This window comes from Xiphias gladius, chromosome 14 (assembly GCF_016859285.1).
Source record: "Xiphias gladius isolate SHS-SW01 ecotype Sanya breed wild chromosome 14, ASM1685928v1, whole genome shotgun sequence".
Taxonomy (NCBI): Eukaryota; Metazoa; Chordata; class Actinopteri; order Istiophoriformes; family Xiphiidae; genus Xiphias; species Xiphias gladius.
The window spans coordinates 14,781,140-14,921,174 of record NC_053413.1 but is presented as its reverse complement, the minus strand read 5'-3'; the positions used below and the strand labels follow the sequence as shown (position 1 = coordinate 14,921,174).

Sequence of the window (140,035 nt, the reverse complement as noted above, 5' to 3'; positions counted from 1 at the left end):
CATGTTTTTGGTAATGATCCCACTGACACTGGTATTGATACTCAAAACAAGACTTTGTATCGCTGGTATCAGTACTTTAGGGATTTATCTGCCAACTCCTAGTTGTGAGGTTGTTTTTTATCACTCTTCTGCCTCATCTACAGAGCAGTTTTGATCTCCCCAACCACAGTAAACTGAAAAAAAAAATCACATTTGAAGAGTGCTAAAGTCTGTCCTTTATCATGTCACGTAAAGTATGATGTAGCTAATGAAATGGGCCATGCAATAGACATATTGTACTCTGCTTCTGCCTGATAGAAAGAACAGCTCATTTGTACCCACGGTTAATAGATAAGGGAATACTGACAGTGGAAATGAAACGTCTCAACAGGAAGTTATTTTGGTTATCTAGTAATATGATTATTTTCTTTACTGATCGATTAATTGTTTTTTTCCATAAAATGTGAGAGTCTCGTAGTCCAAGGTTATGTATACAAAATCGCTTGTTGTCCCACCAAACAGTCCAAAACCCAAAGATATTGAGTAAACTGTCACGTATGAGTTGAAAGAGAGCAAATCCCCTCATTTGAGAAGCTGGATCAAGCAAATGTTTTAGATTTTTACTTGAAAAATGACAGAATCGATTAATAGATTATCAGCAGTTGCTGTTTAATTTTATGTTGATCAACTAGGCCTAATCGATTAATCCAGTATCAATTGGATGCTGGATTATCCAGTCCAGATCTGGAAATTATAAATGTGGTGTGTAAGAGACAAACAGGACACTAAATACTCAACCAACCAATCAGGCAAAGTGGCTACTCAGGGTCCTCAGATGGCCCCATAATAATTTTTGTGTCAGGTAGTTTGTGACAACTTGATTAACAGCTAATATGTCTGGGAGTATGCATTACAAACCAAAATCAGCAACTATTTTGATTATTAAATTGTTATGTAATTATAAGTCTCATTCCAACCTGAAAACATAGCCAAATTGTCAGTTTTAAATACCTGCCTAAACGCTATAAAAGGCTTGATGGCTGCTAATTTCTCACAGCTAAATGCTGATTCCTTAATTTCTGCCCCTATGTTAGCAGCAGGTCTCTACTGGCTTCTGATCAGTGTTTGCTGGTTGTTCCTAGAACGAGGTTTCAAACCAAAGGAGACTGCACTTTTGATGTCGTGGCTCTTAAAATTTGGAACTCTCCCTCGGGATTTAAGATCTGTAAACACCCTGGACACCTGTAAAAAGCAGCTCAAGACCTGTTTAAGCTTTTCTTTGTGTAATTTCTCTATTTTCTTCTGTTTTAAAAAAAAATATTATTATGCTTTATGTCTGTAAGTATGTCTTTGTTTTATCTGTTCTGTGAAGCACTTTGTGACGTGTCTGCTCTTGAAAGATGCTATATCAATAAAGTACTTACTTAAAGTACGTGAAAACCGATCAACTGTTTTACTAACTTTTTCATGGAAAAACACCAAATATTTGCTGGATCTCACTTCTCAAATGTCAGGATTTGATGCTTTTCTTTGTTATATATGACAGACAACTGAATATCCTTCAGCTTTTGGCTGTTAGTCAAATAAATGAAGCAATCGAAATAGATCACCTTGGGCTGTTGGAAATTTTAACAAGCAATTTTTTACTATTTTCTGATATCTTATACTCAAAACAATTGATTGAGAAAAATAATTGGCAGATTAATCAATAATCATTTGCCCAAAACAATTATAAACTGAAAAGATAAAGGTCTTAAGGTTTTTCCTGCATTATTACCTGTGCAGTCTACCGGATATGTAGAGGGACTGGTATCAGAATTGATATGGTGCTTATTTCTAAATACATTTGAGTCTAACAAAATTACCAAAAATGAATTTTAATGGAAGCCCACACCTTTTCTTCCCCGGGCCTAGCAAATGAATCCAGCCATGCCAGCAGCCTCAGCTCATGAGAATGTGTTCGTCTGTTTGTCTAATAATTGATTTGGATTGGGTCTATGTACCGTGAAAACTCTCTATTAATACATTTTGAATTGGAAGGAGATTTTGTCGAGGCTTTTCAGAGCACCCAAAAAGCACCATTCCCCATATTGTTTGTGCACCCCACTCAAACAGATTATCTCCAAAACAGGTTTATTTATTTATGTTTTCACTTCCAAAGTCTGTGGAACTGTAGCTGAAGTTGCAGACTGAAGAGGGCTGCAAGAATGGTGCATTCATGTGCAATCCTATTTTTTTATGAAGTTAATTCCCAATTTGTAATACTGACTATTAACTGATTATTATTTTAGGGACGATTTAGTTTTAATTAGGCTTGTAGTGCATCTTTTTCATGGTGATTTATCTCTTACGATACCAGTTATCACACACTACTCTGAAACATGTCTGTTTGCCTTGTATGTTATGTTTATTAAATGCGTGTCCTTTGTGTCCAAGCTCTTTCAGAGTGCAGGAGCGTTTTACGACAAAAACTTGCATTAGTAACTTACATTACAACCAATGAGTAAGAGCTTGCTCCAGACTGTTCTTGACACTGAAAGATAATTTGACTTTTTTTGGTATTTAAGATAAATACTTGAGACATTACACGTTAATATAAAAAAAAAAAAAAACGGAAAAAAAAACATACCGTCACCACCAAAGAGCATTAAAACTGGTGGGCGAATGGAGAGTGGCAGGAAACAGAGGCCAAAATAAACATTGCTGAGACAGGAATAGTGAGACTGGATGATAAGTCCAGAGGAAGGGTAAGCGAGGCCATAGATGAACTGTGATAGTAACACCTCCTCCTTTGTTGTCCTCTGCCGAATACTGAGATCTCATTATTTTTTTGAGCTGCCTTTGGTGGTCCAAGTGTGAAAGATCCAAGATGTGATACTGGATGAGTGGATGGATTTCACTTTTGAGGACAATGGCATTGTATTTTATCCTTTCTGTACTGACCCTCTAATGTAAGATAAGAAGAAGGGTTCGTGTGGCAGGTATCAGACCGACTTGATACTGGCGGAATTAAGAACCAAAGTGTAAATTACAATTCAGGCGGAAGTTTCCTGAAATAACCGATAAAATCTTTTTATTAGCCACAGCCCTGCCTGGTGATCAGAGGACGGCACCATCCTCCAAAGCCAAAGTGTTTATAAGTCATAACTGACGGCAAAGATGTTCCCAAGTATTTTTTTTATCTTTCACTACAGCCTTTTCTCTGTGGTCATCTCTTTTACCCTGTTCAATACAGTGCTTTGTACTACTTCATCTGTCTGCATCTTTCTGTGCTGCCACTGTCCTAACACTTATCTACGGACTTTTTAAAGCCGATGGGATTTACCAGGGTAAAGAGAGGTTAAACGAACAAAGTTAGTAAAAAAAATCAGTGAAAGCTAAAAGTATGAGTGGGATTCTGGGAGATTCAGATGTAGCAGGGGATCCAAGTGAAGGAATAATCAGCGACTATGGAATCTGTGTGGAAACATTGCTTTTAACCATTTTGCCCTGTAAAGCAAATATTTGCATGTTAATCTTAAGTGGATTTTAGCAACAGTAAAGGGGAATTCACAGTGAGAAAAATGGGCCAGTTGAACCAAGTCAAAAACTCTTTTTAGGAAAGCTGAATGTTGATCGGATCATAAAGTAGATGCTCCAGACACTTTTTTGCTCAGTCATTGCAGAGTTTGTAACATGACTAAAACTTTATTTTTACCTCAGTCCACTGAGATAAAACGAGGCACTGAGCATACATAAACTTCTTTCCGCAATTTTGTATCACATTAGTAGTTTTAGTGACACAGACTGTCGCTAGGTAGTATGCAGACTATCAGGATTTAACATTTAACTTACAGTAGATTCTTGATTTCATTCTTAGTTAGCTGAACATGTTTACTGCATGGGCAAATAAGTACTTCATTTCATTTTAAAGGCTGAAGTTTGCCTAATTAAACGATGACAATAACCTGTACTATGCGGCGCATTTTGTGACCGAATACAAGCATTAAAGGGTTTAGTTTACTGACATCATCGCATCTAATTTGACTCAGTTTCTCTTTCTTATTCCAGTCAACATTTTTTTGACATGTCACTTGGTATTAATACACTTATAATAGAAGACATTTTGCAGGAGCTAAATGTAATGACTATTACAGAGGACATTTTTAAAAAGCTTATGTTAAACTGGACAGTCTCTCGGTGCATATTTCATACTTGGTTGGTGATCTTCACACCAGGCTGCAGTATGACACATTTGTGTGTCGTACTGCTTCTTGATCCACTGTTGAAGGAGTATGGGTAGTATTTTGTCTGTTGCTACTGTGTTTAAACACAGCTAAGTACAGCAAGTTTGCCTTGGGGGGAGAAGAGATCTTTGTACAGGTGAAGGAGAGGTTTGTGCTGGCTATAATTGTATAAAGGTGTGAAGGGAGGAGACCGGTCAGGCGATGAGCTACGGAGGACATTGAGGACAACTGGTGGACAGGTGAGGACTGACAGGGTCTGGACTGTCATCAGACCCAGTATTTATACTCCTCAACCAGCATTTTCCTCTTTACCAGATTATCTATGTTGTTTTGAATTTCCAGCCCAGATTTTGTTTCACCTCCCTGAGTGTTTGGCCACTTGCCCATTTTTGGAGATCCGCCTGTTTGCTTTTAGCCACTGCTTTCGTCTGCTGGCTTCACAGGAACGACTGTATCGTTGATTTAAGACTGATTAAAAACTATTTTGCCTCTGATCAATTACAGTTGAGGCCAGATTACTGTGCCTTTGTTAATCTACGCTGACACTTCACTCAGCAGTGCTAGTGTAACAACACCTCCCAATAGAACAGTCAGCAAGGCAATAACATTACTATTGTGTGCTCATTGCACAAGTTGACATTCACTACAACAGTCCATCCATTAGCTATACCCTTTATCCTTTTGAGGGCCGTGGGGGGGCTGGAGCCAATCCCCGAGGAGAGGCGGGGTACATCCTGGATTGGTTGTGCCAGTCTATCCCAGGGCTGACAATTAGAAACAAACAACACTCACATTCAGACCTACAGGCAATTTAGAGTTGCCACTTTACCTAAACTGCAGGTTTTTGGACTGTGGAAGGAAGCCGGAGCACCCAGAGAAAGAGGAAACCCACGCAGGCACGGGGAGGACATGCAAAATCCACACAGAAACGCCCCGGACGAATTGGGGCTCAAACTCATTAATGCTTCGGACATTTCATAATAAAAAATAAAAAAATAAGCATACAGTCACCACAAAAGAGCATTGAAACTGTTTTATTTGAGAAAAGTGAGGCACTAGTTGATCTAATAACAAAGACAGTGCGACATTTTGTTTTAACAGCATGAAAATAGCTACATGTGGACATGAATGGTCGAATACTCATTGATTTGTGGGTCGTGATGCAATGCATCTGTTTGTTCTTCTAAAACCAGGACTACGACAAGATCGGTAAGAAATTACTCAATGCAATTTCTGGGTTGAGTGTGGGAAGTGTGGGTTAGGTGCTCGAATCAATGAGAGCCATCTGAGCAAACACACGGTCCATGGTCACCACTACTTTTGCTGACAGGAATGGAAAGAGCAAGATTTCTCCAGATCTGTTGGGAAGAGAAAATACAAAACTGTGACTTGAAAATGCAGAGCAGAAACATATTTTTTGGGTGTGTGTGATGTGTATAGGCTACAAGGATACACTTTTATTGATAATCTGTTGTGTTCATCTTTATTTTTCCCCTCAGTAGCACAAACCTGAAGCAGTTTCACTGCACTCTCTGAGTGAAGCCATGGCCCTCATGTACTCTTCTCCCAAAAACTGTTTATAGTTTGTTCCAGATGGAATATCCTGGATGCATTTAGTGGAGTCCTTGAAGAGAAGGTTCTTTCCTCTTTCTGAGTGGAACATTCTGAATGAAGTATCACTGCCATAATTTCCAAACATGGCCTATAAATAAAGAACAAAATTTTGATTTTAAATAGTCGTTCATTTTTTAAAAATTTGACCTAGTTATGTCATTTATACATCCATATCAGGGTCAGTAATCGACAGGAGTTTAAGGCAAAAATGCTGTTCAACGTTATGATAACCTGTGTAAAAGTAAAAAGAAAAGTGCAAAGAATTCCCACAAAACATAAATATACATATACATACATATACATATACATACACATATATACACATATATACACATATATACACATATATACACATATATACATATACACATATATACACATATACATATATACACATATACATATATACACATATACATATATACACATACACACACACACACACACACACACACACACACACACACACACATATATATATATATATATATATATCACATTTTACTGTGTGTTTTATGCCTCAGTGGGACAACTGTACTCGATATCCCACTGTAGGGGTTTCGAGGTATCAGACAAAATAATTTCATTGTGGGTGCAAACAATGGAGCAAGTCTGATCTAAAAATAAATAAATACAAAACCTGAATGAGTAGGAATTTTTTTAAGAGCATCAACAAAAAATAAACTATCCAGCATAGATGAGGATGTAAAACAAAGGTTAGCACTAGAAATTGAGTGCTAAATTGATAAAATACAATAGAAATGTTTTACTTCATAGTCCCAACTTGCCCCTGCAAAAACATCATAATTCTCCTAAAAATCTGATGGGGCAAAAACATCCCTCTCCAAAATGTATTAAACTTATAATCCTAGTCCATGTAATGTAGTATTTTGTAAAGCAAACAGCCAAAGACTAAAAGTGACCTAAAACTTCATCACTAACCTGCTGCTCCTTGAGAATGCTGACCACTTTGCTGCGGCTGTCTGGACGAGTCACCACAGCGTGTGCGGGCACTTTTGCCAGGTGGCATGAGAGGAAATCAGAGATTGGCACTGGACCCTTACCAGGGCAGATCAGCTCGTAGTCAGCAGATTGCACACCTCTAGCCCATGTTGGTTGCTGAACTTTGATAAGAAGAGGTGGGATGGAAGAGTGCTGTAGTTTTATAGGGAACAACACTGTCGTAGATGATAGATTATGTGAAAGCTGGTCAGCGTCAGTCTCTTACCATTGTTGTACTCGGGAACGATTGTGTGTTTGATGAAGGCAACATCACCGGCACCTTCCACGAGACATCTGTAATGACATGCAAAACATGATTAAGGCAATATGAAGATGATGTTTCCACCCCTAGCAGGGTGCGTGGGAAGAGTAATTAAATGAATAGTTTGACATTTTTGGAAATACGTGTTTCCTTTGTTGCCAAGAGTGATGAGAAGATCAATACCACCCTCATGTCTGTGTTAGTACAGAGCTGGATTTGAGAGGCAGTTATTTTAGCATAAAGAATGAAGCACAGCAGGGAAACAGCTATCCTGGCTCTCTCCAAAAGTTCAAAAATAAGCGTATTAGCACCTTTAAAGATCACTTCTTGTTTGTTTAAGCCATAGACAAATAGAAGTGTAAAAACAATAGTTTTTGGTCTCAGGGGGAGTTAGGTGCTGTTAATTAGTCTTGGCAAACAGCAGCCAGCTGCAGAGAAGCTGCAAAAAAGTGAGTATCTAAAAAGAGTATTTAATAAACTGTTGTTTGTCAAGATATAGAAGGATGCGAGTCCCCCTCCCCTAACACCCGAAAATGTTTCTTTTCTACATTTTTGTGCTAATCTATGCTAACAACCTCATGGTTCAAGCTCCACCTTAAGCACACAGACATGAGAGGGGTATCAATCTTTTCTAATTCTCAGAAAGAAAGCTAAGCTTCCCAAAATATCGAACTATTCCTTTTAACAAACATACACATACAACTCTCTGTAGAGAAGAACTGCACTGTTGCTTCCTACCTAAAGGCTCCACTGTAGCCGTAGTACTTCTCGTCAGCACTGGGTTTGCACTTGGACTCATCACCCACAGCTCTCTCACTTCCGCCACACTGAGTACAGAACGAAGAGCCGGGATCTGCTCCAGGAGCACAGCCTCTAGGGAAGTACTTAGCTGAGGAGAGAAGAGACACAGTCAGTGCAGTGTGTTGGTGTTAAATTTAGAGGTGTGCAAAGAGAAGCCATGTTTCCTAACAGTTACTTTTATTTACTATTAATTACTTTTATTTACTATCAATTTACAAAATATTTTTTGGAGGAAACATAATTGCCGCCCTTCAATAGTGTTAGAGTGTGCTACAGCACAGAAGTTGCAGGGAGGTGGTCAGGGTGGATGCGGGGCTTACAAAGCACACGATTTTTTCTCAGATTAGGCTGAAGCTACAATAACCTTTTTGTTAGGGTTAGGGAAAGAGTATGGTTTTCATTCAGTATTTAAACTTAAAAAAGTGATGGGTTGCTTAAACATACTGTAAAAATTAAAAAAACAAAAACAAAAAAAAAACGGTTTAGTTGCAACAAGTGGACATTGTAGGGAAACAAATTAAATATGTGAACATTTTGCAACTTTGCAGATACTGTGTGTTGAATAAAATGTTTTCACATTATATTGATAGAAAACATAATCTCGGCACTGTTATTTTTCTATCAACAACATATTTGTGATTTCAAATTAGTAGTATATACATAGTATAAACATAATTATTAGAAGAATTAGCCTAATGGTCACAGTGAAAGCTTTGCTTAGATAAGCACATGGTTACTTACTGAAGTTACAGTCATTAATAATGTTGTGGATGAGACCCATGGGGATGTTCCAGCCAGCAGTTCTGCCTTTGCCTGTGTGGCAAGACCTCTTGCCCCGCAGGTCTTCCCAGGAAGACACTGTACCTTTCTTTACCACAGCAACAGCATAGTAAGAGGAGGCTGTGGCTACAAGGGTGGAAGTATAGAAAGAGATGGATCAGAAAAACTACCAACCAGATAATTATTGGTTACAGGTAATTTCATTTAAGAAGGAAGATTCATAAATATCGTTGTATAAGACTAAATGAGGAATTCTTTGTTTTACTGTTCTGTAATTTAAAAATAATTTCCATTAGGTTTCCTGGAAAGAACTATGTGATTTAATATCCATTTTAGGTAAAATCGACAGTGCTCAGTTCATACACATGCAATTAATTAGTTCCAATCAACTGATGGTGTACAGTAGGTCAGCTGAACATGAAATAATGTGAAAATTGTCCTCAGGCAAGTATACAATCAAACATATAAGGGGAATATAGTTTCCATGACGGAAGATATACTTGAGTTCATGTGGAGCTTTTCAAAGATATTTCTATTTTCCTCATAATTAGGACCAATCTACAAGTTATCCAAACTTCCCTAGAAATTATTATGAAATACTTAAATTAACTTGAGAAACCTTGTCAGATTTTGGGTATGGTAATATATATATATATATACACACATAAACACACACACACACACACACACACATATATACACATACATACATATAAACATACACACATATATATATATATATAAATATATACACATACACATATACATATATACACATATAATATACGTATACATATACATACACACACACACACACACACACACACACATATATATGTATATATATATAAATATATGCATATATTTATTGCGATACGAATTCTTTAACATTTCATTTTATCTATATCACTAAAGCCAGCAGGGAACAGTAACATAGACAGGTTTATTACCTCCAGTAATGTTGCACAGCGCTGTGGAGAGACAGTGATGCAAATATTACTCAGGTGAAAAAGGTAGAATAAAAAAAAATAACCAAGTGTTTCCGTGTTATCTAAGCATCTTACCTTCATCATACTGCTCCACCAAAGCAGGAACCAGACCACACTTTCCAGCTGTGTACACCTGTCCTCCATCTACTGCCATTGCATCAGCGTCTTTACTCTGCAGGATGATTTAGGCAACAGATCATCAGATCATGAACATATGCCACAAAATGGAGCAAAGAAATTCTCAAGTTAGTAGTTTCCCAAATTTCAACCAAGACTGTCTTACCATAATCTTTTTCAGGCACTCTTCAACTGAGGAGCCACTCTGGCATTCAATGGAGGCAGTGCCACTACTTGCACTGCTTACGGACCAGGTATCACACTTGGAGGTCTCAGCGTGGCCCACAGCACACCATCTAATGGCACTGGAAACACCGCTTGTGGTCTGGTCTGGAAAATGAAGTAAAATATAAGCATGAGCCAGTGGCTGCTGTCAATAAATGTGTTTGTCTGATTGTTTTGAATGTTAATCTGTGTGTTTTATCTGCTCATGATTAAAGTACCTCTCCTAAGGGAACGGACGATGCTCGTGTACTCAGCACCTAGATAAAGGAAAGAGTCGGTGTTCGGGGGCACCTGCACCAGCTTCACCGTTGAGTCCTTGAACATCAGGTTCTTGGCAGGTGCATAGGCTTCAGAGGAGAAAAGGTTAAAGCCCTGAAAAGACACACAGTAAGCCAACTGATTATGAAAACATATTGTGAGGCAACTGACACACAAGTTACATGTTTGAATGAATCATTATCATCTCCCTCTTCTACCTTATCATGCAGTCAACCCTCCTGCTCACTCTTGGTGCTGTAGAGTGCTTTACCTGTACTGACTGGAGGTTTGTCCAGATTAATTCGGCCAGCTGTGGGTCCTTGCGGGTGACAACAGCATGAGCTGGTACCCTGGCCAGGTGGCAGGTTTCATAGCTGTCGATAGGTGCTCTGGTGTTATCCTTGCACAGCAGCTCGTAGTTGGCCTTTTCAGAGTCTGAAAGTGTTTCACAACAATGATTTAAACTTGTAATTTTCTGTTTCAATTGTCCAGTTCCAAATAAACCTCTTACCCATCCTCTTACTACTATGTTTTAGTATAGAGAGTATTTTGTTCATAGAGACATATTGGGCTGTCGCACAGGTATTTTATAATTTATCCAGTGGGAATCTTATCACTGAACTCACTGAAAGAGCTGCATGAGATGGAAAGAGTGAGTTTTTTTTACTAAGATGGAGAAATGATTTAGTAATTGCAAGTTCGTAAAATTACAGAAGCACTCTGAGGCCAGGATTAGTTTTCTAATTTTTTTTTTTTTTTTTTAACTGTAAAAACTGGTGAAATTTTTCCAGGCTCATTTTCCAAGTTTTGTTTCACCTGCCTGCTCTGAGAGGCAAGTTTTTATTTATTTATTAATTAATTTTTTGGTCTGGATTTTTCTTAGCGTTCGTTGTTGTAATACTCCTTTTTAGCCACAAGAGGCTGAAGTCCAACCACTGCCTCAGTCTAAATAGGACTAAAAGCATTCATGTTTTCTTCTGATTTTTAATTTCTCCATACACTCTAAACACAAGGTAATTATATTGCGTGTTAGCAAGTTATGTAACATTACTGTCATGTCTTTACTTTGGCTAGAAATGTATTTTAATTGGCGGAGGCACTCTACCAGAAAGGCTTTAAGAAGTCAGGTCATCAAGCAGGTCGAGGTGGACGAATAGGTCAAATACAGGACTTTCGTCAAGGAGACTAGGGTTTTTATCCTGTTTTATTTTTTGAATTAGTTAACTTATCATTTTCAGTTTTTTCTTTATTTTTTATTTTATATCGGCCAGAAAGGTTTCCTGGCAGAAAACCAGAAGAAGTTAAAAAAAAAAAAAAAAAAAAAGTTTTCACTGGCCTAAGTAAACAAAACTTAGAAAACTGATCCTGGCAAAAATAAATAACTGAATAAATAAATTGTAAGGTAAAAGATTAATCTACAAATAAATAAAAGTTTCACCTGCCTCTCAGGGCTTTTGTATAAAATAGAAATATTAATTTGAATAGTACAAATTGGAGCTGATTTGCCTCTCGGGCTGAGTCCTTTCTGTTGTATGCTTTATTGATCATAAGTAATCTTATGCAAATCATGAGGCGCTACATGTTAGTTGGTGTCCATAATATTCAGTGATTGAGATATGGATGTGATGGTGCCTGACAACGGTGTTGTTGTTTGTGTTGCTGTTATTGAGAAAAAGAAAAATATCTAATAAGATTCGAATTTCTAATAAGAAAGTTAGGAAGATGTTGAGAAAAGACCCACGTGATGGAAATATATATATATATATAATAAACTATTTGTATTTCATGGTCACATAATACAAACTTGAAAAAGGGCCCCGCTTACTTATTTCCATGAGTCAATAATTCATTACAACTTAAAATTAGATGATTGTGTGGTACTGACCAGGGACAGTGAGGTGCTTCACAAAAGCCACGTCTCCAACGTCCTTGAGACACCTGTTAATTAGACCAATCCACAGGTGCATCAGCGTTAGAGGCTTAATCATCAGCAGCAGTACAGTGTATTTCCACAGAGAGAAAGAGTTTTAGAAAAAGCATCACATCAGCTAAAAATGTCACAGGATCACAGACTGAGGCGTCAGTGGCTATTGTATTTGGAAGAGAAATGTGTAGAGGTAGATAGAGGGCAGTATGGTAGAACTGAGAAGGATCAAAGAATGACTCATACTGACTGGAAAGCACCGCCGTAATCATAGTAAGGCTCCTTGTGGGACCTGGAGCAGTCTGCCTTGCACAGCGCACACAGTTTGGAGTTGCTTGTTGCCCCCGGGACACAGCTGGACACGAAGAAATCGTTCACCACTGCAAAAACAAAAAGCAGGGCCGTACCCAGGATTTTAGAAGTACTGAGCTTATTAAGTTGCAGTCCCTGCAACTCCCCTCCCCTCTCATACCCTTAGAAAGTCTGACCTGACCCCGAAGAAAAAGCCTCAACATTCTTTTAATATTTGGTATTTTCATCATTTATTCAACCAGTAAACTTTTTCAGGGTTTTTTCCCCAACATGAAGAAATAAAATCCTGGTGGGGAAATACTGCATCCTTCTTTCATTTTTGTTTGAACTTATTGGCTATAAAAGCACTGAAGTCCGCCTGTGAAACAGCCACTATGTTAAAGGAGTAGTTCAACATATTGGAAAACACACTTATTTGCTTTATTACCGAGAGTTTAATGATAGAGTTAAACGACTGATAGCACTCTCATGTCTGTGTTGTTGATATGAAGCCATAGTTAGCAACCAGTTGGCTTAGCTTAGCATAAAGACTGGAAACAACCTGGGTTGCAGGGGATACTTCCTGTGACCCCTTCCTGTAACTTCAGTTTTGGATTAAACAAATGCAACATGTTAAGGCCCCTTCGTTCTTCTATAGTTATGAGCAGAAGTACACCAAAACTGTCACTTTTTATTTTTGATTTTCTGACCTGCGACACATCTAAGGCACACATTCAAACCTGTAATCAATTGTCACGTGTATAACTAGCACCTTTGTTTTGAGGATTGTGTGAAGCAGCTCACCTTCTTCCACGGGTTTGTCATCAGTGCCTTTCCAATGCATTTCATTCATGGACAACAGAGTTCCTATGGGAATGTTCCAGCCTGCAGATTTCCCCAACCCAGTGTGGCAAGACTTCTTCCCCCGGAGTTCTTTGAAGCCGAATCCTGTGTTCTTCTTAGCCACAGCAACAGCATAGTAACAGGTGTCTGAAGCTAGATGTACACAGAACAGTAAAAGCCAAAAAGTCAAAACCCGTAGCTCACACAAAATGCCAAACATCCCTTTTCTCATGCTCATTTTGTCAGTGAAGACAGCTGATGAGTAATCATACTATGGCCGTAGTCCTCAGCAATAATGGGATATAGGTTGTAGTTTTCCAGTCCAGCAATGTAGATGTCCCCTCCGTCCAAAGTGATGGCGTCCGCCTCACCAGCCTGTTAGGAAAACACAGATCTTTACCAACCATTTGATTGGTAATTAAACACAGTGGAAATGTATTCAACTACTGTACTTTTGTACAATGTTGAGATACTTAGCTTCGTACTTCGCCTGAAAACTAACCAGCTAATTTCTATGTTACTTTACACGTCTAACTCCACTACATTTCAGAGGGAAATATATTTTACAGTTGTAGTAATGCTTATTTTGCATATATAAAATATTAAATACAAAAAATATGAATAGTTGGTATAATGTAGTTTTAAAGAGAAATCTTCTCAACGATATCTCCAACTCAACCAGCTACATATTAATATGCTGCTTATATGTTAATGTATCAATAATAACAACAATAATAAAAATATACTAAAACACTCTGAAAGGGGGCATTCTACATATTTCACGTATTTTTAATTTTGATATTTTACAATTTGACATATATTTTTCGGATGATACTTATGTCTTTACTTTAGTCTTGTACTTGTACTGGAGTATTTTTTACGTTGTGGCAGCGGTGGAAAGTAACCAGTAGATTTACCCGAGTACTGCACTTATATACACTTTGGGAGCGTCTGTGCTTTACGTGAGTAGAGTAAAGCATTTTTCTGCTGCTTTATAATTCTACTTCGTCCCATTGGAGTGGGAAATGTGGCACTTTTTCGCTCCGCTCCATTTCCCCCCGCCTGCTGTGTTAGCAGTTACTACGCAGATTAGGATTTTGCGCGTAAAACGCGATAGTGAAATGACGCACCGTTGTTGCCCACTCGCCTTCCCGACGGTGTATGTAGCAACATGAAGATGCTGCTTTCGCATTAATGTATCAACGACTATAATAATAATCATTATATACAATAATGACAGACTCTGAAAGAGGCCATCCTGCATCATGAGTAATATCACTCTCAGGACTTCACGTACATCTTGTGCGTTACATTCTCATCGTCTTGATACGTCACTGTGGTGTCGCTCAAGTAAATGATCTGAACACTTTTCTGAACAAAAATCTCACTTTTTTGGCGATTGAAATATCAACTTCTCGGCCATTTTTACGCTGAGGGGCCGAGCGGCGTAGAAATTTCCTTCTGCTGTCATTTCATACTGAGCACTTGGCTCATCGTGCTCCTTTTCCTCACCTTGATGGCAAGGATGCAGGACAGGGCGTCCTCCTTTTTCACGCAGGAGAAGGCGGGGGCGTGGGCGACGAGGTCCTCGCATTTCAGGCGTTCTTGCTCCGACTTGACGCACCATCGCACCTTGCCCGCGGGGCCCGCGAACACGGCGGCTGCGAATGCAAATGGGGGAGAAGAGAAAAAAACAAACAAAACAACAACAATAACAATGCAGATAGACCAGGGCGTTGGGTAAAACTGTGATTCAACGTGCCTGCGCGGCGGTCTGCGTCTTTACCGAGGCACCCGAGCAGCGCCACAAGGAGGAGAGGCTTCATGTTGAACGGTGGGGTCTCCCGGGTCAGTAGAGCAGAGTGACAGGGAGGGAGCTCAGGCTTTTATAGCAAACCTCAGACTGGACCGAGGGGGGGGGGGGAGAGAGAGAGATAAAAATGCAACAGTTTACTCAGGTTTCCTAATGTGTCCGTGTGTACCTTTGTGTGCCGGTACACGGGTTGGCAGAGACAACGGAGAGTACATTTCTGAAATTTCCTCATAATGGAAAGTCACAGACTTCTCGTTTGAAACGATTTAACCATCTGTAATCATCAGTAACACGCCACGAGGCACAAAGCAAAAGCTGCCATTAGCCCATTTACCCCTTTCAGGCTCCAAATTATAAATAGTTTTCAGATTTTTTTTTTTTTTCAATCTGTTTTCCCACATTTTGACTTAATAGGCCTCATATTCATTTGGTGTTCCCATGTGCCTTGTGTTTTAATCTGTGTTTCTGCCCCTTGAGGACAAATAAATTGATCTATTAGCTGTTTATCAGGCTATAAATCTTTGTTGGTCATAAAGAAAAATAAAATGAACAAGAAAAGAATTTGAAGTACACAACAAGTGCATTTAATAGAATGACTCGTCTCTGATTCAGAGTTTTAAATCTTGTAATTTTCCTAATCCATTTCCCCAAGTAATCTGCTACTCCACACAGAATTAATCAGTGGTGGAAGAAGTATTCAGGTCTTTTATTAATACCACCATGTAAAAATACTCCATCACAAAAATGTCCTTATTTCAAAATCTTACTGTAGGAAAAGTACAATGTTATCTGCAAAATATACTTAAAGTATCAAAAGTGAAAGTACTCATTATGGAACAGAATGGCTTCAGGATATTGTTGTATTATCATTACTATTTTATTAATGTGAAAGTAGCATTTTACTCATGTTGGTTGAGGCGGAGCTTATCTTAACTATTGTATATAGTTTTGGGTGGTTTCAATTATAGCGGTGCATCATATTTAATAAATGCATCATTATGTATCGTAAGTAAAATCGTAATCTACAGCGTAAGCAGTAACTATAGCTACCAGATACATGTAGCAGGGTAAAAAGTACAAGATTCCCCTCTGAAATGCAGGAGAAGTATGGCGTAGCAGAAAATGAAAATACTCAAGTACAAATAGCTCAAAATTGTACATAAGTACAGAACTTGAGTAAATGTACTTAGTTACATTCCACCACTGGCATTGACAAACTTTCGCAAATGCTATCTTCTCTTCTTCTATTGCGTAATATTCTTATCCTAAAATTGCAGGATTTGATAGTGAGACCCTGTACTGTAACCATCTTATCACGGCAGAAAATTGCAGTTTTGGGGGGATTAAGTATTGCAAAATCCGAAATGATATAGTATATTTCTTGGTAATTGTTCAGCCGCTTCTGGCAGACAGGTGACTGGCCCTGCGACGGATCTGCCACATCAGTTACTGTGATCAGCAGAAGAAAAAGGCAAAATTATTTTAAAACATTGCATTTATCAAAGTATTTCACTTGCAAAAGTTGCAGTGTGTGTGACCCACATAAGAGTCATGTTTACAGAGTCAATATTACCCAACACAAGAGCTAAGGTTCATCTTGATTTGTAAATCAAACCAATAACACCTCCTCCTTTGTTGTCCTCTGCCGAGTACTGAAATATCTTCCAATAACTTTACAATAGATCTCATGTGTTTTTTTGAGCTGCCTTTGGCTGTCTAAGTTTAGAAGAACCAAGATGTGATACTGGATGAGTGGATGGATTTCACTTTTGAGGACAATGGCCTTGTATTTTATCCTTTCTGTCCTGACCCTCTAATGTAAGATAAGAAGAAGGGTTCGTGTGGCAGGTATCAGACCGACTTGATACTGGCGGAATTAAGAACCAAAGTGTAAATTACAATTCAGGCGGAAGTTTCCTGAAATAACCGATAAAATCTTTTTATTAGCCACAGCCCTGCCTGGTGATCAGAGGACGGCACCATCCTCCAAAGCCAAAGTGTTTATAAGTCATAACTGACGGCAAAGATGTTCCCAAGTATTTTTTATCTTTCACTACAGCCTTTTCTCTGTGGACATCTCTTTTACCCTGTTCGTACTGCTTTGTACTTCTTTATATTTGTGATTTTTTTTTGCATCTGTTTGCATCTTTCTGTGCTGCCACTGTCCTAACACTTATCTACGGACTTTTTAAAGCCGATGGGATTTACCAGGGTAAACGGAGGTTAAACGAACAAAGTTAGTAATAAATCAGTGAAAGCTAAAAGTATGAGTGGGATTCTGTGAGATTCAGATGTAGCAGGGGATTCACGTGAAGGAATAATCAGCGACTATGGAATCTGTGTGGAAACATTGCTTTTAACCATTTTGCCCTGTAAAGCAAATATTTGCATGTTAATCTTAAGTGGATTTTAGCAACAGTAAAGGGGAATTCACAGTGAGAACAATGGGCCAGTTGAACTAAGTCAAAAACTCTCCAATTCACAAACTCTTTGCATGTCTTTCTTTCTTTGATTATGTGATTTTAAAAAAGTTAAAAAAAAAAAAGTTTAAAAAAAAAAAAAAAAAAAAAAGAGGCACTGCTTAAGTCCTCGCCTCTAGATCAAGGATTTAGCTAGTTAATTAATATGATTACTTTGATGTCAGCTAGTTATTCTGATGTTGAGGTGAGTCACTGCAAATGTGCACAAGTTGATATCCCCTACGTGCATTATTTATACAAAAACCGGCACGTTTTTTGTTTGTTTTTTTTCATGCTGAGCTGTTTCTGTTAAAATGACAGGGCTTTCTGCTGGAGGCACCAGACAAACACATTGGCCGTGTGAATTTAAAAATTAGTTGTGTGTTTTTAAGCTAAAAATATGTTGAATTCCAGAAAATGAAATCGTGTGGATATAAGGTCCGGTTTTGGATTCATATTTCCACTAGTAAACGTGAATATTTAAGCATGCCACTCGCACTAATTTCAAACAATCGTAAGTTTGTTATCCAGCTTCCTGAAATACCACAGGGACACAGGTGATGATAGTCCGCAAGTCAGTCAATCCTGACTGTGCTAAATCAGAGCAGATAAGCTTAACATCAATGATTGTTTTGCTGAAATATGCAGAGCAGGGACTCTGTTTAATCATACAAGCCGCTACCCCTTCAGATGGAGGTGAAATATTGTCCAAAGCAACTGCAAATGTACTACTATGAGAAGGGAAAGTGCTGTCGAGGCGCACCGTTGTGTATTTTGCATTTGACAAAGAGATAAAAGTCGAGTCTGACTGTAGGAGTTAACCGTGACATAATGCTCAACGGGTGATGATTCACTTGATACCCACGTATGGTGATTTCACTCTTGATCAGGGACAGTTTCTGGGGATAAAAAAAAAAAAACACATCAGGAAACACAGACACTGCCGGTCAGGGTTATTCATAATGTTACAACGTTATTTACAGTAACAGCAATGGTGAGTTTTTACCAAACCTATGCACTGCTGGAGATGATACTCAGATACTTTAAGTCTGTTAGAGTATTTTACTTGAGTAGATGTACTTAGTTGCTTTCAACCACTGCACTTTAGTAGTTTGAAGCATGAGGGGAGGGTGGCATGTTTGCTGATCCAACCCCTAAATCAACTCAATAAAATGGCTCAAAATACTTTTCTGTCATAGGTCGTTGGCTTTAAGCGATCCTATTTTATTTATACTTACAGATATTTTTGCAGGAAGTTAAAGTGCCCAAATATATTTTACCAGCCATTCTGATAGTTCTATTCTTCCGTCCACAAACGTGCTTCTCTAAACTACAGGCCCCTGTCATCTGTGTGTATTAGGGGATACTCCTGTGATTTACCATTGCACTTTCATAAAGTTGAAAAAAAGAAACGTCAAAATCAATGCAGCAGAGGTGGAAATATGCTGCCTTTTGGTCTCCAGTGTGGGCTACGATCGAACTAAAACCACTGCCTCGCGGTTGTATGCCTCCGCCAACCTGTCAAGTTGCAGTTAACATCCATGACTGTCCGGTCAAATTCCTTGTATGTGTTCACAATGTTTGGCCAATAAAACAGATTCTGATAGAACACAGAGTTTTAGCCAGGACAGTCAACAGTGCTTCAAATATGGACGTTGCTGAGAAAAAGCTACAAATTGTAAAACATTGATGCTTCGCAATCATCTTCAATCCGGCAGCACAGAAGATCTATACCGTCACCACAGTTGGGTGATTGGCACCTGAGATTAATGTCACCAATTCAGTATCCGACCAAATGTGAAATATGGTCACAACTTCCCTTCTGTTCCTGAGTTACGCCGTTTAATAATGGCCAGAAATTTGTTTTTGCAGAACATTATGACATCACAGTGACGTTGACCTTTGACCTTTTGGATTTAACGTAATTGTCATCACGTCATCCTTTTACCCTGTTAATCATTTGTGTGAAATATTGTCATAATTAGCGTATGAATTCTCGAGTTATGGCCAAAAACATGTTTTGTGAGGTGACAGTGACCTTGCCATTTGACCTTTGACCACCACACTCTAGTCAATTCATTCTTTAGTCCGAGCGAACGTTTGGGCCCAATTTGATGAAAGTCCCTCGAGGCATTTCTGAGATATCGCGTTCACGAGAATGGGACGAAAAACCCGAAAACATGACGCCTCCGGCCACGGCTGTCGTCAGCGCAGAGGCATAAAAGCATAGGATCCTACTTTTCCCATGATGCAACTCAATAGCATCTTTCAAAAACCCCACCCTACTAAAAGCTCACTTCTTTCAAACCCCACACTTCTAGTCTTCCTATTTTCAAAACTCAAGCCCATAATAAATAACCCTGATGACATGATTAGGGTTATTTTTTCAAACTTTGACAAGCTCTTCCAGAGCCACGGAGGATGTTATACAACTGTTTTCAAAGACTGTGTTAAATCAATGGAGTGCCCTGATGGCTAACTGATCACATATTAACTTCCATTGACTTCATTCTGAGAACTAGCTGAAAGGTCAATGGATGACTAGGGTCATCATCCTTCTTATGAAATATGCAACCCGTCAAACAAACCAAGTCTGAGGCTGTTGTCTTGGTACCCTCATTAACCTTTCAGCACTGGCCATTAAATTTAAGTCTTATATGAAATGCCGGATTTTAAAAGGGTTTACCTCCTACGAGCTCCAAAATTTGCAAAACACTAAAACAAGCATACAAGTGTAAGCTACCCATAACAATTTTGAGTAGTTCACTGATTTGAAGTTAACATTTTGACCTGTGATTTTGTACGTGGAACAATCTCAAATTTAAATTCGAGATGCTACCACGCAAAAAATGCAAAATTGTTTGGCACGATGTTCTGTGTGTGAAATGCCCAATCAGGGCAACAGAGTTCCATTTTTTTTTTTTTTTTTTTTTTGATTAATGGGGGAAATGTGTTCAGTACACCCCCTTTGTCAGCATATTTCTCCTCACCCGCTCTTTGTCCATTGCACACACACGCACAAAAAACAGGTGGTGAATGAATGCCCTTCATGTACTGTAGTATCCACATAGCAAGGGGAGTGAAACGGAGTCAGTGTCCTCATCTGCTTGTACAGCTGCAAGTCCTTTTCTTTCAACTCTGACCGTTGCCCCGTACAGACACTGTAACTATTGTCAGTAGGGGCCCTCATCTCAAAGGGAAAATAAAACATGAATTTAATTTCTGTAATCAAACGTGTATTTGAATAGCATGTGATTCAAGCGGACATTTTACCTCACAGCTTATTCTGATATTAGCAAAGTGGCAGTGCACATCTCTTGCACTTTTAACAAGGAAGCAGCTTCTCAGCAGAACTAACTGCAACAACTGTAAGGTTAATTGTGAAGTGACTTCTTAATCTGTAGAGTCTAACATACTGACAGCATTTCCTACCTCGGTAAACATTTGCAAAGCTTATGTGAGTATTTTGAAACCCGCTTTGTAACCTGTTAGTTACATTGATAAATGGTCTTCTTCTTCTCCTCGTTTATTGGGGAACTGTTGTGTTTTAAGACACATTACCACCACCAACTGTCCACATAAAGAACTGTGTGAAATGGCGACACCTGCTTACTCCAAAGGAAAAAAGGTGAATTGCTGCCTCTCATTAAAAAGCTGTAACAACAACCATGTGCTTCAGACTTTGTCTGTGCAGATCCCACCTCCATTGTCCTGCCTGTTAAGGGACTGGTTTAAAGTCCTTAGAATCTCTCATCCTTATACAACCATTGTCCTGTTTCATTTAGAAGACAATGTAGTCTCTGAGGTACAACACATGACCAGTACACCAGGCAATCTAAAATGCATCCCTAGCAGGAAAATGAAAAGATGTTTTACAGCTTGAGTAAGAATATCCTAAAAGCATGAAATTAAGAATCCGAATCAGCCTTACTGCCACAACATTTTCAGAAAAAATTCAGAATGATCTTTTTCTTTAAATGTGGTGTGTTCCTTTTGTTTCCATCCACAGTACAAAGAACTTCTGCACTATAATTTGTTGCAGTTGATTCTGGGGTGCTGCTCCTATTACATGAGACTTTCAAATATTTATTTTAATATCAGTTTGGGTTTTTAACTACAACATTAATGTCTTTAATAGCTAATTTATAAAATAAAATAACAAAAGACCAAGCAGAATCCCCCTTGGTTTTGGTGGTTATATTTCAACATCAGCATATTTTCTTGGCAGCATATAAAAAAAAGAAAAGAAACAATGACTACAGCTAAATATCAGTCTCTCTAAGCCATCTCTGTACAGTGTAGGTCCGACTGATGAGATGCACCACCCTTCATACATTCCCTTCTGTATCAAAAGTTGAAATCCAAAAACAATCTCCTAGTCTCTAATAGAAACTTGAATAAAAATGTGTAGATCAACCCAAATCCTCTCAGATCTACACAAGTGTGTCACTGATATGACACATTTTCTTGAATTGTAATTTGCAGATTTTTTCTCTTAGTGCCCCTGCTTTCCAAATAGTTACAATTGTTCAAACAATCACCGAATGAGAGACCAAATCTGGGTCAAAATAAACAAGAATGAGCCTCCCTTTACCTGTCCCCAGGTACAGAAAATAACAAGAAGAGCTAGAAAATAAACTCTGATATTTAACGTCCTTTCTGGGAGATAAAAGTCTTTTTGTACAAGTCCCTGGTGCCTTATTGTCAATTTGCAGTCCATTATTTGGGTTTTTTTTTTATTTTATTTTTTTATTATTTGAATATGAGCTATAGCATATATATTCTTTCCTGATGTAGCTCAGCGATCAGAATGAACTGAAGCCTGCATCAGAACAGAATATATCACATTAAAAAATTGCTGGCATCTGCAACACCTTACTGGCCAATGGTAGAGCAAACAAAGGGATTAGGCTGTCAGTAGAGACGTCAGTTTTCAGACTAGTAGAGTGGCGGGGAAAGTAGTCCATCCACTATGAGTTGTCTTGGCAAAAAAACACGGGGCCTAATTCCAGGAGAACAGAAGGTTATGGGATCAAGGCCAGTAACATCGTCCCAGATCATTGGTGAAAGGGTGATGTCTATCAGAGAGATACAGAAAAGCAAAAAGTGAGTGTGTCTGGGAAAAGGCTAGTTCCTCTCCTGCACAAATACAGTCTCCTGTGGACAAAGCCCTGCCTCCTGCAGCGTGATGTCATAGTCCAAGTGGGCGAGCTTCCTTCTGGGAAAGTTAGTGACGAGTTCGAAGCGTTCGTTAGGGTAACCCTTGGACTGGACGTGTCTTACCAGGGCCTTGAAGAAAGAGAGTTATAAACCAGAAGTGAGACATTTCAAGTGTAAAAAAAAAAAATCTGCATTCATGTGATAATATTCACTGCTGTCCGGGCATAACAAGGAAATGCTCACATTTCTTCCATTTAAAGTAGTAGGAGTTTAATAAATATGGAGCTGGAACCAGCATTAGTTAACTTTGCTTAGACAGGAAACGGAGAAACAGCTAGCCTGATTCAGTACAAAGTAAAAAGAAACCCTGCCACCAGCACCTCTAAAGAACCTTACTAAATAAAATGTTGCATCTCCTTCGCTTAATCTGTACAGAAACTGAAGTGTAAAAACTACAATTCGCTGTTTTGTTGGGAGTTATGGATCAGACTATTTCATGGCCAGAAGCAGTAACTTCCTGGAGTGTGGCAAGTGTTGCCGGCCAAGAAATAGTCCAACACATTGATGTGAGAGTGGCATTGTCTCATATTCATCATATTGAACTATTACTCTAAAATAGTTATAATGGTTTGTTCTCACCAAAAGTTTTGCTTTAGAAGACAAGGAAATTTGCTCTCTCTGTCCATCTGGGTAACGGAGCATCAACCTGGCTTTGGGACCTAGGTGAAAAAAAAGAAAAGACATTGTGGTAAGTATCTTTTCAGAAACGATGCAGCTGTTACGACACTTACCGTGATAAGTAAATGCATTGTTACCCCTTTAATCAGTCAGTCCAATTCTGAAAGCCATAATGCAGCGGTGAGTTTTGTTAAAATCTGAACAGCAGTTCATGAGAATGTGTGTAGAACCTACAGTATAATTAATGATTTGTCCAATCAAAACACGCTCCTGTGCACAAAAAGAGAGACTGAGCTATAATGAAAAAAAGAAAATCCCACAGTCAGAAAATTCTGATTCTCTACAGCCCACGCCTGCAGTGGTTCACTAATTTAGTTACTAGCCACACCTATTGTCAGGTAGATGAGAGCATGTGACCAATAAAGACCTCTAACATTAGTGCTGAGGTTATTTTATCATCAATCGCTGTGGAAACGCAGTGTTTTTGCTATGTGTCATTATGTCTTGCCTATTAAGTAATGAATGGCTAGTGGATACACAGAATATAACATGGTGAGTAGAAGGTTTGCATTTGAAAAGGCTTTGACAGATGTGTGTTACTGACAAATGTGTGTTTCATTAGATGCTTGATGTCATCTTAACTATCAACAATCTCCAACTGATATTGGAAACTTGTAGGAGAAAAAACAAGCAGCCTAAGTCGACCAATCACAGACCCTGAGGTCTCATGTGGTATTTAGTCATAGCACTGACATGTAGTTACATTATTAATAGCTATGCCATAACCTGTAAGCTCAAAGGATGTCCCAGTTTGATAATGTGTTCCAGTACTAAAGCAACATATGGGCATGCTCCAGCCCTCACAGAGTACTGCTGAATGCTTTAGCAGAGGTTGGCAGAGCTCAGAGCATAAGAGGTTGACCAGTTGACCCTGTAAGTGCTCATTAACTAAGAGGGGTCTGTCTTCAGGCTGGAGACTAACTCAAAGACATTTTCCACGCAAACACAAACATGCCCCGATACCTTGACCCTCATCACACCTGTTTCAGGTTAAGAAATACACATTCTCGTACCGTTGTCATCAGGACAGTCCACCTCACAGGTGTTGGTGCTGCTGGCCTTTGATGGTCCAGCGCTTTCTGCTGCTGAGGAACAGTGGTTCCCTCCAGAATCTGGGTCAGGCTGAGGATGACGAGGACCAGCAGCCGAGGGCTCCAGGTGGTTCTTTTTGCTCTCCTCTTTCTTGTGACTGTGGTTGTTTTCTTTGTACGGAGACTTTCTATGGGAAGAAGTTGAACTATCGGGATGTAGACGCTGTTGTGCCACAATGGCCGAAGGGACCGGGGTGTGTTTGCTGTTAGAACTTTTTTCTTCGTGGGGTGCCGGCGTTTCACTGTCTGAGCCATCAACAGAGATGGGACCCTCGCTGTCAGAGAAAGGCTCTGCATCTGATTCGTCGTCTGATCGGGGGGAATCGGGGGCTTCGGGGACATTTGAGGACTCATAATGGGTCTCCTGTAGGGAGGCTCGGATGGCTGCCTCCAGCTGACTGTCTTCACTGGCATCAATCAGACTCTCCTAGAAACAAAAAGAATGTGCAGCTGTAGAAAACAAATCAAAGAGCTGGATAAAATAACACAAAAATGGGGTAAAACTTAATATACTAGCCCAGGCTGCTTGATACAGACAAAATCAAATATCACAATTCTTAAAATATGTTAGTATCGACGTTTGACTAAGGGTGCTTTCATAGGATAAGACATATGCAAGTTTTGAGAAATGATCACTAGTAATAAGGGATTAATGGCTAAGCAGGCAGACGCATTCACTACTAATTTCACTCCGATGTTAATATACCCTCAAAAATGTTATATTTTTCATGTAATGCACCCTTGATGGCCAGAAAGAGACAACAATGAATCTGTATCACAGCATTATGATGACTTAATGATGGCTCTACAGTTGATAGACGGTTGTGAGTTGTGACAGAAGAAGAGACAGACAGAGTCCCAAAGAGAGAGAAGAGATCTTATTAGAGCAGAAAACAGAGTGAGAATTAGAGGTGACACATGGGATGAGAGACCCACAGAGCGAGCTCGTTTGGCAGGGGGCGCGTGGCAGGATGGTCCGTCAAGCTGCCCATGCTCTGCCAGGAAGCCGGTCGCCTGCTCCAGGAACGATGCCACATCCAGCTGGTTCCACTCAACCATTTTTTGACCTACAAAAGAACATGTTATCAGCAGCACAGGTCAGTAACAAAATTAATTTATAGAGAATTATTAAAAGACAGCAAAAGCATGAAATGGAAATGGCGAAAGAGATGTGTTCAAATGCATCAATCTGGAACTAGTTTGCAGATGTAAAAATCTAGGCTAACACATTTGCTCACTAAAATTGTTTTTTGCCGTTTGTATTATCACACAGAAGACAGTACAGTTCACATTTATCTTCATTATTTATTAACTGGAAACCTGTTGTCAGCCTGTATTGATCCCATCACTTAATAATACGAAGATCTATTGCTCTGTCACAGAGCATTATTCAAGGACGTTTACTTCCGATAATGCATTACCTCATCTTCTAAAAGTTATGCATGCAAGAGGAATATAATGTCAAATTAGATATAAAACCAACACAAAAAATAGCAGTGACATGGTGTGGATAATAAATCCTATTCAAAACAGCCTCCAGGGGGGAGACAATATTTTTTACAGCTTTCTGATTAATCACCTGTGTTTTGGTATTTATTAACTTCTAAAAACCCCATAGCTCAAATACATTACCACTACCTCTGTTCACATGATCTCTCCACTCACCTGTGCGGGGATCGAGGATGGAAATGTAGGGAAACTTGTTCAGCTTATAAAACTGGATGTATCTTTGTCCCTCTTCACTATCATGATATACCTGTAATGAGAGAAATCACAGAATTCAATACAGATGCAGAGTTAAAACATGGTTAGAGTGACTTGCATCTTCTCTTTAATGATTTACCAATTTTGTCACCTCACCCCACAGGACACAGGATAAATTATATCTGGGTGATGTACTGTTTCTGATATTTTATGTACCTTTGCTTAAACCTCTGTGTACATTGCACCACTGACCACATACATTTTATGCAAGGATAACTAACTCCAACTTAGGTTTTATATAAAATCAGTTTAATCTCAAAAACATGGGAGCAACTAAATCCTTGCAAAAACGTCAGTTCAATGTTTCCAGGAACATGACAACATCAGATCACGTATGACCCAGAGTTTTTTAGCAGCATACCTGCCAGAATATGAAGTGTTCTCTGATGATGGTCTTCACTGCATCGTTACTCCAAACATCTCTGTTCAGGCACTGGCAGGCGAAGTCCTGTACATTTTGGATGTTGATCATTAGCCACTTGTTTTCCAGCTGCCCACAGTCTTTTGCCTATAAACACAAAAGAGGTAATAGAGAATCAGAAAAAAAACCCCCAGAAGGAATCAAGCTCAATTTGATAAATTAAGTTGACAAATGTGGATAAAGACCAAAAGCCCATGTGTTTAAGCTACAACTTGATCAAAGGCAATTAACTACATTCGCTAGATAAACAGGTTTTCCTTTATGGCGAACAGTCATAACCATCTACATCATTGGTATGTGATCACATGTCATGGTGGACGTGAGTCTCTGCAACAGGTGATTTCACAACGACTGTGAGTGCACACTCAGCCAGTGAGTAAATAACACTATCATTAAAAAAGTGACAACCTGCCTGCTCCTGCCCTTTCCCACCTGTGATCTACACAGTCACCATCTGATATTTCACTAAAAGTTCACACAAACTGAATAAAGACATGTGGTGTAAAGTGTCCGGAGAGTGACTCCTTACCGTCTCAAAGCTGCCTTTGTGCATGAGCTCAATGGGAGGACGGAAGAGGTCTGCCAGGGTGCTCAGTTTCTTATCCACCGTGCCACCGTTACGCAGCTCCTGTTCCTGGCGGACTAGGAAAAGAAAAACATTCATAGTCATGATAGGAGGTAAAGGCACAGTCATAAAAAGGTTTAGACAGAGAGAAAAGTAACAGATTTTGTCGCTTGGCTGATGTTGGTTGTTATTACGCAGAATTAATTTATACCACATTCCACCAACCAGATTCTTTAACCTTTTAAAAATACACAGTCCCACCTGGATGATGCTTTGGCCTTGGTAGTGCCATTTTAGGTGTGTTTTGGTCTGTACTGGACCCAATCTTCACACAACCATGACAAATTATGCATTGTTTGTGTGCCTCCGTAAAGTTTGTTCCGCATCTCTAAAACATGTTCTGACTTTCTGGTTGTAAATGTTGCCTTTCAAAAGAGACCAGGGTTATGACTGTGATCAAAAGGGTTGAAGAACAGTAAGCTTTTTACTTTGGGTACATTATTTTTGGGTTTGTGCACATAAATAGGGGTGTCTGGTAACAAGTTAACCCTAGAAAGCTTTAATAATACTTACTTGTTTCTGTTTGGAAGTCTCGGAAACCATCAAATATTGATCGAGCAGGTCTTCTTCGCTTTGGCACTGCATGTGTAATAGACACATCAAAAGTCAAAGTCACACTGAATGAAACAGCATGGCCAGTAAAAACAGAATTTCAGTTCCATTAGATCTATTTGCATGAGGTAGAAAAAAGCAGTACAATACCTCCAAACAGTGGTTCTGGTTCCACTAATATGTCTTGCTTCTGTGGAATTGGTGCTCGTACTTCACTGAGACATAAGGCAACACGTATTAATCTAAGATGCAAAATTATCTAGAGCAAAACATCTATATTAATCAAGTTATAAAGACACACTCTCTGATTTGATTACACCACCCAGCAGAAAACCAAATCACAGCAGGGACTTGAATGCCTATTTTTCCTCCAACTCCGAACTAGGAGAGAAATTTAGGAGCACTATAAAAAATTCAGAGTGTATCTTTAAGATACTAAGACATGGCAAAAAACAAAAAACAAAAAAACAACTAAAGACTATGAAGACTAAAGACTAAAGACTGAGGCAAGTTTGTGAAGAAGAGTAAGAACCTACTCTGAAGGCGGAGCTCTGCTGCTTGAAGCTGCTGAACTGGAGCTGGTGCTGGGCTCCTCTGCTATCCCGCCTCCATCCAGAAACATGGTCACTGCCATCTCCAGGTTGTTGTTGCATGCTTCCAACATATGTTTCCCTACACTCTCTGTGGCTCCTAGAAAAGCATTGGACATAGACATACTGATATTGCAAATCATGTATAGATAAAACTGCACAGTGACATGTGTGTGTGAACACTCTAACTATCTATGTAATTAATTTAGTAGTGTAGTTTAAATGTACCAAACAGTACAACTTATGAAATACATTTACTCCTTTATCAAGGTATATGTGACTTCACAAGTTTTGATATCAATATAAATTGTGATACAGTAAATTTACTGGAACATAAATTGAGAAACTAATTATGGATAAACTAACTTGAGCGCTCCACCTAATTACATAGTTGACAAACCACAGGTCTTAATCACACTGACTCAAAAAAATCACATCAAAAATCAAATGTTGCCTTAAAGTGATTTGAAACATTGCATCCAATTATCTAACACACTGTTGGTTATGAAAGGAATAGATACCTCAGTATAGAAAGTATGGAAAAATCACAGCTGGCTGACAAATATATCTCATCATATCACCAGTAACGAAGTAAAATTTATATACATTATTGCTAAACTTTATTTTTTAAAGAATCTTATAAATCTTTAGTTTCATCACTTGCCTTTAAGAGGGCCCTTTGCTTCAGTTCATTTCAGTATGTTGGGGCTAGAGCCTGACCAATACCTGATTTTTGGGACTAATATAGATATATGAAAGTTTAAATAAATAAATAAATAAATAAATTCTATGATATATTTGCCAAAATTGCACAGCAATTTCTTGTTACTTATCTGCCAGCATCTACTTCGATAATGATACATCTGTAATGGGCGTAAATCTCATGGCCACATGAGTTTGACATCATACATGCAATGCATACAGTAACTTTGAATATGCCACACAATAAAACTGATGGCATACTACATACAAAACATCAGTAACATAGTAGAATTTGATGATTGTGTAATGAATTAATCAATTTAAAGTACCATACTCATTTATGCGTGATGTTAGCTGTTCACTACATATCATGTATACATACTGCTAACCAGTTTTAATTTGATTACTTGCCTTTCAGAGGGCCACTGGTTTTCGTTCATCTTTGTTATTTTGTGACAATGAATTTTTGCGCACAATGGAAACAGGCTTGCCAAATACCCTGTCAATGTGAACATCCTGTTTACTATTGCTTTTGTGTGATAAGGCAAAATCAAAAACCTTGCAATCATGGGGTCTTATAAGATGCTAAAGCAATGCAAATATCACTCATAAAGGCAGCAATACTGTTCACGGTGTTGGATAACAAGATCTCCAACAAGTCTTTGCCAACGATGGAAAGTAACTAAGTACATTTACACATGTACTGTACTCAAGTACAATTTTGAGGTACCATTTTCTGCCACTTTATACTTCTGCTCCACTACACTTCAGAGGGAAATATTGTACCTTTTACTCGACTACATTTACTCGATAACTTAATTCACTGGTTACTTTGCAGATTCAGATTAATAATACAAAATATAATCAACAAATAAATTATGATGTATTATTATAGATATATTAAGATAAGACTTGACAAGCTACCCAGCAGTTATATAAGGTAGTTAAAATTAGCCTCACCTTTACCAGCTACAACATTAAAGTAACATACACATGAATGAAGTGATATTCATAATCCAATAATATAACAGAAATTATTCAGAAATGGGCCGTTCTGAGTAATAAGTACTTTTGGTACTTTAAGTATATTTTGATGATGATACTGTTGTATTTTTACTTTAGCAAAAATTTGAATGCAGGACTTTTACTTGTAACTGAGTATTTCTGTACTGTGGTATTGCTACTTTTACGTAGTAACAAGTAAATATCTGAGAGCTTCTTTCACCTCTGGTTTTAGCACGTTGACTGCAACACTGTACTGAGAGCCAAACAACTGCCTGAAAGTCAACAAAGGGGAAATTACACTCCAGATTAAAAAAGGGCTATGGTATGCTTCGGGAGATAGTGGGCAGCAATGCAAAGTACAGGTTACACGGTTTGTAACGAATAAGCTAAAACATGCAATCACGAAAATAGCGTTCAAAGGTATTCGGATTATGAATCGCCATAAAGTATAAAAGTGTGATAATATTATGAATATGAGAAAAAACTAGATCTGAGGATTAACTTTTAGTCTTTTTAAAGTGGAGGGTACCGTCTTGCTAGTTATCTTTCCGTTTCTACTGCGCATGTCCGTTTCACTTTTCAAGTCTAGTACCAGCCCCCGACCTGAGTCTCCTGTTTTCTCCGATAAATAACTTAAAACTGAAAAACTGTCCATCGAGTCAAAGCGTACAAACTACCGAGGACCTCTGAGCGAGTAAGCGGAGACAGAGAGTGTGCTCATCCGAGTGTGGTTAAGACCAGAGTCAGAGTGAAGCTGACAGTAAGACAACATGAAGCCTGGCTGGTGATGAAGAAGGGAAATGTTCACAGCCGACGTCCATTCCACATTATCAAGCAACCAGGCAGTGCAAAAAGAGCACAAAACCAGCTCTAGGCTAGCGAGATAGTGTCTTTAATGAGCACCACAGAGAAAATGTGATATTTCTAAGTGGCTCTGACGGATAATATTTAAAGCTGGCGGATTTATCATCCCTTTTCTGGATCTCTCACTTGAGTTTAGCAGATATCTGGCTCTGCTTTTTCCCTTTGCAAAGCATTGACAGCGCAGGGGCCAGAGCAAGACTTAACGTCCGTTTTCTCATCTGCGCTTTAATTTCGTGATTTGCTGGACAAGGGAGCTATTCCTGTTGGATAACCCAAATCTTCCTAATAGATCAAATGCTAAATAAAATATTATTTTTACCTGTTATTGCTGTGAATTGTTGTATTAACCCGTTCACCCCCGGAGCTGAGGTGTCTCCGAGCGCCGCCATCTTACCGCCACAAACAACAACATAAATGTGGCGCATGCGCTACGCCGTCCTTTTCCCTCGGCCTGGCGCGGCGCGAGCCCCATGCGTCACCAAAGGATTGTGATGCGTTGTGGGTAATGTCGTTCAGTAAGCATAGCTGGTCTCTAACAAGTGTATGCAAACAATTGGACACCACTAGACAAATTACGTATTTTCTTGGTTTTGGAAGTAAAATGAATGAAATCCAACCTCTGCAGCAAACAGACATTAAAAATGAGCCTTTCTTCAAATGTCATCGAACTGTTGATTTTTATTTAACGAACTTAATTTCTTTCAGTTAGACAGTAATTGTGGCATTTTTTAAAATATTTTTTAAGTCCATGAAATAAAAGGTAACAGTGCATTAACATTTGAATAATGGCAATTTGAATGTCTGTTTGTTGCAAGGGTTGTATCTACTTCTTTTCACTTCAAAAATCGACAAAATATGTAATTAGCCCAAAAGGCCTGCCCAAACGTTTACATACAACTGTAATTCCTTCAAAAAATGTGGTAGCTTTTTATGCGGTTCTGTAGGTTCCCTTCACTGTTTGAATCATTTTAATCTCATGGAGACTAACATTGTCTGTTCATCAACCATTTTTTATTGGAGATATTGAGAATAAGAATAAACCATGCAGTTGCAGATACATCAGAAAAGCATTGAACTTCGTTGGATCTCTTGCAGCAAAAATTCATTTGGTCTTCTGTACTTGGTGATATACAGTGGAAAAGGCTTGCTGTATTCAACAAAAATACTACATTAGTCATAAAGTTAAAGAAATATCCTTCAATATTTTACATCAAATGTTTCCTGTAAAAGAAGTATTGGAAAGACTTAGGCTAAATATAGTATAGTATACTTATGATTTTTGAGATTCAGATTCAGAATTTCAGACAGGAAAAAAAAAATTGTTTCTTCATTTTACTATTAGGAAAATGAGTGTTACATGCAGATTGATGTACATGATTTGATGTTGTATCTTGTGGTTGGAGGGGTGAAGTGAATTCCTACATAATTCAGTTGCTCATCAGTTTAGGTAAATCTCAAATCCACAGATTTACATCGACTGGCAACTTAATTCAAGACAAGAAAAACAAAAAAACCTAATAAGACTTCAATATATTTAATGACTTTGATTTAAGTTGAAATTTTAGGTGACCTTAAATGTATGGAGTTCAGGGATTCCCCTGGCTTGTACAAAATTAAAATACATTTTCTACTATGGTTTTGAATTATTATTGTTGTACCTCTTTATTGTAAATTAAGAAAGTTAGAGAAAGGTTATGGAGTAAGGCCCTATAGGATACTTTATCAGGACTGAATATTCATGTTTCAAAATTGCATTGTATCAGTAATGACAAATATTATAGCTTAGACATTGAAACTACATAGAATTGCTATTTAAGTAATGTTATTTTATTGTTATTTGCATAATACATTCAGTTTGAAAACAGTGTCAACCAAGTCCAAAACTTCAAGACTTAGTTCTAACAACAATGAGCTAACAGCAATTGGAATAATTGCTAATTCAATGACCATTAAGGGTCAAGTTATCTTAATTATGGTGTCTCCCAAGAAACAAGAAAAAAAAGGATATCACTTTACAAAGGGAAGTTGGTGATGGCACTGACTTTCTGCATGAGATGTCCAAACTATATTTACAAATACACAAAGTGACACTTCCAATCCCACTGGCCAATTATAAAGTAATTTAAGTTAAAGCTGAATATAAAATAAGTTTACATTCATTTCAGTAATGATCAAAATAATACATAATGTCCTTCAGTTTTGCTGATAGTCTAATATGGGCTCATAAATGTTCTACAGTAGAGTTATGGTCAAGGTCACTAACCATGAATAATTGGATTTAAAAGGTTTGTACTCACAATTTCAATTCCTTTGAAAAAGAGCAAACTGTCAGCTAAAGATACCTATGACACAATCCAGAATGTTATTTTCTTACCTAGATTCAGTATTAACTTGGCCCACTTTAATAATTTGAAGGCCCACTATAAACCCAGATGGAATTAATTAGATAACACTCGATAATTTACAAAGAAAGCACTTAGTTTAGCACTCTTTATCTAAACCCAGCGATGCGCTGAAATCTGATGCTTCTCTACCATACTGGCATGCAACGTGTTAGCCCTGAGGTGGGAAATTCGTTTCATATAAAAGATGCATCACTTTTTTAATTTTAAAAGGGAAGAAATCAAGTGCACTCAAGCATTATATACAAGAGTCCGTAAGAATAAGTCATTCACTTTTGGTTCAAAGTGGCAAACGTGGCCAATAAATATACATCTATATTTCTTTTTAAGCAATGCCAATGGCCAAATGTGAATAATACATAATGTGTCATTGTAGTGTCTTCAGTGAATCCTAAAAATGTGTTTAAAAAATTGTCTGTGCCAACCGCATTAAGTAATTTATCTTACATTAGTTAATATCACTTATGTGAGATCAGTCCTGCCCTTAGTGAGTAAACTCACTTCAAAAATAATCTACATTTTACTGTTATCAGTTCAAATAAAATTTATGATCAAGTTTTACAAAGTTAAAAAAGAACCAAGGATTCAAGGTTAAAAAAAAAAAAAAAGAAAAAAAAAGGGTGACGTACCACTTATCACAAAACCATCTTTATGAACACGATAAATGATTTTACATTCTCTTGAGCTTTATTTTACTGCACAGGTCACTCTTGTTAACCAAAAAATTGGCCTATGAGCAATAAAATATCTGGATAAGGAACAGACATCAAAATGAGCCCATGATACCAGTTTCTTAAAATGATTTATCGGTTTCTGCCATTTTTTCCTTAAAAAGACTGATATATGTAAGTGCCACTTTACTAAACCGATTTAAACTGCACGGTGTCAGTATGGCATCGTAGGCTTCATTCTAGATGTTTCTGTGACTGCAAAGTTTGATAACCGGGTTGGTTTTGAAGCATGTTAAACCAAATGAAACAATAAGTAGTATTCTGAAGATTAAAATATGAAAATTATATTTTGTCATGGACTTTCCCTTTAATGTCAACATTTAATTGTTCTTTTACTTTCTGTTTACATTATGAGAACAGTCTCATGCTGTAACCAAAAGGAATAGACTCACAAAATCCCTCAAATATTAAGAATGGCGCCCTTTCCTCTCTTATGTTAGCAGTGCAACTTCAACAATGTGATAAATTAGACTGATTTCTTATTTTCCTGATGGGTACTGTATGATTGAGGAAGCAAGATGTCTCCATACCATGTCCTACATGCAAAACAATAAAAGAAAAGTAAGTGCAGAGAAAAAATGAGGAAAATGGGCATCAGGTACTTTCACAATTCATATCCAGCTTAATAAATAAATAAGCTTCCACACAGTAGCATAGATCAAGGTGTGAATGAGTGCATACATGCACACACGTATGTTGAATGAGCCATGGGTGAGTTTAATGTTGGAATGTATATTTGTGACTATATGATTCAGTGAGGCCAATGTGTTTCAAAATGAAGTTTGTTTCCGTAGGCAGGGGAGGGAGGGAGGTGAGGGAGAACACTGTGAAGTTGGCAGGTGATTCGTATACTGCAGTTTAAAAGCGGATGAAGGTAGCGTCGATCTGGCGTACACTGGGCAGCGACAGCATGATCTTTCGCCGGTACTGTGGATCCTTCTGTAGCGGGTTTCTTTCGAGATAAACCGTCTCCAGAGACTTGGCATTCTTCAGCTCATCAAGATCTGACCAGTTATCTATCTGATTATCGTTCATCTGGGGAGAGAATGAAAGACAATATAGCCAATAAGAAGAAGCAATTAGCATCATCTTACATGACTAAGCACTTTTGCAACAAATGGAGGATGTGGAGAGCATTGAAATAATGAACTGATGTTTGATCAGTCAGTTAGAGGTACGATTAATAAGACGTTACAGAAGACTGAACCGGTCCATCAATTACCAGATCAAATTAAAAATGGGGATATCAATGAATAATAAACTACTAGATACACGGATAGAATATATTAAACATTGATTATAATAAAAAATAATTCGTAACGTATATAAGTTGTGGTAGAACTCAATTTAACAATTGTGTTTTTACATGGGAATTTGTAAAGGGGTATTTGATTTCAGTGTATATTTATATGTGTATATTATAATAGTTTCCCATTTTCTTTTCTATGTGTCAACTGTTAACATCATTTGCCCCACCCAGGTTCTTGTGGCAATACTGAGGCACCATGGTAAGTAGTAAGAGCTCTCAGTGGCTGTCGCCTAAAATGGCTGGCGGTGCATGTCCGCGTAAGCAGCCTTGAAACTTTCAAGAAGTCATAAAATTGGCAAAGGTCCCAGGGTGTTGTATAAATAGCAACAGAGTTAGTAAATGGGACCGTCAACAAGAAAACTGATGAATGAAAATTTAAATTCAGATTTGATTTAAAACTTGAATAATTACATCATTTTGTGAATCCAGCCTTTATATTTTCCCTTTTAAAACCTGTATTGTCAAATGGACTTGTTCTTCAACTTATGTTACCTTTAATTTTTTAACTTAATTAATCCTTCAATTCAGATTGTTTTAGTGATTTGTTTATCTATTTTAAAGTATTTCATTTATCACTTTGTATTGACCAATTTAATATTAATTGATTAGCTGCATTTTACATGTCATGGCAGGATAAGCAAAGGTGTAGTTAATAATGTAATGATTTGTTCCAGGGCTCTGCTATCGTACATACTGGCATGGCTTATTGAGACTTCAAATTAAACAGATATATTGTTAATGTTAGTAGTCAGCTTTTCCTGCTACATCAAATCCAAATGTCAAGTGTAGACGGCCTACTGGTAAAACTCTAGGTGCTCTGTAACAATTTTGCATAATAAAACAAGAGTTTAACATTTTTGTTTGACTTCACAAATAATCCATACCCAGAACTCCTGCAGCTCTGTCAGATGGCTGATGTTTTCAATTTTCTTTACTCGATTGGCTGCAATATCCAGGGTTGTAAGCTTTTTCTGTGAGGGAAAACAAACAGTTTTTAATGTACAGAAAAAACTATATTGTACATGTTTGCACAGTTAGCTAAAAGCATGATGCAGAGTTTGGCACCCAGTCTTTTCAGAAACGGGCTGTTGAATTTCTATAACTCACATTGTTCTCCAAGCCCTCAATAACCTCAATGCCATTGTGGCTCAGATAGAGCTCTCTCAGGTTGACAAGGTTCTGCAGACCCTCGATTTTAGTAATCCGGTTACTCTGAAAATAAATGTACACAACGTTATTAACCAATGTGTCAATGTACAGTACACACTTAAGTTTAATTCTTCCCAAGTGCTGAAGAAGTTTTGACTTTGAATACCTGAATGCTTAAAACAGTCAGGTTGTGTAAACCCTCCAGATTCTGAAGCTGAGTTATTTTATTGGTGCCAAGAAACAAACTTTGCAAAGACGCGAGTGTATCCAGGCTCTCTATGACCTGTGACCACAACAAATAAAAGAGACACAAATGAACATGTCAAAATTATGACACAATTATTTCACTAATGTCCAATAATGTTTTTTAACATCATAATGTCACAGCAACATGGTAAGATTTTCACAGCATATGCCGCATTTACAAAAGGTTTAACCAAACTTCTCACTGCCTTATTTCTCACCCGGATGCGATTAGAGCCCAGCTCCAGCATCTCCAGGCCTGTGAGGTGTTCCAGGTTGGCAATGCTGCTAATTTTGTTGTGAAGCAGAAAAAGTTTCTTCAGCCGAGTCAACTGCTCCAAACCCTCCACCTTCCTCAATATGTTGAAGGACACGTCGAGCTGCCTGTTCAAACAAATTTCCCCATTAGAATAAATAATAACAATAATAATAAAAATTATTATTATTATTATATATTCTATAATACCAGCCATGTAAAAAAATACTACCACTACCCTAATATCACTTTATATCTACTTTCAACAACTACACTTTTGCCCACTTTGGAAGGGAACGTCTATCGTATGTGGAGATAATAAAGACAGCTTTTTCAGACTTACTCCAACTCTGTGAGGTTGCGCAGGTTCTCCAGTTTGCGGATCTGATTGTCATAGAGATCTAGTTCCCTCAGTGAGCTCAAACTGTCAAGGTTTTCTATCTTTTTGATGAGGTTCTGTCGTAGGGAGAGTGTCTGTATAAACAGAGAAATGAAAAGAAGGGAATTAAGTGATACAATCAATAGTTGATTTTATCATATACCCAAAAATGTTCTTTTTTCAGGTATGATTACCAGAGGGAAAAATACATGGTTGAAACCAAAATTCTTCCAGTTTTTTTTCAGTATGGAAACATAAAGGAATAACCCCTGCATACCACCCTGCTGCTACCATTACTTCATCACTAACTGACAACAGCAATAAATACTGAGGGTACTTACTTTAGCTTTTTGTAGCACCTCCAATCCTTCAATCTTTCCAATACGACAATGAACAAGATCAACATCCTAGAAAGAAAACAGACAGCTTAGAATGACATCTTGTCTATTAGTAATAGTGCTTGTGATTAGGGTTTATTTTGTCATGAACATACAAGCGCCCAGCCCACACACTGACTTAAAAGACACCAAAAACACAGCTGCAGTGGTGAAACATTTGTCAGAAAACATTGCATGGCAAACAAAGAATTTTGTATCCACCCCCAATATTTACAAATACAATCTACCACTAAGAAAGTCAGATTTCTATTAGAGAGCTTAAGTGTTTTATTATCATCCCACCAAAAAGACTCATTAGAGATGAAGGACATTTTACAAATAAAGCAATAAGGCATTAACAGTAGCTACAGTCAAACAGCATTAATGCTTTTTGACCATCTTCTAACCTCTTCCTCTGGGTCCAAGGTTATGGTGTCCATGTCAACAGGAGACTCTTCTTTACCTTTAATGAGAGCAAGATTAAATCAGGTAAACTAATGGGGCCATTACATCATGGTAAGGCATTCATTAACAAGATACAGATAAGAAAAGCTTTTTAAAGCAGTTGAAAAGACTGATAGTTATTTAACGCTGTCATGTAGATTAATTGCTCTGCGTCAATGTTAGCTTATGCACGTCAAAATAATAGCAGCTGACAGCCTGATTTGTTAAAAGTGTCCGTTTCAATTTGGCTGTGCTGGAGATATGATGATTTACTTGTGGTAGTGGGCTGATTGGGGTCCACATCGCCATTGATACTCCTCCTTCTGGTCTCATCATCCCCAGACTCCTCAGACTCACCCCTCCGGTCCACTACAGTCAGCAGACAAAGAGAAGCTTAATTTCACCATCCAGATGCAGAGCTTTCGTCTGATTGTCTGATGTATCAGTGACACATTTAGCTGATCGCCTTGTAATATGATGCAAAAACCAAGCCCAGCTCCACCTCGCCCACTAAGGACCTAGGGGGTGCCATGTGGAGCATCCAGCCTCTCTCTGGCTGTCAACGAGCTACAAACCATGGCTATTAGATCATATTTTCTGCACTCTGAAACATGCGAAAATTGTGAGAACATGTGCACCCCCCATCGGGATTACAGTTACTAGTGAATAAATCTGTTAGTGTTCATTGTTGTGGTTGTGATCCCAGCTGTATTTCCAGCTTGGAGACAGCGTGCAGGCTAGGTTAGCTCACTTACTTTAACACACAGGCTGAGCACTGCTAACTATGTTAGCTAGCTAGTTCGCTGACTGGACCACAGTAGACAGGTTTACTAGCTACAATTGGAAACGTGTCATATGAGCGCACAGGCCACGTTAAACATAAAATCAAGTTTGAGACCATTAGACAAAACAAGGCAGTTAAGAGAAAATGAAATTAGTCAAATTAGTGGGACAGGGTGAGTTGACTGACTAACGTCAGCTAACGAGGCTTGTTGTTAGCCTGTTAGCTCGCTAGCTAGCCAAAGGTGGAGGTCTGGTTAGTAACAAGGAGAACGAGTCGCCTGATGCGTTCATGTAAAAACAGACACCTTTGTCCAGATGAATGTCAGTTTACCCAGCTAATGCGATCATGGCACGGCTGCATCTTTACATATTCACTCACCTTCCATTTCTTGAAGCTCTCCAACAGACAGGGAAGCCATGTTTACTGTAAACACTCCTGACAACCGCTCAGCCAATCCGGTGGAGGTTGATCCTGCATCCAGGCGGAAGAGGGCGCTGTGTCACAATAAAAACTGAGGAAGACAAGTTAGCGTACAGTGTATTTACTACAATTTATACAATAAAACCAGCAGTGGTGGAAAATAAGCAAATACCATTACTCAAGTACTGTATTTAGTTTGGAGTATTTTACATTTGCTATTATGTACTTTTGCTCTACCAAATTTCAAAGGAACATATTTAACATTTGACTCCACTAGATTTATGTGACGGCCATACATACTAGTTACATCGCAGACATGGAGGGATTAAAGAGCAGGCCTACCATGCACTGGCCCAGAGGCCAGAGAGGTCAGGGGGGCCCTGGGCTAGAGCCTTTGTATGAAGTGGCTGTTAATATATCTAGTTTGAAAAATCACAGAGCTCAGTTAAAATACATAAAATGACCACAAAAATACAAAAAAACAACCAAAAAAGAGATGAAAAATTACTACAGATGACAGGACCATAAACAGACACAATATATTGGGAGGCTTTTTATCCGTCTGTGCCAAGGGGCATATTTTCTCATAAACTGTCCATGATCACAGATTAACATTTTACATACATAACATTTGATCAGCAAATAAAATATGATGCATTATTACAGATTAAACTACCCAGTATTGTATAAAGTAGTTGAAAACAGCTCCACTTAGATAAGCTACAACATTAAAATGCTGTTCACATGTTAATGCATCAGTGATAATGATCAAATAATGTAATATATAAAATAGGCTAATATAACTCTGAAAGGTGCTATTCTGATAATAATGAGTGCCTTTACTTTTGACACTTTCACTGTATTTTGTTGATACTTTAGTGCTTTTAAACATTTTAGTGAAGGTGTTTTACTCGTCATTATGTATTTATCAGATCAGATTGTCTAGGAAAGGTCTGTTAACTGTGCCCAGAGTCAAAACTAAACTTGGAGAAGCAGCATTTACCACATATCTAGAACAAACTCCCAGAAAACTTGAGATCTGCTACAACTCTCTGTTCTTTTAAATCAGGGTTTAAGACTTTTCTGTTTGCCACTGCCTTTCCTTAAATCAAATTTGTGACTATCTATTCATATCTGTAAATTTTATTCTCCTGTTTAATCCTTTAAAATTTATTTTAAATCTAATTTTTTTAAATCTATTTTATATCTATTTTTACATCCTATTTGTATCTTTATAATATCTTTTTATATTGCTTTGTGTTTCTTTTTTTTCTTGTTATATTGCCATTTATGTGCTAAAGCAAGTTTATGACCTTGTTGTTTAAAGGTGCAATTCAAATCAACTTGCCTTACCTTACTTTGCTTAATAGATTGTAATATTACTAATTTTACTTGAGTAAAGGTTTAACCGGTATTTTCTGGGTGAACCCTAAAGTTGCTTATTTTTTTCTTTATATAATATTTGATTGGAACAGACCATTGTACATTTTCAAACGAAAACATTTTAAATGGGTCCCTGTTTAATTACCGATGCAGTTTTAAACAGCATCTATAGCTGACTTTGATTTTAAGAACTATATATGGAAGATACTGTAAATATACATTCCAAAAACCTAAAAACAATAAGAAACACATCATTTAAAGTGAGCAGGATCACAAGCTTGTGAAAGCATAGTCTACAAAAGAGTTATTTATGGAATTTTAGCATATGTCACTGCAAAGCAAGCCATATCGAATTACATGAAGCATAAGCCTGACTCCTACAATCCCCTCTCTCTGTGAAGTCCCCTGCTCTCTCACGGCAGACTGTTTATAAAACCACTTCCCATCTGTCCTGCATACCTTCCATTTTAAGATTACGCCTGTAGAAGACTGAGGAACTTAGTCTGGTGATGACGTAACATATAACATTTATAAGTGCATATACCACACATACACAAATGCAGGACATAAAGAAACACTGATACTAGCTCAAAATATCTAGTCTTTAGTATGCTCCCATGTCATTTGTTTCCGATAACATTTGCTTTTTATATGACGCATCAGGGATGATAAAATAGGAACATACAGTAGAATTCACACTTGACCTAGTATTTGGATAAGCAGGCTGAGAGACAGAGATGAGCAAAATGTTCTTTACTATCAGACTAATGAAAACAACAGACTGTGTCAGGCAGGATAACAATAAGAGAAAGTTCAAACCACAAGTTTTTGCCCACTAAGATGTACAATGACTGACAACACGCAGAATCATGTTTAACTGGGCAGCTGGCTAAATATTTTTGGGAGCTGCATGTCACAGTCACTAACCGAATAGGTAATGGGAATGGGTGTATAGACGCCGTCCTCGTAAATGTATCTTGAGTGTGCACTGAGTTATGGGTTTGCACAGCACAGTAATATTTTGTACAGTCAATGTTGTATTTGTTGTTTATCTCTATATGATGAGTTTTACGGTGTGGTCTGATGACACCTGACCCCCTGAGCATGGCCAACAGCAGCGTTACGACTGGACTGCTCAGAGCAAGGGACGAGATGACCATCATCATGCTTTAGGCCTGGTTCCCAATGTCTGCATAGGCTCAGGGTCACCCCAGAGAGGTCGTGTGACATTATTAGTGAAATTAAAGCTCTCTCCACAGTAACACAACAAACAATGGATGCAGGCCTTTAATAGGATCCATAAAAGAGCAGTAAAATTCTACGAACACCTTAAACCCAGAGATTCTGAGAGAGACATTAGCTGAGCACAGACTGAGTGACACAACCTGCCCACTGAGAATGGTGACTACAGACAAACACACAATATCTCTCTGTGAAATTGAGAGGAGTAGTATAAAGTAACATGAAATGGAAATTGGACAAAAAAGTACCTCAACATTGTACTTAGTAGCCTACTTAGGAACCTTAGTTACCTTGGTAAGTAAACATCAGCGTTTCACCAGACCTGGAGATACATGGTTTTCACAAAAGTGACAGCATGTAAAATCCTAATCTGAGAAGTAACTAGTAGGGTACAGTAAAATGAAAACAAATACAATATTTCCCTCTGAAATATATTAGCAGAAGCTGTAGTAGTTAAAATGGAAACAGTTAAGTTTAATAAACCTGCCTCAAAATTGTACTCGAGTCCTGTACTTGTGTAAATGTACTTGGTTACTTTCCATCGTTGGCAAAGACTTGTTGGAAATCCGGTTATCCCTCACAGTGAACGCCATCTCTGCTTTTATGACTGATAGTTACATTGTTTTGGCATTTATAATTGATTCTGCATTTACACGCAGCGAGGACACGATTTTGACAAAAACAAAACTGAAAAACTAAACTAAACAGGATGGTCACGTCGACAAGGTATTTGACACGCGTGTTGCAATCGTGTGCAAAAAAAAAAAATGCATTGCCACAAAACAGTGACGTTCGTGATATCTTTAACTTCGCGTCTTTAAGTTCACGTCCCCGCCCGTTGCCATGGTGAACGGTTACTTGGTGCCGTGGTAACCACACTCCGAGTCGACCGAGCTAACTCTTATCACCTGTTGGGGGTCGGGGAGCCGCTTAAGTACGCCATCTCCAGCGCAGACAGGTGTTTGTTTGTCAAGCTGACTCTGAGGAGCGGAATCCTGCCTCACAGGACCTGCGGGCGACGACTCTCCAGTCCGTGCGCCAGCTACATAACCCAATCGGAGGCAGGACGGACGGACGTACATACAAAGAAAACGTCGTCGAGGCGTGCACCGCAGGGAGCTCAGGAGAGTCGTCCTGGCGTCCTCGACCGTGTAGAAAAAAGCTTTTTGGGCTGTTGCTCTGGATTTTTTACGGGTGCACTGGTTATAGTTAAAAGGCTTAAAACAATCCTGGCTATTTATAAGGTTGGAGAGTTTTGTCCTTCCTTGACGGCTGAACACTGGCTGGACTTGAGGCTGCAAACGAGTAACGCTCGATATGCATATTCTTGGCGTTCTTGTGCTAATGTTGTGTCAGCTATCACGGGCTTTTCCTGTTCCAGTAGGTAAGAAGTTTGTCTCTTTGCATTACATTCCTCTCCGAGCTAGCTAGTAGATTACTCCAAGAAAAACACAAAACTGCTCTTTACTGGTTTAACCTGTGTACGCTAGTCTTTGCACGCGCGTAACGTTTCCCGTAGTGGGCTACGTAGACTGGTGGCTGCTCTTCATGTTGTTATATTAATTTTTACACTTTATTTTTATTTTATTTATTTATTTTAACTTTTATACTCGAGTCATTCAATTTGGTAAGACTTTATACTTTCACCCCTGTACTTTTTCACAGGCTCGTAATAGATTACAATTGAACTCAAAAGTATCATATACGCCTGCAAAATGTCAATACAATAGACCTGCAATGAATCCTGGCTTGGTGAAACTTAGTGTTCAGTTTTGGTTCAACTGTTTTTTTTTGTTTGTTTTTTTTTGTTTTTAAAAAAAAAAAAAAAAAAAAAAAAAGATAAATAGGGGTGGTGTAGCATTATATCGAATCTTCAGTATATAATCCACCCAAATTTATATACATAAGGGAATAGAAAACTTCCCAACATAATATAATCCAGACCAACACCGTAGGAGTTAAATCAACACCTTTCTGTCAGTGTCAACAAAAACGGTGGAAGAAATAAAGCTCTATTGTAGGTCTGTTGTATTGGATTGCATTAGATTTCGCAGGTGTCCCTGGCAAAGCAGGTACTTTTTATATTACTATATACGCAATGGCTAATATTACTTTAGAGATTAAAAATTCCCATTGCAAAATGCATTGCACTAGTAACAACTACATTTAAAGGAGTCGCACCTAGCACAGCATGAACAACCTTAATGTAATGTTATGTGAAAGCAGGACCATTTATCAGAAGTAATGTTTTTACTTTTGGTTTCACAAGTACAATTTAAAGACAAGGCTACTTTTACATGAGCAATTTCATATTGTGCCAGACCTACAACTACTTTGACTTAAGGATGACAGTGTTTTCAGCACAAGTCACATCTGATGCCTATTTTGCATCACCTGCTACGTTACTTAAACATTCCTACAGGGACTCAAAGCCTTTGGATACTCCCTTCTTTTTTTCCTCAGTGCATGTATTTTGGTTGTCTTCCATTAGATACCGTCATAGTTCAGGTCCAGCAGTGGGGAGTGGTGGGTGCTCAGCGGGTCGAGAAGCAGGTTCTTCTCAATGGAGTCTTTCTCACTGGCACAGGCCAGGAATTCAGCAGCATTATCCAAACCATTTTGGCTGATGTACTCCTTCCGACTCTAATCACTGGCAACCAGACTTCAGCGCTGAGTAAGAAACTCATCATATACTATAAATTCATGTGATAACTCAACTCAGTTCTGAGGTCATCGTCAGTCAAATATTTTCTGTTAATAGCTTATATCTCACTCCCTAGGAAACCACACTTTTCTTCGCTCTCGTGAATGCATACTGGAGGGGTCTCAGCTACACTGGAATGACCGTGTTTTCTATGATGGAAAGGTCTATCTGACTCTGGACCACAATGACGCATGGATAGCCCATGTACCACGAGCATTGGCCCTCAAACTGTTGTGGGACCAGGAAGTGCAGCACACAAGGACAGAAAGGATCCGCCTTCAGGAGGGATGCATCAAGCTAATGAGGGAATTGAAGCTTTCGCAGGGACAGTCAGGTATGTTTTCTTTGTGACTTTTGAGAACACATTTCATCATCATCATCAAGCATTAAGAGTTGTGGAGCCTAATACGAGCATTTTACCCACAAAGTACTTTGCCTAGAGATGCTATTTAGCTCCTAATGCAACTCTTCTTATTAAAATAATGATATGCCGATAATAATGATAGGTGGATCCTGCAGGTTTGTGCTGTGATCATTGACTTCCAATGTTTACAATCAAATGACCAGATTAGGTACTTTTTTTTTTTTTTTTCAAACTTAACAATAATGTATAATGGTACATTTGAGCAAATATCATGGTGAAAAATAGGTCTTCAGATGTCTTGTTTTGTCCGACCAACAGTCCAAAATCCAAATTCAATTTACAATAATATAAAACAGTTCCTTTTTTCTTTAAAAAAAACAAAACACAAAAAAATAATTATCAAAATAGTTGCAGATCAATTTCCTGGTGTTTGGCTAATTGATTCGTTGTTGCAGCTCCAGCATACAGTAATTCTCTCCCTAGTGGTATTTTGATTTTAACCCTTACTTGAGGAATGTACACAAAAGCACATTTTCATAAGGTGCAAATGTAACAGCATTAATTTTGAAACGGAAACTAAAATATTGTAGCAATAAAGGCAGTGTGTCTGACATTATCAGGTTCAACTTCCATCAATTTTGCCTTATTCGTTTGTTCAATGTATTGTATTCTCACTACAGTGTTTAGTGAAAACAGAACTAATCACAGTGTTAGATAACATCGTTCCTGGGCCCATAGCTGTAGCTGTCTGGTAGTTTTGACTCTTAGTAAGGTTGAAAAAGCAGGAAAAAAAATCCTTGAATGTTGCTGGTGGCTGTGGATTGTGGTGGCAGCTGATGGCATTTGACTGTTAGTCATATGACAGTGTGTTTTTATTAAAAAAATAAAGGTTGTACTAAAGTAAAACATCGGTTTGTCCCCATGATTGCACTCCAACTCCACATACAGTCCCCACGTTTTACAGTGACCAGTTTTGTTGACAGTCAGGTTACAGATTTGAAATGTTTTTAGTTCCAGGGATTGCTTTGCCTCAGGTTCTGATCCCAGTCTTGGCAGTACTGGCTTTTACCGGCTTAATAATAATCAGCCTCCTCCTCTCCAAAAACCAGGGTGAGTAAATAAGATTTTTTTTTCCATTTGGATGATAATAATACGTGAAGTTTCACAGCCTTTAATCAGTTACATTCTCAAAACCACCCTTCATGATACAGCAATGATTCATTTTCAAGAGTGGAACACAGTCTTGTGTTGCATATTGTCAGTTAACAACAGGGACTTCCTCTGTTTGATTGAATGTCTCTGTAACTCTCATAAAATGCAGGCTACTTTGGCTTTGTTTTTAAAATGTGTCCTGTCACATGATTTTTGGTATGGAGCCTCATAATCGTCATGTGTTTTGTCTTTCTCACACTCTCTGCCTAGGTTTGAGGCACCCTGGAGGTAAGAAAACAACAACCCCTTATGTTTTCTCTTTAGTTTACTTCTCAGTTAAGTCTTGGGAGAAGATGGATAGAAAGTTAAATATTAAATGAACTGAAAACAACCTACCATTTAGATGGGCATGTCTTTTAATTTTTAGTTTGTGTGTGCCAGTCATGTGGTTTTGTCCTTCCTGATTCACTGATGTTGAACATTGTCATCTCACTTTTATTATGACTGAACAGGACTGCAGTTTCCAGGTTAAATCCAAAATAATTCAGTTCCGGCATAAAACATTACTGATTTAAAAAAAAAAAAAAAAAAAAAAAAAAGAAAAGAAAAAAAAAAATGTATTAGTAGTTACTGTATGTCCAGTCCTCAAACTCAAATCGGTGAGATGGTGCAATTGTAACAATCTTTTATCAATTTTATTTTTAATTAATTTTTTTCTTTTTGCTTGGTAGATTTACTCAGTAATGAATGTTCGAACTAATAATTTCACTTTGATTTCTTGAATTTCTCTGCAGGTGTTATTGGCTCAATAATACATTACCCTAAGGACATGACTGAAAAGGATCCAGAAATAAAAGACAGTGGTTATCGTACCTTGTAAATCAAAGCTCCAGCTGAAATACAGGCTCATGTTTGAACTTTCTACTGTTTCTACTGTTGAATGTCCACTTAGTCATTTAACTTTAAATCACTGTAATGAACCAGTCTGAATTTCAGAATACATTATTATATGCACTTTAACATGCATGCATCACACTTGACACTGGTGCTTTTATTGCGTATATTTTTTTCTATTAATGCACACACACAGAAATTTAGGTATGTTAACTGCCTGCAACAGTGTACAAGTTTTTTGCACAATTAATAACTAAGGGCAGATGTTTTCAGCAGATATATTCAACTACACAAAATATGTGGAAATATATAATGGAAAGATTCTATTTCAAGTTTATGCAGTATCTAATGCAATCTAAGACTGAGAATGTAACAAAATGTCTTAGTCTGTAGATAAAGCCCTGCTGAAATCAAGCATTCTGTTTTGCCCTCAGACCAATCACAGTGAAACTCTGCCAAACACTGGATGGACTGTGTCCATTTATCCAAAGAGGCTGAATGTTTTGTGTTGTTTGGTTTGAAAAACTTTCCTTATGTTGTCAAGTTCCTGATACTGTATATTGTTGTGATTGTCTGTCAGTATGTTGTTTCCTATTGCGTGTTCATTTAAAATTTGAAGGCATGTTTAATTAAAGATACTTTTATAGCATGTTTATTTTACATCATTTTTCACTGGGTGCCAGATTCCCTTAATCCGTGGTATTAGGACAACAGATTTAAGAAAAACATCCATGACCCCCCCCCCAATTTCTGGACATGGTGATTGTACCCAGGGAAGGTAATCTTCTCAAGTAACGAATCAGAAGGACCTTAGATTATCCTCCTGCTTTCCTAGCGCAAATAGTCATTCAAGGCACCAGTACTTTAAGGACCATGTGATATTTTTTTGATAATGTTTAGTCAGAGACAGAATGTAACGTGTTTTTTAAGCTGCTGAGTGGGCCTGTGTAGAGCCATCATGTCATTTGTTCCTTTGTTTTGCTTCCAAGATGTGAACAATGAAGTGCTCACTTTGAAGTGATTATATTCATTTTTGCTCCATTTACTAAACCAGATTTGCTGTATTTACAGTATGTTAACAGAAGTTTAGCAGAAGCCCACTGAGAATGAACGCTATCAGTCTAAATTATTTTGTTTTTAGGAATTTATTCTTCCTGATCGCTGTGAAGTGTTTATTCACAGAGGCGTCAGTCTACATGTCATTGTATATGTCTTCCTTACAATCTATTATCTTTAGATTTGAAATAAGGTATTCTGAGTATTGATTAAAATCTTCAAAACATAATGACTAGTTGTATTTTTGGGCTTTGATTATGTTTAACTCCAAATTGAGCAATAATTTAATCCCATCAATCTAGTTAATACACATAGATCTAATCATATAATCACTCTTGGTCACAAATCAAAGACCATATAAACAAATGCTTTATTCGACTTGATAATGTCTCTGGTTTTAGTTTTACTACGGCAAAAACATTTAGTCTTCATTAACTGTATTGAATTTATGTCATGTAAAGGACAAGGGAGAATTTAACAGAAAATTTGAACGATGAGTAACAAGTTTTGAATGGGTGAATAAATGTAAAGTTTTCCTATTAACGTGAAGTGATTAAGATATGAGTGGCTCGGCCATTTGTAAGATGCTCTACTGAAGATTGTGAAAAGTCTTTGATTTTTCTTATCATAATTTGACAATTGATCAACAAGTAGTGTTCATTGTGGCTCATTTGAATTAATAAATCCAGGGCAGTTTAGTTATGACTGGATCTAGAAAAAATACAATATATCTCATAAAATGTTTATGATAGGTGACAGTATGCACCAGCAAACTGTATAATATTGCAGCTATGCATTAAAGAAGAAATGAAGAAATAATCCAGGGTAAGAGAACGTTTTTGAGATGCCCTTAATAACTAACATTTTCTGTGATTACATGGCCTCCAAATACATTCCTCAAATTTCCAATAATCACATAAAATGCATTTGATAACTGACTGTTAAGTGAAGCAATCTACACTAAATATTTCTTAAGAGAATGTAAACTTTTGTAGTTTTACTGATTTTATTTTAACAATCCACTCAGTTAAATCACGACCATGACATCATCTGTGTCCAGTAGATGGCAGTAGGTTTTTTTGGGGAGTAGAGTCGTTTTCAGACGTCGATCTGTCAGGAAGTCTCCTCCACCAATCACATTATCGCATTCGTAAACGTTACCATAGCAGTGCCATGGCGATAACGGGAGCTCCTCAAAAGAGCCAATCACAGGAGGGCTTTCAGGCATTTAAACCGTGTGGCGTCATTTTCACGAAATTCAAATTTAAGAGACAGGAGAGAGAAAGACCCGACTTCCTCCAGTGTACGCCACGTTTTCTGGAAGAGGTGAGCTCACAATTTGTTTATTTTGAGGTGGTAAAAGTGCCACTTTTGAGACAGGTAGTCGGCGGAATTCTCTTTTGGTTTTCCAAAGGACGGTAATTAACTTTTAAAGTGCCTAATGCTGCGGAATGTAATGCTAACTTCTGTTTGTTTAACTGACTTTAATTGGGGCATAACTGCACTGGTTATAGCTAACAGTAATAACGTCGCTGAGTAAACGCAAAATCGTTTAGCTAATGTTGTCTGCTTCAAATGAAATTACATTTTTCAATTCACACCAGCCGCTAAAGTATTGCTAACGTTAACACTGAGGTCTAGCTAAAAAAAACCTAAAATTCAATCTTGGGCAGGTGAACGCCTATTTATTTATTTTATTTATTTTATTATTATTGTTTACCCTGATGTTCAGGTTGTGTGAAAACCTGGGTAAGATGGCGCAGTTTGGGTTTGAGAACGACATCCACAGTATCTTGAAGCTGGACATGCCCATCACAAACGCTCCCATGGCGAGGTGGCAGAGAAAGGCCAGCTCATCAAATACATCCGCCTTGAACGGTTTGTCGCCTGGAAAATCTGCCAATGTGTCGCTGAGTTCATCAAAAACACCGAGCAAAACACCAGGTAGTGTATGCCTATTGTATTCGTACGATGTAAGAGCTAACAAAAGCGCTGTTATCTCTGCAAATATCAACGTGTGTGTGTGTGTGTGTGTGTGTGTGTGTGTGTGTGTGTGTGTGTGTGTGTGTGTGTGTGTGTTTATATATATATATATATTATATAATTTTTTTTTTTTTGTGTGTGTCATAGGCAAAAGTAAAAAACAAACCCCCTCTAAGATGGGGGGCGACCGGTTCATTCCCACCAGAAACAGCAACCAAATGGATGTGGCAAGTTTCCTGCTCACAAAGGAGAACGAGCCCATGGACACAAACAATACAGCAGTGACATCAGTAAGTGATCTGTTTTGATGCATCTCTTTGATTCCTTTTGTAAATTGAAGAGTTTAAGGAGTTTATGGATTGAAGCTACTCGTCTTTTAAAGGAAAACCAGAAAGCCTGGTCTATGTCACTGAATGGATATAACATTGAAGATGCGAAGATCCTGCACCTTGGAGGGAAACCACTGAATGCGCCAGAAGGTAAGGATATTTGCATGCCCACAGTCTGCTTAGCTAGAGTACTGCATCAATATAGATAATGAAGATTTTTTTTATTTTATTTTTATTTTTTGGTCTAATTTACAGGCTATCAAAACAACTTGAAAGTACTCTACAGTCAGGTTGCAACTCCTGCCTCAACCAAAAAGACGAGATACATATCTTCAACTCCTGACAGAATCTTGGACGCTCCAGAGCTTCGAAATGATTTCTGTAGGTTTAGCACGAAACAAACATGTATTTTATTCTGTAACAGCACTGTATGCATAAATTATCACTAGATTCTCTGCAATCCATTGAGGATTGGAAATTGATCAATACATCTGCCTTTTATATTAAATGTAAAGATTTTTAATCATAAATATTTTTGATCTTTTATGTAAGAGGGCATTCCTGTATACTCACCAAGTATTCACTTGGGACTTTTTTTCCCCAGATTTGAATCTGCTTGACTGGAGCAGTAGAAATGTTCTTGCTGTGGCTCTTCATAACAGTGTTTACCTGTGGGATGCCACTCAAGGAGACATCACTCTACTCATGAAGCTGGAGCGTGAGGAGGACTACATCTGCTCATTGTCCTGGACCAAAGAGGGAAGCTACCTGGCTATTGGCTCCAGTGATGGCAAAGTTCAGGTCAGTGTGGTGATGAACACACCCCTTTAGTTCATAGGGACACATGGCACATAAAGAACTGATTTTTAAAATTTTGTTTTTGATGGTAAATTTTTTTTTTTTTTTTTAAAGTTGTGGGATGTTGAAAACCAGAAGCGTCTACGCAGCATGGCCAGCCACACGGCTAGAGTTGGTAGCCTGAGCTGGAATGACCATATTCTTTCCAGGTACTGTTTTTTTTCCTTTCCTCGTCTGACCAAAAATGACCAATTCAAGTGGTTTGATTTCTGTTGGATTCTAATGTAATGTTTTCTCCCCTGTCCTCCACCCCCCACCCCCAGTGGCTCCAGATCAGGACACATTCACCATCATGATGTGAGGGTCGCAGACCATCACATCTTCACGCTCAATGGTCACTCACAGGAGGTGTGTGGGCTGAAGTGGTCCCCTGACGGGCGATACTTGGCGAGCGGAGGCAATGATAACTTGGTGTGTGTATGGCCCCGCGTGCAGGAGGGCAGCGTGAGCAATGACAGCCAGTCAGTCCGCTGCTGGAGTGAACATCAAGGAGCTGTCAAGGTGAGCAGCTTCATACTCATACTAACAGAATTTGGGTTGACATGTAAACGCTTGTCATAAATATTCTCTGCCATAGACGTGTAAAATGTGAAACTCACTTTTGGATGTGTCATTGTTGTAGGCTTTGGCCTGGTGTCCATGGCAGCCAAATGTCCTCGCATCTGGCGGTGGTACCAGTGATCGTCACATCCGTATCTGGAATGTAAACAGTGGATCCTGCATCAGTTCACTTGACACTCAGTCCCAGGTAACTACACACTTCTAGACCCTTGAGTTTCAATGATAATTATCGGGAAAAGTTACTTTTAATCTTGTTCTAAGTAATGTACTTATGATTTCAGATCTCTTCGCTGGTGTTTGCACCCAACTACAAAGAGCTGGTCTCTGCCCATGGATATGCCCACAACAATGTTGTTATCTGGAAGTATCCATCTCTCACTCGAGTTGCAGAGCTCAACGGTAAGGAACTGTTTTGACAAGACTGACTCTGTACTTGTTCACTCATACTTTTACTTTAAAGGAAACCTTTAGTGACTTATACTCCTGTACTTTATGCTTTCTGCTGGTCTAAATATCAATTCTCTTTTATGTTAGGCCATGAGGACAGAGTTCTCAGTCTGACTCTGAGCCCAGACTGCTCTACCGTTGCGACTGTTGCTGGAGATGAAACTATTCGTCTTTGGAAGAGCTTTGAAGTGGATCCTGTTAAGAAAAAGGCCAAAGAGAGGCTGGTCAAATCAACTAGCAGTGTCATTCATCAGTCAATCAGATAAATTTCCTTTGTCTTACCTTGAGGTTTTTTGGTCTAAGCTGAAATTTGTGCAACTGTTTTATTTAATCCACAATAAAGATTTCCACCCAGTGTTTTAGCCATAACTGGCATGTTATTGCTACTGTTGGTAGTATTATGGGTTGTTGGTCTCAGTAGTTTTATAAAGGTCTGCCAGTGCGGTAAAGTACAAGTATTGAGCGTTGGCTTTCAAGCAATACAGTTCTGGAAATGTATATATGACCTTCAGTTGCATGTGTTGTATTCAGGATGCATTGTATACAGTGGACTTGGCTATAAATAAATTGTTTGTTTACCTTATGTGCTTCTGCAAGTTAATTGGCATGTATTATTACTGCCATGTTGAAAGCTGTAGGGTTAGGATAATATCAGTTTTTAATGTTAATATTAATCTCCAGTGACATTTATCCTCAGTGTTATTTCTCCAGGAAACTAATTTCCTGGACAACTGACTTGTTTCTATCCCCAGTATGAATCAGATTTAGGACCACTATGACTTTCCTTTTGATTATGCCACTCATTTTCATTAATACACTTTACAGCACCCCAAGACAGACTTTAGGATGCATAATCCAGTGACACATTTATGCCGCAGATCTAAATTCACACAATTTGATACCAGACAACTTCATCTGAATTAAAAACTATTTCAAGTCAAAGGTAGAATATCAATCTCTCACTTTAGCAGCTGATTTCACCGATCAGCTCGCCATTTACCACCACAGGACAAATTTATCAATGAAATCATCTGCTGTTTGATGGGAACAGAAATCTCCATAAATTGTTTGACACCTCTGATTTACAGGAATGACGGTAGCTTATTTACCAATGTGTTTTTGCTGGCAGCAAGACTGAGGAGAACTACACATGCTCATTTATGTTTTGCCTGTTTTTCTTTCCTTTTTTGTAACTTTGGCTAAAGATGCATGTGTGCCTGTGCAATTTTTTTTACTTACTAATTCTTTCACTGAGCCTCTATTAGAATTTTCTGATTCACACGGTGTAGAAAATTATAAAAATATTAATTTGAACTTTTTTGGTGAAATAGGGAAAAATTGAAACATTTATAGTTTTCAAATCAGAAGAGAGTTAATCTATTGAACATCATGAGGGTAATTTATAACATTTAATTTTTCTGGCAAATATCGCACCCAATTTTAAAACGCTAGCAGTACTCCAAAATTATATCATTCTTCCATTGTCATTGTGCACATGGGTATTCAAAAACAGTAAAAACACTGGTATGTTTATCAGTCCATATATACATACTGCTACAGTGATATTCAGAAATGGCCATTTACAAGCATTCTTTTTATTTAATTGTAATGTGATAGAAAGCACTCTTAACGTCATGCACAGTCAGCTGAGAGAATAGACCATACAGTGTTGCAAAACTCAGAATGGATTAATATGGACGAACACACATAGCAGTGTATATGTCACTACCTACTTATGCAAAAAATGCAAAATGCAGCAATACTGTAATATACAGTATAACATTTCTTTTCCAAAATTCTTAAAGTTGAAAAATTGAGGTGTCGTATGTTTCTTACAAAGTGCACACCACAACTGCTTTCCAAATGACAGACCGTTATCTAAAGTTAGTTTTATTTCAAATGATAAATAAAAAACAAAAAAAGAAAAACTAAATATTTGACATTTACAATGACAAACCTTGTTTTGGCATAAACTTTGTTGAAATTATTTACATGTGCTAGTCTTAAGTGGAAACTGTGTGATGCTCCCAAGCAACAAGGGTCATGCAGGCCAAACAGTAGTGTAGGTCAAGCTCGTGTGGCTCAAGCGTGAGTTGAAGAATACTATCAGTGACAAAATGAGCACCAATCTTCATACAGTGTGTGTCACAGCTTTTACAACAACTAACAAACACAATGTCACATGTAGAGATCACTGGCAAAACACAATATGCCATTCATATCCCAAGAAGTGTGCATATATTTTCAAAAAACGACTAGACTTATATAGAAATTATGAAGTTTAGAAGTAGTATATTGGGATCTGTGCCAATCCAATATGCTACTAGATATGAATGATGAATGACATATTCATGGTGGCTCTATAGAGCCGCCTTGTATTCCTCCTTCTCCTTTCCAGAGTCACTAAGTTAGATTTCCTTTACTTTGCCCAGGAAGATTTTGCCGTTGGTGTAGTGGGGCGCATTCCCATTCTCCAGGTGTTTGCCATTGGCCACCACACTGATAGGTTCACTGGCTGAGCCGTTCAGTTTTGGCTTGTCGTCTATGACGGGAAGCCGCTTGCCCTTTATGTAGGCCTGCACCCAAAAGTTGGAGAAGAGGAGGAAGAAGAAGACACCATACATCCAGATCAAGTGGATCCACAAGGGGACCTGGTAGTCACATTTCTCCATGAAGTAGTACTGGCTAATGTGAATGGAGACAAGAACAAACTGCGTCTGTAAAACAACGGGGAGAGGGCAGGTGGTTATTTAAAAAAAATCTAACATTAATCTAGAACCTTGGTAAAATTAAATATGCCAATCATTTCAATACAAACAATTAAAAAAAATAAAATAAAAAAATACATACAAGTTGGATGGCAGTCATGTACTTCTTCCACCACAGGTACTTCTGGAAGCGAGGTCCTGCAGCAGAGAGTCCATAGTAGAAGTACATGATAACATGGACTGTTGCGTTCACCATGGCATGGAAGGAGCCCATTCCTCCAGCTTGAGGAGAGAGATACAGGAAATTATGTGCTTTATTTTCTTTTTTAATACAATTTGAGGGTGTTTTCAGCCATGACTAGATTTTTTATGCATTGCCCCAATACATTCGGACAAAGCGTAAAGTTATAAAGTATGTTACATTGATATTATGTGGAGTAAAACTCACCAGGAGTCAGGGTGATGCCCCACCACCACGTCCAGGGCATGAAGGAGTGATGGAATACATGGAGAAATGTGATCTGGCTTTGTTTGTTCCTCAGCACAAAGAACACCTGAAATAAAATCAGTTAAGCTCAAGTTAACATACACACAAAATATGTCACAAAAGGTCAGAAAAGTTATAAGTCACAAGAAAAGGAAAAAAAAAAAAAAAAAGACAAAAAACATCTGGAGAAATGAAAATGTTCTTACTGTGTCAAGGAGTTCAATGAATTTTGAAAAATAAAACAACCAAGCCACTCGAATCATCTGGGGGAAGGAAAAGAAGAAAACCGCTGTAATCTCAAATATGTAAATGTGAACAATCATCAAAGACACTCATTTTTATTTCTCAAACCATCAGAACGGTCTAAAAACTACAAACTAAAAATCAGCCGAAGTTTGCTTTTCAGGCCACAACAGGTGGAACAAAGTGAATCAGATGGAGGCAAATGATGAACCATTTTCTGACTTACCCTAAGAGCCTGAGGACTGCTGGAGGGATCAATCAGGTCACATCTCCACGTAAAGGTGGTGGCCCATCCGGACATCATGAACTAGGAGTCAAAAACACATCAACAGCCGTTGGAGGGCACTCTGCTTTTAAGAAGTACAGTAGTATGTCGGTTAACTCTCCTCGAGGGATTCGAGTCAGCCAATAACTCCATTTGTCAATCATTTTTCTTACCTCATAGACTATGTAGGCGTTGAGTAAAACCATGCTCAGGTTGTAGACAATCATGGCTGTGTTTAGGCGGAACGGTTTGCGGTTGGCCATCAGGCGAGGCCCAGCGTACACCGAGAAGAAGACATAAGCCAACAGGATGGCGGTCATCTGTATGGGACTGTGCATCAGAGGGTAGTCTCTGACTCTGGCATCTGGGGAGGACAAAAACAAAAACAAACAAACAAACAAACAAACAAACACACACCCACACATTTTTATCTCAGCATGTCAGTAACATACACACATACATGGATAATTATAAGGGTCAGTTGTAAATTTAGTCCAGTTTTGGGCATATTCATGGTTTAATTTCAGAAAAATAAAAGCAAAAATGCCCCCTGCAAAGCCTTTTATCCAACATTTCACTAAGCCATTGGCTCACCAGTTAACCATACATATTTTAACAAAGCAGAGACAAAGACACGTACCAGTTCTTGATTGCAGATAATTGTGGAATTTTAAAATGTTTGATACAGCTTCTCGCAGCATGGTGACTGCTTGCTTGTTTGTTGTATTAAACCCCTGGAAAATATGAGAAGACAAAAGGTTCAGAAACCCGGAGATGAAGAACTGAGCCGACAGGGAGGTTGGCTGGGCAGGTGGGCAACTAAGCGACCTGTACACTCGCTTACCCACTGGCTAAACAAACAGGAGACAGCTGCACAGGCTCATCAAACAACCCTGAGTGCCATTATGTGCACCCTTTAAAAAAAAAAAAAAAACACACACACAGGGGAAATCTGTACAAGGAGCTCCTGTCTCCATCTAAAGTGTAGCATGTTAGCTAAAAATCCTCACTGTTTTAGCACTAACTCAACAAAAGGACATACCTTGTTTCGTTTAGTGAGTCAAAAAAAAAAAAAAAAACCACAAAACAATTCTACAGTGACAAAATGGAAAACTGAATGTTTTATTAAGGATTTGGAAACATCTGAATTCTGCTCTCAGCCTAAAAACAATGAAATACTCTCTTGCTGACTAACAGAGCAAGTCAAACAGGTGAGGCAAAGAACTTGGCCCATGTGGCCAACTAAGCTACCAAGATATGAGCTGATCATGGCCTTCCAGGGAGTACATCTACTGAACAAACAAAAGACCATGTTTAAAGCAGCAGAATGAATGATTTGTTGTCTTAATCTGGATCCAGCTTATTTGTAACACTGAACTGAATGAGTGTCTGGCAAAAGACACCAATCTAACCACAATGCATTAAAAAAAGAAAACATATAGTTACAGTTAAAGCACAATACAAAAATTTACAGGAGCAGCACAGATACAAATGATACTTGAGTTCAGCCGGTCTGGCAACATCCCTGTAACTGTTCAAATGCTGTTGCATTCATAGAAACTGGCTCACCTGCTGAGCACAAGTCCTCAGCGCTCACTCCTGCACGGCCAGAGCAGGCAGCACTCAACCCAGAGGATCGAACAGACCAGTAGCACCAGTGAGAGTGATCAGGTGGGGACCAGATACATGCAAAGCTATTCCCTGGGAGTTAGACTCCAGCTGTCCTCCGATGTCGTATATTTTCTTACTAAAAATCCAACAAGAGCAGAAACTGTTTGCAGGTAAGAAATGTGGAAAGACAGACAGAAAGCAAGAGAGAGAGAGATGAGTAAAAGTGAGAGGCCAGCTATGATAACTATGGGACTAAGATCATTCAATGCAATTTAAACCCCAGGGCACTACTACAGACCTTGCTGGTTTCAGGACCACACCCTGTTTCAGTGCTAAGCTCCACCTTTCTAGCCTCACTTAGCCTGTTTGTGATTGGACTGTCTCATCAATGGTGGTGAAAGGGGATGGGGTCAGAAAGTTGTAGGACCCTGGTTAAAGAAACCAAGACCCATGGGGTGAAAAGCCTCATTGTTGGGCAACCAAAACAAAATAAAAAAAAGCACATGTGAAAGATGAGACCAATAAAAAACAATGAATAGAATGAATATGTTGTAGGTTAAATATTAATATTATCTGACCTAAGGAAAAGTAATGATTATACACTGCCACTCCAAAAAGATCTGATCATTATAATCATTATCTGATTATTATTTGTGAAATAATTTCACAAATGCCCATCAAACAGTATTTAGGCTAAAACTAAAATCAGATACATTTGCAAACCTAACGTCACATTGTACGTTGCCCATCCCTACCTGTGTTGTGTCACAGAGGCTGGGTTCCCAACCAACCCCTGCTGCTATGACGAGCTCTCCTGTACCTCTGGTTTTACCTGTTCCCCAAGCACTGGCAATGATGGGCGTGAGGCCTTGATGGTGCTTGAAATTTACTCCTCAACACATACGTTAGCCTGAAAGGTTGGCTGGAATGAAAGGAATCTGTGCACGGGAGACAGCGCCAGAAGGAAGGAAGGGAGGAACATCCCTGTCTGTTTACACATTGTTTGACAGTTTAGCACATGGTGGCTCTGCCATGAAGTGCGGGCATGAAAACCATAGACATTAAATCATAAACGTTGAATACTGCACATAAATAAAACTGCAAATATGATGTGGTGAAATTTAATCTGGAAATATAAAGGAAGGAAGAAGTGACAGAGTTTTATTTACTAAAAAAAGCCAACATAAATGAATTGCCACGCTCTACTTTTAACTTTTAAGTTTAACATAATTTGGAACCAATTCGCGCTGTAGACTAAATAAATTCTGAGGAAAAGATACAACAGAAAGTTGATCAGTGGCTACTTAATGGTCACTTAAAGGTGTTGCTCTCAGTCTCACTCACCCCAGGTCACCAAAATTTCAAATGAAAGAGAAACTGAGCTTGTTAACATATTTCTCAGTTCAGTTTCACTCATTGAGCTCTAAAGAGAGAGTGTGTGGGGGGGGGGCTGTAAACACAGCAAGTGTTTCTTCAGAGGAGAAGCTGCACAGAAAACATTTCTTCCGAAGCTGATGCACGTCGCTCGTCAGCCAAGACTCTCGATAATAACATGTATTCTCATCCCTAAGTAGTTTGCAAAAGTGACAAAACCTTTATATGATGAACTTAAAGCAGTCCTATAAAATACTGCCCCCTTTTTAGCCACTAAAATGTGCAGAAAAGCTTTATGACCAAGAGATATTATTACTTTGCAGTCTACACTGACATGTTTTTGGCCCAGATATTTCACAGATGGAGTTTCAAGAGATAACCTGGAAGTGAATTTGAGAGTTGGTGTCATTGTCTCCAATCACATGGTCAGCTGTTTTTCATAGCTGCCACATTACTGCACTCTACAACACACTCCCTGTTCTTCTCGGTCTTGTGACCGTTTGACATTGACTCAAGTCTAGATTTTGCCCAATGGCAGAATTTATTGCATAGAAAATAACAAACTAACAAACAACATGACATTGTCTGTGGACTATAGTTCCCTGCCCAACAGCATAACCAGAGAATAGACGGAGCCCTCAAGACATACTGGTTGTCTTCAATCAGCCAATTGTGACTAATTAGACAGCAGAGATGCCTCGGGATGTGAGAGGACGGGCATGTCTGCTGAGGATGACTGAATGGACTCCCTAAACATGAATGGAAACATGCATTTCACAGTATGGTAGTTTATGAAATAGCAGTCAGGCTGGCCTAACACAAGAGTCACACGGTCACCAAAGTTCATAAGTTCACTTTTCAGTGACAGTGACACTTTTGGAATCTGGTAGTCCATCACTCTTTGTGTTGTTTGTAATGAGACAAAACTAGGTTCAATGTGCGGTTGGTATTGGTGTCTTACACGCTGGGTATTGCAGAGTATTGTGTTTCATAATAATTTGCTACATCCAGTGTTTCATTTGTTGCAAGTTTACAGCCTATCTGATCAAAAACATGTCGGACGTGCTGTTGCCTTTACTGCACCTGCACTGATAACTGATGTTGACAGAACAGGTCTCATTTGAAAGGTCAGGTTTATCATTTGAACGAATGAATGTGAATACTGACCTCAGACGGGGGTGAGGTTCTCTTACTAAGCCACACTTTCCTTTGAACAGAATGACTTAGAAACTCACCCACTAACATGCTAATTACTGAGACAGCAGCCTCTCCACGATGGGGAAAAAAACTAAACAGGAGATTGTTTCTGAGTGAAATTACTGTTGTAACTTTTCATATTTTGTTCTTTGACCTTTCTCAAGAATTTGCACTCATTTATTTAGACAATTGAAATGTGTAGAATGAAACACGTAAAGGAGAATTAGCCTACTGATATTATAGATGGTGGATTAAATAGAGAAATACCATATATCCACAATTAGTAGGTACCAACTTTATCTTCTTATATTATATTACGTTACGTTTTATTATATTGTTTCCAGTGTTGCAGCATATAACAAATGATCGGTAGGCATCCACATTTGGGTCAGGGAGGATTAACTTTGGACTGTACTGAACTGCAGTATATGAACTGAACATTTCATCCTTTAATAGGTTTTCGGCCCAGACAAGACTGTGGAGATGCTGCTGTTAGCAGCAAGCGTTTTGTTCTTAATAAGGTAACGGCATTAATACTTAATGTTAATTCGTTTTTTCATGATCTGTGTGAACCCTATCACTGTTATATAACAAAGATCAGCCGATTAGTCATTAACCCTACCTGCAAAATGTTACTGTGTTGTGTTGTATTTCTATGTTGCTATCCAACTTCAAGGCCCACATAAGACCCGGGAGGAGGAACAGGTCTTGAATAAATGGCCTCACCCTCTCAGAAAAGCCAGTGTCAGCTCTGTAGCAGGGATCCTCCTGATCTTCCCAAGGATGAAATGATATTAACCGCGACAGAGAGTGAGTGACAGCGACACTCAGCGGCCAAACGGGCAACTAGAAAAAAACGAATACAATCAGCCATAACCTTTTTCCTAATAACAGGTATAGATAATAATAGGTTAACGCAAGCAACATCAAAAGTAACTTGATTGTCCTCCAAACCCAAACCATAATAGCCCTGACCACGTGACCAGTGTGGCACCGCGTGCTATACAAGGACAAACGCCAACACTAAGTCGTGTTTTACTCTGAAAGGCTGCTGTTAGCTATAAAACATGTGCACATGACACCTTAGAAAATAGGTTCTGCTTGTTTTACTAATATGACAGGTAACACACACCTGAGATAGAGGGGGAAATTTGTTGCGGGGGCCTGTGAATTGTTTGTAACAGTGTCTCTCCCCTGGCTGTTGTTCTTTGTTTTTTTTGTTTGTTTTTTTAAATTGCTGAACACATAATAAAGCATTTCGACACTACCGATGTGTCGACACGTCAACAGCTGAGGTTTCCCCTTGAAAAATGAAATGAAAAGAAGAGCCGCCGAGCGCTCGGTGAATGTGAATTTATTATTTATTGTATTTTGATGTAATAAAAATAAAATAGGATTTAAAAAACCAAAAAGAGGACACACCGGCAAAGTCATAGAACCGCATCATCCAAAGAACAGCATAAAGCCCAGTCGAGCGTGTGTCGGCGCTGCGGGCGCAGAGCGGGACGTCTATCTTGACCTGCTCTGAGCGGGATTAGAAGCGCGACACTCTTGGCCTCGGCAGGAACACTTACATAAACTTTGGCAGGGGATCGGCTGAAGGGTGACACACCTGCACTACCTGTCCCGGGAAACCCCACTGTAGCGACTGGCATGTGGCGGTGCGTCAGCGCGTCAGCGCGAGACGTTCAGGACCCGTGTCGTGCTACCTGACTCGAGTCCTCTGAAAGAAGGCGAAAGGTTGCGGCTTTTTACGCACCACAGTGAAGATGAATTCAAATGATCAGATGAAAATATGACTGGGAAGCGGGATATTCCCCTCGGGGTGTTGTGGGTGGGTACTACCCGAGTGCGAATGACCTGTGAATGAAAACGGAGGTGCAATTGATTTGGCTCCCTTTTTGCGCCGTGGTGGGGTTTGGCGTGTTTAGTGGCACGGCGTCAGTCGTCAACCCCCCTCCCCGCCCGCCCTCCCGGGCTTTTCCTGGTGTCAAAACCAATGCACCCGCTGAGCGCCAATGGGAAGGTGGAACAACAGGTAGGCGTCCTCTAACTGTGTCTCTCGGATCAGTCGATGCTGTTGGGGCGAACCAGTGGACCGACCAGACCGCGAGCTCGTGCGGACGCGAGACCAGAATCAGAACTTCCCCCAGTGGTTTCTCAGTTGTCTGAAACGGTTTCATTTGAGAGTAGACGAGCTGTTTTTGCTCTGACAGTCGGGCTTCTTTTTTTTCTTTTTTCTTTTTGACTGGGAAACAGAACATAGAGCGGGTTTGAAATGTTTTCTGATTAATTAATCGACCACTATCGGACAAATCACATACTTGTGATATCAGAAGCGGGGGCATCTTAATGTGGAGACTATGGTGAAGGTAAGTGTGCTTTTTTTTGGCGTACAACGGCCTAAATGGCTATCAAAAAATGTAATATTTATTCAATTATCCTACTCTTAAAAGCTACTTAAGATTACACCGAAAAGTCTAACGTTTTTTTTTTTTTTTTTTTTTTTTGTAAATCTCAAATCAAGATAAGGCTGTTTTTCCCTTAGCATTAAGAACATTTCCTGTGTGATCTTGTGGTATCAATGCTTGCTGTTGCATAATTCAAGAACCGTGGCAATATCTTGACTGTCCCACCATGTGACTCACAACAATAACGCCTCCATCATATTATTATATAAGTTTCTGGTCTGATTTAGACTCTGGTGTCTGCATGTCTTTATACACCCACATTCCTTATAAATGTACAAAAGTAGGTAGTCACAGCAGGAAGTCTTCATTTAATCACACAAGCTGCTTGTTATTATTTTTTTGCATTGCTTCTGTTCCTGTTAGGGAAAAAAGCTTTTGAGATAAAATGGTGTAATTCATGCCTTTTTAAAACTAACCAGTTATCTCCAGCTGCCTCTCAATAAGGGTTTTCTTTCCTCACAGCTGCCATATCGTCGCCACCATTAACCTTTATTCCTCCTGGGATAAAGACGCACTGAGACACAGCTGATCCAAAGAGGTCAGAGGCTTGCTGACCCAGATTCTCTGCAGGAGCACATGGAGGTCCTGCGGAGGTCTTCTGTGTTTGCCGCGGAGGTCCTGGACGTGTTTGACCGATCGTTGACCGAGAAGGAGCTGGTGTCCCAGTCCAAAGCCTTGTGCAGAGACTACATCCTGTCCAGACTCAACCAGAACGGGCTGGGATGGTCCAAGACGGAACTTAACCTCTCTCCGTCAAATGCGGCGCTCGCTGAGGTGTCTTTGGTGCTTCTCTGTCTTGGTAAGAGAAACCTGAACAGTTGTAAAGTCTTAGAAAACCAGTAAATGTGAAAATTGATAAACTGTCATGTTATAGCAACATGCTCACACATTCAAGGCCATGGTAGTCATCTCCGGTTGAACTTTGAACCTGACTTTGTGGACATGATTGGCTTTTCCTCGTACTTTCAGGAGAGGATAGCTCAAGTAACATTAAGTGGCTACAGTATAGTTTATACTATGATTTCTTTCACTTTTTATTATTTGAAATTGTCTAGTGTCTTATTTGAAGTTGCCACAGGTTTATTATTAGGCCATGACTTCATTTTCATTTCAAACTTAATATTAAAGTTAAACCTTAACATAAACAGAGAGAGTATGCAAGAGTGAGCAATACCTTGGCAAAGGCTGCACAAACCTGAAGGTTTTAATAATAGAAACTGTTTAGACATTTGCAATCTGCTTTGGAAGCTCTGTTTTTTCCTTTGGCTCCTGATCTGCATCAAATAGAATATATTTTCCGAATGATTTTTTTTAAAATCGCATCTAGATGTAGAAGGCTCTGAGAAAATAGTGCGTTTTTGATGGTGGAGTCAAAAACTTGCAAAATACTTTAAAATGAGATGAGCTGGACAAATTAAACTGCTATAATAAGTAGAATCTTGTATCTGAGATTAAGACTATCAAAGCAATCAGTACATTCCCATTATCTAATGTTTCTTCAGCTGTGAGCTGACTGTTGTGTCAGTGGTCATTCCTCTTGGGTCTAAAAAGCAGAGTTGCTGCAGTCTAATCTACTTTTAGATAACAGTGGACAGAGGACTTAGATGACTCAACGGAGCTGGAACAGATAATTGATTCGTATCAAGAATCTAGACTGAACAACTCTTCAGACTTGACCCTGACGATGATTTCAACACACTGTAGTCTGTAGGCCCACCGTAGGTGTATACTGTATATTTCAAGCTACGATAAGCTCGGAGCAAATGATGAGTTAAGGATGAATGTGTGTGCGTGTGAGAACATCTTGAGCCAGGTGATCACATCTGGAGGACTTGACTCACTTACGGCAGCAGCTAAAGTGCCCAGTGTCTTTTTGAAGGATACCAGCAGAGGCGTTAATGTTTTACTTTGACAACCTGACATCTGAGTGACCCTCCGCCAGCAGAACAGAACCGTTTGTTTGAATTGGTCGAGTGGTTGAATTGTATGATGGTTTGCATAACCCAGAATGTGGAATTAATTGGTTTACACTGAATCTGTTTTAGTTTCTCTCTCAATCATTCAGAATAACTGTGGTCCTTCTAACAGACTTTTAATGGTTTTTGGTTTTTTTTTTTTGTCTGTGCTCTCCCTCTGTTACCTAGGCGATGAGCTGGAGTGTATACAGCCCAGTTTGTACAGGAACGTGGCGCGGCAGCTCAACATCTCTGTTGCCATGGAGAACATGGTTTCCGATGCCTTTATCGGCGTGGCGACGGAGATCTTTTCAACAGGTACACGGCTGCTCTGAACCTGAAGGTTTTGATGATGATGATGAGGAGGAGGATGAGGAGGATGATGATGATGTAGCACATTAGAAACTAAACATGTAGTCTACAGCCAAAGGAGATCTGCCAGCTCAGGAAGCCATTTACACTTCCACAGTGACTCAGAATACCGATGAAGGCAGCTGCTATAACTGGTGTCCATCTGCAGTTTTTGTTAGTTCCTGTTGGCTTAGATGGTGCTTCCAGTGAGAGTGAGTGGGTGTGATCACACGCAGGTGGAGTGAGACTTTTAAACACATAATTAGTAGTCGACTCTCTAAAGAGGTGACTCTATAAAGATTCACTAAGTTTAGACTCCAACGGATAGCATTGATTAGTTTTAGGTACTCCGATTCTGCACATAAATGATGTTGGCTTGTTGTGAACATATTGTATCTCTAATATGAATTAAGGAATGCTATGGCCCAAGCAATACCAAATTTGAAATAAAATGATTATTCAATACTAAGCAGCGTGAAGCCAATTAATACATCCAACTAATTGCAAAGTATGTGATAGTATGTAATTTATTCGTGGTGCTCACTCCAAAACTGAATGTAACAGGCTGATGGCGTGTCGTTTACTCGTTCACTCATTCACTACTCCTTATATAATAGGCCCTCAGTAGTTTACTCTACAGTGAGCAGTAAATCGATATTTTGGATACTTATTTAGCATCGTCGTGTTTTGTCATCACTGCCCGACTGTAATTTTAGCATCTGTTAAATGTGACGCACTGGACTGTGGGATTGTTAGCAGAAAGTAATGTCCATGCCATGCACACAACTCCTTTTGGTTTGGACACTGAAATAAAATACACACACAGCCATGTTCTATTCTACAACCAAAATTCCTACTTGATTAATTGTAATGAATAATCAACTGACTGTGGATGCAGATATTGTGCTGTTAGGAGAATCTAGGTGACCATCTACAACAGGTTGTGTCCTTTTCCATCTGTCTTTTGTCCCCTTTTGTGCTCAAATCTGTCATTTTTTTTTTTTTTTTACTTCGACTTAATCTTAGTCTTTTCCACTCATCATAGGAATTTTGGTGTTGTGTCTTCTGTAAGTCCAGTTATGGATTTTTGTCCACCTGGTGATTGTAGGCACAGTTGGGTGTTGTAGATCTCTACAATCGCAAGGGTTTCGTTCTGAAGGATAATAAAGGTCTGACATGAGCATCCTAAACATTCATCCCGTTGTGGCCAGTGTTTTTACTAACAGATGAAGAAGAAGGTGACTTAAAATGTAGCACAATAACTATGTTGTTTACCTTTCCAATGTCGGAATTGGAACAAAATAAAACTTTTTAACTGCATGTAACCTACAATCTGAGAATCATGCCCAGTTCACAGAGCAATCGGCTGGGTGTAAAAAAGTGAGAAAACAAACAGGGTTTGAACTTCTCAATCAAGCTCCTGTTTTCATTCACTAAACAACTACTTCTGTCACTTTTTGCATGTACAAACAAGTGCAGCACCTCGTCTTTGAGGAGAGACTGTCCAACAGTGTACGCCGTTATCCCCATTTGTGCAGTTCATTGAAAAACACAGAGCTATGGGGAGAAATCAAGGAGGAGTGGGATACGGCCAGGAGGAGGCTATAATGGCAGGATTTTCACCTCGCCTTCGAGCCACAAACCCGTTTGCCTTGAGACGTGTTCGGATGACACCTCATAAAAACTTTTTTTTTTTTTTTTTTTTTTTTTTTTTTAAAACAATACTCCGGCTTTACATGTCTCGGGTTGTCCTCAGTAAATTTTGAGAAAATAACCCTTTTTAAAGGTTTTAAATGGCTGTTGGTTATATCATAGTTCAATCTTGGTCTTGGGCGAGGACTTAGGTTTTTGTCTGTCTGGGTCTTGACTTGAACTTGTTCGTGCTGGCTATTGGACTTGTTTTAACTTGTGTTGACAACAGATCTAAGTACCCTAATAAAAAGAGTGACTTTATACTTTATGTTATGAGCCTTTTGAGTAGATTATATGGGCTGGTCGCAGTGCAATGAACAACTAGAATTTGGCACTTTTCTCGGAAAGATCAAAAACAGACTCGCCTAATATAATTTTCATGCCTGTGTTCTGGCTAAACTTGTGCCTATTTTGACGTCATGCGGGTGTTATTTTTGGAAACAGCGTGGGATTCCTTCGGAAGAATAACAAACTGGTGAACCGAGGCTGCCCTAGCCTTCTGGGACAGGGTTGAAACATGGATATAAATAGAAAAAAATCTTGCAAGGTTGTTTTTCCTGCCATTCAGGACTTTTTTTTTTTTTTTATAACTACCTTTTTAGCTTTTTGGTATTTATTGTCAAACCTCCAAAGTGCTTGACATGAATTTAAGGACCACAATAGGAGTGATCATCTGCTGAATCCGACTACGTATCATAACTGGCCATCCGTACTGTGGTCTCCCTCAGTAAAATCAACATGGCTTGTCTCCCCTCCATCTATCTTCGCCTGCCTCCCACTAATGTTCTCTCTCTTTCCGCCCTCCTCTCCTCCAGCCTTATCCCTGACAATCTTGTCTCTATTCTTGGCCTGCTTCTCAGTAGGGAGTGAGACGTGACGTGCTCTGACAGCTTCCATGGGCAGTTATCTCATTTAAGCTCGCCCAGAGCTCTATCCCCTTATAGTCACAGTCAGACACTGTAGGTCAGCCATGACAATGCAAGCAGAACCTAAAGGAGGCTAATGCCATTAGACCCTGTATTGCATCACTGACGGTCGTTATAACAATCTCTGCTGCCCTGGAAACTCTATATGGAAGTGGCAGATGCCCTTAATTATCAGACTGAATTGTTCAGGTGAAAACAGATGGACAAAGAATTTTTCAGCTTGGACTCTCAACTGCCTCAGAGTGGTGAATGCAAAATCAATTTCTGAACCTTTTGACCTCCCCACATCTGAAACTTTGTCAGAGCTTCACCCACCTCTAGGCGACACAGTCTCGCTCTCTTTAATTTACAGCTGACATGTGATGCAGTAAGACTTTATCATCCACACTATTAGAAATGCACTGGCTTGTTGAATGAACACCTCGTATTTGCAGTTTATTTCAGTACAAGGTCCGTCAACTGCCTCCTGTCAGCTCACAGATCATGTAACAGACTTTGAGGAAAGAGTTGGGTGTTAATGCTTGGCACGGTATGGGAAAGGACTGTTTATGCTGGGATATATGTGGCAGTTTCATCAATTCCAGTCAGGACATTTTGCCACCATGGACACTTGAAGCTAAGGTCTTGTGGATCAAGTGTGATTTTTGCTTCTCACTTATCAAACAACTTGCCCTGTGACAGAATCAAGATCAGATTAATTGCTGAAGCCTGCTGGACATGTTTTTAAGACATAATGAAATACCCTTCATTTGAAGAATAATTAATTTCTCAAATGGTTTTTTCACAAAAAAAAGTTCACTTGCCTTGTTAAAAATTCTTAAAATTACATCTAATCCTTCTCCCTCATTTAAAAAAATCCAGAATCTGTGAATTTGCAAATATTTTTTCCTTCTCTAAAGTTTGACTGCAGTACACAAGATGTCTCCTACTTAACCAACAAGTTCATTCTCAATGTATGTAGACTGGACGTTTCAAGTCTTCACTTCACACATGCATATTGGACCACGATTGGCTCCAACCTAACTGTGGTGTCACAAAATCATGCTCATACATACACGTCTTAAACTAAACTTAAAGGTGCTATAGGTAAGTTTTTGCTATCTCTACATAGCCAGCGTTTGCAGCTGTGTACTTACCAGTCTAGAAGAAACGTTGTGAGTTCAGCATCAAACTTCATTCCTTCACTCGGCAAGAGCTGTCTCCAGCGGTGGAAGGCTACGCCAGTGTTAACTTTTGTTTTGCTTCTATTTGTATCAATTCTTTAATTTCTACTGAATTAGCATGCTAAACAGCTCGCCTTGGCCTGGCCGGCCTGTTTCGTCACTTTCCGTCCAGGCTGCCTTGAAGAAGTAGTGCTGCTCAGAGGGCATATTATAACCTCTTGTATTGTAAACACATCAATGACTGAAGCTTACAACTTACATATAGCACCGTTAAAATATTTAATTATATAATATTTATTTATATACAATTATAAATAAATATAATTATTTTCGTGAGAAATCATTTGGTCAATAACTTGTCAGAAAATTGAGGGGAAAAAAGACTGACTTAAAACATAACCCACTGATTCCTGTTTTTCTTGCTGCAGGTATAACATGGGGTAAGGTGGTATCCATGTATGCAGTAGCTGGAGCCCTGGCAGTGGACTGTGTCAGACAAGGACATCCGACCACCGTTCACATCTTAGTGGACAGTCTGGGACAGTTTGTTCGCAAGTTCCTGGTTCCCTGGCTGAAGAGACGGGGAGGATGGGTAAGTGGCCACTGCTGTATATGCTGACGAACAGCGTCGTGGAGAAATATTGACCTTTCCATTTGGATTTCAGAGAATTTTCCAATTGCATCGACTAAAAATTGTTTCTCATATGCAGAGCATTCAGAAAACATTCAGACCCCTTCACTTTTTTCACATTTTGTTGTTGCAGCCTTACGCTAAAATTGTTTGGATTAATTTTTCCCTCATCCATCTACACCCAATACCCCATAATGACAAAACAAAAATGGAATTTTAGACATTTTTTGCAAATTTGTTAAAAAGGAAAAACAAAAATATCTCATTGACATCAAGTATTCAGACTCTTTGCTATGAAACCTGAAATTTAGCTCAGGTGCCTCCCATTTCTCTTGATCATCTTTGAGACATTTCTATGACTTGATTGGAGTAGGAACTGCCTGCAGAGCTGAGAGACAGGATTGTGTCAAGGCACAGATCTGGGGATGACAACATAAAAAATTCTGTTGCATTGAAGGGCCAGAGCACAGTGGCCTCCATAATTCTTAAATGAAAGAAGTCCGGAACAACCAGGACTCTTCCTAAAGCTGGCCGCTCTGCCAAACTGAGCTATCTTGAGCAAGGGGCCTTGGTAAGAGAGATGACCAAGAATGTGATAGTCACTCTGGCTGAGCTCCAGAGATCCTGTCTGAAGATGGGACAAATTTACAGAAGGATAATCATCACAGCAGCACTCCACTAATCTGGGCTTTATGGCAGAGTGGCCAGACAGAAGCCTCTCCTCTGTGAAAGACACATGAAAGCATCTAAAAGACTCTCACACTGGGAGAAACAAGATTCTCTGGTCTGATGAAACCAAGATTGAACTGTTTGGCTTCAGTTCTAAGCATCATGTCTGGAGGAAACCAGGCACCACTCATCACCTACCCAATACCATTCCAGTTGTGAAGCATGGTGGTGGCAGCATAATACTGTGGGAGTGTTATTCAGCAGCAGGGAAAGGGAGACTGGTCAGGGTTTAGGGAAAGCTAAGTATAGCAAAGTACAGAGATATCCTTAATGAAAACCTGGTCCAGAGTGCGCCGGACCTCAGACTGAGTTTCAGGTTCACTTTCTAACAGGAGGATGACCCTAAGCACACAACGCAGACAACGCCGGAGTTGCTTAAGGATGACTCTGTGAATGTCCTTGACTGGCCCACACAATCGAACATCTCTGGAGAGACCTGAAAATGGCTTTCCTACGACGGTCCCCATCCAACCTGACAGAGCTTGAGAGGATGTGCAGAGAAAAATGTCAGAAAATCCCCAAATCCGGGTGTGCAAAGTTTGTCCTGTCACACCCAAGAAGCCTCAAGGCCGTAATCGCTTCAACCAAGTATTGAGTAAAGGATCTGAAAACTTATGTCAATGTGATATTTCAGTTTTTCGTTTTTTAATAAATTTGCAAAAGTTTCAAAAATTCTGTTTTTGATTTGTCATTATGGGGTATTGCATGCAGATTGATGACAGAAAAAATTAATTAAAACTATTTTAGCATAAGGCTGCAACATAACAAAATGTGAAAAAAGTGAAGGGGTCTGAATACTTTCTGAATGCACTTTATGTTATCTTTTTAATTAATATCACAGCATGACTAGTGTTTTTGAGAGAATTTGGGACAAACTGAATAAAAATTAACATTGACGGTGGAAAAGCACGGCTTGCATGTTGTTTCTCTGGGGATTAAAACTGCCAACATTCTGGTTGCTTATGCTGAAGCTAGATAACTAATTTATGTTATCTTGTTTATGGATCAGAGCTCAGTTTGCTTTTGTAAGCTCTGATAGTAAGAGGGGAGTTCTGTAGAATCTGATGGTAGCCTGCTCAGATATGCCCAGTTATGACTGAAAATACTGCTCTCCTCAACATACTGTAGCTTCCTGTTGGTTGATCTGATGCAAAAATCTGCAGTGGTAATATTTGTTTCTATTGCCCTCTCTTGGTTAAAAGGCAGTAAAAATGCCTTTTTTGCTGCAGCAAAGTTTTGTGCTCGACTCAAATAAGATTATAAATGCCAGTCAGACATCGTCAGAATGTGTTTGTTTTTAAAAAAATTTTTTTTAAATATCTCTCCTTTTTTTTTCAGGCGGAGATCACAAAATGTGTGGTGAAGAAGGATCTCACCCCTGAACGCCACTGGCTGTCCTCTGTCATCGAGTCCCTGAAGTACTTCCTCACCGCGATGTACGTCTACGTCATGAAGGAACCGTGAACGGCCGAGACAGCGTGCACGGGAGTCATCGTGATTGATTGCTGGGAGATTGAAGTCTCAGACTTGTCAATAAAAGCTGGGGTGGAGACGGTGACTGTGCTTCATGGGAATTGAGACTGCCAGCAGATATCAGTCTGTTGCTGATCAGCAAGTGTTTCATCAGCGTCATGTTTGTGTTATCTCGGTATCAGATGAGTGTTTAAGTGATTACGCTTCATCCAAAGAGTAGTCACCGTGATATTTAAGTGCTTAAATGACAAAGTACGAAGTTTGTCTCACTCCACCTCCTCTGTATATTTTCACACTACTTACACCAGTGCAGTAAACCAGGCTTGTCCAGTATTGTTACTTTAATGTGTGATGGTGTTCAGGGTGACTGTGAGCTGTCGGAAGCTGTTTTTACTCCCGAGATAAACAGTCTGGTGTTTTGATGTGATGTTTGTCTCAGAATATATACCTACTGGTGTGATGAAAAGGTGGAAGCCTTGTTTGTAATTTAAATTGATGCTCAGCTGGCTGGGTCTTATGAGTTTTCTCAGTCTGGAAAGGACTGGTATCAAATGTTGAAGCAAAGGAGGTTAGTATCAGGTGGTATCAACTGCTTACACTTCATGGGGTTAATCTACGCTATTGTACCATACACCAAAGCAAAGCAGAGTGTCTCTTTCCAACTATAATCCAAAATGATGTGACCTAATTAAAGTTTCTGCTGCACTTTTAGACACGATTGATCAATAAACGTTGGGTCTCGTGCCCATTTTTGGCCAAAGAACTGAAGGACAGAGGAATGGTGCATACTGGATGCACATATTCTGGTGGTAATCATTTCCTTTTTAATCTGTAAATAGTTTATTTATGATTTTATTTTTTTATTTTGATGATGACCGCTGCAGTGTAAAGAGAGCCGATACTACAGCTCCTCGGGATGATTGTGTGGTATGCCTGATGGTTGTCACTTTCACAGTGTTATAAATGTGTCTGAATGATTTGTTTTTTTTAATCCACAATAAACTTAAACCTGGACCAATTTATTTTTATTGATATTGTATCCCTCTGATTGAATGTCAGAACCTTAAAAGTTGAAATGTTGGACTTTTCCTTGGGGGGGTCTATACTGTAAAATCAAAAGAACCACCAAATTAAACTATCTGCTGTACCCTGCACAGTGGGTCAGAGCAGTTAAAAAATGCAAGGTAAAAAGAAGAAAAAGGTGAGGAAAAAGCCATTTAAGTATTAGCCCAATAGAAATGTACAGAAGCATCAATAACAGGCAAATTTAACTTGCATTATTTACAAGGAAGACTTTATTGCAAATGGACAGAACAAAAAGTGTAAGAACATAATTAATTTGAATAAGTACATATACTGTAAAAAAAAAAAAAAAAAAAAAAATTGGTGAAATAATTATAATTTGTGATCTTTTAATGTAGTCAGTATTGGAACATCTATACTGAAGAACCTGTCAACTCAAAGATATAAACCAAACTTGAACACATGAAGGAAACTAAGTCATATTCACTAGCTGAAACTGTAAATTTAAATTCAATGCCAGCCAGTCTATGAATAAATCTTTTTCTAACTCTGAATCTCACACTAAAAAGACTCTCAAATGACACTACATTGACTCCAGGAGGACAGCAGTCACCTTAGCTTTCAATCTTATAATAGTGCAATGAAAATAAAAGGACACTGTAATAATAATAATAATAATAATAATAATAATAATAATATTTCATCAGTGCTTTATAAGCTTTACAACTCAAAGATCAAACATCTGGACAATAAACATCAACATTACTTGAGCACACATTCCAAGTATAATGCTTCACAAGTGAGGCCATTGAGTATAACAACTTAATGGAAATGCATTATTAAACCTTCATTTATTTTGATTATTTTTGAATTTCACAGTAACTTTAACCCTCAGGCACTGTAGTGCCTAACAATGCCCTGTTATTCCTGTATATTATGTAATATCTATAATTAACGGTTTTCCTTAAATTATTTTAATTTAACAGGTACGCTGATCTGACACCATAACTCCTTTACCACATTCCACGTACCATATTATAAAATGATATCATTGTATAACTGGAGTTGTTTATATGGTTTTCTGACCCAACTGTGATTACGGATCGGGCCTTTTGTTTAAGCAACATGCCAGACTAAGGTATTTCCATGTTTAAGAAGCCTGCCTAATTGTTCGGTCAAGATGACCGACGGTAGGTGATGTGCAAGTGCTGCATCAGTGGATGGTTGTCTGTTGCCATGGAAACTGTCTGCTCCAGCCTCCCATCTGGTCGGAGCTGAAACACTCTGGAAATCTGAAAGATGGAAAACAGAGGGTGAGGTTACTCGGGGGGGTGACACAAAAGCAACAAAGATATTGTTTTATCCCTTTAAATAATTTCCAGAGACAAGTTCTGTTGCTGTTTTGTGAACTGTGTGCATAGAAAAATTACATAGATTGGATGTCAGTGAATAAATGAGGAGGTTGGTCCTGACGATCGGTGCATGATGCAGGATCAGAGAATCAAATTTTTACCTGCTGTACATGCGGCTCCTTGGCAAAAGAAATTCTAGCCAGAGCGTGGGTCCGCAGGTTCAGCTGCTGCCCCGTCAGCTCCCCCTCCTCAATCTCCACCAGACCTGCACAAAACACCACTCAACGCATGTGTGAAGTGTGTGTGTGTGTTTTTGTTTGTAGGGAAAGGAAAGAAAGTTAGCCATTACAAACTTGTGTCCTTTTCAGTCAGTATGTACAATGTGCCAACTTAATCCTGTACTGGTAGCAATCAAATTAGCTGATATTCATCTAAGATCTAAGGTCTTAAAATGTACATTTGAAATATTTTTTTAAAAACAACCTAAATCAATTATGAGAACAATTTCCTAAACTGCACAACTTAAGACAGCAAAAGAGAGAACAAACAGAGTGTCGGACAATGCCAAGTATACACATTTTCTGCATCATGTTCCTATCCTCATGTGGAATATGCTTGGATTATAGCCCTGATGTAGAAAATGGTCCCATCTAATGCAATGGATGCAAAACACATTGTAAAATACGTTCTGCATATTTCTGCAAAGCAGCTGATTCCTTTGGAAAGTAGTTTAAATGCCCTGCTTCCAATAAACCACAACATAAACACAACAAACCACAAAGAATTCAATGACAAGGGGAGACTTTGAAAATAAAAAATAAGGGCACATCCAGTGACTAAAATTGTGAGTACCTGAGTTTTGTGCGATGATAAACGCCACTCTATTGGTTCCCGGCTGCACTCGAATGAAGCCACACTCCCTGTGCAGAGGCTTTTTAGACTCTGCATGGAAGGCGTTGAACCTGTCAACACAGTATCAGCAAGGAATCAGCTGACGGCTGATGCAGTCGGTCAGCAGATTGAAAGGCTTTTCTACTGCCTCCATCAAATCGTTTTCGCTCTTTTACATTGCTTCTGAAAATATTTTATCTTAAGCCTTTTTATAACCTTATTCAATTCAGGTTAATTTCTCTGTATGTGTGTATTTTCAATATATGTGTGTATGAATGTTGGTTTATATGTGAAATATATGTAATATGTAAGAATATTTTTCTCTTTTTTCCTGTTTCTTTTTTATTTTATCCTTATATATATTTATAATGACTGGCTTTTATAAGCGCTTAAATTCAAAATGTGTATTCAAAACCTGAGACAGCAGGGTTGGGTGTGGTTACAGGTGCAACAAAGTTAACCTCTGGGTGCGGTCAGAAGTGAAACTGGTTTGAAACTTTCAATCAGAGAGGACACTGTTTTTCAGCCTGGTATTAAGTGACTCTCTGAAGTCTGACTGCTCACGTGTTAACTTACATGAAACTGATAACTGGTTGTCCCACATGACTGAAGTGCAGTGTCTCTGTGTAGCGGAAAGGGTTTATGGTGGGAAAGCAGCCCTCCCCAGGCTCATCTGACTCCCAGGTACCCAGAAGCCAGTCTAGAGGGAGGAGGGCTGGGTTCAACTCTGCTGGATGGTAAAACACAAACACATGCTGCATTATCATGTAAACACAGGAAGAAAATGAATCATAGGAAGTAGTGGTGGGTGGTACCACAAATTTGGTTTTGACTCAATACCAAGTAATACCTGGGAATTTATGTATAACACAGATAGTTTCAACGAAATTCATTCATATAATTTGGTAAATGCATCTGAAATCATGTGACAGAACAGTTGATGAGTCAGATGACATTGCAGCAGTACTATTCTGAGGTATTTGTACGTTACTTGAACAATCAAATAATATGATATACAGTATAATAATATGTCGGTCACCAGAGCCATTTTTCTGAAAAACGAGTACTTTTAGTTTTTATACTCTAGGTACAATTAACTGATAATATTTCAGTACTTTAAAAGGCAGCAGTTTTACTTGTAATGGAGTATTTTTTACATTAAAGTATTGGCACTTCTACTGAAGTAAAGCATCTGAGCACCACTTCCACCACAGCATTAGAAGAAGCTAATATCTGTGTGGGAATAATAGACATCATAACTAGATACCATGAGTGCCAATTATAATTTACAGCTAAATCTTTCGACAGATTCATTGTACCTACATTGAGCTGCCAGTGGTACAACTAGCTATTTCTAACCCAGTCTAATACAACAGTACTGCAGTAAATCCTTCACAAAGGTCATAATGTTCAGTTTTTGGCGACACTGTTTTAGAGAGGTGTTGATTTAACTGTGTGGTTTCGGGTGCTGTTGAATTGCACGCATTATACTGAGGTGTTTGTTCATTGTTTTTCCCCATCCCATCTATTTCAATGATAGTAGGCCAAAAAAAAAGGATGACCTCTGTCTATAGGTCCATATGATTCAACAGACTACAGCTCAACAGCTCTCAAAAAATTACAACCTTCATAAAAAGGTAGGATTTTTGTCAGGACTGTTGCATTAAACTGCGTTGGATTTAGCTTGGTGTACCTAATAAATTTACAACTGAATGTATTTTGCAGCAGCGGCGACGAAAAGGCCTTCAATTGCTAGTCTCTTATTTAACACTAGGCGACGGCAATGTTAGGGTATTGTCGCATTTTGGCAGGAGCCAGAAGAAGAAGAAGGAGAGCCTCTGTAAAACACGGAGGCAGGTGACTGACTTATATTTTGCTCACTGGGGGGAAGACGCAGTTACCACATCCACGTTTCGACGATTCACAAAAACGAGGACTCGTTCATTGACATGCAAAGGTCACAGCGTGTCTCCGTCTGACCGGTAGCTGCTATTTCTTTACTGGCCCTGAAGCTGAAGTTAGCTACACTCGTTTTCATAGCAGGTTACCGTAAACGCACCACGTCTGTCTGAAAACCCCAAACAGTCAACGGTGAGCTTGAGTTGGATGTAAAAAAAAGGGCAGACAGACAGACCCTGATAATTTTCGCTAAATGATTTAGCTAAAAGCTACTTCTTGAGTAACGGTATCTTACGCTTGTGGTCTCCGCGACATTGTCGCCAGTGACAGTTCAGTTAAACTGTTAACGTTACATAGCTTGAATATGTCTTGAACTCAATTTAAAAATGAAAAATTAACCCACCTGTGTGATTTGCAGGACACGCCATTGATAATGTGAACTGCGGTCAAGCAATAAGTCAGAGGTACTATATTAAATGCTACTAATGTAGTTAGACTGCGACAGTCTTGATCTAGTGTGACGTGCTTATATAGAAGCACAGGCGGGACTCATGGGAAATGTAGTTAAGACAGTTCAGCACCACAGAAATGTAAAATAATATTCAATAGATATAACTGGGGTTAACATTTATAGACTTTTTACTTTTTTCCACACATTGAGGCAGGACAAGTGTTTGATAAAATAAAGCACACTTTATTGACATTTTTCACTGCACTCAGCATGGACCATAAAACATCTGCTTTTTTATTTCAAAACTAGCCTACTTATACAAGAGAGGTGCATGACCTGTGTTTTAGAAAATCTGCAGTCGAAGGCACGCATAAATTCCTAAAATGTATGCACTGTTCCAGATGCCCTGCAGGTGGGGACTCTTTGTGCTTATTTTTTTATTCCCTAATGAGTGGTCTGGGGAATCTGGTCTTTTAAGCCTTGCTCTTTTTGCAGTTCTTGAGAGCGTCTACCAGGGCGTGCAGTGCCATGTCAGCATTAGTCTTCTCACAGTTGTATCCCATCAATCCAATCCTCATCACCTAATGAAAAGAGCGGTGGAGAGTAAAGTACATCAGAGTCCACAGTGACTCAGCAGCATGATTCAGAAAGCCGTCGAAACACCAGACTGTCGACATTGATCTTGTTAGAACTGTTTAAATGAAATGAAACTGGGTTTTTTTTTTGGTGTGAAAATCAATCTTGGGTACCAGGAGATGCGCTCTCAAAATTTGAATCTGAGCGCTGTATCTGGGTTTGTTGTATTAGTACAATATAAGGCAAGATGTGAATTGTTACAGTGGGAATGGCAATTACAGTATTCCTCAATGAAACACAAAATGTTCTATCAAGCACTATTCTCCTTTTTTAAGTGTTTATTTTAGGGCAAAGAAGTATTGAATAAGAAAGTGAAAATTGGTCAATTTTCTCCTTACTATCTAAAACATCAGCTACTACTGTTAAGACACAGAGAGAGAGGGTGGTCCTTCTATCAAGATTAGCTGCCATAAGGGTCAGCTGATGAACTTGACTGTAACGTGTAGGGATACATTTGTTTACTGTACAGGGATTAAATACAAGCAACAACTCACCATGCCAATGGAAGGGCCCAGGCCTCCAGTCATCTCCATCTGGTGGTGTTTCATGATGTAGACCAACAACTCCCTCCAGTCGTAGCCGTCAGGGACAGCAATGGTGGTGACAGAGGGAAGCCTCAAATCCTGCAGGACATGTCACATAATACAAATTTAAAAAAAAAGCTTGTGGTCACAACAGGGCAAGGTTAGTTAGTTGCGATACCACACAAAAGGGCCCACATATATAAAGGGTTGAACACTCTAATATGAATCATTTTTATGTATGTTCTTGCCCAATGATACATTATCTTTTTCCTTTCTTGGCAAAATATTTTTTTTGTTCTTAAATGTCAGGTTCTTTAGTTGTAGTAGTTTTATATGGCTCCAGAATACACCAGTTACCCCTCATATTGTTTTGTAGTGTGTCTGCCTCACCCTTTCAGGAATGAAGAGCTTGAGGCCCAGGTCCTCCAGTCCTCTGTACAGGTAGGCTGCCACCTCCTTGTGTTTTTTCCAGGACTCCTCCAGCCCCTAGAGGGAGACAAAGGTCAGTGCGGTTCAGGGACAATCAGACAGGTCAAAAACTGAGGGGAGGTGCTGGCAGTGGGAGGTGAGTGCACAGGTAATAGTTTGTGTGGTAAATGTGTAAGGTGGTGAAAAGTACCATCAAAGACTGTGAATAAGGTACTGGTATAAAAAAGGCTTTATTTATAAGTCTTTAAAGGATTTCTGAATCAATTAATTATAAAATACATCCTAGACATAGATGATAATTCTAGAAAATCACATTTTTCCTTTCAGTAAAGTAACTGCAGAAAGTGGTAACATGTCCCTTTACCCTCTCAGCAAGAATTGCCAGACTCTCTCTCAGAGCGAAGAATCCAGACACTGGACCAGTGTGATGGTATCTAAAACCCAGAGCACACTTAATTAAATATTATTCTCATAGCAAACCCTGAGGTTATAGACCGATATGAACCTTTCTAAGCACGATGATACCCATGTTTTTCAAACTTAAATAATCAAAAAAAAAAAAAAATTTTTGGTCTCATTCTAACAGATCATCTGCAATTGTAGTTAAGGTAAATTTTTAACAGGGAATGAAGAGAATAAGGATACATGCTGCAATGAATCTTTTGTTTGTAATCAGTTGACTGTAGTGGACTTACCCTCTGGCTGTTTTGCCATCACAACCCCAGTAGTTGGACAAATGGGTCATGTCAAAGAGGTAGGATACTGGTCTTGCTTTCCTGTTAAACATCTTGTGGCTGTGAGGAGTGACAGACAAAGATTGTGTTGCTTTCGTAACTATTTTGTTCTCAGCTTTTATGCAAATGTGACACTTTAGGACTCATATTTGGACAGATACATGCAGGTACACACACCACAGAGTCCTTCCTTACCACGCTCTGTCATTAAAAGAGATGGGGGCTGTGCCAGGAGGTGCATTCAGAGCCTTCTGAGAACCAGTGTACAGGATATCAATATCTGCGAGCACAATAGGCGGATTATATCAAACGCAAGTGCAAGGTAGCAGGCAGATGAATTCAATCTTTCATCACTCCCTTACTTTGCTTGTCCATAAAAATTGGTGCTGCTCCAAGTGAAGCAACTGTGTCGACCAGGAAGAGGCAGTTATGTCTGCAGGAGGTGTGACAGTGAGCAGTGAGAAATATGACTTTATCGTTGGTAATTACGTGCAACTGCTCGTTATGTGTTCTGTTTGAGACAAAGTAGGAGCCTCACTTTCTGCAGATGTCTCCAATGCCGTCTACTGGGTGACAGAGGCCAGCAGAGGACTCTCCGTGTGTGAGGAAAAACAGGACAGGCTTGTGTTTTTCTATGGCCTACAAACAGGAGTAGGAGGAAAGTTTAATAATATATAAAATAATTTGTGTTGTAGTTACTTTTTATGTTTAAATATGTTTGTTAGTTGTGTGTTGAGTCTAGTAGTTCAGCCCCTAAAGTGACAAAAACAGTCTGTTAGAAGACTGCTTCCGGGACAGTGTGCCAACCTGTTCAATTTCCTTATTAGTGAAATATCCTCCCGGTGCTTTAACCATTCTATGTACATTGGCACCTAAAAAAAAAAAAAAAAGATTAAATACTACACAGATAGATAGATGCAGGTTTGTTGACAAATTAAAAGAGAATATTGTGTCTAATAAAAAATATAAAAGTAGTAAAAATAGAGAAAAACGATAGATAGATAGATAGATATCAGTGTAAGTGAAGTCTCTTCATCCTCTCCGGAGACTCGGCGGGCGAGTGCGTGAAACCGCACGTAAAGACGTACCCATTCTCTCCGCAATTTCTGCAACGCGCTCTCCCCAGATTCCGTTGATGGCGACGAGCACGCTCTCCCCGGGCTCCACGGCATTGAACACCGCACACTCCATGGCCGCGTGCCCGGAGCCGCTCATAGCTATAGTCATGTTGTTCTCTGTCTGGAAGGCGTACTGGATCCCACTCTTGATGTCGTTCATGATCTAAGACGGACATTGGAAAACGTCGAGCAACTTTTCAGATTAATTTGTCACATGCCGTCGCCAATCCCTGCGGGATTTTAGTGTGTGTGTACATCGTAGCCTGTGCGCAGTAACGCACAACTTTTGCTCTTTGACGCCATAAATATTTATTTGGTCTGTTTGAAAAAAAAAAAAAAAAAGAAAATAGATTGCACTGTATTATTGTGGTATTATTGTTAACATGAATAACTGGTGTACGACAACAAACCTTTAAGCTGAATGTAGTCTAATAAAAAAAAAAAAAAATTCAACCAGCTTTACTCGAGCAAAATAGGCTATTTCATGAAGTTAAATGTAATTATACTGTCAAACCAAGAGTAATAATTCCGTATTCCGAGTTGTATTTGAGTAAAATGTTCTAATTTTCGCCATAAAGTAAATCGAATATGTTATTTAGCCTACCTCAGACTCCGAACTACCTTGTTTGAGTCTGACTTTCAAACCAAACATTTACCTCATACATTTCTGGGTGCAGGTGACCAATTATCGGCTTGGATCCGGCAGCTAAGATACGTGGAGGAATATTTGAGGGTCCCGGCCCGAACAGGTAACGCAGTGGAACCTCGAGCGGCCGGAGCATGCACGCCGGCGGCGGGATGGTGACGGAGGAGACGGAGCGGTCGAGGCGCTGCAGCAGGGGCGCGCTCCTGGCGGTCAGCGGGCCGTCGAGGGCCGCCGCCGCCGCCGCCGCTGCCTGCTGGGTGAGCAGCGCGCTCCGGCTGAAGAAAGCCCGCTGCATCGAGGCTGGTGTCCTGAGAAGCTTGCACCGAGTGAGATCACCAGCGACCGACGGGGAGACTTAGCCTGACCGTGAGTTATGGGTGAAGTTTTAAAACAAACAGGTCTTTGACCTGTTGGACACGGGGCGGTTTGCGTCACTTGACCTCAGGGCTGGTAATAAGGGGCATATCAAGTCATAATAGTAAATGGAAAATGAAAAAAAAAGACAGCTAAAGTTTGTTTTATGTTGTAGATTTTAGGTTAAACTTGAAGGATTAAGGCTTTTTAATCATTAAAAATTCGAAAACTGTCAAATAGCCTCTGAGCACGTGGTTATCAAGGCCCTTTTCCCACATGGATGTGACTGTATGTGGAAATAAACAATACAAATCCTGGTGAACTATTTTATTATCCAGCCAAAACCGTGTGCACACTTCAAATGTCTATGTGACATGCAAGAGTTTTTAATCTTTTCCAATCCAATATTTGAATTTAAAAATATATGTCTGTCCTGTGCAAACAGTCAGTAGAGCATGTTTTGACACAGTCACCGTTTGGTTTCACCAGGACTGGTTTTTGTGACTGATTTCTGGTCTAGATTCACAGCACCTGACTCTTGAACTTTTGTGGAAAAGTGAGAGCCTGCACTTTGCAGCTTGGAACCGGTTCAGTTTAGTTTGCAGTTGTTCTGTTGATTTTGTCCACCCCTCCAGTCACTTCAGCATTGGGTTTGTAAAGAGGAGTCTCCTCTCAGAGAACCAATCTGCTCTCTCCAAGGAGGAAGGGGTGGGGGGCGCTGGCAGATATACAGCCACACACACACACACACACACCCAACCATCAGTAACATCAATACTCACTCCAAGAAACAACTAAATTTCAATGTCAAGTGTGCATAAGCACCATACTCTTTTTGAAGTTGGGTAGTTTCCTTGTAAAGTAAGGTTTAAAGGCATATATGGTCATGTCAAACTTTGGTTCATTTTATTGTTATATTTTCAATGTTTTCTTGTTTCAGATGTTTTTCAAATGAAATGTTTTTCTTGTTTCCATACAAAATGTCACACTAATGGCTCAGTGGTCTTTAACGTACACATGATAGGCAGGCAGAAATAAAAAAAGGATAAAACATTTGTTGTTCATTTGATCCATCAGACTGGATCTCAAATTTCGGAGAAACGTTGTGCATCTTAACAGAAAAAAACACACACATTTTTCTCAATTGCTCTGGTTGTTTGGTACGATGTATAATGGAAATCATTTAAAACGATGTCCTCTGTGTTTCACATAAGACATTTCCACTGGGTTTGGTAGGATTTATGTTGATTAGGTGACTCCTCAGTGTGGTCAGAAACACAACTTGACTTCAGACTGTGTTGTCAACCTCCGAACACCTCTCCGCTGCTCCACTGAAGTCGCATTACTGTTAATTCTAGTGCCAAGTTTGTACAGGGCTGTCCAAGCCAAGGGGGGAGGCCAGGATTGTAGTAGCTTGTAGTTCTCAAAACAAAACATTGCAGGGAATGGTGACCACAAACAAAGTTTTTGCTCTCAGGAATGAGCTCTTCTGCACCATTGTTGTGGCTCATCAAATGTCCCCAAATTCATGTTTACACAAAAACCACTCACATTTCCTGATGTTCCATGCTCATGGTCAAACAGACCATGAGACCTTCTGGTTCAACTGTGTACAGGACTTTGAAACCATAACATCATGTATACGTCAATGTCAGCCGTCGTTTTTGTGAAAGTAGGTGGTAGTAGTAGTAGTAGTAGTAGTTTTTTTTTTGTTTTACTATGAAGTGGCGGAAATCATTGAAATCATATTTTGTTTTGCTTTTTTTAGGGATGTTAAAAATTGAAAGTAGTCAAAATGACCTAAAACGTTAAAGAACGCCAAACTCCAAACTATACAAGTCACACATTTCCATTCAAATTTTACAGTGATGTTAAAGATACATCCCAATGAAATGGTGATTTTGATGTATTATATAAATATCCTTACAATCTGACATGGGACACAAAAGCCCTTTCTTTCTTTTGAAAGTTGAAAGGTCGGGGTTATTTTTTAACTTGTCAGTAATTGAATAAAATCTGATATTGTTGCCCTTTTTTCTTTAACTGTTATGTCATGGCAGGATCAGTAGAAGGTGCCTCCCTCTGAGTATGGCTTGGTGAATAATTACACCACTGGCAAATAAATGGGACTCCGCGTTACCCTCTCACTGGACTTTGCACTGGACCGAAAACTCAAAATCTGCCCAAACAGAGTGGAAGGAAGAGCCGGGAAGGGACAGACGAAAAGAGAGACAGGCATACACACTCATCCACAGGGGGCGTCATAAAATTGTCTGTCAGTAGTGCTGCTATAGACACTTGGTGATAGTACATAATCTGAAGTTCCTGATAACAATTAGCTCCACGTGATGGCACTACAGTGTAGACATTGTATACATGGATTGGATGTTCATTGATGATGATTTATGATGATCTAAACAGCACAAAATTCATTGGCAGTCACTTCTCGAATAAACCACAATCCCCATTCTTGGGTTGAACCTGGAAAGTGGATCTTTATTTGAGAACATTATCACAGTGTCACAAAGCAGAGTCAGTCCAGAAAATGTCATGTAACATTATATTTTACATATTTAGAGGAAATGCCTTCATCTGTCAACTCCATAGAGCTTACTACTACTAATAAAAGTATACTCTGTTATTATGTTATTATGTATCATTTCGTGTTTCTCCGTATATTTTTGCATCTCTTTTTACTTGTTTTGTGTCTCTTCGTGGTCATTTTGCATCTGGTTTTGCTCGCTTCCTGTTTCTTTTTACTTGTTTTGCATCTCTTGTAGTTGTTTTGTGTCTATTTTCAATTATTTTGTGTCTCCTGTCTTTTGCATCTCTTTTTCGTGATTTTGTGTCTCCTTTTACTCGTTTGGCATCTCATTGTGGCCTTTTATGAATCTTTGTGGTCATTTTGTGTCCAGTCATACTTGTTTTTCATCTACTTTTACTCATTTTGTGTCGCTGTGTGTCTTTTTGGCTGTTTTGTGTCTCTTCGTACTTGTTTTGCACCTCTTTTGGTTGTTTTGTGTATCATTTTTGCTCGATTTGTGTAGTTTTTTCGATTGGCTTTCCAACAAGAGATGTTAGCAGTCACTCCAAACAGAGGTCCTGGTCCAGGGGTCCCCCGATCCCTCTGGCCCCTGGGCCGTGAGAGCGGGTTCGGTAATCCATCTATGGTTATGGTATTACGGTCCATCCCCGGTCCCCTCCCTCTCCTCCTCCGCTGTGCCTCTGTACTGCATCGCTCTGCCTCATGGCTGCCTGCTGCGGATGATGATGATGATGATGCTGATGCTGATGTCACCAACGCCTCCCAGTCTCCCTGCCACAGCAGCACCGCCATTTTCCCTACTTTCAGACTGACTGACGGACAGACTGACGGCGGCCCGCTGGAGCATCCCGCGCCCATCCTCCTGTTTATCCATCTGGCCCTCGCTCGTCCCTCCCCCCGGCTCCCACTCGTTTCTGACTGACGCACCGCCGTGTTGCCGCTTGCTGGTGCTGAAGCTGAGGCTCTTTCCCCCCGGCGGATTCTCCATGTATGGACGCGCCGAGGGAAGGGATGCTGTAGGCTGACCACAGGCTGAGAGAGAGAGGCACAGATACAGGCTGGTGAGGAGATTCGAGGAGGAGGCACCGGTGGATCCTGGCGCTGTTTTTAATGGGCAGAGGATTTTGCCCTCCGCGTTCGTCGAGTCTGAGTTGCCGAGGTAAGACACGGCTCCTGTGAGATGTTTTTCATGGCATGGCATCGGCACTGAAGGCTGTCACGCCTCGGTGAGGTCTGTAGGTGTGTGTGTGTGTGTGTGTGTGTGATTTCGAGGCCTTGTGTACATCAGAGGATATAAATAATTGCGCTGCGTCAGGATGTTTACTGTTTGATTCCTCTGTTGTCAACAATTGTCTTAAAAAAAAAGCCAAATCCTGAATCCCTCTAAAAAAAAAAAACTGACACTGTATCAAATAGGTGAACATTTGAGCTCAAAATAGCCGTAAATGTCATTAAAGCTCTAATAATTTGAGCTGACCTCCTTTCTGACGCAGTGTTAGACGATTTAGTGTCTGTGCCGTTTATGTTTACGCGGCCTGTCTTTGAGGCGCGGCAGGCGACGCAAGATGGAGGAAACAGTATTTACATAGGTAATAAATACTCGCAGTCTTTACCGCAGATGTCAGATTTTCTGAACTGTCTGTGTCCTCCGCGCATTTCTATCTACAGGGACAATGACGGCTTTTTAGACAGATGTTCAGGAGGATTGTTGTGGTTCATCGGCTGAGGTTGGAGGAAGATGGATGTGCTGCCTTTCAACCAAATATACCGTTAAAAAAAAAAAATCAACTTAAATTATCTGGTCGTGTACAGAGAAGAAAAGTGAAAGGTCTCCAACGAGAAACAACTGCAGTGAGAGGGATGATTATTGTGAGGATGCTGTGGGGAAAAAAACGCAGCAGCTAATTCCAGACGGCGCAGGGACGTGTGTTTGTTTTCTGTGGTGAGAAGCGGTGATAGGTGAGGCGAGGGTGATGATGCCCCAAGAATAAGCAGCCATTTTACTGTGGAACAGGAGGGATGCTGTTGATCTTCCTGCCAAATGATGGCCCAGCCATTTAGTCAGCGTGTATTAGGAGCTGCAAGTCTCTGCCTGAAGCCAAACTGACTGATTCAGGGCCTGGAAATGGAGGAAGTGTGATGGTAGTCTTAGCTGTTTGCTTCTCCTAACAAGGCCCAGTCCTCAATATTAAATAATAATACTAATAAAAAGCACCTAAATATTCAAATGAATTCCGTATTTTAGTTATTTAACCATAGTAGCATATGATATAGAGGTGTAATGATACCACATGGTGCTTCACAACCAAGGTTTGTCTGTATCCTACAGGTCTACTTCTGTTGCTAATAAATCCAATGAACTCTTCTCATCATCTATCCGTGCAGGTGCCAGGTGTGTGTCTGTGTAGCCACACGGATCTCCAGCTCTTCCGCCCGCTCACACACCCACCTGCATCATGGCGGGGGCGTCAGTGAAGGTGGCGGTGAGGGTCCGACCCTTCAACTCCAGAGAGATCGCCAAAGAGAGCAAATGCATCATTCAGATGTCAGGAAACACAACAAGTGAGTACGAATTCAAGGGTGTTCTGCTGGACCGCAACAGCGAGGCCAGACCTATAGACGCTAAAGTCAGCGACTGACTGACTGAGGTATAAAGTTACACTAGTTTCTGTTTCCGTTGTTCTGTTGCGTCATCAGGCAGTGTCACCAACTTAGTGCCTTTGTCGCTAGATTTACTGGTTTTTCAGAACCCCTTTAGCGACTTTTCTTCTTTTCTTCACAAAAGCACCGAGTGACAAATGGAGCGACTTTTTGGACAAACCTTAACTACTTTCTGTAGAAGAGAGTCCGAACTCACCCAGTCTTTAACTTATGTGCACGACAATTTTGTCAGACGACCTTGTGGTTATAAAACCAGGACTTTAGCAGTGCAAAGCAGCAGCTTGGAAATGGCTTGGACCTGCCTGCTGGCTAACATATAGTTTTAATGGGCTGCATTTCAGAAACTATTTCGTACTTGTTCTGACAAAAGAGTAAGAAAAACACGAGAAAATGCACATTTGGATGAATACATCTGTAAATATGATATAATACATTTTATGCTCATGCAAAGTAACGTGCATACTTCGTGTAAAAAATGCCAGTAATATGTTCCTTCTTTTTTTAAAATTTTTAGTCACTTTTTCTTTCATACTATTATTTGTCTTTACGCCAATACAGGACTAATCAATTGTCAAAAAATTGCAACTGAAACATCAATTATGTTAAATGAAGAAGAAAACATGCACAGTTAATTACCCTTGGCCCATATGCATTATAAATAGGCTACATTTTTATGTTATCAATTCTTAAACCTCAATAGATCTTAAATACAGTAGATCTTAAACATTGATAGTATCACAACATGTGCATCTGAATAACTGAGAAAGTCTGACACAGTGGTTGTAACTTCATGTATGAGGCAAAGCATGTATCCTTTGAAGTCTTACTCATGGCTTTAGAGTTTGAAACCCAGCAATGCAATGACTTCCTGGTCCTGGTGTGATCATGTTCCTGTGACCTACACCGAGTCAAGTTTGGCATTTCACCTCAGATATTTGTCTCGTAGGCAGCTTCCCCCTCCAGCCACAAAAGAGTGGGCAGGGAGGCATGCAGCATGTTGGCAGCTGGGGAGGGAAACAAAAGCTTCAGTCAGGCCTGAGGCCCGTCAGTGTGCGTAGGATGTAGCGACCGCTGCAGCTCTCCGCTCGCATCATTCGAGCTGCAGGGACCAAAAAAGACCCCGTTGTTCTGGTTGAGTCCAGACACGGGGTCAGCTGATGCAAGTGTGTGTATTTGTGCCTGTCAGTGCTTTTGATGACCTCATTAGAGCCCAAGATTCAAACTTTGATTATTCCAACTCCTTAGCTTCACTGACTGTGACTCTGAGTGCTCACAGCTCTCTCTGCCCTTGTATTTTTCTGCATTATAGCCACACTGTTGTGTTTCTGGCTGAGTGCATGTTTCTGCAGGACATTTCTGCCATGTCGAACTTGTCCGCAAGGGGCGATACAGTTGTTTCAGTTTGCAGCTCACGGAGCATCTGCTCCTGCTCAGTTCTTGTTTCATATTGTGCATACACTGCACCGCTCCCCTCTTTAAAAAGGATGATGGTGCATTTAAAACTGCTGATATTGATACTAACTGAGGGGTAATTCCATGCCAAATCAACAGATTTTAGAAAAATTTGCCTTGCTCTAATAAACGAGTGTTGCTAAAAAATTGCAAAGTTCCATAAGTCATTACTTTTGAACTATTCATGATACATGCTTGAAACTTTCAGGGATTGTTCTACACTATTAGATGTCTTTCACTTCTAAAATGGTTGGCCGTTGCATATTTGCCAAGTAATTACTCGCTGAAAATTGTATTAAAAAAATGATTTCATGCTTTCGAGCCCACTATATTTTCATACTTAACCACATAAGATCTTTTATATTTTTATAAATAATACTCATGTTATAGTACCTTCTTAGCAACCAGGTACACGCCTGAAAGAAATCAAAGTTTCTGATTTTCGAGGGAATAAAAATTCGAAAAAATATTATTTTACATCTATATTTCAAATGCTTATTTCCCATGTATGACAGATCTATCTGAAAAACAATCATACCACTGGATAGAGCATGTTTTTTAATTAATATATAATACAACAAAATATGAAGTTGGTGCCTTGAACTAAACAATTTTTTATCAAGGTATCAAACACACCATGTTTTACTACAAGTGGACATTCTGAAAAAAACGCTTTGAAGAAATAGTGTCCACTGTAGGAGTTTGGGCAATGCAATGATGTCCTTTTCCAGATCTGGCAGAAGTGTATACTACCTGCCAGTTGGTGCAAGTGGGGCATCAGTGATCTTTACTTGTACAAATATTCATAGAACAAAAAGGGAATAGAAGACAACCAAAACAAAAACCCAGCTGAGATACAACATGGGACCCCAACATGCAGAGACGAAAAATACTGAACGTGTGTATGTGAATTAGGAAATCGTAGTGGCTCAGTTAGGGAGCAAGCAAATATTTTCCATTGAAAGGTGTAGATTTATATCAGTATGAATTTAAATATTTCCACAGTCTGCATTCTGAAGAACTGACAGCGACTGGACTGTAATGAAATAATATGCAGGTCATTAGAGTGAGTCACCCCCTGGTGCCTCTAACTGATCTGTTTTGCTCTGTTTTAGCGATCCTGAACCCCAAACAGCCGAAAGAAAACAAGAGCTTTAACTTCGACTTCTCTTACTGGTCACACACTACGGTGAGTTTCATGGCATCATTTCAGTTTTACTCCTCTCAGGAAATAAATAAATGCACAGTACTACTAGTCACATAGGAAGATTAATGTCTTACAAATGATAAATGATAAATGATAAATATTGATCTGAATTTTACATTTCAAGTGTGTTTTTGATGTCCATTAGAACATATTCATGCTGTGAAAAACAACGATTGTTTGACTCCCTCATCTTCTTTGTCTTTATTTCCACTCCACTGCCTCCACCTCTGCAGCCTGAGGACGTCAACTATGCGTCTCAGATGCAGGTGTACAAGGACATCGGAGAGGAGATGCTGCTTCATGCCTTTGAAGGCTACAACGTGTGCATATTTGCATACGGCCAGACAGGAGCGGGCAAAAGCTACACCATGATGGGACGACAGGAGAAAGACCAGCAAGGAATCATACCTCTGGTAATACACCATACAAATCAGATTGATAATTAAAGACAAAGGATGTAAATATTCCCATTGAGAGAGCAAATATTTAATTTATTTGCTTAGAATTCGTGTAGATGGGACTGAAACACAGACATTATGCTCTTTTGATTGATGTTTTTTCTGCTTTAATCACTGTTTTGTTTTTCTAGATGTGTGAGGACCTCTTCACCAAGATCAATGGCAGCAATAATGACAACAGCATGTCTTACTCTGTGGAGGTGAGGGATCTCGGACTCCACCGTACTTTTCGTGAATGCTCTTTTCCACATTTTGAACATTTGGCAGAGCGTCTCACAATTTTTCTCAGGACTGAAACTGTCTGTACAACGCTGAACATCTAAAACCATGAATATTAAAGCCGACTTAGTGAATTAAGTTCAGATGTTCGTAACATAACAAATATTTCAGAGGGACAGCCGGTGCTGTAATTTTTTTTATTGTATCAGATAGTCGGAAGCTAATTAGGTTGATTTATAATCTTTTATTGTCCCTGGCCAGGAACAACCAAATAGTAGTTATAACAAATTAATAACTCATAAAATATTTTTATGACTTGACTACCTCTTTGCTTCTTACAGGTGAGTTACATGGAGATTTACTGTGAGCGTGTGCGTGACCTGCTGAACCCCAAAAACAAAGGAAACCTGCGTGTCAGAGAGCACCCTCTGATGGGACCCTACGTTGAAGACCTGTCCAAACTAGCCGTCACCTCCTACAACGACATCCAGGACCTGATGGACTCTGGAAACAAGGCCAGGTGACAGGACTAGCCCGATTGTTAATGATAGATTAACCAGTCGATTCGTAGATGTAAGATGAGTGATATGGTTGTGATTAATGAATTCATTAATCAGTGGATTAATGAATTCATTAATCAGTGGATGGAACAACTGATGGATCACTGGAGCAGATAATGATCGATGGACACAAATGTAGGAGACAGTAATATGCACCCAAAGTAACAGCATTTTTCCTTTTTTCAGGACTGTGGCTGCCACCAACATGAACGAGACCAGCAGCCGTTCCCACGCCGTCTTCAACATCATCTTCACACAGAAGAAACACGACATGGAAACGGACAACACATCAGAAAAGGTTCTGACACCAAGCTCAGCTCATACTCATGCATTAGAGATCACCCTGTCTGGCAGAAAGATGTTTTTTTCCGCCTCATAGCAGAGATGCTATGAGGCAGATTTTATGACCTTTTAATGAGCTGAGTTTAGGCCGTCTGCAGTGTTGTTATCTGATGAATGTGTTGCTGTGTTGATTGATAACCACACATAAAGTGCTACTGCCAGTTCTCTTAGTGCAGTTGCGGGTGGATTGTATTCACTTTTTATCTTCATACAGGTCAGCAAGATCAGTCTGGTGGACTTGGCTGGCAGCGAGAGAGCTGACTCCACGGGAGCCAAAGGAACCAGACTGAAGGTGAGAGGAAGGTTGTTTCTATGGTGTGTTTGCACACAGGTTGGAGAGCCAGAAAAGACGTGTAATAGCAAGTATTGTATGGCAGATTTAAAATCAAAATTTGCACGTGAATAGATAGACCAATACACCAAATAACTGATTTTTATTTCTTTGTATCTGCAGGAAGGAGCAAACATCAACAAGTCTTTAACCACATTGGGGAAAGTTATTTCTGGTCTAGCTGAACTGGTATGTTTTTACACTTGTCATCAAAGATACACTGCTCAGGACTCTTAGACTTGCTATTCAAATAACAGATGTTGGTATTTCTCTTCCAACTGTCAGGATTCGGCACCAAACAAGGTAAGCAATATCAAATATATCGCAACTTTGAAAACGCCAGTAGGATATATTCAGTATTTTTCAGGCTCAATAGCAAATCAATTTGTGTTTATTTTGTGCACAGAACAAGAAAAAGAAGAAAGTGGAGAGTTTTATTCCCTACAGAGATTCAGTTCTGACCTGGCTACTGAGGGAGAACTTGGGTATGCAAACAGAGTAGTAAACCGAAGTTTTTACCACAACAAAATAAACGTCTGTGTCGATTAAAGCATTTTCCTATTTTACGTCTTTTAGGAGGAAACTCTCGCACAGCTATGGTGGCTGCCCTCAGTCCTGCTGATATTAACTATGATGAAACCCTCAGTACCCTCCGGTGAGAAAAATTTCAATAAAATATCGGTTTAAAGATAATTAAATCGGTCAATTTTCCCCCACAAAGAGTATTTTCAAGATACTGTCACACATACACCTCAGAGTCAACCTGTAGAGTAGATGAACAGATTAGCATTTGGAGCATTTTGGTGCATATATTTGCATATAACTGAGGAAAATGGACTTTACATTATGTAGCTCATTGGTGTTTCATCATCAGTGGTCTCTTACAAATGTCTGCTGATACTTTTGCACTTTGTAGTGATTGTATAATGACTTAACAAATGCATGGACATTTTTTCCTCGGCTTTGGAACTTACAGTAGCGTCCTTCTCATTTTATATCCCACATTGTCATTAATTGGTGAATGTAATTCAGTATGCAGAGCCTGAGGAGTCATGCTTTGTAACTTTATGGCTTCATGACCTCAGTGACCTCTGTCCCTCCAGGTATGCTGATCGTGCCAAACAGATCCGCTGCAACGCTGTGATCAATGAGGACCCCAACAACCGTCTGGTGCGTGAGCTGAAAGAGGAGGTGGCTCGCCTCAAGGACCTGCTGTATGCACAGGGCCTGGGAGACATCATAGAGAGTGAGTGTAGCACGGGGAAACACAACTCACAGAAAATGCACATATATAGGATTATACACACACACACACACACACACACACACACACACACACACAGTCGTGCAAACACGTGCACAAACCTGCATTTAGAGTTTTTGTGCAGGTTTTTTTCCGTACGTTTAAGACAGTGTCTCTTCTCTCCTCTGTCCTATCAGCGTATCGCTGCACCGGCCCCGTCATCACTGGTTTGAAATGTGTGTATAACTCTAGCAAGCCTGCGCTTTGCAACTAATAGAAATGAATCCTGAGCCGGCCTTCCTCCACCACCACACCAGAGACCTAACTAACAACCCCAAGAGACCATTTGTGAAATCCAATAAGACATTAATTACATAAAAATATGTAAAGCATACAGTGATTATTTAGAGCAACACAAAAAATTATCTAAGAGGTTAAACCTTGTTGCTGTAATCCCTTAATTTTCTCTCAAGAATTCAGCAAAATGGCCTCCTTTTTACTTTCCATTAGTGCTCATTTCCATGGTTAATGCATGTGTTTTCTCTATCTCTTTTTAATATGGGAAATTCTAGACACATTTTTCCTTCTAATACAATTTTAGATTGGCTGGTCCCACAAGGACTCTTTGTTTCTGTTGTCCAATATATATTTTTGGAAAAAAGGGAAAGCGAACAGCATCACAGCCTGGGTTGGCATGAAGCATGCTGTTTAATGCATTTTATAAAACAATTATTAGAGATCATGGAAGAAAGGACTGACGGGGAGGACGCCATTTTAGATTACTGAGGAGCTCTTTTCATTGCATCCTGGTTCTCTGTGTGTGGAGCTAATTGAAGCTATGAGTAAGGAGCTTTGAGGCCTGCACTGCCAGGAGCTACGCTACCAAAGGCTGTGCTAAACAGTTTCGAAGACATTAGGACATACTTCACATACAAAAAAAAAAAAAAAACTCAGGCTGTATTTGGTCTTTATGCATTGTAGTGACATATATATTTTTCTTTTCTTTTTCATAATATTCTCATGCTTGCGAGCTTGTCGAGTGTGTTTCTGTGTATTTGAGTGTCATAGAAAAAAAAAACTTCTGATCTCTAACTTTCAGTCTGTTTGGCATTTTGTGCTCTGTTGGTTTGAGTTGCTCTTTTCTCTCTGTCTGCGATGGCTTTGGTAAGCAAATGACCTCTGCTTCTTTGATCCATTATTTGAGCTTTCTCTTCTTTTTTGTACTCCTCCCTGTCATTCCCCTATTTTTTTCCTTTTTATCCATTTTTCTGCATGTTCCTCTCAATCCCCGATGTCTCTCTTTAATTACCCGGCGTCTGCTCCTACCTTCCCTCCTTCTGTCCTTCCTTCCTTGCTCTCTTCCATGCAACGCCTCTCTCTCTGGCAGACCTGTGCGATTACAAGAACTTTGTGAATAATCGCCAGGCTGTCAATCAAAGGGGTGATCTTTCCACAGTGACCAATGCCATGACGGGAATGAGCCCCTCTCCCTCGCTCTCGGCCCTGTCCAGTCGTGCCGGGTCCATCAACAACCTCCACGATCGCATCTTCAGCCCAGCCAGTGAGGAGACCATTGAGAGGCTCAAGGTAGGAAGGATGAGGGTGAAAGTTTTCAGTATGTAGAGTTGGGAAATGGGAGGTTACATATGTGCTTATGGGTACAAATAATGTGGGTGGGTATGAGAACATCAGATAAAAAACTTTGAACTTTGGTGGGAAGGGACTAAGAATAAGCAAAGTCAATAATTGCAATTTGTCTGTGTGAAATTTTAAGTTATCTCTCTTAATTTCACCAACAGGAAACTGAGAAAATCATCGCTGAGCTCAATGAGACCTGGGAGGAGAAGCTGCGTCGTACTGAGGCCATCCGCATGGAGAGGTTGGTCCAAAATATTCATGCGGTGTTTTATAGCTTTTTTCATTTGAAAGACCTGTCCTCAGTGCTCATTCATACAGCCTGCTCATGCCCATAGTAATGGGGACAGTCCCATTTTTGTTTTCTTAAGCTTTCCCCTGAAATTCACAGCATATTTAACCATGTAACACCCACCTGCCTTTGGGGCTGGTCCACCGAAACTAAAACAAATGGACTAATTGGGATTCTTAGACCCCTGAGATGAATTTGGACATGAATTTTCAAGGATATGATTGATTTTTGGATTGCCAGACTGCTTTGAAAATAGGAATACACCATTTTATGACATTTTAGTCATGCTAGCGGCACGAATCTAGGGATGGAGATGTCGGTCAACTATCAGATGGAATGTTATGAAATTTTGAACAAACATTCACAGGGGCTATTCATGGCAAAAAAACCATCTCACCTAACATCCTCAAATCATAACTTTTAAATAACAATCACCCTGTTGTTGTCTGTAAAATCGTATGTTATGATGCCAACTGTGTGCTGTCTGTAGAGAGGCGCTTCTGGCTGAGATGGGTGTTGCCATGAGAGAAGATGGAGGCACAGTGGGCGTCTTCTCCCCGAAAAAGGCAAGATGCTCCTCACTGCTGGATAGTAGTTGGTGTTCTTACAATATGTGTCTGAACTCACACAAACACAAAAAAATAACTGTCGTGATTTCCCCTTTTAGACCCCTCATCTGGTGAACCTGAACGAGGACCCGCTGATGTCTGAGTGTCTGCTGTATTACATCAAAGATGGCATTACCAAGTAAGGTTTGAAATAATTTCCGTTTCGAGATATAATCCAGACATGGCGCTGGTTTTGGGGGAATTTCTCTCAATTGGATCACCTTATCTTCCCGCAGGGTTGGCCGTGAAAATGCCAAGACTCGCCAGGACATTGTTCTCAGTGGTCATTTTATCAAAGATGAACACTGCACCTTCAGCAGCACCACATGCTCTCAGGGAGAAGGTAAATGGCTGGCTGCTCGCTCTATGGCTTAATATGTCAGACTACAGTGTTAAATAAATGTTCCAGTGTGTAAATACATTTTACAAAGCAAGCCCACCATCTGTTATATTGCATTAATTTTAAATTCTTGGTATTATAAATCTTTTTTTTAGGATGTGTCATGCTTGAACCATGTGAGGGGGCAGAGACGTATGTCAACGGGAAGAGAGTGACCTCACCCATTGTTCTGCGATCTGGTCAGTGTCCGTTTAAAAAAAAAAAAAAAAAGGTGGAAAACAAAGCAATTGTACCTAGGAGAGTAAATGTATTGTGAGGATGAGAGAAGTCTGCGGCACAGTATTAGGCCAAAGTCGGAAAAAGTGTTTGGAAATCAGAATAGCTACCAAAGAATTTCTGTCACCGTGGAAAACTTCACATGGTTATGTTGTTTAACGAGCTTTGACTTCCTAAAGTGCAAAAAGTGTCAGTAATTTAAACATAGAAGTATCATGACACAGATGTAATCTGCAATTAATGCCATTTTTTTTAAACTGAGAAAGCAGTAATGTCAGCTTTCTCATTACTGTGTAAAATCATCATGCAATAGGGAATTTTAAACCTTTCTGATTTAAACTCTTTAGGGAATCGCATCATCATGGGAAAGAGCCACGTGTTTCGCTTCAACGACCCCGAGCAGGCTCGTATGGAGCGAGAGAGGACGCCATGCGCTGAGACGCCCGTGGAGCCCGTCGACTGGGCCTTTGCTCAGAGAGAGCTGCTGGAGAAACAAGGCATCGACATGAAGCAGGAGATGGAGCAGAGGTATGTGTAGAGAAGAATATTAAATTCATAACGATGATTGGGATTATTACTTTACAGTATTGTTTACATATGTGTGATTATATAACTTTCCTTTCAGGCTTCAGGAACTTGAGGATCAGTACCGTAGAGAAAGAGAAGAAGCCAGTAACCTGCTAGAACAGCAAAGGCTGGTGAGAGAAAGCTCCATTTGAAAACAAAAAATTTGAATTCATTTCATTGCAGCCTTGACATTGATGTTTTACTCCATGAAAGATTCAAAAATACCGATTTAATTGTCTATTTATTGGAAGCAAAAGTAAAATATTAGCCTATAAACACATTCTGTTCCTGATCTGGTTCATGTATTTTCTTTCAGGACTATGAGAGTAAACTGGAGGCTCTTCAGAAACAAGTCAACTCCCGGTACCTGGAGTCACCTGAGGAAGAGGAGGAGCCCGAAGAGGAAGGTGATGCTGTCAACAACAATCGTCTCCCGATCGGGCTTTTATTTGATCACATTGTATTCACACATCAACTCTCTTGCCTCTCCAGTGCCGTGGACGAAGCGTGAAACTGAGCTGGCTCTGTGGGCTTTCAGAAAGTGGCGTTTCTACCAGTTCACCTCTCTCAGGGATCTGCTTTGGGGTAACGCCATCTTCCTCAAGGAGGCCAATGCTATCAGTGTGGAACTGAAGAAGAAGGTGGGATGTTACAAACATTGTCCATGTTCAGCCCTGTTACATATGTCATGTGTTACATGTCATCTTTTATATATATATATTTTTTTAGTTTTGTGTAAACATAGGACAGATTTCTCTAAATAAATAAACAAATCTACGTCCATAGGCAGTAAAAATCTTACAAGTGACAAAATTCTGGTTGTTGTTGCCTTGGTGTAAGCCCTCCATAAAATCATTAAACACTTCTTGCACTAGTTGAGATAAATCATTTTTTAAAGTCAGAGTGCAGATTTGTTTTAATGGGATTCTGGTGCATGAAGAGTTTCCTCTTCAGTCCAGACTGGAGGCAGAGTGAAGTGTATGAAGTGTCTGCGTGGAGCCATTGACCATTGTGGATTTAATTGGATTTGCATCAGTGTGAGCCTCTCGAAAAATAACGGATCGTCTGGACTTACCACAGTGATTTAGCTTTGTGAGTCATCAAAGTCTAACATACAGTACAAAATGATGTAATTACTAGTCTGTCTGCTTATCACTTTGTAAAAGGTGGTATGAATATTAAAATGTACAATACTGACTGTCGAAATGAAACTTTTCTGCTTCATGTCCGAGCCAGTTATTGATTTCAATCAGCCGTCCAAGCTGTATGTTGTGTTACAATCAGCAGAAGATCAAACTTATTTTTATGCTGAATATTCTGGCTATGAAATCCCTCTGATGTTTCGCAGCTTTAGTATAGTATAGTAGCACCTGAATTAATCTGTGTTACTTGTACCAATGTCATTGTTTAATGAAGATAAATATTACCATATCAGGCCTCTTCTTTTTGTGTCGATAGCGCTGTAGATTGAATTTATTTTGCTTTTGCTGACATAAACTCTGTCCAGTGGCTTTTTTGTCTGATATTTCCAAGTCACTGCTGTTGAAGTGATCTTTTAAGAATACTGGTATCCTGATTTGATTTTACAGATTTGACACAGTAGGATATAATCGCGCAGTCGCTCATGTTTTATGTCTTGTGTCGTGCACAGGTGCAGTTCCAGTTCGTCCTGCTGACGGACACTCTCTACTCTCCACTGCCGCCTGACCTGCTGCCCCCCTGTGTGGCCAAAGAAAGAGAAAGACGACCTTTCCCCCAGACCATTGTAGCTGTCGAAGTACAGGATCAGAAGAATGGAGCCACGCATTACTGGACTCTGGAGAAACTCAGGTAGTAGGGATTTCACATTAGAATAGTGGATACACAGCTTAAAGCCTTAAAGCGAGTTCTATTTATTTATAATTATTTTAAAAATCCTGGGAATTTTGTAGGAGTTCATATCCAATGTGCATTATATGAATACCTATAAGATGAAATGAATTACATCAAACTATAAAAGAGCTATGAGTATAGACACATGCAAAATAAGAAGCCCGAGTAGCTGAGGGGTTGAGGCTTTGATTCGTGTCATGCCGGTCTCTGTCTCCCATTATTTCCTGCCATCTGTCTACTGTGTCTCTCTAATAAAGAATGAGGATATTAATGAATACAAAAATCCATTTAATCCTTTACAAACTTGTTCTACTGCCCTCTGGCGTTTTTATAAAGTACAGTAAAATTGTTGCTAAAACAAACACAGTAGGACCTTTTACACATATTTGTGTGATCCTGCCTGTCCCTCACATTAAGCAGAACCTTTCCTTTTTTTTTTTTTCTTCAATGGCACCATGCCATGCATGCTCTACCTGTTATTATGTCCCGGTTTGTTCAGTGGTGGAGCTGGCCCTCCATATGTTTTTAATTTACATATTGCCCCCTGCAGGCAGAGGCTGGACCTGATGAGAGAAATGTACGACCGTGCCGCAGAGCTCCCCAGCAGTGCTGTGGAGGACTGCGACCACACCCTGACCGGCGGCGACCCCTTCTATGATCGCTTCCCCTGGTTCCGTCTGGTCGGCAGGTCAGTCACCATCTAAACACCGACAGACACTATTCCTCTCCTGGAGGCGGTGTTAATTTAAATCCCGCTCTTTTATTGCAAAATAAACGTTTGCTCAAACTGACACCCCTCCTCACTCCCTTGCCTCTTCTCCTCAGGGCTTTTGTGTACCTGAGTAACCTGCTGTACCCGGTGCCCCTGGTACATCGCGTTGCCATCGTCAGCGAGAAAGGAGAGGTGAAAGGCTTCCTCAGAGTGGCTGTGCAGGCCATCTCAGGTACAAAAATCAAGGCTGAGTATTAGTTTTAACACAGTCAGATGCTGTTGAACAAGCCGTTATACTGTTCTTTTGAGATGGTTTGTGCTTGAAATGATTGTAATGCTTTGTTGTAAGACTGTGTGCTCTGTTCTGTCCCTCTGCAGCGGATGAGGAGGCCCCTGATTATGGCTCTGGTGTGAGGCAGTCAGGCACTGCCAAGATCTCCTTTGAAGACAAGCAGTTTGAGAAGGTACTTATGGATATTGATAGCGCAGAGCTGGAGAAAATGGTTGGAATATGAATTTCTCCCTGAATCTCTGCCTTTGGATGTTAATGCCCACGCTGATGGTTTCCCGTCTCGTGTCAGTTCCAGACTGAGTCATGTCCTGGCGGTCTGTCGCACTCCAACACCTCCCAGGAGGAGCTGCGAATTGTGGAGGGAGAAGGGCAAAATGCAGAGATAGGAATCTCTGCAGATGAAGTCAACAACAACACTTGTGCAGGTGAGAGGAGATCTGTGGAGGGACTGGAAATGATAAAAAAAAGTCTTCATAGGTCAGGATTTGAATAGAGGAGAAATACCGTATTGATGACAGTCAGACCCTTTCAGGGCTTACGGGGCTCACAATTCATAAAGATCTAAAACAAAAGTATTTAGCTTGACAAATTTATTATGCCAAATTTGGTGGTAAAAACACTGTCTTTTTTGGATAACATAGTGTATGTTTCCACTGACATATATTTGTTGAAAAGGAACCATTTTTTTCTCCATACACACCCAATACTTACAGGGTTAAAAGGGTGTGGCTCTGTCAAAACACCACACATTTATATATTTCAGAGTTGACCCATTCAGTATAAATGGTACTGCAGTGCTAAAATACATGCTTTAGATTAAAAGGAAAATAATCTAAATCATGTATGAAACAATATGACACATCTGTTTCTATGTGTCTTCCTCTGTCTCAAGTAGCTACCCTGGAGGCTCCCTGCAGCCCAGTGAAGAGTTTAGGTCTGGGTCTGGATCCTCCTCTGGACCTCTCTCCAGAGAAAGCTCTGTCCCACCTGACGATCGGCAGCACCTTCACCTTCAGAGTCACTGTCTTACAGGCCTCCAGCATCTCAGCCGAGTATGCCGACATCTTCTGTCAGTTCAAGTGAGTGAGCAGTAACACTTCGAGCTCTGCATGTCTTGACCTGCTACTGTGGGTCCAATATTAACATATATGCCACATTATTCCCACTAAATGCTACTGGTTGTATCCTTGTCTATGCCACAAATCTCTCATTTCAGTTAATATTAAACAAACAACAGCGACATAAAAAAATTGTACCAAAATCAATTATTTAATTCCATTAATATCAATCGAAATACCCATGCAATTTGAATTTCTTGACTTCTTAATAATAAAATACAATAATGTAACAGTTCTTGCATATATAAACCTCTTCATTGACACACAACAAAGCTCCAATCAATTCAGATAAACTGAAATCTAATGATGTAATTAAGCTTGATCTAAAATAAGTCATCAGTGTTTTACACACTTTACACACTTTTTTTTTTCTACATGTGACTGTTTTTGTCTTTACACTTTATAGTTACTATTTATATTGGTGGATCCAGTATTTATATAAATTTTTTTTAAGTCTTTAAAGTTACTTATCTAAATATCTGTAATTATACCTACTACCTACTACTCTCAGTTGAAGTTACTGAGATGTGATTGAGATGAACTGATTTTCAGCAGTATGTATTACAATGTTCACTGATAATCATAATTGTTTGTGGTTTGAGGAATTACACAAGTTAAACAGAATGTGTTTGTGTGGTAGTCAGCCTTGGGCTTTGGTTAAAATACATAGCAACGTCAAAGGTTTTAATGTCTTCTCTCATTTCAGTTTCATCCACCGTCATGACGAAGCTTTCTCCACTGAACCGCTGAAGAACACTGGCAGAGGACCTCCGCTGGGCTTCTACCACGTACAAAATGTGAGCGCTGATCTCAACATTCATTCCTGTTATTAACAAATATTAATGGTTACAACTACTGCAGTATTTTTACTTCTCTTTTGAAATATTTTCTCAATTATCTTTTGGTTATTGACAGGCTGCTCGAGTAGTTGTTCGAAGGGTGTAGTTGTAGTCTCATTCTTTCTTTCCTCTGTCAGATCAAAGTGGAGGTGACCAAGTCCTTCGTGGAATACATAAAGACTCAGCCCATCGTCTTCGAGGTGTTCGGTCACTATCAGAAACAGCCCTTCCCTCCGCTTTGCAAAGACCTGATCAGGTCAGGGAGAAATTTGAACTTTAATTTCCACCAGCCAATGACTAATTGTCAGTTGATAATTTTTAGGTGGAAAGAATGTTTCCTAACCTTTTGGTTTGCTCGTCTTGTCTTTTAGTCCACTGAGACCTTCCAGGAGGCAGTTCCCCAGGGTGATGCCCTTATCCAAACCAGGTTAGCCGTTTCTAAGAGTACATCAAACATCTTTATTTATCCATGATGTGTAATTTATCTTATTGCATTCCACCACCTTTTATAAGTAAGATTTTAGGGCTCAAGTTTGATTTAATGATTCGCTGTAATCTATAATAATCTAAAATAGTTAATTAATTGGAAAAGAATGAATAAAGTCAAGCATGTAGCTCCACTCATTTAAATTAAACAAACTGCTTTTCTCATATCACAGGGGCAACTATCAATCAAGTATTCGATAAATCAGTTCTTTATTTGATTAATTGATAAACCTTTCAATTCATAAAATGTGAAAACAAAATGCCGCACATTAGCTCATTAGAACCAGAGTTTTTTGATGACCTGTCATAAAAACCCGAAAGGTTAGGATTTTGTAATAATCTAAAAGGCAGAAAAGTAAGATAAAAAAATTTGAAGCTATAACCAGCAAATGTTTGATATTTTTAATTGATTAGTAGCTTATAAGATGATCAGAATTGTCATCCATTACTTTTAGGGTTAGCCCCAGAGTCATTTTTTTGTCCGATTGTTTCAGTTTCTTCCATTTTTTTCTCCAATAAAGGGCTTTTTGGGAGAGTTTTTCCTTATTTGATTCGAGGGTCTAAGGACAGTGGGTGCTGCACGCTGTACAGATTGTGAAGCCTCCTGAGGCAGATTTGTGATTTGTGATATTGGGCGATATCAATAAAACTGACGGGACAAGAAATGTTTAAACCTAACTCCACAACCTGCCCTGTCTTCCTCCCTCGTGCTGCGTCTTTAAGCAATGGGACATTCAGTTCAGTCCAGTTCAGTTCGTGTATTGTGCTCTAGTCTGTCGCTCATTGATCTGTTCTCTCTTCATTCTTCAGTGCCGGCCACAAAGCTCAGCACTTTGACTCGCTCCACTGCGGGACCGTGCCACGCCAAGTACGACCTCATGGTCTTCTTTGAGATCTGTGAGCTGGAGGCCAACGGAGAGTGAGTCATAGCTTTGAAGTTGTGTTGCCACTTTGGTACCATAAAACCAAGGGACACAACAGATCACATGCACAAAAATGCTTTTATTTTCTATTACTGGAGTGAATGCATAGGTATATCACGCTACATTTTGAGTATCAATATTTAATCTATTTGATCATTTCCCTGTCTCCAGCTACATCCCTGCTGTTGTTGACCACAGAGGTGGGATGCCCTGTCACGGCACGTTCCTCTTACATCAGGTCTGACTCCGTTCATGTTTCCCCCAGAGACATATTAATAAACTTCAGAGTGATCAATGTCAGTAGCTAATATAAGTAGCTTGGGATCAGTTGCTTTCTACATTTTTCTTATTTCTATTTAATAGCCGTGATAAAGTTTAAAAACTTTTAAAAAATACATTACATCAACCGAAGCCAGCAAATCCAGTCCATTCATTTCTTTAATCTTTGCATTGAATATATTTTTCTCTTCACACCTGGAACTCCAGTAACAAACTATTTTGCTTCCCATCTTCTCTCGACTCCATAGGGCATTCAGAGGAGGATCACAGTTACCATCGCTCATGAAACGGGAAATGATATTGAGTGGAAAGAGGTGAAGGAGCTGGTTATCGGTGAGTAATGAAGAAAATAGAAAAACATCTCCGGCTAAGTTGGTTAGAAATCAAAACCCTGGACTAATCTCATCATGCCTTGTTTGACCTCAGGCCGCATTCGAAACACACCAGAGGCTGATGAGACCATCATAGACCCCAACATCCTTTCCCTCAACATCCTGTCTTCTGGATACTTCTGGCCAAAACATGATGACAAGTATGCATCTATCTATCTATCTATCTATCTATCTATCTATCTATCTATCTATCTACTTTTTATATTTTTTACTTGACACAATATTCTCTTTTAATTTGTTAAGAAACCTGCAGTAGATCATATAGACAACATAATCAAATATTATTTTGCCTCAATTCACTTTTCAGTTTGCATGGATCAATATTGTTTGCTGAGTTTAAACTTTTAACAGCTGCAGTTAAAAGTTTCTAACTCCTGCCCCTTTTCTCTTTATTCTTTGTTAATGGCAGCGTCTCCTTGGGAGTTGATCATAGGTATAATGACATCATTTTTATCTTTTCAATTATTGTTTCTGATAACAAGATGTCCCCTTGGCTTGCAGGTCTCTGGTTAGGTTGACTCTGTTCTCTTTAAAAACCGAGCAGATATATGATGACTTTTTGTTTTTTCTCATGCCAGAACTTTCTACCGATTTGAGGCAGCATGGGACAGTTCCATGCACAACTCTCTGCTCCTGAACAGAGTCACTCCCTATGGAGAGAAGATCTACATCACCCTCTCTGCTTATCTAGAGGTACCGGAGAATACATGGAAATTGCAATTACACTGATTTCACTTCCTTTTTTTCCCTTAAATACATATTTTTTCAAAACTGAGAGCAATTCAGCCACAATGTAACCAGACACTTTGCGCTCTTGCGATTGGATTATGATTTGTTACTTTTCTATGTATTTTAACCAGATGGAGAACTGCACTCAGCCAACAGTGATCACCAAAGATTTCTGCATGGTGTTTTACTCCCGTGACACGAAGCTTCCAGCCTCTCGCTCCATCAGAAACCTCTTCAGCACCGGCTGCCTCCGGCCCTCTGAGAGGTACACATTTATAGATTAATACAATCTGAATCTTACACTGATTCTAGACTACAATATCTGTTTATATGACAGTCTTTTAAAATGTAAATTGTAGTACCTCTCTTTCAAATTCACTGTTGAAATGAAATGTTGCCTCTCTCTATCTCAGTAACCGCGTCACGGGAGTCTATGAAGTCACCCTCTGCCATGTGGCAGACAATGGAAGCCCAGGTGAGACGAAATTAAAGAAAATCGTCTATAAAAAATAAAAACATTTCTCAGACGTCACATCGTGTTTTGTCCTACAATAAGCATGGGCCTTTTTCTTTCTCTTCATCAGGCATGCAGCGGCGTCGCAGGCGTGTGCTGGACACCTCGGTGGCGTATGTCCGAGGAGAGGAGAACCTGGCCGGATGGAGGCCTCGCAGTGACAGCCTCATCCTTGACCACCAGTGGGAGCTGGAGAAACTCAGCTTGCTGCAGGAGGTCAGTAAACTTGTAGACTGAAGTGGTTCGTAAGAAAGATGACACCTAAAAAAGATGAGTAAGGAAATTGCTTTTAGTTGAATAGTTGCAGCTTATTATATTTTGAATGACCTTTAGGCTTCACAAAATCAGTCTAAATTTTGATTCCAGCTCAGTTTTGCTACAAGCAAACCGTGTATATACAAAACATCACCTTTTCATGAAAAAACCCAGCTTTGTGGTAATGCATTTCCCTGATAATCAACTTGGTATCACATTGATTATTGATTTAGCTCAAGAATTATGAGAATTTATTTGAATCCTAAAGGCACACATATTCCTTGATTTGATCTCAACGACAAAATGATGACGTGGATTAGATGATGACATAACCATTCAAAACTACCTACCCTTGTGAGCATTTATTTATAGATGTAAAGTGAAGTTCAGATGAAGCTCATCTTTTGCATAGCTTACTGGAAACGGCACACTTTTGAGCCTTGCCTGTGAGACCACAACAAGTGAAGTAAAATTTGCATGTGCTTGTGGTTTTAGGTGGAGAAGACCAGGCACTACCTGCTGCTGAGAGAGAAGCTGGAGGCGACACTGCAGGCGGGACAGGAGGCGCTCTACAAGAGCAGCGACGTCAGCGACTTGGCAAAGAGTCCCATCCTAAGCCACAGTCCCAGCAGCAGCCCTGCCCCCGAGAGCCCCAACCAGAGGCAGAGGGAGCTGGCTGCCAAGGTGATTGCCGGAATTTGAGGCCTTCAGATCTTTCTACTTAGCTGATCTGCTTATCTGTTATTTTTATACTGTTATGATGAGATACAGATTATACTAAACATTGTCTAAAAAAAAAAAAAAAAAATCTATTTTCAATTTCTTCTTTTTAGTGTCTGCGTCTGCTGATGCACACCTTCAACAGGGAGTACAGCCAGGTGAGCAGCAGTGCCAGTGAGAGCAAGGTGAGCCCCAGCCTAGGCCCTCTGACCCAGCCCAATTATCCTTCTGAACCTAACGTTTGCTGCTGTACTCTCACAAAATATTATAGCCCCACACTTCACCCCCTCTCTGCCTCTGCATTAGTTCATTCAGTCATTTTTTCAGCACCAAATTTTGTCTTTTCAACATTTCTTTTTCTTTCTCCTGTCTAATTTCATATCACTCAGTTCTTTTAAACTTATGTTTTCTGTCTTTAAAACCACTCACTAGGCCTGTGCTAAATAATTTTCACTAATAATTCCCAGAGTTTGCTTGAACCAGCTGTAAGAAATGTGCCAGATATGATAATTAAACAACAAACTTTTTTTTTTCAGGATAATATTGACCAAGTTCTCCTGCTTAATTCTTAATTCCCATGTATCCATATTTCATCCCTTAAAATAAGTTAGGTTCCCCTGCTTTTTTCCGGACTTCTTCCCTTACTGTCCCTCCTCCTCAGAGACTGCGAGGCTTCCACTAACTCCTTACTCCTTCATATCCTCTTTAACATGTTAATCAGCGAGGGGCTCTTAGACATAATGAGGATTTGTGTTACATTGCTACGGAGATGGTTCTACAGTACATTGCTAGACAATAACAAATTGTCTAATTGAGCTGTTTTCTGAATGCATGTCTGTGTTGTACGTGTTTAATTGTTTGCTGGTTTGTTTTGTCTGTGTCTGCATTTGTCCCTCTTGTCTTGTGTGTGTATATGTGTGTGTGCGCTTCTCCGTGCATGATTTGTTGTGCGTGTGTGTTTCTGTGTGTGGATGTGTTTTAGCTCTCTGAGATGTCTGCTTCACTAATGAGGGAATCATCATCGTCTGGACTGAGCACGCTCACGCCATCCTCTACCTGCCCGTCATTGGTCGAGGGACACTATGACATTAGGTATGTGAGTGCATGCTGTTACTCTTCAACATTTCAATTTTTTTCAGTGTGCTGGTTTGTAAAGTTTTCGATACTTTGCTCCAATGTTTCCCAAGACAGTATCATGCTTTACAGCAATCAAGAAAATATTTTTTTTGACATTTAATTGAAACAGACTGTAGTTTGTTGCTGCCTCTGTAAATGTAAAATATTTCCTTTTCTGAAGCAGATTTCTTTTAGGATCCCCTAAAAAGGTGTTATGACTTTAAAATGTTAAACTTTTCTTGAAGTTGGTATAGATTGACTAACTCTGTCTGTTGGTTACTCCAGCTACTTAGAATTGCACTTGCATAAAGGAGGACTTGCAAGAGACAGATTGAATAACAGAATAGTCAAAATCAAGGCAGCAGAGGCCAAGGTACTCTGACTTGTAGTCCATAGTATAAGTCAAGCCCAAAAAACACTGGACCCTACATTTCCCAAAATGCAACTCGGTAGCATCTTTCATTAGACCCTCCCTGTCTGGTAAATTCTTGTGTCTTTCACACTGGTATTATTTTCTCATATGAAATTCCACTTAGGAGAGCTAGTAGTACTTCGCATGACGAATAAAATGTTCCCTTTTAAACAGACATTTACATGAGAAGAGTGAGAGATGTCGTGGTCTATTGCTTTAACTGCACTTTAACAAACACTTCTGTTTGATTGATAAATCATTACTGCTAGAAACTCTCACTTCACTTTTCACTTTTTTCTTAAGCCAAAGAATTTGTGTTATGAACAGGCCCAGAAACTTTGTTTAGTTGAACCATGGTTCCTTTTTGTCACATAATGAACATGTTGTTTGTGTTGTGAAGACACACTGAACCCAGTTCAGGAGCGTCCACACCAGATCTGGACCCGTACAGCCCAGTGGACAGGAAGAAAGCTCTCAGAGGATGCACTTTTGTTCCTGACATACAGGAGATTCGTGTCAGGTCAGACTACACACACCATACTTTACTATTTTCATTTGGAGAATAAGCATAATTTAAGAGCAGTTGTGGTGAGGTTATATTCATTTTGTCTTAACATTAGTATTTCTCCTATCGTCTGTAGCCCCATTGTGTCAAAGAAGGGCTACTTGCACTTCCTGGAGCCCCACACCACTGGCTGGGTGAGGCGCTACGTGGTGGTACGCAGGCCCTACGTCTACCTGTACCGCAGCGAGAGGGACAGTGTTGAGAGAGCTGTCATCAACCTGTCATCTGCAAAGGTGGAATACAGTGAAGACAAACAGACCTTACTGCGGGTACGACCGAGCTTCAGTTCAATAGTAAAACCGATTTCTGAATAAAAAAAACAAAACAAAACACTTACTCGGTGAAGCTGAATGAACTTTAGTAACCTCAGGGTGTTAAATGTCTCCAGACTCCCAACACGTTTGCTGTGTGCACTGAGCATCGTGGGATACTGCTGCAGGCCAGCAATGACAAAGAGATGCATGACTGGCTGTACGCTTTCAACCCTCTGTTAGCCGGCACCATCAGGTGGGTGGAGGATAAACTGTAGAGGAAAAATCCAACCTAAAAAGCAACAAAGATGAAATATTGTCAGTTTGTTTAACACATTTTTAACATACCTTTGGTAATACTTTGACAGGTCCCATGTTTTCTAAGAAAGAAACTGATATATAACTAAATGTTTAGAGTGGTGCCTGGAAATTATTATGTAATTCGATACTGGAGATGTGTTAAATTGGCAATGTCCGAGGTCTAATAGCTTAGACTAGCGTAGGCTTGTGACTACTTAAAATAGAGTAATGTCAACCTGTGACCCCTCATCATAGCTTATGACCTTAGTGAGGACAGGAGATGTGAGCAGTTCAATGGAAGAGTGATTATCTTTCTTATTGGATTGTTTACTTTGTAGAATTTTTAGAGGCCTCAAGAGTTGAAATTATCCAATACTTCTCAAGAACAAAGGCAAAATCTGAAAAAAAAACATTATTTTGTTAAATAGAAGTATCTGGTGACCCCTCACATTTTTGGGGGGGCCCTTGAGGGGTGCCAACCCCCTCTCTAGAAACCAATGACCTAGGTAGTGTTTCAGTGAGTGCATAGCACGTCAGCTGAATAAATGTAAAATTTGTCCGCAGACAAGTATACAGTTAATCAAATATGGATTAAATAATACAATTACACATATGTTTTTTCAGCAAAAAAAGATGTAAAAAGCCACTTTGCACTACCTGCTCAAAGCCACCCAGCAGACCGACACAGTTAGCGACTAGCTGGTGAACATTGTGGAGCATTTTAGCTGCTAAAGAGCCAGATATTTCCCTCAGGAGTTGGTAGAGACCAAAAACAGAGCTAAAAGAGAGTGAATATTGGATTTACATTCCCCAGGTGGCTAGAAACATGAGTCCAGATGAATGATGATTTTGCTCAGTAAGTGTGGGACATGTAAATGAACAACTGTTTGCTAACAAGTTCACTGTCAACTTAAAAGATGATTATATATCAGTGTTGTTTTTACAACTTGTGTCTGCTGCCCCCAAGTGACCAAAGCAATTCCTCCAGAAATCAACAACTGCTTTTTTTTCCAGGAAACTTCCTAGGAAATTATTAGAAAATAATGGGCCTTTTAAAATGAAATGTCATCATAGCTGCTTTTTATTCATAATACTGTTAATTTCTATCTTACTTTCCCATTTTCCCAATTTTTTGATCTCCTCTTCTCAGGTCAAAGCTGTCTCGGAGAAAGTCAATCCAGTCGGTCCCTTCTGCTCAGAGGATGTGAGAGGTGAACCAGACTGGTGGGAAAACAAAACAAAACAATACAATCTAAAAGCTCTGCTCAACCTCCTGCTCTAATGAACATTGACCATATAAACAAACTTATACATAAAACCATTTAAATCCCCTTCTACATGACATCCCTCAGTCACTCATACCAAACCCCAACAGAAACTGTCCCTTCTCACTTTTTGCAGTCGTCACCTCAAACCCTGCATGGTGTGCTCCCTCCTGACCATTAGAAGAATACATAAGAAAAACTAACCACCCAAACATGTTAATTAACTTATTTCTGCTGGGCATTTGGACTAGTTCTGATTAGTTTTCATGTACATGTAGAAATCTGTCATCTGTGAGGCCACCAAATCCCTGTAGAAAGTTAATATGTGCTCAGTCCCTCCTTTATCTGTCTTAACTGAAAATCAGTCCCAGTTGTAAACCAACCATTCATGTATTTCTAATTAATGCCATCAGGTGAGAGGGAAAATGAAAACATCAAATCAGATGTTTCTCTGTGTAGAAGTGTGTTAAGTGCAGGGATGACAGCTCCACATACATCTATTATATAAATACTGTACATTACCTTGTTTGGAATGGCTTGGTGCTCTACAACATAGAGTATTTGTTTCACTGCAGAGGTTTCAGATAGTGAGCAGATCGGTAGCATGAGGAGGGGTTTGTTAAGACAAAGCGGTAAGTTGTTATACCTGTTGTTGATGTTTTTTTTTTAACTGGTTTAATTAAAACTGAGTTTGTTGGCTAGACTAAGGTAGAATAACACACAATCAGGAGAGATAACTCATGTCCTTGCCTTGTTCTTGATATGTTCTTTTTTTTGTGCGTATACCCATAAAGGAGAAGATTCATTTATTGTTGCTATCATAGGTTCTCTGCACTGTTATTTATTTGTGACAGGACCACTGACCAGTTTTGTTGCATGGCACTTTATTGTCTTCAATGAGTTAATGTCTTGTGTCATTTACTCAGTTGTTGTAACCAAAGCATAGTTTCCTTGTTGTAATTGTTTCAAACATTGTCCACTGTGCAATTGTGTTAGAAGACAGTTTTTGAGAATAACTGGATTTAAACAAATAGTTTGACATTTTGAGAAGTATGCCTATTTGCTTTCTTGCTGAGAAAGATAAGAAGATCGATACTCTGCATTGTCCTTAAATATGAAGCTACAGCCAGCAGCCGGTTGGCTTAGCTTACCTAAGACTGGAAACAGGAGGAAACAGCGAGACGGGCTCTATCCATAGGTAACAAAATCTGCCTACCAGTACTTCAAAAGCTCACTAATTAACATGTTGTCTCCCGTTATTTTGAAGTGTAAAAATGACAAGTTGAGATTTTAATAGTAGTTATGTGCTGGACTATTGCCTAGCAGGGTGCAGAGACTTCCAGGACAAACAAAGTCACAAATGAGATATAATTTGTTAATTAGTGAGCTTTAAAGGTGTTGGAAGCTGGATTTTTCTGTCTTAGAATAGAGCCAGGCAAGCTGTTGCCCCCTGTTTCTTTAGGTTAAGCTAATCGTCTTCTCAGTACAAACCCCAAGTGTAGCATCCTTGCAGGGATGCAATCCCCATATTGATGTGTTGTACCAAGTTTCCTTCCCTCAGGGATCATTGGTTATATGCATAACCTCTAGATTTTTTCATCTGACTTCTTGCAAGAAAGCCAATTCACTTGTTTTTCAAACTATTTCTTTAAACTAATCAGTTGTATCTAAATTGGACTAAGATGTTTTGTATGATAAATACACCAGGAGGACAACTATACTGTATGTTTGTGGTTTTTCTTTTTTTTTTAAAAAATCAAATAAGCACTTATACTGTCTGTTATGGGCCAGCAGAGTTGTTACATTAAATAATTTTACTATTTAAGTCTCCTCTAGTAGCTCAATGGAAAGTTGTAAAGGATCCTGGACCTGTAATCTGTTGAGGGCAGTTGCTTTGAGCGGGCAAGAGCGTTGCCGATGCACCAGATAGTGCCTCCCTTTCTTCACTTCTTTTTCTTCGCTCCCTCCTTCATCATTGTCTTCGACATCAACACTAAAGTTAGTTACATGTGTCTAAGAGTAATCTTATATGTAGAGTAATAGTAGGTGCTGTGGATCTTTTTTTATATTGATGATATACGTCAATGTTTTGGAGATTGAATATTATCAATGATGCTTTATAGTATGTTGGTATAGCCTGTAACAGTACAGTACAGCGTGTCTCTCATTATCATTGACTGTAATTGTTGCATTTAAAAGGAATTCCCCTCTTGGCTTTTGTACTGTAGGTACTAGATATTTGACAGCCCGATGCTTGTGTCAGAAACCAGTACAGTATGATTAGCTTTGGTGTTGTTATGACTTCTCTGTCAAAGATGGTTTCTAGTTGCTTTTACCTGTTTCTGTTATTTTGCACTGTACCAAGATGACCTTGAATGTGGGTCTTGAATAAATTATCAGTAGAAGAAAATATTTATCTAAAAAATAGCTTGTTCTTGCTAGAAATATTATTTACATTAGATATTATTATGTCTGTATATTCTTTTACTTGAATCTAAGGGGATATTATCCATATCTTTCACTCTAGAGAGGAACAACTTCTTCATTTGTAAATCTTATACCAAAAACATGGTCAGCCAACCATTTCGTCATTGTCATTTTCCTCTGGTTATGATCAGTTTATTGTCAAATCTGACTTACAGTCATACAACAGAAAGTATTTAGGACTCTTTATGCCACAGGCCAACCAACCTGTTGAGCAATGCAGCCTAATACTTTAAAAATCTGTGCAAAATCTAATATAAAGGTTGTATTTCAAATTTCACTTTGGATTTGTTGCTACTCATGGCCACTGTTTTTTTTTTTTTTTTTTTTAGTGATATTCTGTCTGAGCAAAGAATTCAGTGTAATTACATTATATATTTCTTACTGTTTTGGGTCATCTTGGTATAATCAACTTTATTTGTTTGGTAAAATGCTGATGGATATATAATTAATGCTGTCTGCTGGAACAGAAGACAAATGAAAAGTTTTATTCACAAAGTTTTGAAGGATATATTATGTTCTTATAATATATCGCACTCATGCAGAAAGCATCTTTATTTAATATGATTTCATATGATGATGTTTTAGGAATGTATGGTAAAGACTGGTTTGTGTTTAAAAAAAATGATGGCCCTGTCCTGAAAAGGCAGAGAAGATTAAATTCTGAAACTGTGCCATGTTTGCTTCAGCAATCAAACCACCGACAACACTGCACCAAATTGCATCGATTAATGCTTCCATAGTCCAAGGGTATCGCGTTCAACACTTTGCGAGACAGTTTTAGTGCATAGGCCAGTAACTGTTGATTGATAAATGAGTTGATTATTTCATATTCGGCTGCTTTTTAATTGTCATAGCTCTGGATCAAAGCATGCAGGTCCACTTATCTTCTGCTGTACTCTGTCCCTCTCCCTTACCTTACCGCTTGCTAATGATAAACCCCCCCCTCCCCCGAAGTGCTGCTTGTAAAGTATTGTCATTCATGATCCTTGTAATGACTAACTGGAAACCTTCCTCTCGGCTCTGTCTTGTATATAAATGGAGATTTTCTGTGTTGGGTCTCATCACACAGATGATATTAACTCTCTCTTCCTCTGTATACCATGATGATGAATAAGAATAACCGGCATGCTGCTTTGTCAAGTGTCACCCCAGAGTAAAGAGTGCTGATCAGGGGTCAGTTTTGCACATTTCAGCTCAGTGCAGATGAGGCGGTGATTGTGGAATGGGTAGATGATCCCAGGTGTGCACTCTGAGCTCTGAGCTGCTTGACAGAGGCAGAAACAGGTTCCAGCCTGTGATGAAGTCTTAATCTCAGTGCTCACATTTATCTTTTTGAGTGTTCTGGAGTTTTTTTTTTCATGTCTGTGGACACATAACAAAAGTTGTGAAGAAAAAATACGGCGAATAAATAAATGAGTGTTGAAACTTATTTAACATTTAAGTGTCGTGTCTAATTGTTGCCATTGTTCATTTTTATCATCCACTTAAATCTTTTTAAACAGTACCTGGTTTTATGAGATGCATAACAGTTCACAATTAACCCTTATATTACAGTAGATGGACAAGTTCATGTTGCGCTTGTCATTTTTACCCATCAAATAGCAAATACACTGTACTTGAACATGTACAAGTACAACACTTATATACTGTACAAGCTGCTGCAAGTGTGGGGTTCTGGGCTTCAGAAACAAAAAATATACTATACAATCATAATTATTCTGATTAAACTCCATTGATATTATACCTATTCCTGGCTTCCTGAGCCCAGTTAAGTCACCAATTAAATAAAAGACTGGTGTCCTTGTTTTTTTCTGCAACTCAGTAGCAACAAAGCGGAGATTGGTGTTGTTGGTGCTAAACCTCACAGGCAAAATGCTTTTATTTCTACTGTTGATGTCTGCAAAGTACCAGGTCAGAAAATGGTAGGATTAATTCTTCTTTTTAAAAACAACATCGTATACACTTCACATATCAACAAAACAGATGAAAAATGAGGATGAAAAATAAATTATCCAACTCCTTGGATATCTCTTCTATTAAATATACAATCTGTCCTGAGGATAACCAATGTTAAATGTCAAACCAAATATCCTGAATTTTTCAACAGCCCCAGAGAGCGTGGATCAAGAATATGTAGTGCCACATTTTAGAACATTCCCTGATATAACACTGCCATATTTATAAACCTTATCCGTCATATAATAGAATCTAAACATTATTTATTAAACCCACATTTTTATTTAAGATGGTATCTCTGTGATATCTTGACTGTCATAATATATTCTATTCCCACTTTTTGATTTATTTGCAACTAGCCATAAGTCTTTTTGTCACAGGCGGTGGCAGAAAAACGTGCTAATGTATTTACCTTGAGATGGAGTGTCTACTTCTGTGCAGCACATTATACTGTATTTCCTGATTGACATGTGCTGTAATATCCACTGTAAATAAAGCTGTTCTCGTTTTGTCCAAACTGATCAGGTTTAACAGTAGAAAAAAAGTCTGATTAAACATGACCCCAACAAGACAGTGTTTTTGCTGACAGAGCAACCTAATAAATGGATAACATAACATAATGGTCTTCTCATGTCTGTTGTGTAGCAGTTTGTACTTTTGCTTAAAGGGAACACATGTGCATGTGTGTGTGAGATTGTTGTGTTGCACTTGTGCAGCCTTCCATTATTGATTATGTACTCACCATGTGCTCCGCTGCAGCAGGGCCCATCAGACTAATCCCCTGATAACAGAGGCAGAAATACTGGGCTGGACACAAAGGCCTTGGAGTGAGGGGCAGCTACCTCCCATCAGGCACTGAGGTTACAGCAGACCAGTGATGAACAGTAAGTTTGGTAAGATACTGTAGGTTTTTTAAAACTGTAAGAACAGTATTATACAACAAATTCAATGATAGTGATTACAAATTAGAAAACACTAAAAAAAAGAGTTAAGCCAAACCTTTTGTAAAAATTAACCATTACAGCTGACTAGTACAACTGATTTACAAAAATGTAGAAACTGTGAAATTAGTCACATTGTTCCCCATGCCTGGAAAAACATAGGAGTTTGGACTCCCATGCGGAACTTGCCAAGTTCAAAGTCCCAGTACATGAGTCCAAATTCGGTGTATATAACCTCTTAATATTTTACTTCCCGGAGTTGACAGTACACTACACCTAAATTGTCGCTATAAAGAAACAAATAAACAGTATCACAATCACAGATCGACATTAAGTCCATAGGTTGTACAACACAGCAATTAATCTAATAAGTATATAGTCCACAACAGTAAAAGTATGAAGAGTGAAATACACTGAAAGTAAATAGAGTAACAGTTAGTCCAACAGGAAATTAACAGTTAGCATAATTTTAAAATGTATTAGCAAAACATAGCCTATTAACCTCAGATACTGTAGCTAGGGTAGAAGAACGGCTAGCGTGGTTAGCAATAAATTGATAGCAAGAAAACTAAGACAAAAGACTAACTAAAGACTAAAACTATCACAAAAGAGCTGTGATAAAACAAGTACTAAAAGTTAATGCACCAACAAGGGTATCTGGGGAGTAGGTAAAATAATTGTTTCAATATCTTCTTGGTCACAGATCTGACAAAATGGTGGATGTGACAATGTCAGTTAAACCGTAACTGCAAAAAAACTCTGTCAGCAGGGGTTGCTATAGCAACAAACTGTTCAACTTAAACCAACTGCTGGTGTCACAACAATAAATATACTCAAAATACAAAAACGGCATGTTGCTCGAAAGCCAAATCTCTGTGACACAGGATGTCAATAACTCATGCTACAGGAAGTAGTGGTCAAGCAGCTATGCATGTAGTGAGACTGGCGTCTGTCCTAAGTGTGAAAACACTAACACACACAGACACACACCTGTCCCACCGGCCTACAGTATGTCATCTCCTACATACATTCACAGTGCTATCGTTCTATACTTCCAGGTGCAGGTCACCCTATCCCACCTGTTTAATTATGCACAGTAAGAAGGCCCCCCATCTGAGGTTTGGGTCCAGGTGATGCTGCTCCTTGGTCTTACTGTTTATTGGCTGCTCCAGAGTGAAGAGGCAGACAAAAGCTTTTGGATTTTCCCCCTTATTATTTACCTTTTTCTATTAATATTATTATTTTTTAAATTATTTTTCATCATTTATTATTTTCTGCTATCACACTGTTGGTGATTCCAAAGTTTCGGCACTATACTGTAAGTACTATATGCATTTAGGTTGATGACTACTGTAGTGAATATGCCAGCTCTAATGATCAGTTTGAATCATCTCTTTGCAGAGAGAAACCTTTCTTTCCATAAAAACTACTGTTTAAAATAAAAATGCACATAATTATGTCATTTGTATTTTGGACCGGTGACATTTTAATTTAACAGTTCGTATCTCAGGTAAGTCTTATTGAGATAAAATAAAATATCTTTTTTGTGTCCTGGCTAAGATACGGAGAAGTAGCAATGAGTTATGAACAAACAACATACAAACCATTCCCAGCAATAGGCGGAATTAAAAACATTAGTTTGGTAAATGCACTAAATACAATACATTAAGTGTATAAAAACATCAGATATGTTGCAAGCATTCCTCAGTCACAGGTGGAATGATGATATTAGATGATAAAGGCACTAAATACATTAATGTATTAATGTAATGTTTGTTGTGCATAAAGAATTAACGAAGCTACCATTAAGGTGGTATCTTACTTCTTATTTTGCAATGTGCATTTAATTTCGTAAAACACTGTAATTGTCTGTGTAGTACTTAGGCTATTGAATGGCATGGAGCTCGGGAAAAAATCCGTGAATCAGTAAGGTTACCTGAAGCAGGATATCATGTCTCTCCAAACTCTACCACGCTTTCTCCTGCTCTCTGTGTGGGATACGCTACATTCACTGACCGGGGGTCCAATTTCACCACTTGTTGTTTTTGTTCCGAGTACTACAAGCTGTGGCTTCTGTTCTTTACATTAACCGTGTGTGTGTGTGTGTGCGCCATTAGGGGGTCTCAGTCTCTTAGAAGATTGCTTTAGAGCCGTTTACTGCTATGTGAGCTGTGTCACATATCTCCACCAGTGTGGTCTTCTTTTGCGTGGTTTATCTGGTTTCTGTTGATGTTACTGTATAATGTTGTTTTTGTCATTTTCAGAACGAGGAGCTCCTGCTGCTTTAAAACACTGGAGTGTGAATGTGCAGAGCCAACATGGAGAACAGCAAGGTGACCAATCATCAGTGGGGGGAATTAAATTAAAGGCAGAGACAATTTAAGAAATGGAGAAAGGTTGTTTGACTTGACAAAATCTGTTTTAATTTTGTTGAGGGAAAATTGTTTTACCCCCCTCTATGAACAGGTCAAAATGTCTGTTGAGAAAAAGGTCTATAGCTAAATGTCAATGCCACCTCTATGGAGGCTGAAAGTTTTTTTGGTTTCAAAAGGAGAACATGACAAAGAAAAAGTTTGAAAGCAAGACCAGTGCCTTGGAGTAATACAAGATCATCTGCTTAACTGATTTTACACTGTAATGTGCAATACTGATATCAAATCAGAAAACAAACAAAAAGACATCTAGCGGATTTGCATTAAAAAAAATGAATATATAAGATGGTTTGGTAATCTCATTCAATACCGAGCACCTTCAAACTACCCCAACTTCTGTCAAGGACCAAAATAAACATTTCCATATACCGTTTGGGTAACTGGAAAATATGTTTTTGTTTTGGGTAAACTGTGCCTTTAAGCGTGACTCACACCTGCTGTGTGTGTGTGTGTGTGTGTGTGTGTGTGTGTGTGTGTGTGTGTGTGTGTGTGTGTGTGTGTGTGTACCTAGCAGCCAGTGAAAGAGGTGCCCCCCCTGCCGCGTCACCCTGTCTCACTTCATGTGACCTCTTCCTCTCTGACCCCTAATTCCACTTCAAAAAAACAAACCACAGGCTCCATCCAGCACGTACAGGTGGCCTCCTCAGGTGATTAACAAAGACGCCGCATATTTGTATTTCAACATGTAGATTAAAATATTTTTAGCAATGTGATAAGGATTATTACATAGGTAAATAATATTTACTGTTGTCAGCCATGTTACTGTTCATTTATTTAGTCATTGTGTCATTACATATATACCAGAAATATTTTTTTCATTTGTTGTCTGTCTTTTCAGATCATTTATATTAAAGAAAAGCTACACTGACTATCTGAATCAATGTAACTGAAAGTGAACCAACGTCAACCACAATATTTTAAAATGCATAAGATGTATTTTACATATAACCGGTACCTTTTGTTTAAAGGTAGATAAATATTGAGAGATTTTAAAATTGAATCATTGACATTTGACCTTTATTATAATCGTTTTCAGTGGTGACTTCGTTCAACCATCTGAAGCCTCCAGAGAGGGATCTCACCCTGATGTCTCAGATGAAGTCTATCAAGTCTCTGAGGCACGCGGGTTTTACTGCGGTCTTCACTGGACAAACGGTGAGCATACTGGTGTGTCCTTCAGCATAAACATGAAGTGGGGAAAAAAAGCAGTGGAAAATCACAATAAAGATGACTGAAATGGCCTCCAGGGTGGATGGGGAATTGTAATGCACAGACAAAGTGTACCGTACATGGGTAATAATTTTGAGGTTGCAGTTTTAGGGTTGTTCTTTTTTATAATGGAAAAAAAAAAGCATTTTTTTAAGCTGTAGCATCTTAAATAGCCAGTTAACGCTAACTCCGTGAGATGTTTGAAAACTCTACCTCTAGGTCGGGTTTCGATGTTTCCAGCTGACTGTCTTCAAAACAAGAACCCTTCTATGCACACGATGGCTGCGTACATTATTTCACAAAAGGAAGAGGCGAAGGGTAGCTACATTTCCCAGGCGAAAAATCAGCATCTTCACTAGTTGATGATCCATGTAGAAAACATGTAAATAAGGAAGCAGCGGTTTTCTTGTATTCAAGACGAACCCTAATTCTATAAAACATTATCATGAAAAACAGGTAATTAAAATTTAAATGTTATTTGTTCTAACAAATTTGGTGGTTAAATTCATGCTTGAATTTTTTTATTTTCAGAAGTTATATTTCACCACTAGAGAAAAGGCTGTGAATATGATGAGTCCCAGATGTGTTTGGGAAATTTAATCCTAACTTTGGTAATGAGTTTGCCTGGGGCTGATGGAGCATAAATCCCAAAACAAACAGAGCAAGACCGAGCCTCTGATTGTTACCCAAAATGCTGATCTTTTTTTTTTTTTTTTACATAACCGCTAACCCGACCAAATAATGTAATGTATGCATGTAATATTATTGGTTTTCAGATGGCTAAAAAAAGTATAAAAAGCACAGGTATATGTAATAAAATGAATGAATGCTGAATACCATTTAGCTGGTCCTATTATTGTTCATGCTGGCTCACTGTCATGCTGTCATTACCTACTGGGACACTTGAATTGATGAAGTCATCTTTATTTTATAGGTAACACCTATGCTTTTCCTGCTATCACAAGACAAAATGTCTGCTTTGAAAAAGGCCTGTTAGGCCTCGGCCCAAATTGTTGTGGGGTGGAGATATTCTGGGATTTATGTGAAGTTAGTAAACTTCATGAACTAGAATTGACAAAGGTGCAACAGGCAACAAAGTTAAATAAAACTAAATGTAGCTTGTGCGTTCCCACACAGTCCAGAGAAGAGGTCAAGTAAGGGACAACTGTGTAGACGGACCATAGAATTTTAGGGCCTTTAAATTGATGCTGATTTAATTTTTGATATATTGTGTATAAATAGTTACATTGTCTCAGTTAATTTTGGTTATTTAGTTATTTTAGTTATTTTTGACTTTAGACTACTGGTTTGGCGTTATGATACTTGCACATTTGATAATCATCAAACCTTTAGAAGATGTAAAAAGCATTAAAAAAATGGACTTGTGAGAGATGTTATACTGTCAAATGTGGCTCCAGACACAGAGCACAGCAGTGACTATGACTGTCTTATGTTGTTGAACGCTGACAGAGACTTGACATTGAGGAAGCTTTAGAGGAGGTACCAATCTTTGATGTGATCCTGGCCGACATCGACTCCCTGGTGCCCACTCACGATGAAGCCGGCCGTCCCATAGCAGAGTGGAAACGACAGGTGATGGTGCGGCAGCTGCAGGTCAGGCTGCAGGATGAGGAGGAACAGAGGAGACAGGTACTCTTCAACTGTACGTTTCTATGCATGAGCGCAAATCTGTGTACAAAATCATATTTGGCAGGCTTAGAAGAAGCAGAGACTGGCTAAGTTGGAGTTGTCAAACTAGGGGGTTGGCCCCCTTGGGGAAGAATGGAGCCATTGCAGGGGGAGTGCATGACCAAGGGGGAAAAAATTGAGTATATCTAATTTAATAGATCTGTTTCTTGAAAGGAATGATATCCAAACAAAAAAACTCTGAAGCCAGCAAGGCTATCAGGACTCAGTTAAGATGGGTGATTCAGACAGCAGAATTACCCATAAAGTACAAGATGCAAAGACTTTCAACAAGGAAGAAAATGCAGGCAACTGTTATAGAGCAGAAATGTCAAATCCAAAGTATGAAGAAACCACAAAAGACACAAGACCTTGAGCCTTGTTTATTTTGTGTGTAAAAACTCTGAAAGTTTGGGCAAATTTTAACTGTCCTGTTGCATTTGCGCTACAAAACCTAATAAGAAAGATGCATGAGAAGAGAAATGCATGTTTTATTACTATTTTCCCTGAAGCGTAATTGTTTTAGTTTTTCAGTCAAAGCAGAAAGTACTGATATAGTGCAGGAGACCTATATAAATGTCCAGTGTAACTTGTGAAGAAATGCTTCATTTTAAATGAACATGTATACATACAGTTAGGTACGTAAGTATGTATGTGACACAATTTTCGTAATTTTGCCTCTGTACACCACCACAATGGATTTGAAATGAAGTGATCAAGATGTGATTGAAGTGTAGATTTTCAGCTTTAATTCAGGGGGTTTAAGAAAAATATTGCATTAACCATTTAGGAATTACAGCCATTTTTATACATAGACAATTTACTGACTGTCAGTTTCATGGCCAGGTGTGGCCTGTTCCCTCATTATTTCAAGTAGTCCAGTAGTCCAGTACGTAACACCCAGCTACACTGCATTCTGTCTTGTCATCTAACTCTAATACATGCAAATAAGTGTATTTCCCAAAATGTTGAACTATTCCTTTAACAAAATCATCTATCAGGATTGTTTGCTGAAATCTCTTCTTCCCTGTAACAGGACATGACTAATGGCTACCCACCAGTGGATGGCTGGAAGTACTCTCAAGCCCACAACGCTGTCTTGGGGCCTTTCGGTGAGCTCCTAACTGAGGACGACCTGGTGTATCTGCAGCAGCAGATCGAGACTGTTTCACTGCAGAAGCGCTGCCAGGCCTATGAACTGGAGCTGACTAGGCTGACTGAGGAGCTGAGGACCATTTTACCTGATCCCATTGTCAACATCTCCCTTAACAAAGAGGTCCTACAGCAGATGGACGCAGAGGGAAAAATGCGCCTGACTTTGCCGGTCTGGTGCAGTCGTGTTTCAGAGATTGTCAAGAGTATGTCTTTGCTGGTGGCTAATCTGACCCAAACCACAGAAGATGGGGGTGAGAGGAGAATAGTGGAAGGCATGATGGAGGAAATGAAGGGGTTGCAAGGAATAAAAGGTAGTTCAGGAATTGATTTAGGCCAGGGATTTGTGCAACAAGGCCAAGAAACGGTGCCAGCACCTGTGGAGACCTCTAGTGGATGTAGGATACCTCACATAGGTATGGCATCTGCTTTTAGCCATCGTTTGGAGACCAACAGCTACAGCAGAGCACGGAGAGAGAGGGTGGAGAGGGAGATTCAGCAGTCTGGAGTGTCAGTCAGAAACCTCAGATCCAACTTCGAAGGTCAGATTGGTGGCATTTATCCCTTCGCTGGGGTTCTGAAAGGAGGCCAGGGGTTGAAGAACCAGGTACTGGCTTCAGGGGGAAACAAACAAGATAACAGCACAGGCCTCAACTGTGAGTTGAGCCATTGCGAAACTCCTAAAAAACTTATACCTGTGATGGAGACTACCAGCTTAAGGAAAGAGCGCATAGTGGTGCTGTTCCTGAGCCACTGGAAGAAGTCTGCGTATGCTATTTCAGTGAGAGCAGCGAGACACAGACAGGGACAGGAGGCTGCATCAGGGAGAGCGACAGCAGCACCACCCCAACAGAGAATCACCTCCATGTTTCAGTTCTGCCAACAACTAGGTGCTGTGGACAAGATACTAAACTCCTGGAGAAATAAACTAGAACTCAAAGAGGGGCAAAAGTCCTGTTTGTCGTCCTCTAACTCCCAAAATCCACTCTCTCAAGTTACCTACTCCCCAGAGCAATTCCTGCCCGATGTGGACGGTGTTGCAGTGAGCCACGACAGCTTGACCCTTGACCTCTTCATGCTGGGATACTTCCACATCTTAGAGCAAGAACTGTTGCCTGAGGAGAGGAAGATGAGGCATCTACTCTGCTTTGAAGTCTTTGACCATGTTGGCAGTTTCCCCTGGGAGACGGTGCGGGACTTCCACAAGGCCGTTCTCCGGGAAATCCAGGCCGGGAGCCGACAGTGGAGCGACGGCTTCGAGGACATCAAAGTTCACTTCTTTGGGGACTCAAGACCATGCTGCAGTCCATCATTACCACCACCGTCATCATCATCATCATTGTTGCCAGATTCCAGACTGGTACCCAAAGTTGTAGTTCAAACTGCTACTCCAGATGAGTGTAGCAGTGAGACAGACTTCTCCTGTTTCAACAATGAAGACATTTGTAAATACATTGACCGCAGCTTTGCTTTCTGGAAAGAGAAGGAGGCAGAGCTGTTTGATTTTGAACATTAGTCTTAATGGGTAATTTGACATTTTTTTCCACTCAATGATGTTATGTAGGTGTGTTTATTTTGGCAAACTGATGGGACATGAATAAAACTGTGTTGAGAATGCATTATTGATGTACTATTATTGCAAAGTCAGCTTCTGCAATCAGACAATGACGCCTGTGACTGCCATTTAAAAGAGCTTCATGGTATGATCTTTGTAATCTGACAGCAGGGCCAAGGAAACCTGCATTCAGTTAGTAACAGGATTCTTGTAATTCGTTAGCACTCCTTTGCTACTTAAAGGGGCACTCCACTGATTCCACAGCACTACTCAGCATGTGAAAACAGTTGTATAATATCTTCTGTGGCTCTGAAGGAGTTTGTCAAAGGTGAGAAGTAACATCCCTTGAATAATTGTTGGTTGATCTGTGGCGTTAACTTGGAGGCATGGAGGGTTGAAAGATGTGGGTGTTTACCAGGCAGGGAAAGGTCAAGTTCATCAAGTGGCGTTATGGGATGTATAGGATCCAGGGTTTTCTGAATGCATACTAGGACTAATATTCAGGATTTATCTGCCTCTGTCATATTGACATTCACCATTCACCTTTCTTTTAATTTAATAAATAATATTTGAACAATTGTTTAAATAATTCAATTTATTCTGCCTCTTTCAATATCAACAACGTGATGGTAGTGCAATATTAAATAGCTGGAATGCCTTTAAATGTTGACACCTTAACAAAATTCATTTTCGGCGGTTTTAATTTTTCTATATTTTTAAAGTCTGACCAAGAATGTTAGAGTGGATTCAGCTTAAAAGGCGAAGCAGAGATTCCTCCAGATCTTGTAGGTTAATATCAGAGATGGTAACACAACAGTAATAATACAATATAAAAATGCTCCATTACAAGAGAAAGTGCTGCATTCAAAATCTTACCTTAGTAAAAATACAAAAGTATTGGTGTTCTAATTATGTAGACTGGGCTCTTGCAAAGTTATATTACTGCATTTTATTAATGGAATATTGTTACTGATGCTTAAACCTTTAGCATTTTAATGTCGCAGCTGGTTGAGGTGGGGCTAATTATAACTAGGGCTGCAACTAATGAATTAATCTGCTGATTGTTTGCTCAATTAATAAATTAATCGTTTTTGTCGTAAACGGTCAGAAAGTAATGAAAAATACCCTTTACAGTTTTGTAAAGCACAGATTGATTTTTTTACTAGCATAAACGACAAAGAAAAGCTGCTAATCCTCACATTTTAGAGGCTGGAACAAGGGAGTGTTTGGTGTTTTTTGCTCACAAAATTAATAAAAACGATAAATCGATGATCAATATAGTTGCCGATTCATTTTCTGTCACTTGACAAATTAAACAACAAATCTAATTTTAAGTCTTTACATAGTGTTGGTCATTTTCATCTATAACAAGGCTGATAATATGTTTTATAGAAACACTGTTAATTTGTAAAGTCACTACTAACTATAGTTATCAAATAAATATAGTCGAGTAAAAAGTATAGTCGAGTAAGGTTTATAATAAGGTTCCTTAAGTGGTTAAACTTAAGTAAAGTACAAATAACTCAAAATTGCACTTAAGTACAACAATCGTTTACCTTAATATGACAGTTTATTAGCTTCTATGAGACACATAAAAACTATAGTTTAGTGTCAGGCCCAATAGAAAGGTGAGGGACTGAAATAGGTGAGGTCGCGCAGGCGCACAAGCCCCCTAAACCGACCGGAGGATGCTGAGCTGCATTCCCATCATTCTGTGAGGAGAGGAGGATCCCCCTGCGCACCCGCAACGGAGGAGACGCCGAGCGACACGAACATATAAAATAATCCACGCTGAGCTCTCTATCTGCCACCATGTCAGCCGGAGGAGATTTGGGGAACCCCCTGAGGAAATTTAAACTCGTGTTTTTGGGGGAGCAGAGCGGTGAGTCAGTGCTGGGGGAGGCTCGGGTGATCCTCGCCTGATGCCAAACATGCGCAGCTATATGTTGAAGGCCACGTATGTAATGGTGTTGATTCGGAAAGTTTTAGCCGGATGCAGAGGACGTGCTGGCTGGCTCTGGGGGTATCTGGCGCCTATGCTGCTCCGGGCACAATCTGTGACCGTAGAAAATTTGATTAACCGAGTAAGAAAAAAAAAAAAAGAGAGAGAGAGAAAAGAAGAAGAAAAAAAAAAAAACCCCGCATGCACATACACTGCACCCTTGGATTAAATATAACCATTGTGGTCACTCAAACATGAATGCCAATTGTACGGAATATCCGCGAGGAGCATTTAGTTGTCGCAAATCGCCACATTTCGCATCATAGCGGGCGATGTGGATTCGGATGTTTTGATGTGCTGCAGTGACCGACAAATCTGCACAGCCTCTTTCCAGATAACGGCTTTATTTCACCCACATCGCTCATTTCTAACACGAACCATCTCCTATTTTATAACATTACAGTGTCTGATGCTTTTCTTTTTTTCAAACACTCGTGTTTTTCTTGGGGAAGATAATAAACAGTCCCCATGTGTCAGTTCGGGACACACCCTAGGTTGGCGATGTCGGTAGCATCTCTAAACCTCGCAGTCTCCGGGTCGGTCACATAAATAATCGAATAAAAAAGAAGAAAAACGGGCTTGACAGCGCCACAACATTATACTATATATTCAATCATCCATCTATTCAGGCTGGGAACGGCTGTGTATGTGGTTTCGATGTGATGGCACAAATTCAGGAGGTGCTGATCGATAGGTGGTGTAGCGCTGGTAAAGCAGCCCGAATACGTGTTCAGACATCAGACATCCAGAGTGGCAGCAGAGGAGCTCGTTTCCCAGAAAACACGGCAGCCAAGAGCAGAATGCACATAATTACGCCTAATATGACATCAGCTACACTGGGGCTTGTGTCTTACATTGTGATGCTTTAGTGTGTGTGTGTGTGTGTGTGTGTGTGTGTGTGTGTGCTGCATGTCTATGAGGGAGGCTGTATGTCGACCAAAAGCCTCCCATGTGTTTTTGTCTGGCCCGTACTGCACCGTTACTCTCCATGGTGCTGAATCGAGGCCTGGCGTGGCCACTGCCCATTGCTGGCCTCAGAACTACTGTCGTCTGCGTAGAGGACTCTGCGTGAGAGCCCGGGGCCTGCTGGACAAGTCCTGTCCTCCCTCGCGTAGATCTGATGTAAAATGGTGCTAAAGATGGGGCTGGGTGGGATGTAAATAAAAATGGAGCTCACTAGACTCACCTTGATCCTCGGAGAAGTCGCCATCTGGGTCTATTAAAGCTGCAAAATGTTTTAAATCGTCATGTGTTCTGTATCTGTCTAGTTATGGGATGGCCCTCTGTCTTTCCGTTGATCCTTTATCATGTGTGGGCACAACTTCTGTTTGTCCAGAAATTGTTGACAAATAGGATTTTTCCTCATCACATCTTCCCACAAGTGCTTGCAAGATTAAGGGAATAAAATTTCAAACTCACGTGCTTAGTCACTTTCCAGTATTGGCGTTGTTGTCACCATTAATTTATTCCATATTGGTTCGATAGTGAGGAACATTTATGCATCTTTTTCGACAGTGAAAAATTAAGTTTAGTGCTGCAGTTAACAATTGCTGATTAGTCTCTTGATTAAATCGATTGTTTGGTCTATACGGTGTCTGAAAATAATGAAAAATGCCTGTTGTAAATTTTTAAGCCCAAGGTGATATCTTCAAACTGCTTGTCTTGTCAGGCGATTAGTCTAAAACCCAAAGATACTCAGTTTACTCTCACATATGACAAAGGAAAACAGAAAAAAAACCCTCACACCTAAGAAGCGGGATCAAGGGGAATGTTTGGTATTTGAATTAAATGATTAATTGATTATCAAAATAGTTGGAGATTAAGTTGTTTGTAGAAAACTGTTCATGCTTTCATGAAATCAGTGTTTGATGTTGAGGTTAATTTCAGTCCATATCTACAGCTTTTGAACATCATACCCGATCTTTCTCTAGATAACAGAAAATGTAGAATATTAATTATTATTATTTACTTTGCAAGGAAATGTCTGCTATTGTCTCAGAGGGAAGAATCCTCCAAAATGCATGTTACTATTGGATCAAATTTCATCTTTCTTACCCTTTTCTTACCCTTTATGTCGAATTTACTCAGGGAATTGTTTAATAATGTTACTAAAAATCAACATCTGTATGCTCTGTTCCAGTGGGGAAAACATCTCTCATCACTAGATTCATGTATGACAGTTTCGACAACACGTATCAGGTAAGATTCGGACCGGATCCAGAACTAAAAACATTAGGAAACATAGAAACTTATTTAGAAGATTTTTTGAATGCATGATACGATGACGGATATGGCAGATTGCTGCATATAAGAAGTGATGATGGGGAGATCTTTGCACTTTATTTTTAAAAAATGTTTTGGTGCGTAATGATTTGTCTACTCACTGCCCTAAAATGCTAGATTTGAATAAATGGAATAATGAGACTAATCAAACTTGAGGTCTAAAATATATTAAGCCTGTTATGTTATAATGGTGACTAATTAATATCTGACTGATGTTACAGTAAGTGCTTTTTGGTGATCAAAAACGGCCACTTGATACATAAATTACAATCAGCGTCCATGTGAAATAATTTGGAATGGAGTACGTCCTATTTTGAATGTTGTCGATGCAGTCATCAAAAGGAAATAGCAACATTACAGTCTTAAAATGAGAAAACAGGTTGTTCTTTCCCTTTGCCTTTCTCAGGTAGATAATAGGTCTAAATGATTGAGCCCTGAGGGCAATACAAATGAAATTAGTTTTTCAGTCTAATTCAATTCCATTGCTTATCGGCTGTTTTTTTTTTTTTTTCTTAACAGCTTTTTGTATTTTTCTCTTATTTAACAACATTCACTCTGCCGGCGACAACAGATGGTGCAGGGAGACATTTTACTTTTAAAGTCTGGGTTTTACTGATGATTGTTCCCCTTCTTTTGGTCTTTCTTCACCCCAGGCGACCATTGGGATTGACTTCCTATCAAAGACGATGTACCTGGAAGACCGAACAGTAGGAAGCCTTTATTGTCATTGAAAATTCACATGTGGATACACACATAGAGATGAATTAATCTATTTTTACTTGTAAGGTTTTATTCAGTCAACATCCTAAGTAAGAAATGTCCCAATTTCCACTCTGTTTTGACTAATCCTTGATTTGATTTGCTTAGTTACTGCTCTCTTCACACACTGACATGATTATCCTAAGGTGGTGCTTGGCTTTTACTAGCTCTAAGAAGTCAAAGCCTTTCCCATGGATCATCTACTTTAGCTAGTATTAATAATGTTTCTTTGTCAGGATATTATGCTCTGTCAGCCTGCACACGAGCTGATACTGGCTTATCCTTTGGAAGTGTACTTACAAGGCTTTTTCATCTGTTTAGTCTATATATGTAGTATGATGTTGAAACAGCTGCTGAAGGTGGGTGTCTCTATGTGTTTGCAAATACAGGTAAGGCTCCAGCTGTGGGATACAGCTGGACAGGAACGTTTCAGGAGCCTCATCCCGAGCTACATACGAGACTCTACAGTAGCAGTGGTCGTCTATGACATTACAAGTGAGCAGCAACCTGCAAATTTACCTATGTGCATGCACAGTACTGTAGTGGATTTTTAAAATCTGTCTGTAATAATTATATTTGTTCATTGGAATTTAACACCAAGAAGACAAATGAGACAGGATATAAACTGAAAGTCTGCTCTTCACAGATGTGAACTCATTCCAGCAGACCTGCAAATGGATTGATGATGTCAGGACAGAGAGAGGAAGTGATGTCATCATCATGCTAGTCGGCAACAAAACAGATCTGGAAGAGAAGAGGTGAGTATGTCAGACGTGGGTCATAACAGACATTTAGCTACAGTTAACGTAGTCTTTGATGTGGAGATATTTTGTTACCTGAGAAGAAAGCATGTGGTCAGTGTGAATAAATTCGCCTTCAACATCAAGATGCTGAGTCTGGCCTGCTTATCCTGCAGGCAAATCACGATCGAGGAGGGAGAGCAGAGAGCCAAAGAGCTGAACGTCATGTTCATCGAGACCAGTGCCAAAACAGGCTGCAATGTCAAACAGGTGATGCCTGCAGTTTCACTGGATTTCACGGTATTTTGGGCATCAGTTGCTCAAAGATTTTCTGCCATCTCTGTGTCCCTTTCCAAGATGATCGAGTCAAAAGTTTAACGATACAAGATGTCGATCTTAAAGGTCCATGGTCAAGCAGATATCCATGTGAACACATACACATACTGCTAAAAAATGACTGTTCCCCCTGCAATCAGGGGATAACGCCCATCATCACAAAATAATTTACTACAAATATGCTCTCTCTTTTTCTCCTTTCTGTACATCCTCTTTTTTTCCGTGCCTCTTCCTCTCCCTCCTCTCACCTTCTCTTTTCTCCTCTCTGCCCTCCTCCTCTTCCCTCCTACTAGCTGTTTCGTCGAGTTGCAGCAGCCCTACCTGGAATGGAAAGCTTGGACGACGCAAATCCTGAAGGCAGTATCCTTTACAGCAGTTGTGACTCACTGTGCCGGCAGCCAAACGGCTGAGAAATAGGCAGCTTATTTTTAATCTCTTAGTGTTTGCTGGCACCATTATAAACAGACTTCCCAGCCTACTGTCTACCGACAGGCCTGAGCCATTAAACCTTTTTTTGCTTAATAGAGAAGAAATGCACAGAGCCAGAGATGTAGTGTGGATTCATAGGTATAGCACCCCATAGTGGCTTTATAGGAAATGACGTGCTGAGTCTGTGTGATGGAGGATGGAGAGAGACTGATTGAAAAGAGACATGCTTATCAATAAACGTGAATTAATTAATGGAAAATATGAAATGAGACCTCTATATCATATTTATCAGTTTTACAATTTTAAAATAGATAGCCAAATAATATTTGTCTTTAGATTACAGCTTCCAAATTACAGTGTAACTATTTAGTAAATTTAGTAGGAGTCAGCAAAATACTTACTGGGTACCTATCTGGGACAAACAAGCAAGTACAAGCAAAGAGGACAATAGTTTCGGGAATATGGGAGTAGTAGCATTGTGTTAGAGAGGTATACAGAAAAAAACGACACTGTACTTTAAGTACTTTTTTAGATTACTGAGTATCTATTTACGGGGCACAATAATATAATTGCTGGGTTAGAAGACAGGAAAAATGGGTAAAACATGGTGGCAGCATTACAAAGAAATTAGTTATGGTATCATTTGTTTTAAAATTATGATATACTTACTAGTAAAATTTACTTTGGGAAAGTTTTTTCTAATGAAGTACTAGTATGATTATTAATATTAATATTGTGACCATTACTGTTGCTGGGTAACAAAACATTAGGCTAAGCTCGCTATGGCAAAAAAATTCTTTTGTGTATGATTTTAAAATGATGATAAAATGCTACAGAACAGTAAAGTAGTTTTTGGACCAAATCAAGGATCCATCCATCAAAACTGATGTTAAAGAAGAACCTAGACTTTTTAGTCATCATATCATCAGATTATTAAAAGGTACACATCAAAGTCAGTTGAAATGTGTTGGGGAGCACTGCTGTAAAAAAAAAAAAACGTTTTAAAAAGCCTTTTGTGGCTCCAGAAGGAGCTGTCTGAAATCTGATAAATAGCCTCAAATGATGTCGTTTGAGTCAGGGTCGGTTGCAGCTGAAGACTACAAGTTTGAAAATGAAAACAATCTGGGGATGTGGAGTTAGAGAAGTGAGCTTACCAGACCTCTGTAGTCCAGTCCTCTCCTCTGATGCTAGCAGCTCGAGGCTACGTTAGCCGCTACTAGCATGACACTCACAAATCACCAACCCAACTGTTGGGGGTTGAGTTGCAATGTAGCTGCCAGGTTTTGACAAGGAAGAAGAATGTGTGGAATGAAAAACATGATATCTCTCGCTCTGCTGCATCGATTTTGATCCTTTTTTTTTTTTTAACTGTTTGTTGTGAGTCATACACTGTTATGGAAAGTTTTTATTAATCAGCAAAGTAAAATTGCCCAGTTGGTATTTTATTAGTACCCTGTATATACAAAATATTTACACTGTGCCTTGTGTGCCGCAATTTAAAGCATAAAGCATGCGTTCATATTATTTAAAACATATTTACGAGCAGCTGAGTGGGAAAAAGCAATCTCATCAGCCTCTGACTTGTAATTCCAATTTGGCGATATTGTGAATTTCTGACACCGATGATATCTCCCACTTGGTGAGAAGAACTACATATATGTTGACAAACTTTTGGCAGAATGGCTGCAACTGCACCGTCGCTGTCAGTTACATCAAAATAAAATCCAATATTAACACTAATACAATCAATTCAGCTCATTTTATAGGAGCTAGACAGTGTTAGTTTGTATCTGGTTTTACTTGGTAACGAACTGCTACAAACACATAACACAACAAGAGTAGCTAAATTAAGCTGTTTATCTGGTGGGACTACAAGCTTAGCACCAAGGCTAACTACGTTGGAATAATGCGTAAATATCAAGTGTTTTTCCTGGTCCCAAACTGCCTGTATTGCACGGATGAAGCATTACCCATTTCACTGTGAAATTTTTGCACTTGATTTTTTTTCTCAGCCACCTGACTTTTCCTTAACTGGACAATTCCCAGTGATCGACATCAAGCTGGACAAACCGGCAGAGCCTGCTGTCCCTGAGGGCGGGTGCTCATGTTAATACAGAGCTGCTATTGGACAGCTCCCTTCACACCATAGGCTTGTTGTGTTGCTTACTACTGGTTAGCTTCCAGTTGACTTCTCTAATTGGATATAGGATCCGGGCCTTGTATCTGATTGGACAAATCAAATGTTATCTCTCAGTCTTGTTCAGTTGTAAAATATTGTATACTTTGTCAATATGTAAGTGACTGGCGGAGAAAAGGGAAGAAAAAAAATTGAAATGAAAATGAACAAAAAACAGTTTTGGAAAAATGAAAAAGGGATAAAAACGGGATAACCAACGGAATTCTTTTCGCTGTTCTGTTTTGTATTTTTTATATATAAAAAGGGAAAGCACCAAAAATGATGCCTAAACAAAGAAGAAGAAATAGTGGGGTGGCCGAACACGTCTGAATGTCTGCAGCACGCATGCACGCTGATCTGATCTTTGACCTTTGACCTTTGGCCTGCCCTCCAGGGTCTCTGCACTCTGGAAGGAGGTTGACTATCTTAGAATGTTTTATAGCATCTCTCTATAGCATCTCATGACAAAACGTATCTCATTTGATATTCCCACAAGAGTCAACTTCCAGTAGGTTCACCTAACAGTAGCTGTGAAAATGTGGCACTCTATCTCTCTATGGGTTTAACTTTTATAGAACAAACTGTACTGTGGTTAAAAAAAAAAAAAGAAGTAATAAAAAGACAACTTCCTATCACAACTCCCTCCTCCCTCCAACCACTCCTCTCCTTTGCCTCCTTTCCTCCCTTTATCCCTCTCTCCTTCCAGTCTCCCCATCCCTCCATCCCGATAATACACATGTAATGATCCACTGTAATGCACTGCACTGTATATAATAATGTAATATGTATGTTGTGAACGTCCCTCTGTAGAAGTGGTCCTTGTTCACCAGTATGAATAATGTAATAATGTTTAATGATTAATAAATTACAGATTAAAGGGCTTCACTCTCCTAACCATCAACATTTACCTGGTAACAAAATGGTCTACTCTATTGAATGTTATCTTGAATTTTATGTCCAGTTACTACACTGATTGATTGAATAATTGCAATATATTCTTTTAAAATCCACTGAGTGTAATAGAAGAAGGCAGGTTTTGGTGAGATTTTTGCACAATCAGGTGGTTTGTGTCTTTAACCACATCACCAGTTACACTATAAACTAGAATGGCACTCAGTAGAGCGCATACCTCTGCCAAGGCAAAAATGCTCTATCTCGCAATGTTACGTAAAGTGATGAAAAATTCCTTAACTGACAATTTACTGACATCTAACATGCTTACAACACTTTACAGTATAACAAGAGATAGCTAAAGAAATATTCAACATTTTGGGAAGTAGCTACACTTTCTTCCTTCCGTGCCCAGAGTTAGATGAGAAGGTCAGTACCACTCTTAGCTCTGTCTTTTTAGTGAAGATGGAGACAGGAGACGGTTAGCTTAGCTTGGCATAAAGACTGAAAACTGGAAAACAGCGTGCCTCTGTCCAAAGGTGACAAAATCTGAAGTACGTAACATAACAACCCATAAATCTAACTTTGGTTTTTGTACAGCTAAACAAACTAGATATACAGAGCCAGGTTTGCTGTTTTTCGCTGTTTCTAGCCTTTATCAAAGCTAAGATAACCGTCTCCTAGCTCCAGCTTTAGGCTATATTAAATTAAGAGATATGAGAGTAGTATTTATCTTCTTTTCTCCATCTCCTCAAGAGAGATAATAAGAGTATTTTCCAAATTGGTGAACTCTTAATTTACATTGGAAATTTAACAAATTGGCTAGCTAACAGTTAGCCTTAACTGATATTAAACTTAAATCTAACTGACCCATTAGATTATAATCGATAACAGATTATATTCGATTCATGTACGTAATTTATGTTAAAATGTTCGTCCTAGGATGTTAACTTGTTAACTTTCAGTAGAAGGCAGCAAATAAACTTAAATAAATGTAAATGGTTCAGTTTTGTTGCAAAAGGTTCTTTGATTTGGAGCATAGGACCATGGAGTTCCTTATTGAATCCTTTTATGAGAGAATTTGAACAGTAACAGCAGCTGAGGAAAATGTGCTGGAACATTGCAATCAACCACTCGTACAATCGATCTGTCAATTGGTCAATTGTTTACAGTGTTAATTTTCTCATGCCTGTTGCAGTGTGATAATTTTCACACAAATCCTGAACTCCATGCAGTGAGTCAGTGTCTGAAAATCTGATAGTTAAGGGGAAGTTGAGGTGGAAAGAACCTTTTAAGAAGAAAACTGTCACTGTGACGTGTCAGGTCATTTACAGTCAGCTCTCCTGATGACAGAGGACAGGTATTCCCCTGGACTGACAGCACGTCATTTGATCCCCGTGAGGGTCCAACAGGCGGACAGAGGCAGTTAGTGCTGTTAGTGGACAGATGAAGTCCACAGAGACAATAGGTCGAGGGGCTGGCCTTCCTAGGGTTTCCCCAAATGTGGATTTTCAGAAAGTCTCAGCCAGTCAATAAAAAAGCATTGTAATATCGTAGTAGTGTGATTTATATGAATATGAATGTGTTGGTATGCATGGATTTAGAGCAGAAATGCAGGATAACATGAAAAAAGACCCGAAAGTTTGTCATGAACACAAAAAATTCAGCATATCCTACATAATCCAGTCAGCATGACACAATGCACCTGTACAATATTTCCTTCCCTGAGTAGGACACACCTCTTACATCCAAACTACCACTTGTATGATCTCAGGTGCTGGTCACTTTGTATCTCATTTGCACACACAGCGGATCATGTCCAGAGTGGAGGCTTTTAGGGACACAAACCTTGGCTCCCTACTGAGGGAGTTGCGCACAGACATAGCTATGGCTGTAGATGACCCTTTCCCTCTTGTCTATGGTTTGGGAGACAAAAACATCATCACTGACCAACTGCTGAAGGTAAGACATCGAAAGAAGCAATTACACGTGCAGCCATTACACATTGATAACAACAAGAAATTCTATTAGTACATACGAGCAACTGATGTCCACAATGTATTTCCATTAAAATATAACAACAAACTATGTTACTCATCGGCTTACAAGCCTGGAATGTCTATCAAGATTATAACATGTATTTTTAGAAATACTTGATTTTACACAGGCTGCAAAGCTCTTACAGTGTACTGTGTCTCTTGCTCTTTGTTTGGATATGTAGGACACTCTAGAGAAGGAGAGTAGAGAAGGGATCCACAAGGCCATGTACTCGCTCCTGTCATGGGTCCTGGAGCAGAGCAGATCCACCATCCAGGCCTTCTGGAGCAACATGACCAAAGACTACAACCTGGACAGTTACCCCAAGTTGCAGACACTGCTCACTAACCTGCACTCCAGTACGTGATGTTCAGGTGTTATGGGAAGCTCATTAATGACTACACTGAGCATGAAAATATTTGTGAAATTCTTTAATTTCGTTATTTATTCCAAATTGGAATTGTACTTCACTCAAAACTATTTGGGCAAGAACATAGGAATAGGGTACTATCCAATTATATAGTTCTTCAGTATTATATTTTCTGTGCTTACACTTATATTTAATTAAATTTTCAGTGAAGCCGATCATGGACAAACTGGTTGCTTTTGTCAAGTAAAACAAAAGTTTGTTATTATGTGTGGAAACCAACAGGTTCAATTTTTCTAAATGTGTTTTTTATTCTTTAAATCCTTAAGGTTGTTAAGGTTTTTTTTTACTCTTCTGCCAGTCATCATTAAGATCTGGATCAAATCTGCTATAAAAGCAGATCTGAAACAGCAACCTTTAGGACACACTTTAAAATGATTTACAAGCCTAAATTTAGTCTTTAATCTCCTATATCATCGCTGATTCTTTTTGACAGGACGGGATGCTGCTGGTTCCAGAAGTGAGAAGAGATCCTCTGGAGGTGACAAAACTCCTCACATGAAGAAGAGGAGCCATGAGGACAGAGAGACCAACTCCCGCAATCAGCATTCACAGTATCATGCCAAGACAAGCGACGGACCAGGTTATTTCCCATAATACACCTGTTCTGACTCTGTATTCTAACAATATTACATTGGCCATTGCAGACCATTGTGTTTCACGATTAAGACAGGAAATAAAAGAGAGAAACATTTCAAGAAAATGTTGCTCTTCCTGGTGGCCAGTAAAAATGAAATTTAACATTAAAATCATTTCTTTTGGAGGCAGTGCAACACTTACTTTTACAAGTTTTATGGTTGTGCATTCAGTAAACATTAATCTGTTTTTTTCCTGTTTTTGCTCCAGGTGGTAAAGTGAAGTTATACAGAGTAAAGAGTGAGGCTCCAGCCCTGCAGCTACCACCTGGAAATAGTAATTTCAATAAACTCTAATTTAAATATATATATATATATATGTGTGTGTGTGTGTGTGTGTGTGTGTGTGTGTGTGTGTGTGTGTGTGTGTGTGTGTGCGTGTGTGTGCAGGTGTGTGTGTGTGTGTGTGTGTGTGCGTGTGTGTGTGTGTGTGTGTGTGCATGTGTGTGTGTGTGTGTGTGTGTGTGTGTGTGTGTGTGTGTGTGTGTGTGTGTGTGTGTGTGTGTGTGTATGTATATAAACATTTAAACAAAGTTCTGCCACAGGTGTGCAGGCAGTGTCCTCCTCAGTCCAGAGAGGAGTCACCCTGTCCTCCTCCTCCTCCACTGAGCTGTCAGTCAGCCACGAAGCCAGAGAAAAGATCCATATGAAGCAGGTGTTCGCCTCAGATGGTAAGCCATGGGATGAGAATCTAAATTCTTTTTTTCTTTTCCAAATATTGATCAAACTAAATGACCATTTCTGTATTTAACAGCATCAAACTAATAAAGTAATGTGGGAGTTTTCCTCTGGTAAACTTGACCAAAATAGGGCCTGAAATATGCCCCGATTTTAACTTTTTGTCTGAATATAAACAGTGAATGCATGGCTGTCATTCAACAGGGACCGGCAGAAAGTGCATTAAAGTTGGTGGGGAGTTTTACTCTCCCAGTCCATTAGAGGAGACAAGTGCAGCATCCAAGTCCAAGGCTGCTAGGACCACATTTCACCACAAGGGGGACACAACCACAGGCATGGTAGAGGTCCCAGCTCCACTTATTCTTAAAGACAGCCACCTGGCTTTCCTCTGACTTTGTGTGTGTATTTGCCTTATATGTATCTTACACATGCTGTATGTGTGTGTCTTTAGGCTCACTATAATGATGATGAGTGTGCAGTATGTAAGGACGGAGGGGAGCTGATTTGTTGTGATGGTTGTCCTCGAGCTTTTCATCTGACCTGCCTCAACCCTCCACTTACATCTATACCAAGGTGAAAAATAAAAGGTTCAAATCACTTAAATCTACTTATCTGTGTCTCTTTTTTTCAAAACATTAGCATACTTCTGCATGTTCAGGGATGCCTTGTTGTTTCAAGCCTTGCTCTAAAAAGGAAGTTTTGATGTCACATTAAATTTTGACTCTGCAGTGGCAGTTGGCAGTGCGAGCAGTGCTGTGGCAGCAGAGTGAAAAGAGAGAAAGCTCAACTACCTTTACAAGTAAGGCCCCCAACTGATGCTTTTCTTGTATGACGATCTCTGCAGACCACGATCAACTATTGATAAATCATAATGGCTATTTTGATGATAGCAATTGATTCAGGTGATGAAATGAACCGCTCCCCGAAAAAAAAAAAAACACTCAAATTTGCAGTAATTTTCATGTTTTCAGTTAAATGGTGGCTGACATTGCTCCCCTCCTCTTTAGTCAGTTCTAGTCAAGTCAGTTTTATTTACATAGCCCAAAATCACAAATTTACCTCAAAGGGCAAACGTCCATGACTTGACAATACAATTTAAGCAATCCTACCTGCATGTCTGAAAAGCTTTGTTTTATGTGTTTTGTGCAACACTGATGCTCAGTGATCAAATATTTTTGTATTACAGGCACTCATGCCCCAGCCCCAGCCTCAGCAAACAATCACCAGCTCCAGTAACTCCATCATAGACGTCTCCTTCTACTCCTCGCTGCCGTCCTCCCTCACAAGTGTCATAGCTTCTATGAATGAGCCCAGTCCCAGAAACCAGGTAAAGACCTGATGATGGTCTGCTTGCTGCAGTCTTTATTTTATCTTTGTTTTCTAGCATTTTCTAATTTTGCGCCACTGCTACTTTTCTCAACGTATTAAATGCGTGTTCAAGTGCTCAGGTGGAGACCTGCTTAGTGTGAGGGAGGTGTGTGGTGTTTGTCACCTCGGAGGAGTGGACCTGACTCAGTGCCTCCAGTGTTTGGAGCGTTTCCACGTACACTGCCTCTTCTCCAAGTAAGACATCCACTCATTTCTTCTTCTCAAACAAAATTAATGCTTGTTTACTCATAACAAAGCAATTTTAGAAGGTGACAGAAAACGTCTATAGGGTGTTTAGTTCCCAAAAGCTCGTTGACAACTCCTAATCTCAGCGTCACTGTGACATCATCTACATTGTGTACAAATCCTTCCTGTGATCGTCCTGTAGATTCCTGTTTGTGTTACGATTGATGTGCTTAACTCCATGCAGCAGGGTATATAGTATAAGGTATACTGTAAATCAGGATCAGTGCTGAATCCATGTGATGATGTCTTGTAGCACCTTTCATTCAACTGTTTTTTATGCCCCTGTTTGGTGTGTCGATGAGAAATTGAGATTTGTTGTTCCATTTGTAATTGAATGTTAACCACAAACTCAAATCTTTTCAGTGCCAAACGATCTAAAAAAGTGTTTCTATTGAAATTATTGGATAATATTTCTTTCTTTCTTTCTTTCTTTTTTTTACATGAGAAGCCAATGTAATCAGTTTAAATTGCCATATGAAAGGGTCTGTAGCTCTTCCTCCCTAATCCTCTTGAGTGTTGAAAATTACATATTGATTGACAGTAACATTATATGCCAAAGAGAACAGTCTGACTCACTCACAGTGTGCGTGCGTGTGCGTGTGTGTGCGTGTGTGTGTTTGCTAGAGGGAGATCCATCTGTTCGTCTTGCTCCAGGCCCTGGGGCAGCTCCGCAGAGAAAGAGGCTGAATCCAGAGGTTTACAGGTAGGTCTGCACATGTGTACACATAGGTCAAGTTTGAATAGTCTGTGTCTGTACAGAGAATATATCAACCTGCATTATCTGAATATTTCCGAGTATAATCTGTGTAATTTCTGCTATGTGTGTGTGTGTGTGTGTGTGTGTGTGTGTGTGTGTGTGTGTGTGTGTGTGTGTGTGTGTGTGTGTGTGTGTGTGTGTGTGCGTGTGTGTGTGTGGGTTTGAGTGTGTGTCTCCAGCTCACCCCAGTGGTTCAAAACACACTCAGTCATGATCGGAGCTCCTCGGTTCCTGAGCCCATCCTCCATAAAGATGAACTGGACTCCATCCTGGGAGATGTGAGTGGGGCTCAGTTACATGTCGATACCACAGATGTAGACGCGATATGAATGCGGTCATGTGTGTCGGACACAATATGGCTGCCCTTCTTATCGCACAGACAGGGAGTGATTTGTCATGGTAAAATACAGCCTCATGGACCAAACAGTCAGTGATGGGGAGTGATGTGTCATTTTGTTGTTTTGTGCTTTGTGTTGCCTGAAATGTGTGTGCACAGCTGTTTAAATTCCTCTCTGCTGCACTGACGGGTATTCCTATTTTACTTCACATGTAGTAATGTGTGTTTCGAAGCTCCTATGTACTGGGTTTTCTCTCCAAGCCAAAAAAGAAACTAAGACGGTCGTAAAGATCGTTGCTGTGTGATATTGTTCTTAATGACATCACACACACGTTTACCATATCATGGTCTTGTGTACAACAATTGATCCTACTGTGTTTTGTTTTGTTTTTTGCTCTTTGTATCTCAGCAGGGCTCCATTGATGGCATTTTGCAGTGGGCTTTCCACAACATCTCTCGGCCTCCTCCGGACTCTCAAGGTTGTTACCAGTGACAAGACAGACGCTCAGGCTGGCGCTCACGAAAGAGCTCTCACGGTCTGAATTAATATTGTAAATCAACTTTGATGAAATTAACATACCTGATTTAAAATGAGACTGCACAATGTATACAGAGCCAAGTCCAAATGATTTCCTTCGTGCTTACTGCATGTGAAAAAAATGTATGGTGCTGAAAAGTGGAGAATTGCTATTTTTCAAACTCCTTTTCTAACACGGACATCTCTGCTCATATCTAGTGAAATCAAATACATACACTTTATCTTTGCCATTATTCCACTACTGTGGTCCTGTATTATTCTTTTTAATTTATTTTCATATTTTTTGCATGAGACTGGGAAAAACTGT

General features: G+C 39.4%; 13 protein-coding genes across 17 annotated transcripts; 7 read left to right on the top strand and 6 right to left on the bottom strand.

Moving 5' to 3' along the window:
- Nucleotides 1-5,251: 5,251 nt before the first annotated feature.
- Nucleotides 5,252-19,399, bottom strand: tfa (transferrin-a). Its single transcript, XM_040143400.1, has 19 exons — nt 18,822-19,399; nt 18,449-18,482; nt 15,098-15,214; nt 14,824-14,972; nt 13,584-13,686; nt 13,273-13,464; nt 12,428-12,557; nt 12,139-12,191; nt 10,525-10,688; nt 10,214-10,367; nt 9,937-10,100; nt 9,729-9,825; nt 9,615-9,635; nt 8,626-8,790; nt 7,822-7,972; nt 7,048-7,115; nt 6,762-6,943; nt 5,715-5,907; nt 5,252-5,563 (listed from the first exon to the last, which is right to left on the bottom strand). The coding sequence occupies exons 3-19, from the start codon at nt 15,135-15,137 to the stop codon at nt 5,520-5,522; spliced, it is 2,070 nt and encodes a 689-aa protein (XP_039999334.1). The 5' UTR covers nt 15,138-15,214; nt 18,449-18,482; nt 18,822-19,399; the 3' UTR covers nt 5,252-5,519.
- Nucleotides 19,400-20,815: 1,416 nt separating this feature from the next.
- On the bottom strand, nt 20,816-31,506 carry ubxn7 (UBX domain protein 7). Its single transcript, XM_040143150.1, has 11 exons — nt 31,415-31,506; nt 28,471-28,624; nt 28,085-28,149; nt 27,896-27,961; nt 27,287-27,399; nt 26,698-26,844; nt 26,238-26,328; nt 25,509-25,639; nt 24,495-24,999; nt 23,383-23,462; nt 20,816-22,872 (listed from the first exon to the last, which is right to left on the bottom strand). The coding sequence occupies exons 1-11, from the start codon at nt 31,482-31,484 to the stop codon at nt 22,711-22,713; spliced, it is 1,584 nt and encodes a 527-aa protein (XP_039999084.1). The 5' UTR covers nt 31,485-31,506; the 3' UTR covers nt 20,816-22,710.
- Nucleotides 31,507-34,129: 2,623 nt separating this feature from the next.
- ppp1r7 (protein phosphatase 1, regulatory (inhibitor) subunit 7) lies at nt 34,130-43,247 on the bottom strand. The gene is made up of 11 exons (XM_040143151.1): nt 43,123-43,247; nt 39,548-39,680; nt 38,659-38,754; nt 38,349-38,404; nt 37,906-37,971; nt 37,529-37,659; nt 37,151-37,313; nt 36,853-36,969; nt 36,645-36,749; nt 36,422-36,508; nt 34,130-35,263 (listed from the first exon to the last, which is right to left on the bottom strand). Exons 2-11 carry the CDS (start codon nt 39,585-39,587, stop codon nt 35,087-35,089), a joined length of 1,038 nt encoding a protein of 345 aa, XP_039999085.1. The 5' UTR covers nt 39,588-39,680; nt 43,123-43,247; the 3' UTR covers nt 34,130-35,086.
- An 87-nt stretch (nt 43,248-43,334) lies between these two features.
- Nucleotides 43,335-47,979, top strand: LOC120798676. The gene is made up of 6 exons (XM_040143153.1): nt 43,335-43,598; nt 44,706-44,888; nt 44,995-45,252; nt 46,294-46,392; nt 46,705-46,722; nt 47,229-47,979. Exons 1-6 carry the CDS (start codon nt 43,532-43,534, stop codon nt 47,312-47,314), a joined length of 711 nt encoding a protein of 236 aa, XP_039999087.1. The 5' UTR covers nt 43,335-43,531; the 3' UTR covers nt 47,315-47,979.
- A 1,603-nt stretch (nt 47,980-49,582) lies between these two features.
- Nucleotides 49,583-52,931, top strand: cdc20 (cell division cycle 20 homolog). Its single transcript, XM_040144258.1, has 11 exons — nt 49,583-49,710; nt 50,117-50,328; nt 50,515-50,657; nt 50,750-50,846; nt 50,952-51,077; nt 51,301-51,497; nt 51,609-51,703; nt 51,818-52,055; nt 52,177-52,302; nt 52,397-52,514; nt 52,650-52,931. Exons 2-11 carry the CDS (start codon nt 50,139-50,141, stop codon nt 52,826-52,828), a joined length of 1,509 nt encoding a protein of 502 aa, XP_040000192.1. The 5' UTR covers nt 49,583-49,710; nt 50,117-50,138; the 3' UTR covers nt 52,829-52,931.
- Nucleotides 52,932-54,418: 1,487 nt separating this feature from the next.
- elovl1a (ELOVL fatty acid elongase 1a) lies at nt 54,419-58,814 on the bottom strand. Of its 3 annotated transcripts, none has more exons than XM_040144261.1 (9): nt 58,632-58,814; nt 57,835-58,012; nt 56,906-56,999; nt 56,439-56,629; nt 56,227-56,307; nt 55,964-56,020; nt 55,719-55,824; nt 55,413-55,552; nt 54,419-55,279 (listed from the first exon to the last, which is right to left on the bottom strand). In XM_040144261.1, the coding sequence occupies exons 3-9, from the start codon at nt 56,964-56,966 to the stop codon at nt 54,971-54,973; spliced, it is 945 nt and encodes a 314-aa protein (XP_040000195.1). In that variant the 5' UTR covers nt 56,967-56,999; nt 57,835-58,012; nt 58,632-58,814; the 3' UTR covers nt 54,419-54,970. The 3 variants fall into 3 exon arrangements, with proteins under 3 accessions (XP_040000195.1, XP_040000193.1, XP_040000196.1); XM_040144259.1 differs by lacking the exon at nt 58,632-58,814 and adding an exon at nt 58,175-58,274 and having other exon boundaries at nt 57,835-58,036; XM_040144262.1 differs by lacking the exon at nt 58,632-58,814 and adding an exon at nt 58,175-58,190.
- A 3,679-nt stretch (nt 58,815-62,493) lies between these two features.
- bokb (BCL2 family apoptosis regulator BOK b) lies at nt 62,494-72,859 on the top strand. The gene is made up of 5 exons (XM_040144701.1): nt 62,494-62,819; nt 63,381-63,717; nt 65,063-65,191; nt 69,434-69,597; nt 71,704-72,859. Exons 2-5 carry the CDS (start codon nt 63,495-63,497, stop codon nt 71,827-71,829), a joined length of 642 nt encoding a protein of 213 aa, XP_040000635.1. The 5' UTR covers nt 62,494-62,819; nt 63,381-63,494; the 3' UTR covers nt 71,830-72,859.
- A 695-nt stretch (nt 72,860-73,554) lies between these two features.
- On the bottom strand, nt 73,555-77,539 carry thap4 (THAP domain containing 4). 2 transcript variants are annotated; one of them, XM_040142764.1, is made up of 5 exons: nt 77,407-77,539; nt 75,681-75,831; nt 75,066-75,175; nt 74,375-74,478; nt 73,555-74,153 (listed from the first exon to the last, which is right to left on the bottom strand). In XM_040142764.1, the coding sequence occupies exons 1-5, from the start codon at nt 77,429-77,431 to the stop codon at nt 74,037-74,039; spliced, it is 507 nt and encodes a 168-aa protein (XP_039998698.1). In that variant the 5' UTR covers nt 77,432-77,539; the 3' UTR covers nt 73,555-74,036. The 2 variants fall into 2 exon arrangements, with proteins under 2 accessions (XP_039998698.1, XP_039998697.1); XM_040142763.1 differs by having other exon boundaries at nt 75,681-75,834; nt 77,407-77,525.
- Nucleotides 77,540-77,704: 165 nt separating this feature from the next.
- Nucleotides 77,705-81,990, bottom strand: agxtb (alanine--glyoxylate and serine--pyruvate aminotransferase b). The gene is made up of 11 exons (XM_040144747.1): nt 81,552-81,990; nt 80,866-81,058; nt 80,585-80,649; nt 80,316-80,416; nt 80,140-80,210; nt 79,973-80,057; nt 79,739-79,837; nt 79,408-79,477; nt 79,005-79,100; nt 78,585-78,713; nt 77,705-78,035 (listed from the first exon to the last, which is right to left on the bottom strand). The coding sequence occupies exons 1-11, from the start codon at nt 81,834-81,836 to the stop codon at nt 77,928-77,930; spliced, it is 1,302 nt and encodes a 433-aa protein (XP_040000681.1). The 5' UTR covers nt 81,837-81,990; the 3' UTR covers nt 77,705-77,927.
- A 4,900-nt stretch (nt 81,991-86,890) lies between these two features.
- On the top strand, nt 86,891-111,417 carry kif1ab (kinesin family member 1Ab). 2 transcript variants are annotated; one of them, XM_040143932.1, is made up of 47 exons: nt 86,891-87,002; nt 89,669-89,742; nt 89,994-90,173; nt 90,350-90,418; nt 90,779-90,957; nt 91,184-91,295; nt 91,554-91,631; nt 91,794-91,859; nt 91,956-91,973; nt 92,077-92,155; nt 92,247-92,325; nt 92,774-92,916; nt 93,111-93,149; nt 94,370-94,500; nt 94,713-94,792; nt 95,331-95,406; nt 95,508-95,587; nt 95,685-95,791; nt 95,944-96,027; nt 96,412-96,592; nt 96,690-96,762; nt 96,948-97,038; nt 97,124-97,272; nt 98,283-98,461; nt 99,054-99,191; nt 99,329-99,447; nt 99,594-99,679; nt 99,797-99,932; nt 100,403-100,586; nt 101,332-101,422; nt 101,602-101,720; nt 101,836-101,891; nt 102,761-102,869; nt 103,045-103,111; nt 103,401-103,485; nt 103,579-103,684; nt 104,123-104,237; nt 104,405-104,538; nt 104,687-104,748; nt 104,858-105,003; nt 105,538-105,726; nt 105,876-105,947; nt 106,745-106,854; nt 107,691-107,810; nt 107,932-108,124; nt 108,244-108,362; nt 109,557-111,417. In XM_040143932.1, exons 1-47 carry the CDS (start codon nt 86,897-86,899, stop codon nt 109,612-109,614), a joined length of 5,067 nt encoding a protein of 1,688 aa, XP_039999866.1. In that variant the 5' UTR covers nt 86,891-86,896; the 3' UTR covers nt 109,615-111,417. The 2 variants fall into 2 exon arrangements, with proteins under 2 accessions (XP_039999866.1, XP_039999865.1); XM_040143931.1 differs by lacking the exon at nt 93,111-93,149.
- Nucleotides 111,418-117,373: 5,956 nt separating this feature from the next.
- espnlb (espin like b) lies at nt 117,374-123,065 on the top strand. The gene is made up of 5 exons (XM_040144438.1): nt 117,374-117,388; nt 118,002-118,134; nt 118,524-118,642; nt 120,167-120,346; nt 121,419-123,065. The coding sequence occupies exons 1-5, from the start codon at nt 117,374-117,376 to the stop codon at nt 123,048-123,050; spliced, it is 2,079 nt and encodes a 692-aa protein (XP_040000372.1). The 3' UTR covers nt 123,051-123,065.
- A 1,759-nt stretch (nt 123,066-124,824) lies between these two features.
- rab6bb (RAB6B, member RAS oncogene family b) lies at nt 124,825-132,216 on the top strand. The gene is made up of 8 exons (XM_040144028.1): nt 124,825-124,971; nt 127,232-127,290; nt 128,028-128,081; nt 128,523-128,628; nt 128,780-128,891; nt 129,050-129,143; nt 129,503-129,569; nt 131,685-132,216. Exons 1-8 carry the CDS (start codon nt 124,902-124,904, stop codon nt 131,747-131,749), a joined length of 627 nt encoding a protein of 208 aa, XP_039999962.1. The 5' UTR covers nt 124,825-124,901; the 3' UTR covers nt 131,750-132,216.
- Nucleotides 132,217-134,520: 2,304 nt separating this feature from the next.
- aire (autoimmune regulator) lies at nt 134,521-139,683 on the top strand. The gene is made up of 13 exons (XM_040144720.1): nt 134,521-134,667; nt 134,927-135,101; nt 135,606-135,752; nt 136,016-136,081; nt 136,350-136,475; nt 136,687-136,820; nt 136,934-137,055; nt 137,212-137,281; nt 137,690-137,809; nt 137,924-138,045; nt 138,721-138,799; nt 139,033-139,131; nt 139,600-139,683. The coding sequence occupies exons 1-13, from the start codon at nt 134,521-134,523 to the stop codon at nt 139,681-139,683; spliced, it is 1,491 nt and encodes a 496-aa protein (XP_040000654.1).
- Nucleotides 139,684-140,035: the final 352 nt, after the last annotated feature.

Bases quoted from the DNA above. Each gene is read 5' to 3' on its own strand.
- tfa (XM_040143400.1), bottom strand. From the start codon at position 15,137: ATGAAGCCTCTCCTCCTTGTGGCGCTGCTCGGGTGCCTCG. The intron at 13,465-13,583 runs GTATGATTACTC...GTGTACATCTAG, and splicing joins TGCTGAGGACTACGGCCATA to CTTCAGACACCTGTTACTAT. The intron at 10,368-10,524 runs GTAAAGCACTCT...GTGTCTTTTCAG, and splicing joins CAAACCTCCAGTCAGTACAG to GGCTTTAACCTTTTCTCCTC.
- ubxn7 (XM_040143150.1), bottom strand. From the start codon at position 31,484: ATGGCGGCGCTCGGAGACACCTCAGCTCCGGGGGTGAACGGGTTAATA. The intron at 28,150-28,470 runs GTAGGTTCTTAC...CTTATGTCTCAG, and splicing joins AGCAGAGCTCCGCCTTCAGA to TGAAGTACGAGCACCAATTC. The intron at 23,463-24,494 runs GTACGAGAATGT...TTTTTCACCTAG, and splicing joins GGACTGTCCTGATGACAACG to GTCCCAAAGCCAGGTTGATG.
- ppp1r7 (XM_040143151.1), bottom strand. From the start codon at position 39,587: ATGGCTTCCCTGTCTGTTGGAGAGCTTCAAGAAATGGAAG. The intron at 36,970-37,150 runs GTGAGAAATAAG...TTGTGGTCACAG, and splicing joins TGGGCTCTAATCGCATCCGG to GTCATAGAGAGCCTGGATAC. The intron at 36,750-36,852 runs GTATTCAAAGTC...ATTTATTTTCAG, and splicing joins TGACTGTTTTAAGCATTCAG to AGTAACCGGATTACTAAAAT.
- LOC120798676 (XM_040143153.1), top strand. From the start codon at position 43,532: ATGCATATTCTTGGCGTTCTTGTGCTAATGTTGTGTCAGCTATCACGG. The intron at 43,599-44,705 runs GTAAGAAGTTTG...GTCTTCCATTAG, and splicing joins GGCTTTTCCTGTTCCAGTAG to ATACCGTCATAGTTCAGGTC. The intron at 45,253-46,293 runs GTATGTTTTCTT...AAATGTTTTTAG, and splicing joins GCTTTCGCAGGGACAGTCAG to TTCCAGGGATTGCTTTGCCT.
- cdc20 (XM_040144258.1), top strand. From the start codon at position 50,139: ATGGCGCAGTTTGGGTTTGAGAACGACATCCACAGTATCTTGAAGCTG. The intron at 51,078-51,300 runs GTAGGTTTAGCA...TTTTTTCCCCAG, and splicing joins AGAGCTTCGAAATGATTTCT to ATTTGAATCTGCTTGACTGG. The intron at 52,056-52,176 runs GTGAGCAGCTTC...TCATTGTTGTAG, and splicing joins AACATCAAGGAGCTGTCAAG to GCTTTGGCCTGGTGTCCATG.
- elovl1a (XM_040144261.1), bottom strand. From the start codon at position 56,966: ATGCTGCGAGAAGCTGTATCAAACATTTTAAAATTCCACAATTATCTG. The intron at 56,308-56,438 runs GTAAGAAAAATG...TTTGACTCCTAG, and splicing joins ACGCCTACATAGTCTATGAG to TTCATGATGTCCGGATGGGC. The intron at 55,825-55,963 runs GTAAGAACATTT...ATTTTATTTCAG, and splicing joins TCATTGAACTCCTTGACACA to GTGTTCTTTGTGCTGAGGAA.
- bokb (XM_040144701.1), top strand. From the start codon at position 63,495: ATGGAGGTCCTGCGGAGGTCTTCTGTGTTTGCCGCGGAGGTCCTGGAC. The intron at 63,718-65,062 runs GTAAGAGAAACC...TCTGTTACCTAG, and splicing joins TTTGGTGCTTCTCTGTCTTG to GCGATGAGCTGGAGTGTATA. The intron at 65,192-69,433 runs GTACACGGCTGC...TTCTTGCTGCAG, and splicing joins GACGGAGATCTTTTCAACAG to GTATAACATGGGGTAAGGTG.
- thap4 (XM_040142763.1), bottom strand. From the start codon at position 77,431: ATGGCGTGTCCTGCAAATCACACAG. The intron at 75,835-77,406 runs GTGGGTTAATTT...TTTACCATCCAG, and splicing joins GTGTCCTGCAAATCACACAG to CAGAGTTGAACCCAGCCCTC. The intron at 74,154-74,374 runs GTAAAAATTTGA...TCCATCTTTCAG, and splicing joins AGGAGCCGCATGTACAGCAG to ATTTCCAGAGTGTTTCAGCT.
- agxtb (XM_040144747.1), bottom strand. From the start codon at position 81,836: ATGCAGCGGGCTTTCTTCAGCCGGAGCGCGCTGCTCACCCAGCAGGCA. The intron at 81,059-81,551 runs GTAAATGTTTGG...TGTCCGTCTTAG, and splicing joins TGCACCCAGAAATGTATGAG to ATCATGAACGACATCAAGAG. The intron at 80,058-80,139 runs GTAAGGGAGTGA...TTGTGCTCGCAG, and splicing joins AATTTTTATGGACAAGCAAA to ATATTGATATCCTGTACACT.
- kif1ab (XM_040143932.1), top strand. From the start codon at position 86,897: ATGGCGGGGGCGTCAGTGAAGGTGGCGGTGAGGGTCCGACCCTTCAAC. The intron at 98,462-99,053 runs GTAGTAGGGATT...TGCCCCCTGCAG, and splicing joins TGGACTCTGGAGAAACTCAG to GCAGAGGCTGGACCTGATGA. The intron at 105,004-105,537 runs GTCAGTAAACTT...TTGTGGTTTTAG, and splicing joins AACTCAGCTTGCTGCAGGAG to GTGGAGAAGACCAGGCACTA.
- espnlb (XM_040144438.1), top strand. The intron at 118,135-118,523 runs GTGATTAACAAA...AATCGTTTTCAG, and splicing joins CGTACAGGTGGCCTCCTCAG to TGGTGACTTCGTTCAACCAT. The intron at 120,347-121,418 runs GTACTCTTCAAC...TCCCTGTAACAG, and splicing joins AGGAGGAACAGAGGAGACAG to GACATGACTAATGGCTACCC.
- rab6bb (XM_040144028.1), top strand. From the start codon at position 124,902: ATGTCAGCCGGAGGAGATTTGGGGAACCCCCTGAGGAAATTTAAACTC. The intron at 124,972-127,231 runs GTGAGTCAGTGC...GCTCTGTTCCAG, and splicing joins GTTTTTGGGGGAGCAGAGCG to TGGGGAAAACATCTCTCATC. The intron at 127,291-128,027 runs GTAAGATTCGGA...TCTTCACCCCAG, and splicing joins GTTTCGACAACACGTATCAG to GCGACCATTGGGATTGACTT.
- aire (XM_040144720.1), top strand. From the start codon at position 134,521: ATGTCCAGAGTGGAGGCTTTTAGGGACACAAACCTTGGCTCCCTACTG. The intron at 136,821-136,933 runs GTAGAGGTCCCA...GTGTGTCTTTAG, and splicing joins GGGACACAACCACAGGCATG to GCTCACTATAATGATGATGA. The intron at 139,132-139,599 runs GTGAGTGGGGCT...TTTGTATCTCAG, and splicing joins TGGACTCCATCCTGGGAGAT to CAGGGCTCCATTGATGGCAT.